Source organism: Diabrotica virgifera, chromosome 3 (assembly GCF_917563875.1).
Source record: "Diabrotica virgifera virgifera chromosome 3, PGI_DIABVI_V3a".
NCBI lineage: Eukaryota > Metazoa > Arthropoda > Insecta > Coleoptera > Chrysomelidae > Diabrotica > Diabrotica virgifera.
The window spans coordinates 224,148,884-224,293,062 of record NC_065445.1 but is presented as its reverse complement, the minus strand read 5'-3'; the positions used below and the strand labels follow the sequence as shown (position 1 = coordinate 224,293,062).

The 144,179-nt window shown below is 32.4% G+C and overlaps 2 protein-coding genes across 2 annotated transcripts; both read left to right on the top strand.

The window, feature by feature from the left end:
* The first annotated feature begins 37,687 nt into the window (after positions 1-37,687).
* LOC126881550 (zinc finger protein 501-like) lies at positions 37,688-52,102 on the top strand. Its single transcript, XM_050645879.1, has 2 exons — positions 37,688-37,889; positions 48,154-52,102. Exons 1-2 carry the CDS (start codon positions 37,772-37,774, stop codon positions 49,335-49,337), a joined length of 1,302 nt encoding a protein of 433 aa, XP_050501836.1. The 5' UTR covers positions 37,688-37,771; the 3' UTR covers positions 49,338-52,102.
* A 30,154-nt stretch (positions 52,103-82,256) lies between these two features.
* On the top strand, positions 82,257-141,291 carry LOC126881549 (DNA repair protein XRCC1). Its single transcript, XM_050645878.1, has 7 exons — positions 82,257-82,416; positions 106,824-107,018; positions 113,197-113,533; positions 119,730-120,471; positions 125,415-125,663; positions 133,683-134,558; positions 141,058-141,291. The coding sequence occupies exons 1-7, from the start codon at positions 82,366-82,368 to the stop codon at positions 141,224-141,226; spliced, it is 2,619 nt and encodes an 872-aa protein (XP_050501835.1). The 5' UTR covers positions 82,257-82,365; the 3' UTR covers positions 141,227-141,291.
* The last annotated feature ends 2,888 nt before the right edge of the window (positions 141,292-144,179 follow it).

Below are 144,179 nucleotides of genomic sequence, written 5' to 3'. Positions count from 1 at the left end.
GAGTTTCTGCCCTCGGTAATAATGTAATCTTTCATTCTGGGTTTAAATTTTTCAAAAATATTTATTAGTTTTCTCAGGATTCGAAAAAAAATAAGAGGATGGGTACACAGTTTCGGCTCCAATGGTATTTACATGGGATTTATTTTTTCGAATCCTGAGAAAACTAATAAGTATTTTCAAAAAATTTAAACGCAGAATGAAAGACTACGTTCTTACCGAGGGCCGAAAGTCCCTGAAAACTTCTATGTTTATTTTAATATGTTACAGGGGTGAAAAACTAAGAGAATTTGTAGTGTGATTTTTAATTTCAAATATCTTATTTAAAAGAAAGGGACTTTCTTCTTTTATTCTAAGGGACTTTCGGCCCTCAATAAAAATTTAGTTTTTCTATCTGCGTTTAAATGTTTTTAAAATATTTATTAGTTTTTTCAGGATTCGAAAAAAATGGACACGATGTCCGTGGTGATATTTTCAAAATCGAACATTCGGTATCTTTGTCATACAACCAGAGACATGTTAACCGTAGACAAGGCATGCTGAGCAAAAAAGCGTAACGCGCGGGCAGTCGATCGGTGGTCTATCTATCTCTTTTTACTAAGCGATACCGCTCATATGACGGAAAAAGATGGCTAGACCACTCAAAATGAATATTGACCAATGGCCTCCTTGATATCGGCGTTACACCTCGATGACAGAGCGGCCCATATGGCAATATGTCCTAATCTACAGGGTATTATATCTATGCATACAACGCACATGTATTGTTAGGTTTAGTTTTAGATAAAATAAATCTCAATGTGTTTGTTGTTTTGAATGTTGTTGAAATGTTGAATTTATTTCCTATTGTTTTTAAGTTTCTTAGATAAATATATGGTATTTGATATTTTCCTCAATGTGTAAGTCGAAACGTTAATAAAATCATTTTTTTAGTGAAATTTTGGCTTATTTTCCATTAAGAATAGTTGATTGTTTTAAATTGTTTGCACAAAATATATGGCATATCTATTAATTAAGTTATTTGTAGGCACAAAGCAGATACACATTAGAAAATCAAAATCTATTAACTAGAATTGGTGATACGAAAACTTACAGTGCAGTGTCTTGAAGTTATTTTTTAACACTCTCAGACAATGCTGTTTGAGTTTTAATTTGTTTTGTTATTATTACCTACTGTCAAGAAATATAAATTTTAATCAATTATGCTTTAGTGCTGGTTAGTTTAAAATTAGTGTAAGTTAATATAAATGTAAAACAAAAACTAAGTTGAATAAGTGTTAAAAGACTGATTAAAGATTAAATCATGGCAATACAATCTAAGAACTGATTTTATAGAAGTTGTGAAGTTTAATTATAGGTAGCTTTGATTATTTTAACTTCTTTTAAATGAATAGACAATGTCGGATCTATATTTTTAGTTTAGTCAACTAGTTATAAAGGCACACCCTTATTAGTCGGTTCTTCGGAGTCAATATTACTAAGTTTCAATAAGAAAAGTGTGAATATGGAAATATGAAAATATGCAAATATTGTAAGGGGATTTAACTCAGTATTCAGAAACTTCTAAAATCCTTTTAATAAAAATAGATTATTTAATACGATATTGTTTGGGTTAAATAATATTAAATACCATCGATGTATTACAACATAAATTATGGAACATACTCATTCAGTGACTGTGACCCAGAGAATGCCACTGATATGCATAAAACTTTTTATGATATTTTATTTACAAACTGAATTTAAAATGAAAATATATAAACAGACACGGATGTATAAATAAGGGATATACGAAATAACACGAGATTATTAATTCTAAGTGAGTCAGTCAGATATCGTCATTAGCTGAATACACTTTATTGTATTTAACAAGCCAATAAAGTAGATATGAGTAATTAATGTCTAGTTGCACCAACATATATTAAGCTTAAGACGCACCTTAAGCTTAAATATAAATGTAAATTTTTATTCTGGAGCCACAGTAGGGTCTGCTGCCATTAATTATCGCATTATTTGACATATATCTAAAGCAAATAATGCTATAAGTAACGGCATTAGACGCTAGTGTAGCACCAGCATTAAAGTATAAGCTGAGCTGGGCTAAGCTGCAGTGGCGGCTGGTCAGAGGAGGCAAGAGAGGCTTAGCCTCCCCATATTTTTTTACAGATGCTACACTGTTTTGTTTACTTTGCTATTTTGTTAGAGATATCGGAAAAAGTTATTTGAACAAGTTCTTCCAAATAATGTTCTAACCCCACATACCAAATTTCATCATAAAATTCCCACTTTTAGTTTTTTCATTATTTGTAGTCAGGATCCGAAAACTGGACCGGAGGCTGCTGGCCGGAAAGTCTCACTTGCTAATACTTCGCGCAGCCCAGCAGCGGTTAAGGAGACCCGGTCTCCTTAGCGCTGCATTATCGCTTAACGCACACGCTGCCCGGATATTTAACAAGGGCGGCTAATCGGCCAACAGCATCCGCTCCAATTTTAGAATCCTGACTACAAATAATGAAAAAACTAAAAGTGCGAATTTTGTGATGAAATTTGGTATGTGGAGTTAGAATAATATTTGGAACAACTTGTTCAAATAACTCTTTCCGATATTTGTAATGCAAAGCAAAATATTGGTAAGTTACCGTGTTTTTGGATTCGCAGTAGGCCGCTTTTAGAATTAAAAAACTTCAGTTGAGTATCTTAAAAAATGTGAACCTTCAACCTGTATGGACTGCAAAATTTCAAATCTGTATTTATTTTGATATGCATATCTACTTACAGAGATAGAATTATTAACAAATAAACGACACAAACTTTCGTAATACACTTTTACAATTAGACTAACTATTTTTAAAATGATATGATATTATGAAATTATGAATTATGACGATATTATAAAATATAATTAAATGGTCAAAAAATGTGTCCTTAAATTAGATATTTTTGGCGGATTTTTTTTTAGTGCAAATTTGTCTAGATATTTTACAATTAGGTATAGCCTTCCCTATTGGAAAAATCACGAGCCGCCACTGCTAAGCTGGAGTTTAAGATCTGTTGGTGCAACCAGGCATAAGTGTATCTTTGCTAATACTAAACTAAGAACACCCGAACAACCAACAATATGGAGTAAGAAAGTATATCATTGTTTTATTGTACAATAATTCAAATATTAAGTGTACTAATTCTTGAGCCGCGCGTGCTGAATTAGCTGCCCGTGTATGCTTGAAATAACACTCTTTAATTGTTGAAAACAATGTAATTAAATATCAGAATAAATTTGGTGTCCGTTGAGTAAAGACGTTTTATTCTCCCTTAGCTGCTTAACATTGAAAAGAACCTGAAGTACTACCGCCCTTACCTCCCAGGACTGCAATGTAGACTAGACTGTGAAATACACAAGGGGGGGGTATAGTATTTTTGATTATTTTTTTCGATTTTTTATTGGCTTATTCGATTGTAAATTTTTTCAAGAGTATACCATTAAAATTTCAAGTTAATCTGAGCAAAATTGACGGAGATATGGATATATACAAAAATTTTGTTAGTATTACTGACAAAACTACATTTTTTTTAAAACGCGTTTTCTGAAAAACATGTTTTTTGAGGCGGTGTACATCATAACTCAAAAAGTAATGCACCGATCTTTCTGAAATTGTACACATTTTTTTAGATATTTTACTAGGTAGTGACGTCGAGTTTTTGCTTATTTTAACAATTTTTTTGTTTATATTACCATTTTTCTCTTTACCAAACACACTTTTTTTTTCGATTTTTTCACTTTAAAGTTATACCATGAATTTAAAAATCAATATAATCATAAAAACTCGACGCCACTACCTCAAAAAACTCTTAAACTAAAATAATCTTTTTGGTTTATATGCTTCAAATGATTCTCTCCGAAGATATAGTGTACACCGCAAATCATCTTCTTTTTTGGATCGTCTACTTAAAAATGACACCACTGCTTCATTTTTAATATTTTCAATAAAAATTTAACTTCATCATCTAAAATTTTATCTGAATCATCTTCAAGTGTTGTTCTTTAAGATATCCTTTTACCCATTTAATTTAACCCCACCACTTTCAAGGGAAAACGTTTTAAAATTATGCAAAAAAACGCAGAATTAACTATAACCCCCCCCTTTTTGTTTGAACTTAACATATGTTATGAAACTTGTAAATTAAATATTGTAATTACTTCATAGTACACTAAGCATCAAAAATAACGCACCACCTTAAAATTGGGACATTTTTAATGTCCCGTGTTTCCTAAACCTCTTGTCCGATTTGAGTGATTTTTTTAGTATATTATAGCTTTATTCTTCAGGAATATCGACGTAATAATATTATTGCTAAACAGGTAAGTGTCATTGTATACCGGGTGTAATAATTATAGTCTGTTTTTTCCTCAAAGTTTGGAACACCCTGTGGAATATTTTAGCGTATATAAAATATTGAAATTAAAACTGAACTGTAGCCTTCGGCTTTCTTAACATTTTGCTTTTTGATTCATTCGCTTATCTGAGATATTAAAAAAGTTAGGTACTTTAACAACAAGCCATGTTATTGATCAATACAGGGTGTTTCTAAATAAGTGCGATAAACTTTCAAGGGTAATTCTGCATGAAGAATAATGACCGTTTGCTTTGTAAACATATGTTCACAAATGCTTCGTTTCCGAGATACGGGATGTTGAATTTTTTCTTACAATCTGACGATTTATTTGTTGCTCTAAAACCGGTTGAGATATGCAAATTAAATTTGGTAGATTTTAAGAGGTAGTTATTGCGCATTTTTTGACATACAATTAAAAATTTTATAAAAAAAGACCAAGTTTTCAATCTAACAGCACATAAAACAACATCAAAAAATGTTACTCTACATCCTACCAGATTGAAAACAATGAGAACCCTCATGGTTATTTATTTTTGATAAGAATTTTATATTCACCATTGAAGTGCATACGGGTATAAACATTTTAGGTACATCCCGTATGCACGCCAATGGTGAATATAAAATTCTTAATTCTATGTCAAAAAATGCGCAATAACTACCTCTTAAAATCTACAAAATTTCTTTTGCATATCTCAAACCTCTCATATATAACCTTTCTATTGAGGAAATCGCAATATTTCCAAAGATCATAAAACCTACATATAGAAACTTACCATGCCAAAACAATAAAATTATAAAATTAATCTTATCTGAATTTTCTAATTATAAATACATCTATACAGATGGTTCAAAAACATGTAATAGTGTAGGTAGCGCCTATTATGTTTCTAATATAAAAACTGGTAATTCTTTTAGACTACCTAAATGTACATCTATCTTCACTGCCGAACTTTATGCTATTGAAAGAGCCCTAACTTACGCGATTGAACAGAACTTTGGAGACACGGTTATACTATCAGATTCTTTATCTGCTCTTGAGGCAATATCACAACCAATAACCAAAAAACACAACAATGAGTTGTTATGCCATATTAGAAAGACAATCGCTCGATTTAAAAATAATAGTAGTGACTTGGTCTTTATCTGGGTAAAAGGACATGCTGGAATCAAAGAAAATGAGATAGTGGATGAAATGGCAAAGAATTCGGCAACTTTAAATGAAATAGTAGATTTAACAATCTCCAACGATTACATTCCAGAATTGCATAAAAAATTAAGAAAGAAATGGGAAACTATTTGGCTTAAGTTTGTACAAACTTCGAGGAATCCATACACTTACATATACCCACAACTTCCGCAAAATATCCCACATATATTTGATTATCACGTTACTCGGTTTTATTCCACATCCCTAAGTCGCTTAAGATTAAACCATGGCAATTTTCCTGCACATTTAGCTAAAATAGGAATGCGTATCAACTCTCTCTGTTCATGTGATAACTACTCTACTGCAGATTTAAATCATATAATCTTTAATTTTGAACTTAATAAAAACCATACGAAAGCACTAATTGCTAGACTTCAGGAGCGGAATGTAACTTTACCGCTGAATATTTCACATCTACTAAGCTTCAATACAAAAACTATTAATGATATTATCATACAATTTCTTAAAGATGCTAAAATAAAAATTTAATATGACATCTTCAATCTTCAACTTTCAAATATCTGTGGCAAAAAGTTTATCTAATGCCATCCCCTCTTTGTGAACACACACACACATATCTCAAACGGTTTTAGAGCAATAAATAAATCGTCAGTTTGTAAACAAATTGAACATCCCGTATCTCGGAAACGAAGCGTTTGCGGACATACGATTATAAAGCAAACGTTCATTATTTTTTCATGCAGAATTACCCGTGAAAGTTTGTCGCACTTATTTAGAAACACCCTGTATTGATGAATAACATGGCTAGTTGTTAAAGTTTCTAACTTTTTTATTATCCCACCCACATAAGCGAATGAATCAAAAAGGAAAATGTTAAGAAAGCCTAGGGCTACAGTTGAGTTTTAATTTTAATATTTCATATATGCTAGAATATTCCACAGGGTGTTCCAAACTTTGAGAAAAAAACACACTGTCATTGTTACACCCGGTATACAATGACACTTACCTGTTTAGAAATAGTATTATTACTTCGATATTTTTGAAGAATAAAGCTATAACACACTAAAAAAAAAGTGTGTGTACTTTGTACGCACGTAAGAAGTTATACTTCTATTATTATGATTTCAACGAAATTAATATAGTTAACAGGTTGTTTGTATTTTATTTAAATATTAAACTAACTTTCTTTGCCTACCACTTTTAAAAAAAAATTTATTAAAACGATACCAAAAATATAAAAAAAAAAGAATATGAATCGTCCGGGATTTGAACCCATTGAGCTATATTCCCTTTGCTTTGACAGGTTACAAGATTTCTCATACATACTGACAAATTTAATAGACCAAGTGAAGTATACAAAAATACTTTAAATATACTTACTATTATTATAAAATATCTTATTCCCGAGGAAAGCAAATCCAAAGACACAAAAATTATAATTAATAATACATTTACTAAGAACACTAATATATCCTTTTATATGATATAATATGACTTATTTGCGCTGAGAGCAAAGATTAGCGACATATCTTGAAAGATTAGCAACGAAATACATACTGTCTGTGTGCGCATGCGCCCGGCATTATAAAATTTCACTCTCGATCGTAAAGAAGTATAACTTCAAAAATCACTAATTTAATAATAAGGACAGCAGGTTAAGTAAATACGAGATATCAAAAATGTACCATTTTTAAGGTGGTGCGTTAATTTTGGTGCTTAGTGTATTAATAAACTGGTGATGTTTTATTTTGTCCCGTGGCCATAGTATCAAAATATTACTTGATCTGAAGTTTGTGGCATCCTGTACAATAAATTAAGCAATACATTTTAGTAATTACATTATAATGTATTTTAAATATTTAAACTAATTGAAGTAAAAATTAACACGATTAATAGCGGTTTGGAAGTGTTGTCTAAAAGTTATATAAATCTGCAAACCACCACAGAAATTTCCATAAATCTTTGCAATTTACCGCAAACCCACTCATTTCCTTCTCTATCATAATCAACAACGAGAACATCCATATCGATACGCTTCAACACTTTTCCTAATTGACATATTCCTCATTTAATTCTAATTTATGATCATTAATTATAATTCGTACAGTATCTATCATTGAGCTTTGTCTGAAAATAGAGGCTCTAGGAAAATTTCGTAATTCAGGAAGCGTTCGGTTACCAATAACGTCGTTGGTTGAACGTCAAATGATGCTTTTTATTTTTAATTGATCTCAGTTGAGAGAAATATTGTTTTCGTAATTATAACAGATTATAATTTGAACTTATGAAAGTCACACCAATGAAAACGGTCATTTTTTAAGACGAATCATTTTACTAATCGCAGACAGGGGCAATGGACAAAACTAATTACTTTACACACATCGGAAAAGTCTAAGGAGATTTTTATAACATAATAAAATGAATAAAAATAACTTCATGTGGTCCTCCAATTTCAATTGAATTTGTATATTTGCTCATCCTGTTGATATTTGTTAGTAAAATATAAAATGACAGAAGTGATAACGAATATTTGACAAAGTTTTTAACATGAGAGAAAAAAACTATAGTAAACATACTGCAGTAAATATTGTGGAAGTTTCAAGTTCTTGTCTTCAGTTAGGGCTAGGCATTGAAATATTTTTTTATCATGCAACGACGTCACACAACTTTGGATGAGATGAATAGGGTTGTAGACCTTCTTCAAGGTGGCATTTGCCAAATTAATAGAACTGAAGCTAAGCAAGCATATGGGAGTCTTCCAATTATTATAATGTTATAGATATACATATGTCAGGAGTGGCCAAATTGTGGCTCGCGAGCCACATGTGGCTCTTTCAAGGATTATTTGTGGCTCTCAATAAATGTATCTGGATTACTTTTAATTTTTTTGTTTCAAAATATTTCAATTACTGACCACAAATATAAAAGACTAAGTGTAACATCAGGACTTAGGCTCGATTTCATAATAGTTAAAGTGGACTTTAAATTTAAAGTGGTACCTTTATTAATGGAAATGTAATACACATTAAAGTGAACTTTAGTTAATGTTCACTTTAAGTTGATTTTGAAACCGGGCGTTAGACAAGGAGACCCATTATTTCTGTTGCTGTTCAATTTGGCCTTGGATGTAATAAGTAAAATATCATCTGAACTGACAAGAGGATTTGGGAATCGAGGATCAAATCTATTGTTGGCCTTTGCTCATGACCTAGGTGCTTTGACTCATTCTACAAAATACGTGAGAGAGGTGAAATACATGCTAGTAACCAAAAATCCAAGACCAAGAGTTAGGCAAAACATGCTAGTAACCAAGAAGTAGAACTTCGAAGTAGTAAAGGAGTTTAAATATCTAGGGGCAGTAACCACAGATGACAAACACATGTAAAAAGAGGCATCAGCAAGGATAGCTGCGTGCAATAGCATTATACTCCCTATCATCAATAATCTAGGCTGCTAAAAAGACAATCTAAATTAAGACTGCCATGCGAATTATTCGCCCAATTGTTACATATGGAAGTTAAACATGAAGTGTGCATCACCGGGAAATAAATAAGCTGCTAGTATTTGAAAGCGTAAAATTCTCAGAATGATATTTGTCTGTCAAAAAGTTGAATTGGCAGGAGAGTGAAGAAGGCACGCAAAGCTGAATTGGTGACTGTGTTGTATATGGTACTGAAAACATCGTCAGACATATAAAAACTAAGATAAGATGGGCAGGTCATGTGGTAAGATCAGAGGAAGACAGAGTGTTAAAGGCTTGTTTTTTTAGAGACGGTACCTGATTTTCGATCAGTAGGCCGTCCCGGAAAATGATGGAAGGATGATGAAGAATCGAAGTATCCTGAATTAGTAAAAGCTGCTTGTAGAGTTATTTGCATATTTGAAACAACGATGTGAACCATTTTATTTCAAAATTCGTGAAATCCAAACAGTGAGAGAAAAATGTAATACCTTTTTTGTACTTTTTAAATAATTGTTTAATTATTGCGGCTCGCGAAACATTTCAAATTTTAAAAAATGGCTCCGACTATTAAGGAGCTTTGCCACCCCTGTTACTTATATGTTATAAGTCGATTGTGGCAGCATTTTTGGGACGATGGAAGTACAGCCGATCGTCATCCATGACCTGAGCGCGTTAATCAGGACACTATCAAAATAAAAAATGTAGAGACTCTAACAAATAAAACACAAATAATTTAAAGATGGAGGTCGTTGGGCACCAGAAAGCATATTCTGAACCTAAGATAAATAAATCATCCAAAAATCAAGGGAATTCAATGTAATCACATAATATGTGTGTTTTATTGATTACAGTAAAACATTCGACTGTGTCAGATAGGACAAAATGAAGAAATACCTGGATGAAATGATGCTCCAAAACACCTAGTGGCATTGCTAGTAAAACTCTACTTAGAAACCTCAGCCAAAATGAAGGCACATGGAGAACTGTCGGAAACGTTCAGGGTTGGCAAGGCTGTAAGGAGGGCTACGTGATAAGTCCCATTCAGTTTAACATTATTTGGAGAGGCCATTATGCGTTAAGCAATCTCAGTATGGGGAGAGGGAATTGGGCCACAACATGCAGTGGTGTCAAAAGAAGAAAAGCTTTAAGCAGAATCTTAGGAAGAATTGAGGGAGCTGTTAGAATGAATAGAATTACAGTCGAACCCGCTTCCGCTTATTGTAATAGCCTTGGTGGAAAGCCAAACCATTCCTATAACCGGTATATTCTAAAAACCGATCATTGGTGGCTAGTAGAAACGTTTCGGGTTCTCAAATTTATATTCCTTAAACCGAGATATTTGTATAACCGGTATTCTGGTAAGCGGGTTCGACCGAAGGCATCAGCAAGGATAGCTGCGTGCAATAGCATTATACTCCCTATCATCAATAATCTAGGCTGCTAAAAAGACAATCTAAATTAAGACTGCCATGCGAATTATTCGCCCAATTGTTACATATGGAAGTTAAACATGAAGTGTGCATCACCGGGAAATAAATAAGCTGCTAGTATTTGAAAGCGTAAAATTCTCAGAATGATATTTGTCTGTCAAAAAGTTGAATTGGCAGGAGAGTGAAGAAGGCACGCAAAGCTGAATTGGTGACTGTGTTGTATATGGTACTGAAAACATCGTCAGACATATAAAAACTAAGATAAGATGGGCAGGTCATGTGGTAAGATCAGAGGAAGACAGAGTGTTAAAGGCTTGTTTTTTTAGAGACGGTACCTGATTTTCGATCAGTAGGCCGTCCCGGAAAATGATGGAAGGATGATGAAGAATCGAAGTATCCTGAATTAGTAAAAGCTGCTTGTAGAGTTATTTGCATATTTGAAACAACGATGTGAACCATTTTATTTCAAAATTCGTGAAATCCAAACAGTGAGAGAAAAATGTAATACCTTTTTTGTACTTTTTAAATAATTGTTTAATTATTGCGGCTCGCGAAACATTTCAAATTTTAAAAAATGGCTCCGACTATTAAGGAGCTTTGCCACCCCTGTTACTTATATGTTATAAGTCGATTGTGGCAGCATTTTTGGGACGATGGAAGTACAGCCGATCGTCATCCATGACCTGAGCGCGTTAATCAGGACACTATCAAAATAAAAAATGTAGAGACTCTAACAAATAAAACACAAATAATTTAAAGATGGAGGTCGTTGGGCACCAGAAAGCATATTCTGAACCTAAGATAAATAAATCATCCAAAAATCAAGGGAATTCAATGTAATCACATAATATGTGTGTTTTATTGATTACAGTAAAACATTCGACTGTGTCAGATAGGACAAAATGAAGAAATACCTGGATGAAATGATGCTCCAAAACACCTAGTGGCATTGCTAGTAAAACTCTACTTAGAAACCTCAGCCAAAATGAAGGCACATGGAGAACTGTCGGAAACGTTCAGGGTTGGCAAGGCTGTAAGGAGGGCTACGTGATAAGTCCCATTCAGTTTAACATTATTTGGAGAGGCCATTATGCGTTAAGCAATCTCAGTATGGGGAGAGGGAATTGGGCCACAACATGCAGTGGTGTCAAAAGAAGAAAAGCTTTAAGCAGAAACTTAGGAAGAATTGAGGGAGCTGTTAGAATGAATAGAATTACAGTCGAACCCGCTTATTTTAATAGCCTTGGTGGAAAGCCAAACCATTCCTATAACCGGTATATTCTAAAAACCGATCATTGGTGGCTAGTAGAAACGTTTCGGGTTCTCAAATTTATATTCCTTAAACCGAGATATTTGTATAACCGGTATTCTGGTAAGCGGGTTCGACTATAATGAAATTAGTAGCAGGTGTATCCATAAATAAATCAAGCACAAAGATTATGATTATAGATAGAAGAGATAAAGAACATCGAGACATTATCATAACCGATGACATCGAAGTGGTAAATTAATTTGTGTATCTGGGCACCCTGATAACCATTTGCGAAGAACATAGGCGTCATTTCACAAATTTCATTGGGGTGGCAAAACCTACCGGGGCGTTTGGGGGGTAAATTTTGTAAATTTTGATGCAAAATAGAAGGATTTAACGCAATTTATACACTATTTTTTTATAACTATACACACTGGCTGTACACATCCTGATTTTCGATTTTTTACTATATCTGCTCCAACCTTGTTAGGTCTGGATCCCGCGTATGAAAAAAAATTGATTAATAGCAAGCTGAAAACTTGTTAATAGCTTAAGGGTGTCTAGTCGGATAAACTTTGATATATGGGAACACTGGAACAGGGGCAGTTTTTATTGTGGAACAGGTTAAAAATTTGGAACGGTCATACCACGAAAACGGCACATTTATTTTGTCCAACATAACAGACTTAAACTCTCCTAACAGAGATTAAACTCTCATGCAAAAATCAGACTGCTATATATCACCTGTCATAATTCCTGTCATTTGACATATTCTACATGTTCCACTTATTAAAACACCCATGTGGTGATAAATAGCAGTCTGATTTTTGCATGAGAGTTTAATCTCTGTTCGGAGAGTCCAAGTCTGTTCTGTCGGACAAAATACATGTGCCGTTTTCGTGGTCTGGCCGTTCCAAATTTTTAATCTGTTCCACAATTAAAACTTCCCCTGTTCCAGTGTTACCATATATCAAAGTTTGTCCCACTAGACACCCTTAAGCTATTAACAAATTTTCAGCTTGCTATTAATCAACTTTTTGCACATAGGACCCAGACCTATGTGTATCAACCTAAGATTCTACTGGATTTACGTTTAAATCTTATAAATTCAATACAGTAATTCAAATCTTTAATAGGCTTTTATTTACAATGGTATTTTAGTAAGATAAGAGAAACAATGTGTGTTTTAGAGGTGATGGATTCAAATCTAACTTAAATGAAGTCTCCTTTTCCGTATATTAAATACATAAATGACCCTTTCAATATCGACTGGGATTTTCCTTTCAATGGCTAAAATCCCCAATGCAGACATTCTTTCCTGACCGCTAGCGTTTCTGGTGTAGGTTTTTAATCTTCTCAGGCATGAAAAAGTCCTTTCACACCCAGCTGAATTTAGTGGTATCGTGAAAAATAGTCTGAATATTTCAAATGTCATGGGTAAGACATTTTTTTTAGAGCCTTTTCCACATAAACTGACGATTTTTCTTCAACTGTTTTGTTTCTTATTTCTTTCATGTTATGAAAAATTTTCATTTCGCAGAAAAGTAACTCCTCATCCAAGGAGTAGTATTTTGAAACAAACTTCATGCTTTTCTCCACTACTTCGTGTCTTCCCAACAATTGGCTCAGGCGGTTAAGTACATCCAAATTGTTTTCCTGTAGCCTATTTTCAATTTCCTGTTCCATTAAGTAAATTCCTGTTCCATTTAATCCATTAGTAAATAATATATTGGTTTAATTTTTAAAGTATTAAAGTAAATATTACAATCATTCAACGTTTTGATTATGTAAGTAAGTGGCATTGATTTATGTAAACTAGGCCACGCATAGTAAAAATTGCAAGTGGACAAAAATATTGTTATTATTAATTCACGGTCGCATTGGACAAATATGAAATCATAACAAACAAATACACATTATAGATATGTATACGTAAAAAAAGGTATGAGAGAGATTATCCAGAAACAGACTTTGCTAAAGTTGAGATGACCACCAGTAGCGACCATCCAAAACCAACTAGTTACTGTTATTACGGAGTGAGTTAATAAATATATACAAGTACTTAGTGTGTCAAAGTTAATCAACCCCATCACCGGTAGTTGCAACCCTGCAACCACCATACCCAGGGTGAAATGTTAAAGCTCACCAAAGTATGGAAAAGCTACAACATTACCATGGATACAAAGATAAGGCTTGTAAAAACAATGGTTTTTCCATTTTCCATCTCTACGGATCTGAATGCTCGTCTTTGAAGGAAGTTGATAAATCCACTATAGACACGTTTGAAATTTTTTGCTGGCGAAGAATGTCCTAAATACTTTGGACCGTAAGGCATATTTCATACTTTACGACTTCGGTCGTCACGACAAACGGTCGTAACGACAGTTAGTCGTACATTCCATTAGTAGAATAAAGCAATGTACGGTGCCCTTCACACATGACGACCACGACTAACTGTCGTGCCGTTGCTCCTCGCCTGTCGTCAAATGTCACTGCAATGGACGAGGGTCGTGTCGTGCCGTTCTATCAGTGAACCACGGGCATAAATTAGTGCTTCCATACTTAAGACAGTTAGTCATGTAGTACCAGTGAATCCAGTGACACGTACCGTACATAATGGCAGACAATATAGATGGGAAATTTTTAAATGCACTGGTACAAAGTAGACCAGTGTTGTGGGACAAAACTTTGGATATGTATAAGGACAGAAATTCGACAAGGAATACATGGCGTGAAGTTTTAGTGGAGGTTAACCCTGATTTTGAAAACTTAGACGACCAGGAGAAAACTAAGTTTGGTAAGCTGTACTTACTTTATTTTACATTTTTTTAAGTATACTCGTAGATTACAAACCTGAATTTTTTAGCCCATTAATTTCCAACGTTATGTAAACGCAACATTTTTAATTGGATTATTTTTAATGTACCTATCACTACTTACAAATGTAATACGCATAAAGATAAAGACAAGAAGAAGAAGTATTTTGATAACGATTTCCGAATTGGAAATCGAAACGTCAAATAAACTTAATCATAAAATAAAATTGTGGCTTATTCCCAACTAAAACAGTAAATTGCATAAGAAACCACAAGAAAATAGCTTCAGAGCAATTATTATTTTTTATGTTATTTAATTACAAAAGATTATAATTAGGATTTTTAGTAAAAATGCTTATTTTAAAGATATGTTGCTTATATTTGTTTATTTTACTTCTTATGATAAACTATAGTAAAATTTTATGTTACTTCCTGTCTTAAACAATCTATGAAGTATACAGAGCTATAATACAACTCTATTCAATAAATCATAAGAATTTTAATTCCTTAGGCTTAGGAGATAAGCGGGAAAACCCATCGTGATACCTGCCATGTAATAAACTAATATTTGTCTGCAGAAATCCCAAAATTATTATATTGTTGTAAAATAGTACCGGCACATTTATCTAAATTAAAATACGCACCAATCACATCTGCAGATGTTTAGAGAACTTTTTCTACGTATAAATAATATACAGTGCTAGTCAAAAGTCCGTACCCCCCCCCTCATATCTTTTGAACGATTATACCTATAAAAGTGAAATTTGGAGGTAGGAAATAAACGGACGTAAGCTTCTTAACTAGTCATGACAGGTGACGTAATAGTGACAGATGACGTTACAGAGCCACTGTGACCGATAATTTTAAATGGGACCTTATGGCAAGTGACACCTCCTTTGAATGGTATTCAAAATATGTATTCAGTCATACTAATTTTATTTGAGTTTAAGCTAATTTTGATGAATAAATGAAATAAATATAAAATTGTATTTTCGCATTTAATTAACAAAAATTCAAAATTCCGCATATAATTACTTTTCAAAAAGTTTGACGTTAACGTAAAAACTACTAGAGAATTGAAAAACATCAACCTTTTTGACAAAAAAACCATAGGCAGACATTTGAATTTTTATTAATTAAATGCGAAACTAAAATATTATATTCACTTAATTTATTCACCAAAATCAAAATCAACTAAATCCCAAAAAAATTAGTATGACTGAATAGGTATTTTGAATGCCTTTCAAACGAGGTATCACTTGCCATAAGGTCCCATTTAAAATTATCGGTCACAGTGGCTCTGTAACGTCATCTGTCACTATTACGTCACCTGTCATGACTAGTTAAGAAGCTCACGTCCGTTTATTTCCTCCCTCCAAATTTCCTTGTTATAGGTATAACCGTTCGAAAGATACGAGGGGGTACGGACTTTTGACTAGCACTGTATTATGTATAAATAATAATTTTTTGCCCGATTCATTCTACGCCCTGTGCTCTCTACGACAATAAGACGAATAATGGCGTAAAGTGTAAAAGTCCGATCAGCACGACAAACGGTCGAACGACCGTTTGTCGTGACGACCAAAGTCCTAAAGTATGAAATAGGCCTAAGAAAAACCAACGAGTCTATTGTTAGACAGCTGCACGTTACAAGTAGGCTTCGATACATTTATATTGTTACCGAAAAAATCACCGCTTACTTTGGTCATGTAGTGAGTAGAGATGGTCTGGAGAAGCTGACATTGACAGCTGACAGGGTGTGGTGCAAGGGCGAGGGCCCAATAAGATCACCAAAAAGATATGTGGACCACATTACAAAAGAGATCGGAGGCTTCACTAAACCTTTGCTTTAGAGTTGCAGAGAATGGAGAAAGATGAAGAGAGTTTAAGAGAAATTCATTGAAACTTCAAGGTATCACGATGTCCGAATCGGACGACCGACCAGAAAGAAGAAGAAGAGATAGATAGAAAATGTTAACATGTCATAAATTAGTTTTTTGTTAAAGGAACGATTTCCAAATCAAATTATCAATAGCTCCATTAGCGAGATACAGGGCGATTATTAAAAAAATGTCAAAAACGGAGTTAAAGATCTTCTTTATTAAAAAAAATTTTTATAAACTATATTGTTACGTTTGATAGATATGTTTTCTAACGGTTAAATGGCGTGCAAAAAATTAGTTTAGGGAGTTTCACCAAGGAAATATAGCACCAACTTACATTTTTGTTATATGGGACACCCTATGTAGATATGCACAACCAAACTTATATGGAATCACCATATATTTGAAACCTGCAGCTTTTGGAAGCTGCAGACGTAATAAAGAAAGAACTGTAATAGACGTAATCTACAATCGCGCATCATTTAGGATACTCTCAAATTAACAACGGTCAACGGAGGACATTTTGAATACTTGATTAGGTAGATATATATTTAGCAATGTAGTAAACTTTTAATTATTATTATGTTCAAATTTGGTTGTCAATCAAATAACCAGAATATTTCTTGAGACAGTTAGGCGTTTCTAAGCTTCTGTTGTATCTTTTAATATGTTCCTGACTATAATGAAATCAAAAGTATTGTATGCAGTTAAACTGGTGGAGTTTTCAATAAAGGTACAATATACAGAGTATTGTGTTTAAAAAACCGAATGTTTTGTTGACTTTCTGCCTTTTGAAAATCGCCATATCTACGGTTAGTTGCAGCATATCATTTTTAATATCATATTATGTAGTTCCAAATCAACTTTAAATTGTCGTCTTACGAACATTGATATATTAGACCTGGATCCCGTGTACCAAAAAAAAGTTAACTAATAGCAAGCTAAAAATTTGTTAATAGCTTAACGGTGTCTAGTCGGACAAACTCTGATGTACGGGAACACTGAAACAGGGGAAGTTTTAATTGTGGAACAGGTTAAAAATTTGGAACGTCAGACTACGAAAACGTTCCATGTATTTTGTCGGACGGAACTACCAATTGATGTGTTACCATTTCATTAAACTCTCATGCAAAAATCAGACTGGTTTTTATCACCAACTGGGCATTTTAATGACTGTAACACGAAGAACATGTCAAATGACAGGAATCATGTCGGTTAGTAATAGCAGTCGGATTTTTGCATGAGAGTTTAACGAAAGGGTAGCAAATCAATCGGATGTTCTGTCCGACAAAATACATGGGACTTTTCGTAATATCACGGTCCAAAACTTTAAACTGTTCCACAATTAAAGCTTCCCCTGTTCCAGTGTTCCCGTACATCAAAGTCTGTCCGAATAGATACCGTTAAGCTGTTAAGAAAATTTCAGCTTGCTATTAATCAACTTTTTTTGGCACGCGGGATCCAGGCCTATATACACTACTTTTAGTTTTCAATTAGATTAAAATTGCATCTTAAACAATATTAACACTTAAAATGGCAACACTGCCGGCTTCCCACATATTATATCTAATTCAATTAGTTATGCTTTATTATTATCAGGGCCCAAGCAAGGCTGACTGGCGCCTGGGTGCGGAACATATTTTAGCGCCCTTTAAATCTACTATGTAAAACTAATAAATATTTTTGAAAGATTTAAACGCAGAATGAAAGACTACATTATTACTGAGGCCGAAAGTCCCTGAAAACTTCTATACTGTTTATTTTAATAAGTTACAGTGGTGAAAATTAAAAGAGAAAATTTAGTGTGATTTTTAACTTGGGAACAGTCGCGCCGTTAGAAAAAATCTAACATTTTTTGCTTTTTCGTGATACCTCGATGAAAAATTTTGCAACATAACTTTCCACTCGTAAGTGCTTCGAGGAAGGGTGTAGTAATGCGTGGGTTTTTTTTCATCTTCATCTTCTTTTTTGGAATTTATGGATTTGGTGAGAATTTTTTTTTTTTATTATTATTAATGGCTTTGACATAGCCAATTAGCCAGACTATTTGTTTTTTTTTTTGTATGGTATTACAATAACAATTTTAAGTTAATATCTAAGCCTACTTATTATCTAAATTTACAGGGTGTTATAATATATTAATGAATACATTTTTCAATTTTGTGTGATATTTTTACAATTTTTAATTTTATTATCTAAGCCTATTTAAAATTTAAATTTACAGGACGTTACATATTCGTAAAGACATTTTAACGTCTGCTTATTTTTTGGAAAAAGAATTTCGTTTAAATTGACAGGTAAAGGACAATTTAGATCAATTAACTTTTCATACATCACTTTAATATTTTGTCTGTACTGTCCACACTCCAATATTAGGTGCTGTAGATCTCCCATTCCACCACAGGCGCAATATGGGTTATCACTGATACCTATGCTGTGTTTGTATGCTGGGGTTAGTGCGTGATTTGACCTCATTCTGTTTATTGTTTTTATAAATAGCCTATTTGATTCTTGTTTAAACCATCTCTCATTGGGAATTAGTGGTTGGCAATTTCTAAAATTTATTCCCGTTGTACTTTGGTTATATACACGTTGCCAATTTTGTTTGCAATGGTTTTTACTGATATTATCTATATCGGTTACTGGTAGAAGTATGTTGTTTATGTTTCGTTTGGTTAAAGCTGCAGATTTAGCTAATTTGTCGACTTCTTCATTTCCAAATATTCCAGAATGTCCTCTAACCCAACAAATAATAATTGAACTGCCCGAGGAAGTAATATCATAATATAGACTCTTAATTTCTATCTCAATGTGGTTTAGACTTTTTGTCGAGAATTAATTTTGGTGAGAATTAATTAGCTTTAATAATTGTTCTTCTTCATGTGCCGTGCTCGATTATCGAACGTTGACTATCAAATTGGCTATAGCAATTTTGTTAACGGCAGCTCGGAAAAGGGATGCAGAGGATCTGTTATACCATTCTCTCAGGTTTTTAAGCCATGACGTTCTTCTTCGACCTGGCCCTCTTCTTCCGTCTACCTTGCCTTGTATTATTAAATTGAGCATATTATATCTCTCTGGGTGTCGCATAACATGGCCAAAATATTCAAGTTTTCGATTTTTAACTGTTCTGACGACTTCTGTGACTTTTCCCATCCGGTGCAAAACAACTTCGTTACGAACTCTATCCACCCAACTTATTCGTAGGATTCTTCGGTATACCCAAATTTCAAAGGCTTCCAATTTCTTGAGAAGAGTATCTTGTTGAAGTCCAACCTTCGACACCGTACAAAAGAGTAGAGAACACATAACATCTCACTAATCTAATTTTAAGATTCAAAGTAATGTTGTTTCCACATAAAAGTTTCTTTATCTTAAAGAATGCAGCTCTGGCCTTCTCTATACGTATTCTAATTTCTTTGCTCATGTCCCAGTTCTCATTTAGATTACAACCAAGGTAGGTGATACTGTTAGTTCTCTCTAATTGTTCACCATAAGCTGTTACTACTTCCGGTTTTATTGGCGTCTTACTGACAACCATCACCTTGGTCTTTGCGGTGTTTAGCTTGAGTCCATATTCATCACACGTTGTGGTAATCCTATTAATCAGATGTTGAAGTTCTTCATAATTGCTCGCAATTAACACCGTGTCATCCGCATATCTCAAATTATTAATATTGACGCCATTCATTTTGATACCACATTGAGCATTATCCACTGCTTTATTGAAAACAAACTCAGAATAGATGTTAAATATTAGTGGGGACAAAATGCAGCCCTTCTTTACTCCTCTTCGTATTTGAAGTTCTTCATACGTGTCTCAGCCAATCCTGATGTTTGCACGTTGACGCCAGTAAATATTTTTGATAATGCGTATAGGTCTTTATCATCAATACCCACTTTCTGAAGAATAGCAATCATTTCCGTATGTTTTACCCGATCAAAGGCCTTCTGAAAGTCAATGAAACACATATAAACCGGATGTCCGACATCTCTGCATCTCTGTAACATAACCTGGAAACTAAACAGTGCTTCTCTGGTCCCAAGGTTATTGCGGAATCCAAACTGTGTATCACCAAGCTGTTCTTCTATTTTTTGGTACATCCTAGAGTGCAAAATTCGTAGAAATATCTTTAAAACATGACTCATCAAGCTAATGGTTCGATAGTCACTACATCTTTTCGCGTTTGTTTTTTTAGGTATCGTCACAAAAGTCGACAGCAGCCAATCCGTTGGTATATAGCCAGTTTGATAAACTTTATTAAAAAGGTGAAGGAGAGATCTTTTACCTGAATTTTCGAAGAGCTTTATTATTTCATTCGGTATTTCGTCTGGTCCCGTCGCTTTTTTGGTCTTTGCTAATCTTATTGCTTGTTCAATTTCGTCCATAGTTATGTCAGGTCCTGTAACTACTTCGTTAATTTCAAGCTCGGGCCTTTCATCATTAAACAGTTCCTCAATGTATTCTTTCCATCTGTCTATTTTATCCATATCAGTGATAATCAGTTTTCCGTCTCTATCAACGATGTTATTTGCATGTTTTTTGTTCTGACCGGTGAGTTCTTTTATTTTTTTATACATATTAAATTAATCATGTTTTCTCTGCAACTCTTCAATTTCTAAACATTTTTTTTTTCAAAGTATGTTTCTTTTGCCTCTCGTATTTTAGTCCTTATCTCTTTATTAATGCGTTTATACATTTCGATGTTTTGATTCTTAAATTTGCGTCTTTTTTCCATCAAATTCAAAATCTCATCGTTCATCCACTGTTGCTTCTTTTGATTTTTCTCTTTGAAGTTTGGAGTTGAGTTGCTTATAATCGTTTTGATTTGGTTCCAATGATCCTCGATGGATTCTTGTTGTTCGCTATTCTCAAAATTGCTCTCTAAATTGTTTGAAATCCCCTGACTGTTGTTTCTAATAAAATCGGTATCCAGTTTGTTAGAGGATCGTTGTTGTTTTATCCTCATAATAATTGTTAGAAATAATATTTCTAACATAACAATTAAATAAAAATACTATAAACTAAAAATTTGTTGTAAATTCGTATTTAAATTCGTTTTGTTAGATAAAATCTAACGCGCGACCGATTACCTGACAGAAAAGGGCGCGACTATTCCCGGGTTAATTGCAAATATTTAATTCAAAAGAAACTTTTTATTTATTCTAAGTGACTGTCGGCCCTCGATAATAACGTTATCTTTCATTCTGCATTTAAATTTCTTTAAAATACTTATTAGTTTTCTCAGGATTCGAAAAAATGAATACTTTTAAAACACATTGAAAATTTTGACAGACGACATTTTGCGCCTTTCCCCTTAAATTTTTTTGCTACATTAATGAAGCACCCTGTATATTAAATTTAAAATATACATTTAAGTAAATAAACAATAATATTTTGTCATTTCAAAGTTTTTAAACAAATTTTATATAGGGTGTCTGCATAACTAGAAACCATATGGGAAACTATTTTAATATTAATTTTACGAGAAAAAGTTATTCCTCATAAAAAGATCTGAATTATCTAGAACTCAGAATACAACCATCAAATATCAAATTTTAGGAATCTTATACGAGGTATGTCAAAAAATATGAGTTTCGGTCAAGAGCAAAGTACGTTTAGTTTTCACAATATTGAAAAGTTATTATGAAAAGTTGTTCAGCATTAAAAACTATGTTTCTATAATATGCAATTACATCCTCATAATTAAAATATTGTGATCTAGAAAGGCACTTTACTCTTGATCGAAACTCATATTTTTTTACACATATCTCATATAAAATTTATAAAATTTGCTAGGATTTGATGGTTGCATTTTGGATTTTAGACCATGCAAAGCTTTTTATAAAGAACTTTTATCGTACAATAATTGTACTTTTCAACAACGCCCTTTTTGTTTATTAGAAATAATATGATAAGTCTTTTATTATTAATAATTAGCCCTTCTTATTTATTACAAATAATGTGATAACTCTTTTATTATTATTAATTAATTAATCATTAATAATAAAAGAGTTATGACATTATTCGTAATAAATGAAAAGGGCATTGGGTATCTGTAATTTGAGAAAAAAAAATTTCAATTAAAAGGATGTAATTGCATATTAAAACATAGTTTTTAATTTATTCCAAACAACTTTTCATAATAATAATTTTCGATATTGTGAAATATAAGGTAGTCTTGATCGAAATTCATATTTTTGATACTCATGTAAGACTGATACAATTTTAAATTTTATTTGTATTTTAGTTTTTAGACTATGCAAATAATTTTATGAAGAATACATTTTTTCCACAAAATTAAATAATAAAAAAGTTTCCCATATGGCTCCAAGTTACGCAGGATAATGTCTTAATTTTCTTTTTTTCCAAATAAATTGTAAATTGTGGATTTTATTAGAGGAAACCCGATTATATTTAAAATGAATTATTAATATTCTATGTCATGATTAATTATAATTATAATACTTACCATTTTAACAATTATTAATTTAATTTCCACACCACTTAAAATAACAACAAATAAAAAAGATTGTCCAATATTTTTTACACGAAAACAAAAGTTTAAAATCGGAGCAGAATAAACCCAACGGATACTGCAATAATAGTCGTAATTATTAACTTCAATATAAAATAAAATTTTAAACCTTTCACTGCAGGAAACCACCCGTTCATCAGTAACAGTAAATAATGTTTGTGCCTAATAGACGAGAAGGGAAAAGGTATTATCAAATACATAATCATAATTCATAGAGTATTTTTGTTTACTTAAGGGTAATTATTATAAATTTCAGTAAAAGATTCCCTTTATACGAGTAAAATTGCTTGATCGAGCAAGTTGTGTGTTTGTACGAGTAAACTGTTAAGTTGCGTTTTATGGATGTTAATGATTTATGTTTCTACTTGTCAAGGAGTGTGATGTGATGTTTATTTGACTATTTTGAGTGTCGCTTTAGTTTACAGAAATCGATTGGACGTTATGCCAAGCGTAATTCAATCTAGGTACTTCAAAGAAAAAAATTAGGAAGAAAGAACAAAATATATTTTTGACGGAGAAAGTTTAACATTTCAGGACAGGAATAATTATTTTTTCAGTAATAACACAATATTTGATTTTTGAGGTTTCTCTAGCTGTTCATTAAATAATTAAAATTGGGTATAAAAAATGATTATCTCATTTAAAATAAATATTTCTTATATACCAAACCTTCGGTTTGGCGCCCCTTTGGGGTTACCCCCGCGTGCGCCGCACGCGTTGCATGCCCGGTTACGGGGACCCTGATTATTATTATAATTTACAGATACCTAAACATTAACAGTGTAGGCGACAGCATTAAGTCATAAAGTAGATATTCATTTCATCTGCAAAATAGAAGTGACTTGTAAAATCGTTACTTGAAAATTGCTTAAATTATTCATCAATTAAATTATAAGCATTATTTTTAACTAACGACGTATTCAGTGGATACAGTAATTTATATAAGCATTGCGCAATAAAATTAATAATCGAAGAAAGAGAAAAATTAATAAAGGTATTTTAATGACATACTGTTACTATCGGAACGGTTAGATAAATTTTGAACATATTTAACAGTTAAAACTCAATTTGTAGTACTTATTTGGTACAAATGTTTAAGAAAATTGAGTAGCCGCTTTATAGATAACCACTTCCCGGTATTTTAACAATCGTAGGTATTAGATTACATACCTACTCATTGTAAATTAGTCATTTCAGAACTTAAAGTCTTATTTGTTTGAATCTGTCAAGGGACGATTGCGCAACGACACTATAGTGCAGGGGTCACCAACTAGTTTCCCTGAGGGTCCGTTTCGAAAACCTATGACACTTCCGGGGTCCGGATTTATGCTGCCTGTGTCTGACTGTTCTGATTCGGTTTCTTTGTGGATACTTGTTAAAAAATATCCCCTATAAACAAATCAGAAGTGCGCCGGGCGAAATTTTTTGGCAGAAATTTTTTTATTATTTTTTTTTAACAAATTCAAAACATCACCTTTTTTGGCAGCGAAAATATGTTTTTAGCCTTTTTGGGTCATCTTAAATAAAAAAGATCTGTCATTTTATTAAAACTTAAGAGTTTTCAAGCATCGCAAATGCATATTTTTGCATTTTTCAGATTTTAAAACGCTTATAACTCGAAAACTATCAACTTTTCAGAAATATGACAAGAGACCTTTACTGTTTATAATTACCCAAGAAACCTAAAAATACATTTTTCGATGCAAAAAAGTAATTTTGAATTTGAAAAATTGTTTCACCCGGCACCCTTCTGATATGTTTAAAGGGGACATTTTTGAACATGAATCCGCAAAGAAATTTAGTCAGAAACATTTTTCATACGAAAGTGGCCTCACACATGGACTAATATGGAAAGGAAAACTACTAATATCTGATTGTTTTTTGGTTACTGTATACTTTTCTGTATGTTTTCCTGGTACAATAAATAAAATATAAATTCATTGTGTATTGTTTTGATGTTATTATCAGTATATTTTGAAAACAGCAGTACTGTAAATTGTTACTGAGAATATTTTAAAACTTAGGAATTTACAAAATTTTTAAAACATAGTACAAAATGCTAATTAACAATGTTATCTTTCCTACATTAGTTTCAATGCAAAGTGTTTGTTGCAAACTTATTAAATCTGAAAATTATTTTAATTAAATGCACATCTGAAAAGTACTCCTACTTAACATATAATACAGAGGAAATGAATATAAAAAATGCACATGATTATTTCATTCATAGGAGATTCTGACCAATAGAAAGCTACAGAAATCTAAATTAAATCGATAATTTTTGATAATTTCCCGTCGTCAAGTATATTACGTCAGATGCCCTTCGTTGCTACGAAAAAATACATTCAGTGACATAAATGACAATTAATGTTTTCAAAATTATAAAAGTGATGACTTTCAACCGTCAAATTAATATTTATAACAACTGTTTGTTTAATTGTACTGATTTGTACTTACATAAATAAATTACAATAAAATTTGGTTTTGAACAGTTTTATTCATGAAATAATCGAACAAATTGCACTAGATCTCTAAAATTAATAAAGAATTTTAGAGCTCTTGTGCAATTACTACTGACAATTTTATATTACAGCTTACTTAATTTCAAAATTAATGATTAGTAAGTATAACAATAAGGGGTAAAACTCTTTACAAAATTAAATTATCAGAGAGAAAAATGACATTTTTCTATGGATGCTATACAATGTGCAACTTCTCTAACTACTTACATACATTCAAAACGAACAATTTCTCAGGTAGTGAGAAAAGTCGGCCATTACAGTGAGAAATGTTTTTTCTCACGGGTTCACCGCCGGTTTACATACATATGATCGCCATTTTCATGGTAATATGCACAATACAAACACAATTATTTTTATCAAACAAAATGTGTTGACACTTGTCAAAACTTATCATTACCTTTTATAAGACTGTTCAACTGTGAAGTATATTGTTAAATAAATAAAGTATATAAATATTAAGAATATTAAATACCTACGTGTATATGTGTATTTTATTTCAATTTAGGCATATAATATACCTAAAAGCACCTAAATTATTTAATTTTGAAGTTTTAACTCTTGACAAAAACGCATCCATAGAAAAAGTGCAGTGTACAACACGAGAGAAAATGACATATTTCTCTCTCGCTTGATTTGCGGCACTCGCCTCGTACCTCGGCTCGTACCAACAAACTTCTGCGCTCGTGAGAAATATGTCTTTTTTCTCTCTTGTTGTACAATATACTATTTTTATGTACAACCTGTCTGAAGTTTGCAGTGCGTTTAGTTCAACTAAGTCTCATTAGGGAGTTGAGATATTCATCTGTTAAGTGAAATATCTACCGATTTTTAATAAAGTTCATTCTTGATAAAGCGGCTTCGCACACATAAGTTGAGCCAAACATAGTACACAATTTCATGGCCAAACATTTTCAAAATTGCCAAACACTAGGTATATTCTGAATTTATTGACGGTCCGCACAAAACTAGCTCACGGTCCAGATGCGGACCGCTGTCCGCTAATTGGTGACCCCTGCTATAGTGGAATAAGAAACAATGTTGCCGGTTTTAGTGCTAACTTCACTGTGGTATATCTAATTAAAAAGTAAAGACACTCTGTGTGTATAACAATAGATAGGTACATTTCACCATACGTGAAAATTAAGAGCTATATCATAAAACATGGTTGTATTAATAAGTGGGTTGTACCTAATTTCTCTATCTTACAATTTTTTTATCTTAGTTCCACAAAAGTTAAACGATGTACAATTATTCCCTATCAAAACATCTATAAACAACAATGGATAAACCTTAATTAACTCAAAAACTTTAAACACTTTCTAAACCATTGGGAAATAAGTTTAAAGAACAAACGTCGGAGGTCGCGTATTTAACTTTTACATTTGAACTTTTCTCTGGATTTTTTTTATTAAATTATGACCGCTCTAACAGTTTGAAAAATTTTCCTTTCGCAGTTACCTTTTCCTTGGAAGTTGAAATGGAAGTTCAGAGTGCAATAACTTCTGATTTTCATGAATTTCTCTTATGTTCGAACATTACGTTTTATTATACAACGCAGGGGGTAATAGTCTAATGCTGGTTGAGATCATACAGGTTGTTTTTTATTTACACCTTCGGTGTTTCCTTGATTATTATTTATTGTAGAGAACAAAGTTGTTGCTTAATGGTAGTTACGTTGTTGGTACAATTTTCCCTAAAGTGTCGTTACTATTTTTAAAAGGAAGATTTATGTAAGAAATTAAGAAAATTGCTTTAGTTTGATACCATTTTTATCAATTTAAAATTCTAAACTGTGAAGCTTAAGTTAGGGATGTAGAAAATTATGCTCATTTTCATAGTTGAGTTTTTCGTGAACAGATTAACAGATTATTCTAATTTTTTTTATTAATTTAGATTTTTCTTTGGTATTTACAAAATTGTGCAAAGGTTTACTCAAACTTCTTTTTTATACTTATGCCGAGTGGAAGAAAAGAAATGTTTTTCTTATATTAAGTTTGAGACACCCTGTAGGAAGGGCGAGGTACAAATGTGAGTTTACATCGGAATTGAAGTCTTATGTTTTTTAAACATTTTGTTTTTTGAATGTCCCTGATATCTTTAGAAACAACGAAACTAGGTGGTGATGGAAACATAACTAATTTAACAATAAAAAATAACAGTTAACAAAACTTTAACGTAAACAGTTCTTATCGACAACTATAAGAGTTATTTGTTAGCAACTAAAAGAGCAATTTGTTAGTTTGTTGTCATTGTAAATGACTAATTCTAAGCAACTTTTGTTCTATAAATTTTTTCACTAAGTTAATACTTTTCGAATTATTTGCGAGTGAATACAGAAAAACAAAAAAATACAAAATATTTAAACAAGTAAAGCCGACTTTTTTTATTGTTTAAGATTTTTGGTATCTCTAACAAATTTTAAGTTATTTTGAAAAAAAACATTTTTTCCAAAATAAAGATATTTAAAAATTTTATTTTAAAACCAACTTTTTTCAAAAATAATAACTTTGAATCGATGAAACTTTCAGATCATATAGACACAACATAAGTAAAGTAATTTGTAAAGCGGTAACGATTAATTTCATTTAAGTTACTAATTGGGCGATGATCTTCCTGATTTTTTTTTGCCAAAACAAAAGGGACCAACTTTATTTTGAGCGTAACTTGCTTACATTTGATGCTAGAAATTTTTTTTATAAAAACAGAAATAAAGCTTTTTTACACACTTTAAAATAGTTGTAATGTGTTTTCCCCAAGAATGCTTCATTATTTGGATACTTAACATTGAATTATTCTATTTGGAATTTTTCGAATATGAACCTATGTTTCATTAGCTATAACTCTGCTTTTGCTAGCTGTAGAGACTTAATATATACACCGTTTTTTTCACTTTTTTATAGGCTACAGTTTTGCTAAGAATATTTTTTTCGACAAAATGCTTACGTTTTGAGTTATTTTCGAAAAACCGTCTAAAAACGTGGTTATTTGTTAAAAAATGAACATATTCACTTGCAAATAACTCGAAAAGTATTGATTTGGTGAAAAAACTCTATAGAACAAAAGTTGCTTAAAATTAGTCATTTTATTTATTTCGGGACTTATCTTGGACATATATTTTTTCACCCCCGATATGGGGTGAAACTCACCCCAGGGCAAAAGCACACATCGGCACCATATCACTTTTTTTCCTTGACATGTTAGCTATGCGTATGCCCAATTTCATGTCAATCCAAGCGGTTCTTTAAAATGTACAGCAAAAACCGTGAAAGAATGTATTAAAGTAAAGGCAGAAGAGAACTGAGCGTGGCGCAAGAATTCAAGGCATAAACTAATGAAATTGTAAGTCTTGCAATTGTAAGTAAGCAGGAAAATCGAGTACTGGTATATTTTAATAGTACGTGTTTCATAGCACAATTTAATACTAAATATATGTGCGACCAAGTAATTTATTTACCGTAAAATAGAAAAACAGAGCACGAAATAACGTTGGATACCTACGTTAAAGAAATTAGTTGTTCGCCAATTTTTGCTACCAAAATATTCTAGGGAATACGTTCAAAATATATTGGTATCCAATTTTGTTGCCAATCGTAAGACTTGCAACTACATTAGTTTATCCCAATTAACGTTGCTCCGAGCATTATGTGTCTATGTTCTGCGTTAAATAAATTAGTTGCTCGCACATATTTGGTACTAAAATATTTTAGGGAACACGTACTATCAAAATATGCCAGCAAACCGATTTTGTTGCTAAGCGTCAAACTTAAAAATTTATTACTTCATCCCATCCAACCTTGAGTCCCGCTTTATATTCCTTTGTCTCATGTAAAATAAATTAGTTGCTCGACCATATTGAATATTAAAATATTTTAGGGAACACGTTCTATCGAAATATACTGGTACCCGATTTTGTTGCTAACCGTAAAACTTAAAAATTTATTAGTTCATCCCACCCAACCTTGCGTCCCGCTTTATATTCCTTTGTCTCATGTAAAATAAATTAGTTGCTCGACCATATTTAATATTAAAATATTTTAGGGAACACGTACTATCGAAATATACTGGTACCCTATTTTGTTACTAACTGTAAATCTTAAAAATTTATTAGTTCATCCCCCCAGCCTTGCGTCGCGCTTTATATTCCTTTGCCTCGTGTAAAATAAATTAGTTGCTCTCACATATTTAGTATTAAAATATTCTAGGAAACAAGTTTTATCTAAATGTGCTGGTAGCCGAATTTATTGCTAACCATAGAACTTAAAAATGTATTACTTCAACCCTCCCAACATTACACCGCGCTTTATTTTCCTCTGTATCGTGTAAAATAAATTAGTTGCTCACACATATTTGATACTAAAATATTCTAGGGAATTCTATGTAAAAAATATGAGTTTCGATCAAAAGTAAAGTGCCTTTCTAGATCATTAGAATGATGTTATTGCATATAGAAACATAGTTTTTAATGCTTAACAACTTTTCATAATAATCTAACAATAAAACACTGAAAACGTTTGTTTTCTATACTTCCACAAAATTTATTATATCTAAGTGACTACAGCTGTTTCGGCGGAGTGCCTTTCTCAAGTAATATAGTTTACAATGTGTTTGCCTTTTTAATCTTCAACTGAAGAGGTTGAGGAGTGGGGAGCTGTTTGTCTCGAGTTGGTCATTCAGAATTACATCTGTATTTTTCAGTTTATTAATTTCCATAGATTCTAAAAAAGATAGCTTAAGGCCTTTATTTTGAATATGTAGAATTTGAAACTCTTCATTGAAAGAATGATTATGATCTAGAAGGTGAAGTGCGTATGTAGAAGTGTCTGTTTTTCTATTGTTGAATGCCCTTTTGTGTTCTGCTATCCGTTTGTCAAAAGTTCTGCCAGTTTGACCGATGTACGTTTTCGGACAGTCACCACAAGTTAGTTTGTACACACCACTCTGTAGTTGCTTTCTCTTTCGGCTTTTATTGTTCTTAATATATTTGCTTAAGTTGTTGTTAGTTCTGAAAGCTGGTGTTATTCCTTTCTTTTTTATGTATCTGGCTATTGTTGTTGTTATCTTGCCAGTATATGTGAGAGAGCAGAAGGTACTGGGTTCTTTCTGTGGTGGTGGATACACTAATTTCAGGGCTTTCTTATGGAGTTTTTGGTTTAAAATTTTGTTAACTGTTTGTTCGTTATAGCCGTTGTTTACTGCTATTTGTTTAATGATGTTTAGTTCTATTTCGAAGTTATTTTTTGTCATGGGAATTTCTGTCAGTCTATGTATCATGCTATGGTAGGCTGCTAATTTGTGTTGTGTAGGATGGTATGATGAATTGTGTATAGTTGTGTCAGTATGGGTAGGTTTATGATATACGGAGAACTCATGTTTGTTGTGTAGTCTGGAAATCGTTACATCTAGAAAGTTTATAGAGTTATTCTGTTCTGTTTCTACTGTAAACTCAATATTATTATGAAGTGAATTAATATATGATAGAAATTGGTCAAGTTGTCTGTTAGTTCCTGTAAAGCATACTAGTATATCATCCACGTATCTCCACCAATATAAGAACTGTTTAAATACGGGATGTTTAGAAATTGTTGTTTCAAGTTGGTTCATAAACCTACCCATACTGACACAACTATACACAATTCATCATCCCATCCTACACAACACAAATTAGCAGCCTACCATAGCATGATACATAGACTGACAGAAATTCCCATGACAAAAAATAACTTCGAAATAGAACTAAACATCATTAAACAAATAGCAGTAAACAACGGCTATAACGAACAAACAGTTAACAAAATTTTAAACCAAAAACTCCATAAGAAAGCCCTGAAATTAGTGTATCCACCACCACAGAAAGAACCCAGTACCTTCTGCTCTCTCACATATACTGGCAAGATAACAACAACAATAGCCAGATACATAAAAAAGAAAGGAATAACACCAGCTTTCAGAACTAACAACAACTTAAGCAAATATATTAAGAACAATAAAAGCCGAAAGAGAAAGCAACTACAGAGTGGTGTGTACAAACTAACTTGTGGTGACTGTCCGAAAACGTACATCGGTCAAACTGGCAGAACTTTTGACAAACGGATAGCAGAACACAAAAGGGCATTCAACAATAGAAAAACAGACACTTCTACATACGCACTTCACCTTCTAGATCATAATCATTCTTTCAATGAAGAGTTTCAAATTCTACATATTCAAAATAAAGGCCTTAAGCTATCTTTTTTAGAATCTATGGAAATTAATAAACTGAAAAATACAGATGTAATTCTGAATGACCAACTCGAGACAAACAGCTCCCCACTCCTCAACCTCTTCAGTTGAAGATTAAAAAGGCAAACACATTGTAAACTATATTACTTGAGAAAGGCACTCCGCCGAAACAGCTGTAGTCACTTAGATATAATAAATTTTGTGGAAGTATAGAAAACAAACGTTTTCAGTGTTTTATTGTTAGATAAAATGAACTTCCATCAAGTAACGGTCGAATCCATCAATTATTTTCATAATAACTTTTCAATATTGTGAAAACTAAACGTACTTTGCTCTTTACCGAAATTCATATTTTTTGACATACCTCGTATAAATTTATAAAATTTGATATTTGATGGTTGCATTCTGGACAATGCAGAACGTTTTATGAGGAATAACTTTTTCTCGTAAAATTAATAATAAAACAGTCTCCCATATGGTTCCCAGTTATGTAGACACCCTGTATAAAATTTGTTTGAAAACTTTGAAATGACAAAATATTATCGTTTATTTACTTAAATTTATATTCTTAATTAAATATGCAGGGTGCTTCATTAATGTTGCGAAAGATTTAAGGGGAAAGGCGCAAAATGTCGCCTCTCAAAATTTTCAATGTGTTTTAAATGTATTCACTTTTTTCGAATCCTAAGAAAACTAATAAGTATTTTAAAAAAATTTAAACGCAGAATGAAAGATAACATTATTGCGGAAGGCCGACAGTCCCTTAAAATAAATAAAAAGTTTCTTTTGAATTAAATATTTGCAATTATTAAAAATCACACTAAATTTTCTTTTTTATTTTCACCCCTGTAACTTATTAAAATAAACATTATAGAAGTTTTCAGGGAATTTCGGCCTCAGTAATAATGTAGTCTTTCATTCTGGGTTTAAATTTTTCAAAAATATTTATTAGTTTTATATGTATAGTAGATTTAAAGGGAGCCAAAATATATGTCCCGCACGCGGGCGCCAATCAGCCTTGCGGGGGCCCTGTTCCTATTCATCCTTTTTTTTAGCAAACTGCGTTTTAAAGAAAAAACACTTGTCGCTTGCTTACAAATTTAATAAAAACTAGCATACTGTAAATCATTCACTTTGTCAATATACATGTTGAACGTTTGTTTCATATTCATGGCTCGATAATTATGAATTGTGAACTGCAAATTCGCGATACCAGTTTTCAAAGGAAGAGTGTCCAGATACGTATTCGATACATGGATTTTGTAATACAAATGCAAGGCCAGCAGTACCTGCTGAATGCCGTTAAAGGTTCATCGATTTCAAAATTGGTGTATTCTGCATTATCAACGTTTACTAAAATAAACAATTTTAGGTATATTAATCACGTTATTCTGTTGCGAAATTGGAGCGAACTTTTTTTCACTGTTTAGTTGAAGTAAGAAGTATAGTAGATTAATCAGATTTGTAAGTTGGTTAGTTCTGCATTAACCCTACGTTAGGCGCGCGGTTATTGCTGACGAGCTTAGTCCCGCGGTCTACGATTGTAGACCAATAGTTTTTTGTCGCATAATACCGGATTTTGACAAAATTAACAAATTAATGGTTAATACCATATTTATTTATGTCCGTACTTTGATATTTAGATATGTTTTCTTCCTTGGCTTTTCTCATTTTGACAGTGGTAAAATTAAAAACGAGGTAATGATTTTTTGGGTCTTTATTTGCAAGTAAATGAAAATGGTCACAAAAATAAACTCAATTTAGTAAAAAAACACAAATATTTTTTATCTTTGAACTTATAGAATGACCAATAGGGATGAATAATAAAGAATAGAACTAAAAAGTAAAAAGAGAACAAAACTATTAATTGGTAAAAGTTGCACAATTTTAGTCCGTCAAACATTCAGTGCAAATAACCCTGAGATGATCCTTGCATGCAAATTTGTCACATCTTTATCTTTGGCATGCCCTTCTTGTTGGCATATTGCAAATTCGTGCACAATCACAAATACAACATCGTCCCACGTAGTTTGTTGGAATATTTGGGGGAGGGGGTACGACTTCTTAAACTCCGAGCAGTACGCGAGCTCGTCGTCTAAGTTCTCTTAGCAGGGAAGGTATAGTTGATCCATATTCAATTTGGGGTTGATTAGTTCCCATGCTAAGTTTTCAATGACTTCAAACTTTTTCATTTATGTTATTAGCTTTATATACACAGCAGGCTACATAATATTAGCTTTATATATACAACTAAAAACTGGAACGCGCTTAGTCGCGCGGCCTACCATTGTAGACCAGTGCTCTTTGAATAATGATAAATAAATAATGCAAACAGATCGGCGGCATTTAGCAAACTGAAGAGTAAGTTGTAAGTATTTATTAGTGACAGCTACAAACACAAAATAATAACCGACCATAATATAATAACTGAACACAGACAGCGCAGGATCTCTGGCGGCACGCGTCCTCTCGAAAATCCCGTACAAAATCTAGTCAGTGCAAAATTTGTCAAAAGTCATGTTCCATCAATCACGATGCCGACATTACGGCCTCTGTAAAATTGGAAGGAAACTAAATACGATTACATTTTTTTTACTAGAGTGCGCGGGGCATGGTACGCTAACTATCCCTGCAGTTCTACTAATGAAAACGTAATTTGTCAAGTAGAGTTGGTACTAGAATATAGTATCTACAGTGCAGTATGTACAAAAAAACCCCTACTCTAGCAAGTAGACTAGTTCGGCTAAAAAGCACGCTAATATACTCGACTGCTAACTCTACTAATGAAAACAAGGCTTTCAGCCTTTTTAATACTTGCTGATTTCTCATAAATATGCTTTTTAAATAGACAGAACACTTGATAATATGGGTATTGTTGCACGACCAGGATTTTGAAAACACTAACTAACATGCTCTACTTCTTTGTTGGAATATAATTGCTGGAACCCGACAACAATTAGTTTTCTTTAATTTACATGTAGTGTCGAGTCAATGAACGGACCATAATGTGTATAATGTATGGTCCATAATGGACCATAAAATTACTTAAGGTTTCATAATTAAGCATGACGTATATGTTTCGTTTCTCTGGGTATACGTCTAGGGTAGCAGTGGCGTACTGAGCATGGTTCCGCGGAAACAGGACACGGGCCCCGCAGGGGCCCCCTCTAACGCGCTCTTTGCTTTTTTTTCTAATTTGATTGGGACATTTTGCACTACACAAGTACACAATAGAAAATGTAACTTCTTAATAAATTTTTATTTTTGTGTAGGTACTTAATTACGACAAATAAACAAAAAGAATACCTATTTATCAAAAAATTTGAAAACAAAACAGGGAAAACTTTTTTAAGGTTCTGTACTTGTACCTGCAAAAACCGAAGCCCTGGTTTTAACACATGTAAAGAATTACCGCCTGTACCATCTAACTCAAAAACTTATATTTATATCGGCACGTTTCATGGATTATAGTAAACTAGAAAGATGTAAAAATTTGACACAGCCATTACAAGTTTTATAATACGGAGTGTTATAAAAATAAATAATCCCAAGACAATAAACTCACGACCGACGCGACGGTATACGGTAACCACTTTGGATTTGAATACCTTGATAGTAAAATTATAATACCAATATTTATTTAAAGTTTACTCTGATCGTTGATAATATAATGTTCAATGTTTTAGACGTTTGCTTCCGACCAGAGATATTATTTATAGCATTCCAAATTTTTTTGTGTTTGCACCAGCTTCATGGATTTTATTTTGATATAAGTCGTTTTTGTTTTTTTTTTTTTTTGAACAAACTATTAAGCTTATTTCTATAGTTTTTGTAATCAGCATTAAGAGCGTAGGCGCAAGAAGGCGCAAATATTTTACGAATATCCCTACATTTTCTTTCTTTACACAGCAAATTACGTGTAGTAAAATTCTCGCTGGTATGGAGACGTAAACATTGGTTGACAATGGCATTGTCATGATTAACAATGTTTGGCTTTGTCATGATGGCTTTTGAATGTTTTTGGAGAACTGTTATAATACTTGTATTACCGCTTAAATTATTAATTCAGTTAATTAATCTGATAATTTTTTCACTAACCATGCATTCAGTGATTACAATAATTTATGTACTATACAATAAAAACTAATAAACGAAAAAAGAGTAAAAGCGATTTTTTTTAATAATATATATATTCTTACTATGGAACGCCTAGATAAATTTTGAACATCTTTGACAACAAAATACTTGGATCACAGAATATATCCTGGTGTATTCTCTGATTAGATCTTCCATAAATAATAAACAATAAATACCGTTTTATTAATTTCACGTCTTAAATCAATTATGTATCAATACACTATCAATATTATTTAATAAACAACCCAAAATATTCCTAAAGCCGTATCAGTGTCAAATATACCTTGTTTGTCACTATCTTGTCACCATATTCTGTTTAACTGAGTGCGTTGTATGACAAAGATAGCGAATGTTCGATTTGGAAAATATCACCATTTCATTTTTTTCAATCCTGAAAAACCTAATAAATAATTTCGAAAAATTTGCACGTAGAATTAAATATTATATTATTACCGAGGACCGAAAGTCCCTTATGATAAATAGAAATTTTCTTTTGAATGAGATATTTAAAATTTAAAATCACACTAAATTTTCTCTATTTTCACCACTGTAACTTATTAAAATACGCATTATAGAAATTTTCAGGGCTTTCGGCCCTCGATAATAACGTAATCTTTCATTCTTCGTTTAAATTTTTTAAAAATACTTATTAGTTTTCTCAGGATTGGAAAAAAAATGAATGCCTTTAAAATGCATTGGAGCCCAAATTTGCCTATCCATTTAAGTGTTGGCGAAAGTTGCTTTATTAATTTTTTTAAAGAATATCTAGTCGTTTGATATAAACCCCACAGTTATCCAAGATTTTATTTTTGCTATTTTTTTATTTAAGCGTTTTATCTCCCTAGAGGTTTGTAGGTATGTAATTATTGAACTTATTTATTCATTTTTTAAAAGCTGTTTTCGGATTTCTGATTTTGATTGTAAAATCAAAAACGATAGGATTAATATTAATTTAGGCCCGGTCTTTTCACCTCCGAATAACTAGTTATCCGGGGGCTTATTTGACAGATTTACATGTAATTTGCCGAATAAACTTCCTGATAAATATTTATTCGGAGGTGAAAAGACCGGGCCTCACTGTTTTAAATTAGCTTGAGTTTTTATAAACATATGATGATTTATATTTAATGTTCATTAAAAACTTTTAACATATAATGTGTGTTTTTATTGGGCGGGGGCCCGCATCCCAACTGGAACCAGGGCCCGCGGATCTATCAGTACGCTACTGTAGGCCAGTCTAGGGCTGGTATGAACTAATTAAATTTTATGACTTGGCTTGTCTGGCCCTCGTCCCTTGCTTATTATTATGACTTTTTGTGCAAGGGAAAATTATAATTCTTAAGGATTTGTGTACTTATATTCTATTTTAGAATAAGTAGTAGATTTTTAACGTTCACCCTAAAAAAGAATAAAAAATTTGTTTTAAACAACTCATGTATTTTAATAGGGGTAATTTTCTGGCAGTTGTAAAGTATTTTCAAATACTATGGACTGTATTTGTTATTTTCTATTATTTATTTGCGAAACTAGGAATATTTGCTTAAGTAAACTATAATATTTATGCTATATATTTACTTAGTAAACAAACCAAGGAATGTAGATCGTTATTTTACACTATAATCATGTAAAAATAGTAAAATGAAGCTATAAAAGCAAATGTTTTGGTCAGCAGAATGCATACATAAACACAACAAATTTTTTATCGGCCTTCTTGGCGGCGTTGCCAAAATTAATGTTCTGGGCTTCCATTACGGGATCTAATACCCTTGCCGGATAGCCTGCTGGTAGCTTAAGGCGTAGGCCAAACAAACTTACGGCATGTCAATGTCAAATTTATGACTGGACTGATTGATTTGTTTTTTTTTTGTTTATTGAATTTTTGCATTAGAAATTAAAAGGTTTATGTTTGTTACATCAGTTTAACATTATAAACTTAATCAGAGTTTATTAGCTATGGCAGCTAAAATTGAAATTAAAAAAGAATCTGAAGAGTATGACCAAAATGATACAGAGCTATCCACATCAGCAGATCTGGAAGATGTGAAAAATGAACCAGGGGATGATTACCCAGGTAATAAAGATTTATTTTTATCTGCTATTTATAGTATGTAATGTATCAAACGGGGCTCTGTCTACCATGTTTACTATTAAATAATTTAAAAAAAGTTGAACCTAATATTATCTTAAAATATTTCATACAACTATATCCTTGCAATAACCCCAATATGTTGTAACCCACCAACACTTAATTTTACAGGAGAAGTATTTTACAGGTTTACTTTAAATGTATTGTGGCTTTCGATGTATTACTAAAATATTAATAGAAAAACAAGGAACATTCTAGGGCTTACGATATTTTGCACAAACATAATGTGTCTATAACAATAACAACAGAATAAGAATCTTCAATAACAAAAATAAATTAAAATTTTGGGTTACGACATATTGCAGTTATTGCGATGAATATGATTCATATTTCATTTAACTTCTTGTTTCTTTTCATCTCCTAAAGTACTTTTTCTGTCAAGGATCATGGGATTAAATGTAATTAGGTACCATATTTATAAAATTAGACAGTAATGTTCAAATTAGTATGTAAGTAGGTACCTACTTCTAAGGTGCAGTCTCTCTTATGCTTATGTGATTGTCGCATGCATTCCATGCAAGTAATGTGCTGTGCACTTGTTAAATAGTAACTTTCTACAAGCTGTCTGCTGTGTGCACCTGATGCAAGGAATCACATGTGTGCAACTCACAAATCATTTAAAAATCGAGAATTTGTACAATTGTAGGATGTAGCACCGAACAGCTGTTTAGTGGTTGTAGGTTATTTACACAGATTCTATGAAAAGGTGGTGTTTCTGTTTGTAGTAAAAGTTTTTAATTTATATGTTTGTTTTTATTTAAAATAAACAAGTTAACAACGATGCTAGACTCATAGAGCTAATTTCTGAGAGACAGAGTTCTATATTCTGCTCTTTAACTTGTTCATTAACCATATTGGTAAGGCTATCAAAAACTCACACTTTCTACTATTTGCTAATGATCTTAAGTTATTCCATTACATACATGATATATCAGATAGAGATCTCTTGTTAGAGGATGTTAATAATATATGTTTATGGTCGAATCAAAATGGTTTAAGCCTAAATCCGACTAAATGTTCTTGTATTTCATTTGATCGTATAAATAAAATCTAACAGCTAATAGATATGTTCTTATGCCCGGTTGCACCAACAGATCTTAAGCTTAAGACGAGAATAACACAAGATTTAATACAATATAATTAAAATATATTATAATAAAAATATCATATTTAAGCTGGAGCTTAAATAGCTAAGCTGGAGCTTAAGATCTGTTGGTGCAACCAGGCATTAATGATGTACTTTTGGATTCAGTTACTGAGATTAAAGATTTGGATGTACAGTAGAACCCTGATGATCCGGGTGCGGATTATCTGTGCTGCGGATTATCCGTGCTATGATTTTCTGTTACTCAAGTTGCGTTTTTAAGGTTTTATCAAAATAGCGTCATCGTAAATCACTTGACGGAAGCTCTATATGACGAAAAAGAGACTCGTAATGAAAGATTTATTTTTTTCTGTTATTTTTTATGGTAGGTACATATGTATGTGTATACATACATATGTATCATACATAAGAAATACATGTTCAGATTATCCGTGCCACCCTTCGGTCCTGAGGAGCACGGATAATCGAGGTTCTACTGTATTATTGGATTGTGCATTGACATAGAAGCCCTTATTTTAAAATTAATGAATCAGGATTTCGCAATCTTGGTTTTATTTATCGTAACAGTCATAATCTCTCACCTACTGTATTCAAATTACTGTACTGCTCTCTAGTGCACTCAAATACTGCTCTGTTGTTTGGTCTCCATTTCATCAAGTCTACATTGATGGATTGGAGAGCGTTCAATGGAATTTTCTAAGATCGTTAGCTATTAAAGCATATACTAATAAGTGTTTAGTTTTTAAATTTTAGTAATAGGTTTTTTTTTTACTGAAGTACTGTCAACTTTTAATGTAATTTTAGACAATTTTAATTATTGCTGACCTGTAAAAGTACATTTGTACATTATTACCAATAAATACTCTACTCTACTCTAATATAAGAAATACTGAAAATTTCTTCATATATTATTCTGGAATAATGTCTCAATTTAACATTGCTACAAGAACTTGCTTGATTGATTGAAAGAATGCTTGAAGAACCGCAGGTTGAGAGCTGATATGTTATTTTTATTTAGAATTCTAAACAATGCTATTAATTGTCCCTCGTTATTGGATAATGTGTACTTAAACACAATACATAGGACTCGGCACACTGCACTCTTTTATATTCCTTTTCTTAGGACTGAGTATGCTCGTCATTTTCCCTTGTCGAGAATGCTCAGCTTTTGCAATGACATGCTACTGGATCCATTCTGTCCAAACATTAATATCTTCAAAATGCAACTTGGGAGTTTAATGATTTAAATATGTGATATTTTTATCTTGTGTGATTTGATATACTGTATTATTTTACAAATTTTATTGTTTAATTGTCTGTTATTCTTTGAATTTTTGATGTTTTTTGTACATGATCTTTACTTTTACTATTTTTTTTTGTATTCTTTTGTAAATAGTTCTGTTGAAATAAATAAATAAATAACTATTCCAGCAAGTAATGTTTATAGAGATATAAATAAGAGAGATACCGTGTGGGAAATAATAACAGCCACATTTGAAGACAATAAAACAGCTGTTTACATACATTATAAAAATATATTTTATTTGTATAGAATAGAAAAGAATAAAAATATGCTTTATTGTCTTAAAAAATTGTACAATTTTATCGACAAAGCTTATAAAAAGTCAAGAAAACAAAACAATAACAATCCAATTTACTAAAATTACATAAATCGTCAATATATTTAAAATAATATAATAATGAAGTTAAACAGAAATAATCAATTGCAAAATTTAAAATAAATTGCAAATGCATAGTTTACCTAGTAATTAATAAAAAAGGTTTAAAAGTTAAGCTGCTGCATATGACACCCAAATATAGATAAAAAAAATACTACTTACTTGTGCAAAGGGTACTGTAATTTCTTAGTTAAGAAAATCTTCTACTGAATAATAGGGTCTTTCAGATAGGTAGGCTTTTGTCAGTTTACGGAATTTGGGTAAAGATGCTGCAGATTTAAGTTGTAGAGGGAGATGTTTGTAAAGTTTTTTTTTGGAATATAATATAGATTTCTTTACTAACTCCGAGGACGCGGTCGGCAAATAGACGCCAAACATAGAATTTCTCGTGAAGTAGTCATGATTAGGTCTTGGTGGAAAGACATGTAGATGTTTACGAAATAAGCAAACAGTTTCTAAAATATACAAAGATGGAAGGGTTAAAATTCAGTGATCTTTGAAGTAACTTCTGCAACGTGCTGTTCTTCTGAGGCCAAACAGATATCTTATTGCTCTTTTTTGTAATTTTAAAATAACATCGAATTGGGCAGCTGTACCAGAACCCCAAAAAGGAAGACCATAACGAAGATGTGACTCGAACAAAGAAGAATATGTTATTTTGGAAAGGTTACCATTTAAGGTTGCTATCTAAAAAAATACCAAGAAATTTTACAGAAACGGTACTGATCTGGCTGTTATTAAGAGGCAGGGGTTGAAGATCTCCTTTATAAGACAATGCTACTCTTTTGTCTACGTTAAACGAGAGTAAATTAGAGTCAGACCAGGTTTTTATTGTAAGTAGATCAGAAGTTATAGTAGCATGAAGAGTTGCACTATTTGAGTTGCTCCAAGTGATACTGGTATCATCAGTAAAAAGAAAGATTTTTCCATCGATTTTTAAACTAGTGATGTCATTAATAAAGATAAGGAAAAGTAGAGGACACAATACTGAACCTTGAGGTACCCCACATACAAAGTTTTTGAGACTAGAGTCTGTATCATTTGCTCTAACCAGTTGTTTCCTATCACCCAAGTAAGATTGGAACCAATCTAAAGTCTAAAGAAATACCTCGATGTAAACAACTAATACAATGGGTTTTTATTTATATTTGTATTACATATTTGGTCCACACCAAAATAAAAATACCGAGTATAAAATGTAGATCATAAATTTAGAGCTCAGAGGTAAACTACACTATCTCGACGTGGTGTTGTTTTGAATAAGTTCCTTTAATCCACTTATTTTATTAGTTGGATTATAGAAATTGGTTCTATATTATCATTAAAATATATATTGTCTTTCAACCAAATATTTAATATATCAAATTTTTATTAACATCCTAAGTGCTCTAAACTTTGTTGTAAACACACACTAAACACAGTTGCTCGAAATTACGTACTGTAGTTTACCTCCGAGGTCCAGAAATTATCTATAGTAGATCTACAACTCTACTCACATAAAGATCATGAGTTTTATTATTTTTGAAGTTGTCTACCATAATTTTTAAAATAATCTCTTGCCCTTTCACCGACTTTATCAAGATAAAGTAAACATATCTCTATATATGCTCCATCATTTTAAAATTTTCGCTGTTCGTGTCAATATCAGCTGTTCTATCGCATATGTCTTAAACGCCCAAGAGAGACCACCCCAACCACTGCGTTAATCACATGCAACTGCTGTTTGTGTCAAATGCATGCGACAATCGCGTAAGAGAGACTGCACCTTTAAGATTAAGTACCTACTTGTCTAGATCAATATTTGTACAATAAGTCAATTAGCTGCAGTATGACCAGTTTGTGAGAGACATCTTCGGAGAAAAAAATGTATCAAAAATAAAAAAAACCTCTTTTATACTATGGATTTTCCGCTACTCCACTTTTTTTCAAATGTGACACTACCTATATAGTCCAGAAAGCCACTGCGCATCCGCTAGGAAAAATATTCTAATTCGGATTTTTTGCACAATCTTACTCAAAAAGGACTCCTTTTAATAAATTTGCATGTTGCCAGGACCAAAAGGTAGTCAAAAATTTTTTAAACGTTTTTTTTTTTGTTTTTTTCCTAAAATTATTTTTTTTGCATGGAAAAAAGTTTTTTTAGGTTTTGTGGATCATTCCAAACAGAAAAGGTCTTTAGTGACTTTTCTCTAAAAACGATAGTTTTTGACATATAAGCGATTAAAAATTGAAAAATTGCGAAATCGGCCATTTTTAACCCTTAAAAACTATGTGAAAAACTGAAAATTTTAATGTTGCCAAGGTAGGTAGATATTCTTTAAACATCGATTGATGAAATCCCGAAGAGTTTTTTGCAATAGAATATTCAAAACTCCTTTGTTTTTTAATTGATAATCAAGAGTGCGCGACACTATTTTCCACCGACAGTATGGTGCAAATGAAAGGAATAAATTCGTTATTTCGTAAACCGGTGACTTTAAGGAAAAATCCCGAAACAGGTCGATTTTTATTTTTAAGTTATGATATTGTAGTATATATGGTATACTAGTGACGTCATCCGCCTGGGCGTGATGACGTAATCGATGATTTTTTTAAATGAGAATAGGGGTCGTGTGGTAGCTCATTTGAAAGGTTCTTCAATTCTCTATTCATTAATGTAAACATTTACATACTTATTTATACAGGGTGTCCTTCTACTTCTTTTTTTGTCAAATAATTTAATTTAATAAAAATTTTTTGGACACCCTGTATAAATAATTATGTAAATGTTTATATTACTGAATAGAGAATTGAAGAACCTTTCAAATGAGCACACGACCCCTATTCTCGTTTAAAAAAATCATCGATTACGTTATCACGTCCAGATGGATGACGTCACTAGTATACCATATATGCCACAATATCATAACTTAAAAATAAAAATCGACCTGTTTCGGGATTTTTCCTTTAACTGTTTCGCCGGTTTACGAAATAACGAATTTATTCCTTTCATTTGCACCATACTGTCGGTGGAAAATAGTGTCGCGCACGCTTGATTAGCAATTAAAAAACAAAGGAGTTTTGAATATTGTATTGCAAAAAACTCTTCGGGATTTCATTAATCGATGTTTAAATAATATCTACCTACCTTGGCAACATTAAAATTTTCAGTTTTTCATATAGTTTTTGAGGGTTAAAAATGGCCGATTTCGCAATTATTAAATTTTTAATCGCTTATATGTCAAAAACTAGCATTTTTAGAGAAAAGTCACTAAAGACCTTTTCTGTTTGGAATGATCCAGAAAACCTAAAAAAAGCTTTTTTCCATGCAAAAAAAATAATTTTAGGAAAAAAAAACAAAAAAAAAACGTTTAAAAAATGTTTGACCGCCTTTTGGTCCTGGCAACATGCACATTTGTAAAAAGGAGTCCTTTTTGAGTAAGATTGTGCAAAGAATCCGAATTAGAATATTTTTCCTAGCGGATGCGCAGTGGCTTTCTGGACTAATATTATATACACACCCAAACTTATATGGAATCACCATGTATTTCAAAGTAATATTTATTTCTTTTGAAAAAACTTGTTATTGTTGCGAAGAATAAAGGTTTTTATTAAAAATAAACAAATATATAAGACAATCGGATAGTACAGCTCGGTACTGTATAGGTTATTAATTTGCTTGAGTTTCAAATTGAACGAAAATAAATAAACTAACTTTTGGGCTCAATAACGAAAATATGTCTCATGTGGGGTTATAGAGCTTAAAACGAGGAAAGATTATTGATCTTGTGGAGAAAGTAATGTTCTCAGAGGGACATAGTTGTAGAGCTAGGCGTAATACAGGGCGTTCTGTCCAAAACCTATGCTTGGTAACAGGAACTAGGAAAGCGCAAAAATAAAGCAAGGGAAAGTCGCCAAAAGTAATAAACGCTCTCCACAATCGTTTAATTGTCCAATCAGCTGGAAGACACCCAACCATTTCTTACCTGCAGCTCCAAAGGCAGTTTTGGAAGCTACAGGTGTAACTGTTTCAGTTGAAACGATAAGAAGAAGAGTTTGTACCAAGAAGTATACAGCAGGAGACAGTTATGGGTTCCCGAGTTATCCAGGCAGCACAAGATTGATTGTCTAAATTGGTGTCTTCACCACCAAAACTGGAACATTGGGAGTTGACAAAATGTGCTATTTTAAAAAAAAGTCAGGATTTGTGTAAAATCGGATGACCCACGAAACCGTGTACTTAGAGTTCGAGGAAGATAAGCAAGAACGAAAACTGTCCGATCTGTTCACAAATATACAAGGGGAAGTCTAATGTTCTGGAGAGGAATTGTGATCCATAAAAAAACTCCTTTAATTTTCATCCAATCAACTTTAACTGCTCACAGTTATGTTGATAACCTGTAGTCAGGCTCTGAAGAGGTGCAACAGGAGAAAATTTAATTTTATTGCATGATAATGGACCTCTACATACCATTAGAGTGACTACAGACATTATTGACGCAGAAGGTATCCCTTGTTTGGAGTGGCCTGCTTGCTCACCCGAGCTTAATCCTTTATAGTATTTGTGGGATATGCTTAAAAGAAAAATTAGAGCTCGCCGGGATAATCCACAAAACACCGCACGGCTAGTATATAACGGGATTTATCTCATTATTAAGATCTTCTAGGAATCCTCAAATTAACTAAAGTATTCGTTAGGGTTAGATATTTATTTATAAAACAATAAACATCACGCATATTTGTTATCATTGCATAAGTGGAACACGTTAGCTAAAGTCCACGTTTTGCTTAGATCAACAAGGTTGATTAGTCATTTGACACAGTAACGAGAATATATACAAACATATTTACAATACGAAGTATTTGATAAATATGGGAACACGATCAGATTTGATTCATTAGTGGGTCAGTAGAGTTAGTTAGTTAGGTTCGGGAGTTTGCTGCCGTTAGAGCAGAATTTTGTAATCACCTATCAACTTAATACATTTATATGGTATTAATTCAACAAAATAAAGGAGTTATGAGAATATAGTGTATTCCTGATATCAATCCCATCACCAGGGAAGTTAAATATCCACGTACCACCATATGACGACCCTGCCAAGCATGCATAGATGCAATCGAAATAAACTATGAAAATTTGAACAAAACGAAAATTTAAAACAAGTTATTAAGGATATAAGATAAGTTATAAAAAAATGGAATATTTAATGACAAAAAAAAGTTATTGATAAAATAATGGAGTATCTAATGAGACATTATTTTAAGACATGTGCATATTATATAAATATACTTTAAGGTCTTATATTATAAATATATTTAAATATTTGAATGACTAACATAATATGTCAGGCTTTATAGCAAATATAACCAGAGAAATAGAGATAAGACTATTTTGTTGTGATGTTATAAAAGTGACTTCTGAGCGAAAAAAGTGAACTATTAGTAGTTAATTGGAACCAAAAGTTAAATTTTAATTATTTTATCGATTATAAGTTTTTCTCATTCGTAGTTTTATGTAAAATTAGGTAAATATGTTAATGGGTACCCAGAAACAGCATCAGACGTAGTATTAATTATTCAGCGATGGTAGTTGAGCCTTTTTGGTGATTTTTGTTAACAGAATATAGTCTATTTTTATCAACACTTTCTTTCGATTTTTTATTGAATTTTGAAGTTTTTTAGATGCCGATAACAAGTTTTTATTTAAATTTTTTAATATCGGTCGAATTTTAATATAAATATTTTATAATAAAGTACAATTTAGACAATAAAAACCAACTCTTGTCAAGGAAAAGGTACAAAATGAAAATTAGAAGATATTAGCATACCCATTTCGTGTTTTGAAACTAACTGGATCTCACCTAGACTGAGTATATCAGATCAGACAGGAATTTAGGAATGCAAGATGTAGAAGATTTTTTAAGCGCACAACTATGCATTTTGTCTTTTTGGAACAAACCTTCTCACGACTAGGGGCGTGCAAAAGGACCAGAAGCAAATTCAAGGGTATAAAATTGCGAAAAACTACCCATCGAGTAGGTAAGGGTTAGAAAATGAAGAATTTATGAAGTAAATGATTATACTCGTATATCATCACCAGGGAAGTTAAATATCCACGTACCACCATACTAGTACAAGCTGCTCTTAAAGGATGGAGCAACCTACCACAACAAAATGTTGATAATTTGATTAGGAGCGTGCCCACTCAAACTGAAGCTTGCATAAGGACTAGAGGTGATAACACTGACTACCACAAAATACAAAAAAAATAAATAAAAACAATTTAAACATTATTCGTTTTACATTGAAATTTTGTATGCTACTGACTTTAAAACAACTCCTTTGTTTTTGTTTGATTGTTATTAAATTGCTTTAAAATAAATATTGTTTGACTTCGTGTATTCGTTTTTTTAAATTCGCACGAAATAGTAAGAAATATCAGATGATTCCATATAAGTTTGGGTGTGTGTATTATTATTAAATTTTCTATCATTAACCCTTAACTACAGACATCCCAATATTATCACGTAACTACAGACTCCCGGTATTTTTTACCGGTCATTATAAAGTAGAGTCAAAATATAAAATTAATAATAAAAAACAAAAACGTTTTGCATTATATGTTTTTATGGAGTCTCTAGATATGGGAAAAATGGTAAAATGAGTGATTTTAATAAGATAATACAAGATTTTTGAAGAATAATCTATTAAACCAGAATTTTGGTAACATTTTTGGTCTATTGAAACAAACGGCCATAAATGCTATGGACAAAAATTTTAACTTTTTTTTAACAAATAAACGTAACATAGAATCACAAAGGAAATATAAAATAGCATCCACGAAAATTTTTACATCCATGAAAAAAAATCTGCAAGGGGTAAAATTGTAATAAAATTAAATGGCAATTCCATTTTTGCAAAGTCGCCTCAAAATTTTTATCTTCAAATTTAACCTTCATTGAAGGTCCAGGATGTCTTCCACATTCCATTTCTTTACTTTTTCCCCAAAAACACAAAAAAATAATGTAAACATTTCAGATTTACAAATATAGTACTCATATAAAAATACTCCCTAAACACAGACATCCGGTAATTTTTACCGGTTAAGATTTTTGATGTGTACCAGAAAAGAAAATATTGACAATACACAATACACGCTTTGACTAGCATTGTTATACAAACTGCCCGAGAGGTACAGAGACACATGAACTTGTAAGTTGTAAGGTTACCACGAAATCCACATTTTGGGAATGCCCGCCGGTAAAAAATACCGGATGTCTGTAGTTAAGGGTTAAGTTCGCTTAGACTGAATATTTTATTGTGCTTCATAGTTTTTACAGTAATTGTATTTATTTTGGTTACTGTTTTCTATTTTTGTTGATATTTTATCCTTGTAAAAACATTTTTATGATTTGTATTTTAGATTATCTTCAGGAGGAGGACATAATGGAAATTATGAAAACAACAACAGATGAAGTTTTATCTCCTGAAGATGAGTATAGCAGTAGAGACACTGATGAAACAGCATTAAATATAAGTATGAAACCGAAGACTGCTCAAGAATCCTACATATGTCAAATTTGTTTCAAGCAATATACCCGATCAACTAATTTAAAACGACATTTGAAATCACATGGAAAAAACCCGTTAAAGTGTGAACTTTGCTTTAAAAGGTTTTCTCGACTAGAAGATGTGAAACAACATATGAGTTTGCACACAGGAGAAAAACCTCACAAGTGTGAAATTTGCTTTAGACATTTTTCCCGATTAGACTATCTGAAACTACATATGAAAGTGCACAGTGGAGAAAAACCTTATGAGTGCCAAATATGTTTTAAACGGTTTTTACGAGAAGAATATATGAAACAACATATAAGATCGCACACTGGTGAAAAACCTTATAAGTGCGAAATTTGTTTAAAAGGGTTTTCTCAACAAGGGCACATGAAACAACATATGAAATCGCATACTGGAGAAAAACCTCACAAGTGTGAAATTTGTTTGAAACAGTTTGCTGAGGCACGTAATTTGAGAACACACTTGAGATTACACACTGGGGAAAAACCATATAAGTGCGAAATTTGTTTTCAGCAGTTTACTCAACTCGCAAATCTTAATCAACATATGATATCATCACATACTGGAGAGAAACTTCGCAAATGTGAAATTTGTTCGAAACGGTTTAGACAAGCAGCTGATTTGGAAACACATTTCAGAGTTCATACTGAAGAAAAACCTCACAAGTGTGAAATTTGTTTTAAGCAATTTAGCCTAGCCAGTAATTTGAAAACACATTTGAAAGTTCACACTGGAGAAAAACCTTATCAGTGTGAAATTTGTTTTAAGCAGTTTCCTCACAGATGGTATCTAAAAACACATTTGAGAGTGCACACTGGAGAAAAACCTCACAAGTGTGAGATTTGTTTGAAACAATTTAGTGAATTAGGTACTTTAAAAAAACATTTGAGATTACACACTGGCGAAAAACCTCACACTGGCGAAAAACCTCACAAGTGTAAAATTTGTTTTAAACAGTTTGCTCATGCACGTAGTTTAAGAAGACACTTGACAATACACACTGTGACTAATGATACAGAAACAATTTAATTTTTTTTAAGTTCCACTTCACCCTGTATTACTTTACGTTCTACGCTTTAGCGATTGGAAATATTCTGGTGTTTCTTCTTTTCTCTTTGATATCGGCAGTACTGCCTGTTTTCTTCATTCTGTCCCTAAATTGTCATTCCATCTTTTCCTTGGGCATCCTGTACTTCTTCTGCCTAACGGTGACTCTTCTTTTCTGTTCTTTTCTCAGGTATTTACATTGTCTACCCCACATATGCGTCTGATTTCCTCACTTCTTACCCTGTCTTGTAGTCATTTTCCAGCAATCCTTCTTAAGATCTTCATTTCGTAGGTCTCCAGATATCTTTGTGTTTTGCTTGTATCTGTAAAGGAATTACAACGTTAACGGGGTTTTATTGTTTTATATTGTCAATGGACCTCTAAGTATGAAAAACCCGCGGAGTGATACCATTTAAATGGGTGCGTTTTTGAGAAAGGGGTGAATTAGTCCCTAGGCACAGGGCGAATTAGGGTGAGTTATATGCACTTTTGGTACAAACACGTCTACAGGAAAATTGTTCCAGGTTAAATTTACTATCGAAACGTTACATTTTAAAGTCAAATTTTTTTTTTTTTTTTACAAAAATATATTCAAAATAAAAACAAGAAAAAAACACGACTGGTAGCAATTTTGTTTTTTTGCCCCATAACTTTTTTCCACGGGGATATGGGTATAGACATTACTTCACAGAAAATAAACGTCAATCCTTTCTCTTTAAAGTGGTGTTGCGTAGAAGTCTCTATGATTTACAGTTTCCAAAATATGGTTTTTCAAAGTTCGTCACTCCCAACGATTTTGGCCCATTTTCCTCGTTACTTCTCAAACATTGTTCTGTAACTTTTTTCTACGTAGCTTTAGGTATATGCAATGTTTTATTTAATAGGAAGAAAAGTAAATTATCTTTAAAATGGTCTATTGTATGAGACTGTACGACTATTTTTAAGCAAGGTATGGTTTTTCAATGTTTTATACTTTTGATGATTTTTAATATATTTTACGATTATTTCTAAATTTCTCGTTATAACTTTTTTATTATATATTTAGGTATATACTGCCGTGCTAAGCCCAAAGGCGGTAACTGATTTTTTATCGAAAATGAGATTTTTGTATTTATAGGTAGGTTTCATTATATTATAATGCTTCTACAAATCCAAAGACTTTGTAAATAAATTCTAGATACCCATTATAATACTTCTGCAACTCCAAGAACTTTGTAAATATATTCTAAATACCCTGTTCTTCTACCCTAGAAATACAACAATCTCATTTTCGATAAAAAATCAGTTACCGCCTTTGGACTTAGCACGGCAGTATACATGGCGCAATAAAGAAAAAGCTAATTTTCTTTACTTTAAAATAATGTATTGCAAAAAATTCTAGGACTATCTTTTTCAAACAAGACATGCTTTTTTAAAGTGTGACATATACACATGCATTAGGTCCCACTTTGCAATTAAAAACTATGTTATAGTATGCAATTATATTCTTCTCATTGAAAGAAATTAAAAATTTTAAAATTTTTCTCAAATTACGGATACCCTTGGCTATCCTACTGATATCTTGCTAAAAAATAGTCCTAGAACTTTTTGCTATACACCATTTTAAAGTAGAAAAAAAATAAGTTTTTTTATTGTACAAGAAAAAAAGTCATATTGAGGAATTTTTAAAATAATCCTAAAAAATATCAAAAATCATTAAAAGTATAAAACTTTGAAAAAGCATAACTTGTTTAAAAATAGTCGTATAAATAACCCCATACAATAGACCATCTTAGAGGTAATTGACTTCTCTTTCTAATAAATATAACTAGAGATGCGTAGAAAAAAGTTACAGAACAATGTTTGCGAAATAATGGGAAAAATGGCCCAAAAATACTGTGAGTGGAGAACTTTGAAAAATTCTATTTCAGAAACCGTAAATCCTAGAGCCTTCTACCAAACGACATTTTAAAGACGAAGTATGGAAATTATTTTTCACTGAAGCAATGCCTACACCTAGATATATCCCCGTGATAAAAAGTTATGGGGTAAAAAACAAAACTGCTTTCTTTCCTGTTTTTTCTTGCTTTTCATTTGAATATATTTTTGTAAAAAAAAATTTCTGTAGACGTATTTGTACCAAAAGTGCATAGAGCTCACCCTAATTCACCCTGTGCCTAAGCACTAATTCACCCTCTTCTCAAAAACGCACCCATTTAAATGCACTCCACGGTTTTTTTAAATATAGAGGTCTATTGACCATATAAGGCAGGGTTTCCCTACCTTTTATGTCTGGCGACCCACCTTCTGGTGTTTTTTCATATTCGCGACCCATACCTCACCTATGATGATATAAATGTACGTTATTCAGCTACTGTAAGAGCCCCGCCGCGACCCACTAGTGGGTCGCGACCCACCGGTTGGGAAACGCTTATATAAGGCAATAAAATCCCGTTAACGTTGTAGTTCCTGTTAACTCTCTTATTTTGAACATAATCAATAGTCTAATAACTTAGTGCTCTTAATAGCATTTAATGTGTCTTGGTTTGTTTATTTCTACTGCATCTGGATTGTAAATTTAGTATTGGCTGTGAGTTTCGACGGTAGCACTATCTCGCGGTTTGAAACTTATACTTTTCTGATAAAATTTATGTATGTGAAATATGCAAAACGAGAAAAATAGATACTTATCTAGAAAGACACAAATTATGAACTGAAATATTATTGTAACCTGATTACTAAACGAATACACAGAATTAATAGTAAAATTAATTATGTTTTTTTATTTTATTCATTATAATTTTAATATTTAATATATAAGTTTGTGCGACTGGATGACTACGCAAGAGACCATTGAGAAAAAGAATAAGTTTATATGAATTATTTAACATTTTAAAGGTTACCTCTGTTTATTTTTGTGTGCTTACTGCTTTGCTTATTAAAATTTGTAATTTGTATGAATTGTAATTTGTTTGAATTCTATCAAATAGATATTAAACATTATACTGGATCCAAGTCTTATTTCCCATGATCCATGATATCCAATTTCAATCAGCAACACCAAAAAAGGAAAGGATTTAGTTGATACAGGACATGTACGCAATGTTTCCGAATATAATAACTGCATCCAGTACTGTTATATTCAATATTTTTACATGAATCAATACAACAGCTGCAATATATTGTTTTCTTTTTTGAAAAATCCATATTATCCGCCATTTCAGTTTGTGAAGTTTATCAAATGCACAAAACAAAAATGCCAAGGCCAACTGCCACTAACACAGCGTTGCCACATTTTATTTAGAAAATCTACTGTAAGTTTAGCTTACTAAAATTTACTTATCAAAAACTAAAATACACTATAAAACTTTATTAATATATTTGTATATAATTTAGGACTTTTTATAATAAAAATAACAACTGACTAACGAGAAATTTTTTTTATTTAGCTAATGCCTCGACAACTAATGGGCATTGGCATGGTGATGGTACAGTGGATTTTACCAATTAGGTAGCTAGTGTTATGTGTAGTGTGTGTGTTGAGTAAGTGTCTTGTTACTTTGCAAAGTCGATGTCATTGTCTCTGCAGATACGCTAATTGTATCCGAACGTCTGCGGTCCCTCCGCGGTGGGTACCGATCCCACAAGGATAGAAACTATTTTCATTTATTAATTTATAATAAACGAAAAATTCTCTACCCTGGTGAGATTCGAACTCACGACCATTCGGACCTTTCGATCCAAAGGTAGGCGCTCTTACCACTGAGCCACAGAGGGAGTTTAACTAGAAATTAATATGACTGTTTGTAAACAAAAACCAAACTTTTTTATATTTTAACTGGGGAACAAAATGACCAACTATAATTAATTTTTATCAGTTTCATATTTAATATTTGTATATAATATTTTGTCATCCACTGATTTTAACATCTGCATGTCTGGATCACATTCTTCTAACAATTATTTCGCATTTTACATTAGAAACACGCAAACACAACATTTGTTGTTTTGCAAAGTTACATATATTATAATTATAATATAATATATTATAATGGGGAATATTTCAAATCACTCAATTTTGGAGCAAAAAAAATTTTGGACCTCCGATTTGTCTGAAAATTGGTATATAGCTTCTGCGGGACGTAAAAATAAGATATTTAAGGTCAAAAAATCTTCTTCGTTTTTTTCTCAAAATGTTATTTTATGCGATTTTACAGTGATTTGGTGTTTATTTATACAAATTTGCATTTTCTATTGTAAAGTATCAATGGAAAAAATAATATTTTAATAGAAGGGACTCAAAAATGTCATTATAACAAGTTACTTTGATTCAAAACAAGCTTTGGATCAAATTTTATAGTGTAGAAAACGTTAAAATACCGTTTTTACATTTTTCTCGATTCCCAAAATACATCAAAATCGATTTGGCTGAAAATTTGCCCACAGATAGACAAAACATAGGACTTTAAGTGGTGAAAAGGATTTGAATTATATATTACAATACCAAAAAAGTTACATGCAATATTATAGTCAAAAATATAGGCATCTACTGTAAGTACAATTAACTCAAAAATATCGACTTTACGACAAAAATTGTTAGAAAGAAATTGTAATAATTGTAAATACGATTTATTTGGAACAATTTCAGTTCCTACCATTTTTGTCGAAAAGTTAAAAATGGCGGAGATATTGAGCAAAACAGGTTCTCCTTTAAAATCAAGATGGCGGCAAACGTAACGGAGGAATTAATTCGTGATTTTAAATTTAGGCTACTATTGACTCCCCTAAAGATCAGAAAAATAAAATTTTGGGCAGCTCGGCATTCAAGGTCAAATGCCATCCCGACTGGACTAATATATACTTTTGAGTCTGATATTACTGCATGTAACTTTTTTGGTATTGTAATATAATTCAAATCCTTCTAACCACTTAAAGTCCTATCTTTTGGCTATCTGTGGGCAAATTTTCAGCCAAATCGATGATGATGTATTTTGGGAATGGAGGAAAATGTAAAAAACGGTATTTTAACGTTTTTTACACTATAAAATTTGATCAAAAACTTGTTTTGATTCAAAATAACTTGTTATAATGCCATATGTTGACATTTTTGAGTCCTTTCTATTAAAATATTATTTTTCCATTGATACTTTACGACAGAAAATGCAAATTTGTTTAAATAAACACCAAATCACTGTAAAATCGCATAAAATAACATTTTGAGAAAAAAAGAAGATTGTTTGACCTTAAATATCTTATTTTTACGTCCCGCAGAAGCTATATACCAATTTTCAGACAAATCGGAGATCCAAAATTTTTTGCCTGAGTGATTTGACATGGAATGTACCATACTTTATGCTGTATGTCCCTTTGCTGTATGCCCCTTCTGTATGCCCTCGCGGGCATACAGAAATTATTGCAATAGGAAACAACAAAAATCAAACATTTACATATTCAGTATTATTTTCTGCCATCCATTGTTGAAATTTAGCGTATTCCTTGTCGTACGTTTCTTTGGATTTTTTTGGTAACATATTTTCAGTCGCTTTTTTCCTTTTTTAACTATTTCTTCAGAAATATCGAATTTCTCTTGCATTCTGACTTTTTTTGAGAATGAAATGACATAGAAAAACTTTGTTTACGTTAATAACAAATTGCTAACTAACATCACTTTCGTAGCAACGGTAATAAATACCTGTTGCGATACAATATTACTTCGAATTTATAAAATAAAATTAAATTTATATTTGATATTACTGCATGTAACTTTTTTGGTATTGGAACATAATTCAAATCCTTCTAACCACTTAGAGTCCTATCTTTTGGCTATCTGTGGGCAAATTTTCAGACAAATCAATGATGACGTATTTTGGGAATGGATGAAAATGTAAAAAACGGTATTTTAACATTTTTTGCACTATAAAATTTGATCAAAAACTTGTTTTAATTCAAAATAACTTGTTATAATACCATATGATGACATTTTTGAGTCCTTTCTATTAAAATATTATGTTTTTCATTGATACTTTACGACAGAAAATGCAAATTTGTTTAAATAAACACCAAATCACTGTGAAATCGCATAAAATACCATTTTGAGAAAAAAGAAGAAGAAGATTTTTTGACCTTAATTATCTTATTTTTACGTCCCGCAGAAGCTATATACCAATTTTCAGACAAATCGGAGATCCAAAATTTTTTGCCAGAGTGATTTGACATGGAATGTACCTAATATATATTATATTTTAGTTTTCCATCGTTAGCTTCTAACAGGCTCACCGAATACCAGAACTCTTCAATAACACCTGAAATAGGTATACTGATTGCACTGCTACTTGAAATCTGCAAGTTTGTTACACCAGAATCCAGTTTCTTTTCTGTTTAATATTCATCTTCTACGTCCTGGGGCTAGATTCCGTGCACTGTAGATATCTGCACTTCGCTTTCTATCGATGTCAATTGTCGTGAAAATATTTGAATTTTTAGCTTTAATTGAATTATTTTCTAGTTTTGCTAGTTGATGCTGAAGTGACACTTAGTAAAACAAGAAAATATTTGAATTAAAACTAAAAATTCAAATATATTGACATTGATAGAAAGCGGTCGGCGGTGTTAGCAATTGTACACAGAATCCCACCACTGAATCTTATTTTCGGTAATGACATTGGTAAATTGTAACAAAATGTCTAAAAATTAATTTAGAAATGGGGTAAATACTATTAAAAAGCAAATTTTATTTTAATCATAAGAAAATGTTGAAATATACCAAAAATCTACTAATAAATATTGCCTACTAGAATTTTTTAAAATATATCAAAAATCTACCAAAAAAGTAGAAATCTACTAAATGTGGCAACGCTGCACTAACAGCGCTGGTGAAAACCGTCAAATCCCCTCTCCTCTACATATCTACATAATCCTACATCATATAAAATTAAGATAGACAATTTTGTCCAAAAAAATAAAAAAATGTCAGGGGGGCAACCCCCCTATCTGGGCAACTTATGGGTATGAAAAATAGATTAAAACCTTTTCTCAGTCCCATAGAATATACTTTTAAAATTTCATAAAAATCGGCCAAGCCGTTTCGGACTCGTATGGTAACAGTGTTAAGGCCCCGTCTCACCATCAAATAATTGACAGTTATTTGATCAAACTTGACAGTTAGTGACATAAAGTGACAGTTAGTATGTATAGTTTGTGTCACTAGTCAAGTTTGACTGTCAAGTTTGATCAAATAACTGTCAATTATTTGATGGTGAGACGGGGCCTTTAGTTACCATACGAGTCCGAAACGGCTTGGCCGATTTTTATGAAATTTTAAAAGTATATTCTATGGGACTGAGAAAAGGTTTTAATCTATTTTTCATACCCATAAGTTGCCCAGATAGGGGGCCCAAGTAGCAATTTTTCGACACATTGGTTGTCAGTACAAACAAATGCACTGTATACAACGTTGTCCGAGAGCATTTTCAGTTGTTTCGGCCAACGTCCCCTACCCCGACTGACATTACGATGTTACAACCTTTAGTTATACGGGCAACTAATTTATTACCATTGTGACAACTACATATCACAGTTCAGTTTTTTCAACAATCGCAACGACTTAAAAACGTTATAATGCTAAACTAATTTACGCCCTGGCCGATTTGGGTTTTCTGGCCGACTCTGAAGTTGTCTGTCACGACCCTAGGTGTTGTTCTAGGTGTGTGACACCTTTGCGGCAACTTCAGAAGGAGAAAAAGAATTTACTTTATAACCTTATTTTTTTCTTATTATTATATGTTTTATTTTGCTGGAAATTTTCGATTTATTTAACAACCTGTTTGTTTGTTTTTTTAATAGCTAGTTTCCATTCCATTGTCCACTGTTTTATCAGTAGATTTGATAACCTTAATCTTTCAATCTTTGTATCAGCTTTGCTAGACGGGGTTGCCAGGTCAGTTTTTACTCTTTCAGTAGTTTTGCTTTCACAAAATCAGTAGATTCTTTTTAGGCCATGTAAATACAGTATACTTATACAGTAAACTGCATATCCGTCTTAACTGTCCCAAGAGGAATTCCAAAAAATTGGAAACCTAATTATTCCAAAACAACAACTGGTAATTACCATTTTTTAGCTAAAATCTACTAAATCAAAAACTAAAATATACTTAAGGATTTTTGGGATATATTTGGGATTTTTGATAATAAAAACAACAGCTAACTTAAGGGGATAGGCGCAAAATGTCGCCCGTTAAAATGTTCAATGTATTTTAAATGTTTTCATTTTTTGCGAATCCTGAGAAAACTAATAAGTATTTTGAAAAATTTAAACGCAGAAAGAAAGATTAAGTTATTCCGAGGACTGAAAGTCCCTGAAAACTTCTATAATGTTTATTTTAATAAGTTACAGGGGTGAAAAAAAGACAAAATGTAAAAAAAGACAAAATGTAGTGTCATTTTAATTCCAAATATCTCATTCAAAAGAAACGTTTTGGTTTTTCTAAATAATGCAGTCTTTCATTCTGCGTTTAAAGTTTTCAAAAATACTTATTATAGTTTCCTCATGATTCGAAAAAAATGAATAGGTACATTTAACAACTAGAATATTTTCTCATCCACTAATTTTAACAGCTGCATGTCTGGATCAAATTCTTCAAACAATTGTTTCACATTTAACATTAGAAACACGTGAACACAATATTCTGTGTTCTAAGTTACATATGTTTAGATATTTTAGTTTTCCATCGTTAGCTTCTAATAGGCTCACCGAATGCCAGAACTCTTCAATAACACCTGAAATACTGCTTGCACTGTTACTTGAAATCTGCAAGTTTGTTACACAAGAATCCAGTTTCATTTCTCTGTAATATTCATCATCTACGTCCTGAATCTTATTTTCGGATTGGGAAATTGTAACCAAATGTGTGAAAATTAATTTAGAAATGGGGTAAATACTATTAAAAAGCAAATTTTATTTTAGTCATAACAAAATGTTGAAATATACCAAAAATCTACTAAAAAATATTACCTACTAGAATATTTTAAAAAATATCAAAAATCTACCAAAAAAGTAGAAATCTCCTAAATGTGGCAACGCTGTTAAGGAGAATGCTACACTTTTGACACTGGTCACATGACCTCTCTGTCACCCAATAAGAGGGTGCGTTCTAAAATGGTTGGGATAGTCAGCGCGGCCGGGTTTGGTTGGCCATTGGACTTCTAAGTTGTCTTATCGGTCTAGGGTTGGTAATAAGGTATTTTTTTAGTAATATTGGTAATATTGTTTAATGCACCATTTTGGTTTTACTTGAGATTTTTGGGATGTAAAGAAAATGAAAACACAGAATATAAAAAATGCAGGCATTTTCTGATACCTTTAAAAGCACCATCAATACATTAAATTTATACAGAACATCTTTAACATAAATTTTGACTTTTATATTAAAATTTGATTTTTTTAAATTTGCATATTTTTTGTCAAAAATGTCGTAAAAAAGTAGCGCGTGTGTTTTTTAAAGGTGAAATATCCATATTTGACGGTAATCTGAGATGCGTTTATAAATTTCAGATCAGGTAATTTTGTTATGTCCTTTATGTATTTATATAAATTTAAATACCTAATACGATGTCAAAATAGTTACCTTTTTGGTTTTCGCATTCACCATACAGGTGTTAAAAATATAGGTAAAAAAACATAACTAGTCTGACTCCTTGAGCAACCATTGCACGCGCAGGTTCTTTTTATAGTCGCTTCAGTTGTCTTATGCAACGCTTACGAAACGATGTTGCTTCATAGGAGGTTGCCTAGGCAACGTCAAGACAACTCAAAAATCGTCCACCAAATTAGTGCAGAATAGGGTCGTCTTCTAGGCAATAACAACGTTGTAACAAAACGTTGCCACGCGGTAGACAACGTTGTCGCGTCGACAAATTGCTACTTGGGGGGTTGCTCCCCTGACATTTTTTTATTTTTTTGGACAAAATTGTCTATCTTAATTTTATATGATGTAGGATTAAAAAATACATACAACCCTTAATTTACACTTTTCCATCACCAACCCCTATTTGTTAATACCCATCTATATATTGTTGTAGAATTGTTTTTTTTGTAAAGAAATTCAGAAAAAATTAAATTTATATCAACGACCATCAAATCATAGTTTTTCATCACCCTGTATATCACCAAAATTGTTTAGAATTTAATTTTGCTATTAAGCAAGTGTTTCGGGAAAAAGTGAAACGACTAATAAGTGATTCGACGAAATGCACGGGACATGAACAAACATTGCGGTGATTAGAAAGTGGACATCGTGGTCGAAAACAAAGACGGTTTTAAGATCCTTTCCGGGAAGGTTTTTAATGTGGTATACACATTGTATGAGTTTTAGATGTTAAAGTAGAAAGTAGGAAAGAACTAATTATGATATCTTTTGAAATATGACAAATTGGTAAAGTTCTGTGAAAAAATATTTGGTTTCAAAAGAAATGGATATGAAAGGTTTGGAGAGAGGCGTGTTTTGGATTGAGTGGGAAAGCTGAGGTAGAAGGGAGTCAGAATTTGGCGAGAGACGAGAGGGGCCTGTGTAATTAACATCGGTGGAAGGCAGTCCAGTTTTTTGTTTTAAAAGTTTAGTAATCAGTGTAGAGTGTGTGTGATCAGCCTTTGCGAGCCAAGTTGAAACCAAATTGTCGACCGGTTGAAGAGTCAATTTTTCTGGTCCGAGGGAGCTTCCTTTGTTTTGTTTAGAACGAATAGCTGATTAATATCTTTTTACACAAGATATCGAACAAGGAAAACTGAGTAACAGAATTCGAGCAAATCCTGTATGATTTTTGGAAGCAGTCTTGACGAGAGGGACTTTTTCGCAACATCCAGAGAGTACGTGTTGGGAGAATCAAGGACACGGCAATCCAGAGAACGAGGGAATGAAGAAACAAAAAGGTTAGTCAAATCATTTGTCGGAATGGAGAAAATTTGTTTATATCAAACCCATATTTGTTTATTGAACTTTTTGTTTACGCAGTTAGTCATTTAAGATTTGAGAAATCAAGTCAAATGAAGAAAAGTAAATTTTGTATGAGTAAATGATAAATTAATTAAATAATTTTTTTTTGTCAAGACAAGGAGATATCAGAGTTAGAATTTAATTTATTAAGTAAGAGATTGTTGCAACAAAGTTTAAATTTAATTTTTTTTGAATCACATGTACACAGCTTATTTGATAAAAACAATAGATTACATTTATATGATATTGAGTGTTTTCAATTTCTCTGTTTCCACCCTGGAAGAAGTAAGCAATCAGAAATATTAGAAGCCACAGATCACAGGTATTGTATATAATACAAAATTAGCCCTGAGAATAAAATTGATTGGAAAATTTATTTTGAATTTAGTTTTGTTTTTACATAGGCAATAAATAAAATAATTGAATAATTAATTAAAGTAAGAATTTGCTAATCAATCTAATTAAATAGATATAATAGGGAGCGTTCAAGTATTACGTAACGCAGTTTGGGGGGTCTTGTAAAACGTTACGGTGCGTTATATGAGGGGAGGGGGTTCGAACAGCGCGTTACGTAACATTGTTTTTTAACTTATGTAAATAAAAAAGACTACGGAATCAAAATCTCCCAACTTTGCAACTTTCGTTTATATTTTACAGAGAACCCCTAGATTGTATTATATTGCCCCTTATGATCCGCTCATGTTCCGGCCCTTCTACAACTACAATAGGACAATCTTTATCTATTCAAGTGAAAAATCTTCAAATTTGTCACCAGATCAAGAACAGTGACATATGTTTGCAATAATTGACATTTTTGGAGAACAAAAGCTGAAAAGATACAGTTACAGATGGGTTCAGACCAAAGAAATTTAAAGAGAAAGTCATAAATCGTTTGTCTATTCTTTTTATGAAGTCCATATTTATTATGCAGTCTAGTTTTCTTTCTGTAAATACGTAATACAGAGAATAATATGTATTGCTCTTGTCAGTGTTGTTAAAGTGAATTAATTAATACTTTAATTAATTAAATGTCGTTTTTATCATTACCTCAAAAAGTCTAAAAAGTTTTTATTATTGCCGCAAATGCGGTTAAATGATTTAAAAATGTCTTTAAATAAAAAGCATTAAATACAAAACCCACTATATTGATAGGTACTTAGTTTAGAAAATTGATAGATATTTAAAAAATAATACCCTTATTTTAAGGTGTGATTCCTGAATTATTAATTTCAAAGTTTTATGTGTTGTTATATAGTCAAGTTGTGAATGGCTGATTGACATAAAGTCCATGCCAATAAAAAAAAGTTTTATGTGAAATATCTTGACGAAAATTATACCTACATAATTACAAAATTTCACTTGCATTATTCATAATAGACCCTACATAATACACATTTTTGAGATGAGGTTGTTAAGCAGCTTCTAAAAACAAAAATATACAGGGTGTTTAATTAAAATTAAATATAATGGACTATGCTAGACTTGAGTAAATCACCCTGTATATTCAAATTTATGTTTAAATAGTCCATAGTTGAATTTAAAAGTTGACGTATTCTAGCGTTTTTATAAGTTTCTAAAATAATGACACATACCACGTCATTGCATGCCACAAGCAATTTTATTCCATAAGTGGTTTCAATACGTTATAATTTTAAATGATCACCCTGTATTATTCATAAAGACCATGAAATCAGATTGTTAAGCAGCTTTTAAAAATATAAAACTATACAGGGTGTTCCATTAAAAATAAAGCTTATGGACTACGGTAGGCTTGCGTGAATCACCCTGTACATTTAAATTTATGTTTAAAAAGCACACATTTTGATATACCTATGAAAATCTACGGGTCTCAGCGTTTTTTAAAATTGTTTCAAACAAGGACAGAAATAATTTTATTCCATAATTGCCTTCTTATAAATATATACAGGGTGTTTCAGAAAAAGGTAACGCGATCTCTAGGATAGGTGAAAAATTGAAAAATAATTTATTGGGGTTTGCTTACTATAGTGTAGGAAACAGAGGTTGAACCTTGCAAAATGGACACAAGTCCGGTTTTATTTTTTTTCTGGCATATCAAGGGGTGCTTATTATAAGACTAACTTTTTCTGAAAAAATTTCGCCCCGGAACCCCCCTTTTCACCCCTTGAAAGGGGGTAATTTATGGTTTTTGCAGAACGTAGCCCTTCCTGTACCTTTTACAAAAAATTTATTTTATAGAAATATGAAGAGGACTATATTTTCTACGATTTATTTCCGACAGCATCTCTCTATCATCCACCGTTTAGCAAGGGTGGCGCCCCAAATTTGACAAGTTTTTAAAAAAGATGTTTTTAAAAAAAATATATTTTTCCCTAACTGTAACGGAAATTAAAAACAAATGCTGCGGAAATTATTCACAAATAGATGATTGATTTTTTGGTATAGGTTTCACTTAAGGGTAATTGCCCTTTTTTTAATTACAGGGTGTTACATTTTAAAAAACCCCTTTTTATACCATCTGAACCGTTTATGCTAGAGTAAAAAGACTTTCAGCGATTACCCATGTACTGGTGTTATTTACAAATTTGTATAATGCACCCCCATTTTTTCCCCGGAACCACCCAAAAAAAAAGAAGAATTAATAAATAAAGTGATTTTCTTGGAATCCTTCACACACAATGCCCTTCATTAATATGCTTCATATATCATTTTGTGCAAGTTATTATTACCCATGCATGGACACTAAAAGCGATTTCCTAGTGCAACCCTTCTAGCCAAAAACAATAAATAAAATGGGGGGTTAAAATTTTTTTTTTGTTTTTTGCTTTTTGATCCATATGGGCATATGCTTCATCAATAGTGCTTTTCAAAAATATATATGGTTATTGCAACATTCCTGCGCAAACCACCCCTATCCTTGAAAATATACTGCAGAAACTACCCCTATACCTTATCCAGCATGTTTTTACGATTTTCTCATTACCTATTCATTTGTTTTAAACAAAACTTATACAAGGTTAAATATCACTATTTACTTTAAAAATTAGGTCCTATTCATTTTTTTCGTTTAAGCAACCGTTACGGCACAGTGGCGCCGTAAACCTCATATATGCTTTGACGGGCTCCAGTTTTTGTTTATTTTTTCGTCATCTGTTTGTTTTATTGATAAAGTACTTATGTAAAATAAAACAACACAGTGTAACCTACAAATCATGACCTATGCACATTTTACATTCTTTGCTCCCCAAAGCTACAGTGGTGGCCCAAAATAAATTTTTTCATATTTTCGCCACCTACACGCATTTTATTGCGTTAATGCTACCTTAATAGCACAATATTCACCCCTAAGTGGTCGCTAAGCAGTGGCGGATCTAGGGAGGGGTGATGGGGACGATCACCCCCACCCCTCTCAAACCAAGTGATATTATATTTGAAGATTATAAAAATATTCATCTATTTTTATAGAAATACTTATATTAATATTATTTTTATAAGAATGACTTTTTATGCTTTAGCGACAGTGGCGGATCCAGCATCGTTAAGACGGGGGTGCCAATTGGTTAAATTTCTATAAAAATAAATGAATATTTTTATAATCTTTGAATATAATATCACTTGGTTTGAGAGGGGGGGGGGAGGTGATCACCCCCATCACCCCTTCCTGGATCCACCACTACGTAGCGACCACCTAAGGGTAAATATTGTGCTGTTAAGGTAGCATTAATGCAATAAAATGCATGTAGGTGGCGAAAATATGCAAAAATTTATTTTGGGCCACCACTGTGGCTTTGGGGAGCAAAGAATGTAAAATGTGCATAAGTCATAATTTGTAGGTTACACTGTGTTGTTTTATTTTGCATAAGTACTTTATCAATAAAACGAACAGATGCCGAAAAAAAAACAAAAACTGGAGCCCGCCAAAGCATATATAAGGTTTACGGCGCCACTGTGCCGTAACGGTTGCTTATACGAAAAAATGAATAGGACATAATTTTTAGAGTAAATAGTGGTCTTTAACCTTGTATAAGTTTTGTTTAAAAAGAATACATAGGTAATGAGAAAATCGTAAAAACATGCTCGCCAAGGGATAGGTGTAGTTTCTGCAGTATATTTTCAAGGATAGGGGTGGTTTTCGCAGAGATGTTGCAATAACCATATATATTTTTGAAAAGCACTATTGATGAAGCATATGCCCACATGGATCAAAAAGCAAAAAACAAAAAAAAAATTTCAACCCCCCATTTTATTTATTTTTTTTGCTTCAGGGGTTGCACTAGGAAATTGCTTTTGATGTCCATGCATGGGTAATAATAACGTCCACAAAATGATGTATGAAGCATATTAATAAAGGGCATTGTGTGTGAAGGATTCCAAGAAAATCGATTTATTTATTAATTCTTCTTTTTTTTGGGGAGGTTTCGGGGAAAAAATGGGGGTGCATTATACAAATTTGTAAATAGCACCAGTACGTGGGTAATCGCTGAAAGTCTTTTTACTCTAGCATAAACGGTTCAGATGGTATAAAAAGAGGTTTTTTAAAATGTAACACCCTGTAATTAAAAAAAGGGCAATTACTGTTAAGTAAAACCTATACCAAAAAATCAGTCAATTATTTGTGAATAATTGCCGCAGGATTTCTTCTTAATTTCCGTTACAGTTAAGGAAAAATATATATTTTTAAAAACATCTTTTTTAAAAACTTGTCAAATTTAGGGCACCACCCCCGCTAAACGGTGGATGATAGAGAGATGGTGTTGGAAATAAATCATAGAAAATATAGTCCTCTTCATATTTCTATAAAAGAAATTTTTTGTAAAAGTTACAGGAAGGACTACGTTCCGCAAAAACCACAAATTACGCCCTTTAAAGGGGTGAAAAGGGAGGTTCCGGGGCGAAATTTTTTCAGAAAAAGTTAGTCTTATAATAAGCACCCCTTGATATACCAGAAAAAAAATAAAACCGGACTTGTGTCCATTTTGCAAGGTTCAACCTTTGTTTCCTACACTACTAATTCATTTTTGTAACGGCATGCTTTTTCACGATACAGGGCGTTGAAGAACAAAAAGTTTTACACATTTTTTTCACTATTTTTCCGAAACTACTGGCAACATCGTATATTATTCGTTATACAAAAATTTTTACTAAGCAAAATAAAATGTTGAAATAATAAATACCTATGTTATTTTATTTTAAGCTTTTATTAAAAAAGATAAAATAGAAAAATACATGAGAAGAACAATAAAGGATGAAGCCAAAAATGTATGTCAGGATGGGGCCAAGTAGGGAAAATATAAATGTAAAATTAGTAATAAAAGATTATTATTATAAGTTTTGGACATATTTCATGTCATGTAACATGAAATTACGATTAGCAGTGATAACCAGACACATGAACTGAATAGAAGAATCGTTCTTGGGTGGCAGTATTTGGAAAACTGAGAGAAACTTTCAAAAGTGAGTTGTCCACATGCCTAAAGAGAAAGGTATTTGATTTGTGCGTCCTCCCAGGGATCAGAAACACTTACCTTAACTAAAGTCTCGGCTACCAAACTAAGAGTAACGCAGAGAAGAATGGAGCGGTCAATGTTAGGAATAACTCTGCAAGACAAAATCAAAAACGGAGAAATCAGGCAGGAGAAGAACAAAGGTGACTGACGTCATCGAAAGGATAGCCAGGTTGAAGTGGAGATGGGCAGGACACATAGCCAGAATGACAGATGGGCGATGGACAAAAAGGTTATTGGAATGGAGGTTAAGAGAAGACAAGCGAAGCGTTGGTCGACCGCCTACAAGATGGATTGACGACGTAAGAAAGCTAAATAAAAACTGGATGAGAGCCGCGCAGGATAGACGTGGTTGGAAACGAGGGGAGGAGGCCTATGTTCAGCAGTGGACATGTGAGGCTGGATGATGATTGTAAGTTTTTATTATTACCTCAAATGAGATTAAAATAATAACAAAGTTCTTTTACTGAGTTTCCGGTACTTTTCGCAACCTAGTTTTCCATTTAGGTTCAAATGGTTACTTGGGTGTTACGTAACGTTTAGGTAGGGGGAGGAGGGTACATAAAAACGTTACGGTGCGTTACATGGGGGGAGGGGGGTCAAAAATCTTCAAAAATTGCGGTACGTAATACTTGAACGCTCCCATATAGCATAACAATATTTACATCTATAAAATTCTCCTGTCACAGTGTTAGTTGTCATACTCCTCCGAGACCGCTTGACCGATTTTTATGAAATTATATATGTATATTCGGTAGGTCTTAGAATCGGTCGTAATTTATTTTTCATATCCCTGAGTGATAAGGGGAACTCCCCCTAACATAATGAAATGTTAGGTGGGGATTTATGTACATAACGTACTCTACAAGACTACGAGTACATACAATTTAAAAAAATTATGATCAAAATCCATCAACAAGCTTTGTAGATATTAATCGCAGCATATGTTTGAAGAATCAGTTTAATTTTTTGAGTGCACGGATTTTAATAATTCATTTCCACCGACCACAAATCGATTTCGTTAGAACGTTATTTATAAGCTTTATTAACAACTCTGTTGAAGTTTAAAGTTTACTCAAACTTTTACACTTAAACTATAGTCCGTCCGCTATAACTTTTCCCATGCGGTACGATTCATTTCAATCAAATTAAGTCAAAACAAAAAGTGAAACGTACGCCTATGTGTGTAGTATCACATCGACGTTCGCTTCAATTTATGTTTTGACTTAATTTTATTGAAAATGAATCGTACCGCATAGGAAAAGTTATAGCGGACGGACTATAATATAGTATATATTATATACCTTCAACTTCAAAATGGGGCTAGTTGGGTTGCCATTTATATAATATATTTAATTACCCTATTTTTATCCGTAGCGATTTAAACGAAAAAACTGACATATTTGACACTTATTTGTTAATAACTAAATTTCTCGTACGAACTGTGACGGGCATTTTTGTATATATAATGTATTAGATAATAGTACCCAAAAATCCCATTTGCAACCTGGCTGCTCAAGTGTCCCGAACATGGTATATTTTTGCCTTATTTCCCTGGATTATGACTAAAATCTCAAAACATATAGCGTTGTCTTCAAAAAAGTGAGCAACATATTTATATAGTGTACAAACCTTAAACAAAAATATTAAAATCGACCAGAGTTGTAGCGAGTTAAACGCAAAAAAACGTGATTTCACTTTATTTTATTTTTATGGTAAAATTGCGATTTTGACAATATTCCCCCACCTAAAATTTAAAATAAATTTATTGGGGATTTCTAATGTCGACAATAAAACTTGCACTATTTTTTTTCTATAAAACATTTTGATCTAAAATCTTCTAGAAAACTTCCTTGTACTCTCTATTTTAACATAAACGTGATTAAAAAAATAAATTTTAAATTTCGTCACTCAAATTTTGCGATTAAACTTTGCAATGCACAAATCCGCACCTTTTCCTTTGAAAAATTCATAACCCTTATCAGAATAAGAATTAAAGCTTAAAGCAGGTACCATTGTCTGCAGAAATGTTAGAGCTATACAGGGTGAGGCAGATAAAGGGCCTATTAGAAATATCTCGAGAACTAAAGGTAAGAGAATCAAGAAAATTGGAATACAGGGGTTTTGAAGTATGAACTATTTAATGAAAATATTTTGGTCGCTTTACTACTTCCGGTTATACCGGAAGTTGATTGTAACTTCGTTTTTTCAAATAGGACACCCTATATATATTTTTACATTTCCTGTCTTATTTCTTAAAATATAGGTTTTGTAATATTATACAGGGTAGTTTAAAAGATAATTACGGTTTTTTATAAATTTTGTAGCAAACTTTACACCCTGTAGAATTGTACTGATTTGATATCAAAAACTCCATTTATGTTAAAGTGATTTTTAGTATAGTTTACTATTATTAAAAATTATTAATATGGCGAAATCTTTAATTTTAGTGTACAGGGTTGATCGAAACTCGGAATGAGTATTATCTGAGTTTTCTTAAATGGAACACCCTGTATTTTAGTATTGTAATGAAATTAAATTTTATAGTACTTTTTTATTTCTTAAGCATTCCCTATACCTAACTGCTTTAATTTGTAAGTTAATCGTAGTTTTTTAAGCCTAACAATAATTGCAACAAATATTACGTGAAATTTTATTAGGTTTGCCGTGAAAATATTCAATCACAAATAATTTTTCGAAAATAAACACATATTAATCTCGACTGACCCTTAATTTATTAATACTGGTTGATATATCAAAATACCTACGTAGTTAAGGCTATGGGTACATAATTCGCAAATATTTTACGTGTATCCCTACTTTTTCTGTCTTTACACGGCAAATTACGCGTAGTAAAATTCACACTGGTATGGATATGTAAACATTACTAGAATGTCATTTTACTTGAAAATGTCATCATTAATTTAAAGAGATGGGTTTTGAATGTTCTTGGATAACTGTTATTTTTATAATTGGAAATTATTAATTCAGTTAATAAATGTGATAATTTTTCACTAACTATGTATTCAGTGATTGTAATAATTTATTTGTACATCAAAGACTAATACTCAATCGAGAAAAGAGGAAAAGTGTTAAAGTGATTTTTTTAATAATATATTGTTATGGAACGCTTCCAATTTTGAACATCTTTAACAACAAAATACTTGGATCACAGAATATATTATCCTGATGTATTCTCTGCTTGGATCTTCCACAAATAATACACAATAAATAACTTTTTATTAAGTTCACGTCTTAAATCAATTATTTATCAAATACACTATATTTCAATAATATTTAATCAATAACTCAACATATTCCCGATGCAATGTCAAATATTTAAAATTGTCACTGATTGTCAGTGTCTGACTGACAATATATGCTGACAATATTATATTCGGCTGAGTGCGTTGTAAGACAAAGATATATTTGGAAAATATTACCACGGCATTGTGTTTATTTTTTTCAAATCCTGAAAAAACTAATAAATATTTTTGAAAAATTTAAACGCAGAATGAAAGACTAAATTATTACCGAGGGCCGAAAGTACCTTAGAATAAATAAAAAGTTTATTTTGAATGATATATTTGAAATTAAAAATCACACTAAATTTTCTCTTAGTTTTTCACCCCTGTAACTTATTAAAATAAACATTATAGAAGTTCTCAGGGACTTTCGGCCCTCGCTAATAACGTGATCTTTCATTCTGCGTTTAAATTTTTCAAAAATACTTATTAGTTTTCTCAGGATTCGAAAAAAATGAATCCCCATTTGAATAGCATTGCAGCCGAAAATACGTACCGATCCTCTTAAGATTGTTGGTGTGTTTAATAAAAACATACAATATTCTATCTAGTTGGCTATGACTGACACTAAATATGCTTAAACATTTGCTTTGCTTAAGCTTAAACATTCTACCATTTTTGAAGTTCCAGTTGCTTTGCTACCATTGCTAATATGAATTTTTCTAATGAGGAACTGATTCAGATGTTTTTTTTTCTAGGAGAGTATAACAAATAAAAATGTGCTACTAGCAATAAGAGTTTATCATCAGCAATTCCATGATAGATGATCACCAAAAAGAGAAACTTTTCAAAATTTACTAGAGCGGTTTCAGCGAACTGGAAATTTAGATTACGAGAAATCTGATCGAAGAAAAATTATTTTAAATGATTAAAATGAATTAAATGTTAGTGTCACTGAGAATCTGCATATTAGTATGAACGTTCTCGTAAAGTGTCTAGTACGCCGAAACTACTCTAGTAAACTTTGAAAAGTTTCTCTTCTAAACTTTGAAAAGTATTCTTCTTGGCTGTCGTGTATCAGGGAGTTGCATGATAAATTCTTATTGCTAGTAATACATTTTTGTTATACTTACTCCCTAGAACAAAAACTTTACTAATCAATTCCCATTACAAAAATTTATATTAGTAATGGTAACAAAGGAACTGGAACTATAAAAATAATATAATGTCTAATATTTAATCAACTTTAGTGTCCAAGCCATAGCCAACCGGGTAGAATATGGTTTGTTTTTATTAATATTTTATGCACCAACAATCTTAACAACGTAGGCGTTTTGGTATCTCATCCAATATTAATAAATTAAGGATCATTCTAGATTAACATGTACTTTTTTTTTGAAAAAAATATTTATGATTGAATATTTTCACGGCAAACCTAATAAAATTTCACGTACTTTTTGTTGAAATTAATGTTTGGCTTAAAGAACTACGAATACCTTACAAATTAAAGCAGTTAGGTATAAGGAATGCTTAAGAAATAAAAAAGTACTATACAATATCATTTCATTACAATACTAAAATACAGGGTGTTCCATTTAAGAAAACTCAGATAATACTCATTCCGAGTTTCGACCAACCCTGTATACTAAAATTAAACATTTAGCTATATTAATAATAGACTATATTAACACTCACTTTAACGTAAATGGAGTTTTTGATATCAAATCAGTACAATTCTACAGGGTGTGAAGTTTGCTACAAAATTTATAAAGAACCGTCATTATCTTTTAAACTACCCTGTATAATATTACAAAACCTATATTTTAAGAAAGAAGACATCGAGCAGAATCCAAAAATGTAAAAATATATAGGGTGTCCTATTTGAAAAAACGAAGTTACAATCAACTTCTGGTATAGGGTTTTTCATTCACAGTCATTTGTTTCGAGCTTCTGTCAAATGTCGTGTAATCCGTGTATATTAATATTATACACAGATTATGCAAAATATGACAGAAGCTCGAAACAAATGACAATCGATGAAAAGCCCTATAACCGGAAGTAGTAAAGAGCCCAATATATTTTCATTAAATAGTTCATACCTCAAAACCCCTGTATTCCAATTTTCATGATTCTCTTACCTTTAGTTCTCGAGATATTTCTAATAGGCCCTTTATCTGCCTCACCCTATATACTGTAAAAATTTCAGAAAAAAATATTAAAATTGAACAGAGTTGTAGCGAGGTAAACACAAAAAATGTGATTTCTTTTTTTTTATTTTTAGATTAAAATTGCGATTTTGACAATGTCCCCCCACATAAAATTCAAATTTTCTCACATTTTCGTTTTCAGCACCTTCAAAAATATAAAGTATGAATAAAATTAGCCATTCACCTCTCCGTGGTCAGTACCTGGTCATTTTAGGGGTATCTCCCGCTCGCCTAAAAAGTTAAAGCGGATTTTTCAATAAAAATAGTGGTTCCCAAAACTTGTTTTTTTGAAGATATTCTTCTTCAGCGGCGATTCGATTGAGGGTAAAATTGTACATAAATCTGCGCACACAGACAGTATCTAGTTCCTTGCTAATCTTTCAAGATAGGTATGTATGTATCTGTATCCGTGCAGATAAGTCATTAAAAGAATATATTAGTGTTTTTAGTAAATGTATTATTTATTATAATTCTTGTGTTTTTGGATTTGTGTTTCTCTGTAGTAAAATAATAAAATATTATGTAGGCATAACATTTTTACACGCCGTGTTGTGTAATTATATCCGAAAACTTACATGTCAATTGCAATGACCTCGCTAGAGTAGTTGGTAGCATGGTACTATAAATAAAGAGATAGTATTTTCCCGTAGCGCAAATACGTCCGAGCTCGCGCATTGATGATGTAACTGGAGACCGGAAGTTGAATTTGAATTCTTGTTAAAGTTAAATGGGATTTGTATGAATTATGTGATGAAATTATTCAATTAGCAAAACAAAATTAAACTTCAATGTATTCGAAAAAAATTAGTGTCGAGATTCCAGTCAAAATAACTGTCAAAGATAAAATATAAAATACAACCGCGAACAATTCAAATTAATCGGAGATTACGAATGATTACGAACTTGCCGGTCTCCAGTTACGTCACGACTTCCGGATGTGCAATATATTATCTTGTTATTTATAGTATCATGGTTGGTAGCAAATACTATGGACTATATATAGTCCATAGTATTTGTTGGTAGGGCGTTAGGTCCGAGATTGGAACGACGCGAGTTCGAATCCTGGGCGATTCGTATTCTCTTTTTATTTTTGGTTATTTTAATGTTTTAATAAAAAATTTCTGAAAGTGGTAGATAAGAAAGTTTGTCTAATTTTTAAATAAAATAAAAATAACCTGTTAAGTATATTTACTTCGTTGAAATTACCTATATAATAGAAGAATATCTTCTTACGTGCGTACAAAGTACCGCTGTGTATAGGTACACGCTAACGTGTACGCAAATAAAAAAGTTGGGTACACGCGAATTATACTTCATCAAGCCAGTGACGTCATTATTTAGCGTGCGCAGTGACTGTATATTTTGGTACACGCTATTTTGATGTTTAGTATTTGTTTGATAGAAAAATATTTGTTATTATGGGAAGGGGAAGGGAAGCAGAACTATTCGGATGTTTCAAGTTTCAAATTTAATTGTAGTAAAGCAAATGTTTAGTTGACATGACATGTACAAAATACTGTTAAAATATTTTTATAAGTAAGTTAATTATATAGTCGGTTCGCTAAACTCAGACACAACTGGCTAGTGATTTTAGTCTGTAATTTTTTTGTTTTTTGCCAAAATTAGCAAAATTATGAACTATTTAGTAATTTTTTTTTTGCCAATTTTAACAAATTGGCAAAAAAATAATTACTAAATAGTTAATAATTACTAAATATTTTGTAATTTTGCCAATTTTGGCAAAATTGGCAAAAAACAAAAAAATTACAGACTAAAATCACTAGCCAGTTGTGTCTGAGTTTAGCGAACCGACTACACCAGTTTATAAACCACTGCTGTTGTGTTTATTTCTATTTATACAGGGAGTTGAACTTGTTACGATTTTCATAGAAAATTGGTTATAACTTTTTAAATACCCTCTATAACATAATAAACCTTTATATTTTTGTGATGGGGACGTTAAGAAGATTTCGAACATAAAATAAAATATAGGGTGTTCGATTTAAAAAAACGTAAGTTTGGTCTGCCACTATGTTATCGAACGCCCTGTAATATTCTGACTAATTTTGTAATATAAAGCTCAAAGTTTGCTACAATTTTTGTTACTAACTTTGTATCGCTTTGTAATCGCCCTGTATATTTTATCTTAACACTTCTGCTACCCACGAATTTTTGTCTCTTATCTTTTCATACTGTTTTAAAATGTTGTTAAATTAATTAAAAGAACTAAATAATTGTCCACATTCCATAATTAATTTAAAAACAAACACTAAACAGATAAAAAATAAGAAATATCTTTACTAATCAACACTAATTTACTAATCTCTTTACCACTCTGACACTCGCGATATTCTCAAGTTAGCATGTATGCAAAAAAAAAACAGTAACAGTGCACGTTAAATAGTAACGTCACTGACTTGATGACGTTTCGCGTGTACCTAACTTTTTTATTTGCGTACACGTTAGCGCAGTGATACTCAACCTGCGGCCCTCGGGCCGCAAGCGGCTCTCTAGCGTTTTTTATGCGGCCCGAAGGCTAACTAAAGGGCCCTGTGATCAAATTATTTGTCAAATTTCACGTGTTCTCTAATTATTTGATAGTGCGTCGATGTGTTTGAGGCGTGTTTGGGAGTGAGGCAGACAATTTAATGACTTTAATTTTAAATTATATTGAAATTTTTAAGAACTCTGATTAAAAAGAAAGGTATTAATTAATGAACAAATACTCATTTTAAAAATAATCAATACTTATTTACTACATTGCAACGGTCCATTTAGTAATCACAAGAAATATTCAGGTCCGGATTAACAAAAAAAAAAATTAAAATAATTGTGATCTTGAAACAACACACTGTATATTAAAATTTTCAAAATTCGTCTGCACATTTAAAAAGAGCATAAAAACTAAATTTAATTGCTCGCTTCAATTTTTTGCGCAGACAATTTATTAACATTCATTTTGAAGTAATTATATCGAAATTTTTGTTTTGAAAGTAAGGCCGTCCGCACATGAGTCGATCGAAGACACGTCTCTAAGTTCGCGCGTCTTGCTCGTCTTGTACGAACCCTGCGGCACAAGCGATTGCTCTCCGCACACTAGTCGATTCAGTTTGCACAACCAGGAAGAACGCATTTTTTATATATTAACCAAAACGACTATTTCGATCTGTAAAAAGTACGGTATTGTTACATGTTTAGTATAATTTGTATACAATAAGCATTATACAATTGAGGGTATTTTTCTACTTCCCCAACGAATTTTATATTAAACACCTAGAAACAGAAGTTCAATGTTTTCAGAATTTTACATTACAAATATTATATATATTTCCACAAAGCTAATAATAGTATTACAATCAACGAACATAACATGCCCCGATCTTTAAATAAAACTAAAATTTAATTAAGCGCAAAAAACAACAAAAAACGAAGGAAACAAATAAAATAAACTACCTATTATGACTAAAAACGTGCATCTCACTCGAACTTTCTCGTGCACTACGGATCGCAAGAGACGAGAGCCGTACAATACGCCCGTCCGCACATGGAGCGACGCTCGAAGCACTCGGCTCGATTCAAATCGCGTAGATTTCTCCCTGCCACTCAAGTTCCTTTGTTGTGGCATTGGGCTCCGTACACGAGGCGTTTACGATTGCAAAATCTCCTCGTCTTGTACGACTCTCGTCTCTTGCGATCCGTAGTGCACGAGAAAGTTCGAGTGAAACGCACGTTTTTAGTCATAATAGATAGTTTATTTTATTTGTTTCCTTCGTTTTTTGTTGTTTGTTTTGAGCTGAATAAAATTTTACTTTTATTTAAAGATCGGTGCATGTTATGTTCATTGATTGTAGTACTACCTACTAACTTTGTGGAAATATATTGTTTGTAATATAAAATTCTGAAAACATGAAACTTTTGTTTCTAGGTGTTTATTATAAAATTCGTTGGGAAAATAGAACCCTCAATTGTATAATGCTCATTGTATACAAATGATACTAAAAATGTAACAATACCGTACTTTTTACAGATCTAAATAGTCGTTTGGGTTGATAAATAAAAAAAATGTGAGCAAACTAAATCGACTAATGTGCGGAGAGCAATCGCTTGTGCCGCAGGGTTCGTACAAGACGAGCAAGACGCGCGAACCTCGAGACCTGTTTTCGATCGACTCATGTGCGGACGGCCTACGAGGAGATTTGCAATTCTAAACGCTCCGTGTACGGAGCTCAATGCCACAACGAAGGAACTTTACTGGCGGGGAGAAATCTACGTGACTGGAATCGAGTCGAGTAGTTCGAGCGTCGCCCCATGTGCGGACGGTCTTAGGCCGTCCGCACATGGGTCGATCGAACACACGTCTCTAAGTTCGCGCGTCTTGCTCTCCGCACACTTGTCGATTCAGTTTGTTCACATCTTCCAACCAGAAAAAACGCATTTTTATATATTAACCAAAACGATTATTTCGATCTGTAAAAAGTACGGTATTGTTACATTTTTAGTACAATTTGTATACAATAAGCATTATACAATTGAGGGTATTTTTCTACTTCCCCAACGAATTTTATATTAAACACCTAGAAACAGAAGTTCAATGTATTCAGAATTTTACATTACAAACAATATATTTATATACTTCCACAAAGCTAATAATAGTATTACAATCAACGAACATAACATGCACCGATCTTTAAATAAAAGTAAAATTTCATTCAGCGCAAAAAACAACAAAAAACGAAGGAAACAAATAAAATAAACTACCTATTATGACTAAAAACGTGCGTCTCACTCGAACTTTCTCGTGCACTACGGATCGTATGCGACGAGAGCCGTACAAGACGAGGAGATTTGCAATCCTAAACGCTCCGTGTACGGAGCTCAATGCCACAACGAAGGAACTTTACTGGCGGGGAGAGACCTACGTGACTGGAATCGAGTCGAGTAGTTCGAGCGTCGCCCCATGTGCGGACGGTTTAGAGTTCTTAACCCTTTCTTTACCGGTCGTCAATACCTATGTAGTACTGCCAGAACCAGAGTTTTTAAAATGTCATGAGCCCCAGTGCCATATATATACGGCATTATAGAAAATAGATCAAGAGTTGTTTTATGAGGAGATAATAAATACTATTGATATGAAATAATTGATTCAGCTTGTATATTTTATTATAAGAATATACATTTTAATACATTTCTTTTGTGTGATATTCTTCGAAGCAAGGAAAAACACATAGACCCACGTCGCATTCATTGCACATATATCTTGAATCTCGCCTCTTTTTTTGGTCACGAATTTTAGACTGTGAACAAACAATACATCTTCGAACTTTTTTATTTGGTACCATAGCCGAAAAATGTCGCCCTGTCAGACGCTGATGTTTTGATGTATTCAAAGTCCTGGGTATGGTTTTTGGTACATTATAACTGTAACAAAAGATTTCCGTAAATAAAATAAATTTATAGTCTCTCACAAAATTACCTTTCAAGCAGCTGTCGAGTTAGCCTCAATTGGAAATCTGCCAAGGGCAACTGTCCTGGATTTTGCATAAGGAATAATGCATGACTGTTCAGGACACATAGATCAAGAATGTGAAAGAATAGTTTCTTGTACCACTTTAATGTTTTTCTAACGCATTCTGTGGAACTTAGCATCATATCCGTTCTGTCTACTGCTCCCATATTTTGGTTGTAGTGGACGACACATTCCGGTTTCTTCACAGATTCCCCTGTCTTCATGTTTGTTTTATTTACATTTATCATTTGATCTTTATGAAAAGTTGTCAACATATTAACGTCTCTACGATCTTTCTATCTAACGGCTAACATATTATCGCTAACCATCGATTTTGTTTCGCCTTTTTCTAATTTACCCGATAAATCAGGCATTTGTTTTCTGTTAGTTCTAACGGTACCACATGTATTTGTTTTGTGTTCAAATAAATAGGTAGAAAGCGTTGGAGAGGTATACCAGTTATCCGTGAATAGAGAGTGGCCTTTATCTAAATAAGACTTCATAAGTGTTGTTACAACTGACCCTGATATCCCCAGATCCTTGTAGCTCTATTTCGGTTTTGGAGCGTGTATATACGATAAAATTTAAAACGTATCCTGTCTCACAGTCGCACAAAAGAAATAGTTTAATGCTAAAACGATGACGTTTTGTCCTTATAAACTGCTTGAAAAGCAGGCGTCCTTTAAAAAGCATTAAACTCTCATCAATTACTAAGTTCTGGAATGGAGAAAATCTCTGAGCAAATGTATTTTTGATCTTTTCGAAAATTCCTCGTAACTTATGGAAAGAGTCGCCTTTAATTTGTTGGGCATTATCTGCAAAATGTAACATGCGTAATATAATTTGAAAGCGGTTTCTGGACATAACTTTTCCAAATATTGGAGTGTACAACAATTCATCTGTCGACCAATTTTCGACAAGTTTGTTTTTTCGATGACGAGCAGCAAGGAAAAGAACAGCAATAAAAGTAAAGAAATCTTCTTTAGTCATTGCGGTCCAAGTTATTTTTGTATTCAAATGTTCTGTTCTAAAGCATATTTATTAGTCTGCGTTATAATCATGTTCACTACCTCATCATTCATAAATAATAGAAAATAATCCAATTCACTGAATGGAACTTCCGTGTTTTCTAAACAAGCACCAGCAGTTTTATCGTCAAAATTATGTATTTGAGAAATAAACTTGCCTTTTGTCCAGTTCACGCTAAAGTTTTCAGGTAAAGCATTCCCCAGGCAACCAACTGACGTCATATAACGTCGAGGAAACGTCAGTCTTGGTTGAATATATACACGTGTTTGAAAATTACGTCATATAGATGTCTTTTGTAGGTGATTTTAAATACGTAAGATTAATGACGTTAAAATAACGTTTAAAAAACCTTTTCATTTCAGACAGTTTAAGTCTGACGTCACAAAATTGGGAGGAGCTTGTTTGTATTACTCCAAACAATTTAGTTAAATAATTTTCATAAGAAATTTCTCATTTATTGTTTACGTGGTTTGTGTCTTGTGTGATAAAATAAGACTTTTCATTTAGATATTTAGTTGAAGAAACGTGTTAATTAAGAGATTTGTATTCGTTTTTGCTCAGTGACTTAATTTAATGCAGTATTCTTCTTGACAACTGTTTGAGGTTATGTTTATTTTCTGTTAATGGACTAATTATGTGTTATCGAGTAATTTGTTAATAAATTATTTATTAGTTTTTATGTTTTTTCAGTTTTGATACAGTAAGTAGGTATACTTATATAAATAGTGAAAATTCTATAATGCGAGGCTGGTACAATCATGCAGAACCAATGTTAGACTGTTTCTAATGCACAAGCGATCTTAAACTAATAGTAGTATATCTTCATCGACACATGGGACGTAGACCTATAGGTTTCATGTTACCTATTTTTTATGCTACTTATTTTAAAACATCTGAAAGAGGTCACTTTTTGAAAGTATTAAAGACGTGATTTTACCGACGTATAAAAGTCGTTACCTTTTAGACGTTTTAAAATCGTCACAATTATGACGTCAAATCGATGAGACAAATACACGTGATTTTAAACGTCGGTACTACGTCATATAAACACGTCAATTGGTCATTTTTATGACGTGTTATCTACGTTATAAAAACGTCGTTTGGTTGCCTGGGGCCTTACCGCTTGTGCTTCTTTCTGTTCATCATTGGCCGCCATTTCATTTATCTCATCCTCACTGTCGCTGTGGTTTTCGGTGCACAACATGTGATCAATCTCTTCTTCGCTACTAGCTTCACTGTCAGTAGGTTGAAATTCACTTCCACTGTCAATGTAGGGATCTTCATCTGAATCTAGACAATCTAGTATTCTATCGATGTCGGCCTCCGCAAGGCCACACATACTAACTTTAGTTTTCTCACGTTTTCTCTTCCGCGACGTATTCGAACTACACGCCATTTTATTTACTTTCCTTACCGCTTGGCTTGGCACGTTGCACTGTTCAATATAACCGACCGGCGGTGCCGGTATCCAATAACTCGTGTTGAATCGGGCTCCATCGATATTCTTTGCTGATGCCATATATTTGCGGCGGTGGTTCTGATAGCACGTTTATATGAACGAATTATTACGGCACTGAGCGTACAGACTTGTTTAGACTGTCGTATAAATGTGACGGTGGGTTTAAAATGTGACCAAAAAATAAAAAGTGTCGCCTGTATATTGTCCTAGAATTTAAAACAATTTCACCGGCGAACGTATAAATACGGCGGTGGGACTGAGAGCCCATCTAGTTGTTGCCGTATATATCCCAGGCAACCAAGTGACGTCATATAACGTTGAGGAAACGTCAGCTTTGGTTGAATATATACACGTGTTTGGAAATTACGTCATATAGACGTCTTTTGTAGGTGATTTTAAATACGTAAGATTAATGACGTTAAAATACGTTTAATAAACGTTTTAATTTCATACTGTTAAGTCTGACGTCACAAAATTGGGAGGAGCTTGTTTGTATTACTCCAAATAATTTCGTTAAATAATGTTCATAAGAAATTTCTCATTTATTGTTTACGTGGTTTGTGTCTTGTGTGATAAAATAAGACTTTTCATTTAGATATTTAAGTTGAAGAAACGTGTTAATTAAGATATTTGTATTCGTTTTTGCTCAGTGAGTTAGTTTAATGCAGTATTCTTCTTGACAATTGTTTGAGGTTATGTTTATTTTCTGTTAATGAACTAATTATGTGTTATCGAGTTTAATTAAATCAATGTTTAGTCTTCTAAGATTGCTTCAGCAGTCTACAAGATTTAGCTATGAGATGGCAAAGAAAAATTGACGCCCATACTACTGTATACAGGTATTCCAAAATGAGTTGTTCATGATTCTTTTTGATTTAATGGACAGCGTTAAATTAAGACATTAAGTATGCTGGATAATTTGTTAATAAATTATTTATTAGTTTATATGTTGTTTCAGTTTTGACACAGTAAGTAGGCATACTTATATAAATAGTGAAAATTCTATAATGCGAGGGCTGGTACAATCATGGAGAATCAATGTTAGATTGCTTCTAATGCACAAGCGATCTTAACCAAATGGTAGTATATCTTCGACACATGGGACGTAGAACTATAGGTTTCATGTTACCTATTTTTTATACTACCTATTTTGAAACATCTGAAAGAGGTCACTTTTTGAAAGTATTAAAGACGTGATTTTACCGACGTATAAAAGTCGTCACGTTTTTGACGTTTTAAAATCGTCACAATTATGACGTCAAATCGATGAGACAAATACACGTGATTTTCAACGTTGATACTACGTGATAGATACACGTCAATTGGTCATTTTTATAACGTGTTATCCACGTTATAAAAACGTCGTTTGGTTGCCTGGGATACGGCGCTGGTAAAGAAAGGGTTAATAATTTCGACATAATTTCAAAATTAAAGTTATTGAATTGTCTGTGCAAAAAATGGAAGCTCCATTAAAGCTCTTTTCAAATGTGCAAACGGGTTTTGAAAATTTCAATATACAGGATGTTGTTTCAAGGTCACAATGGATTTATAATTTTGTTTAATCCGGACCTAGATTTTTCTTGTGATTAGTAGTTGGGTGGTTTGGATTCTAGATGTGGCATATGTGTACCAAATATCAAAAAAATTTACAAGGTGGTTCTTAATTTATGGGTCCATAAAGAAATGGGCAAAATCGATAAAACAGCCTGTAACTCGGTTAAAAAGTCGGTGGAGCAATAAATTTAGTAATTCGAGAACCGCCTCATTTATCTCTATTCACCATTCAAGTATATCGGTTTCCCAATGAAACACCCTGTATACTAATTCATCTTGATTGCGGCCCGCAAGCTGTGGCAATAGCTATTATGTGGCAATGTGGCCCAGGAAAGAAAAAGCAGGGTTGCCAGATGAAATTTCAGAATATCCCTAGACGGGAGCTTCAATTTCCCCTAGAAATCCCTAAATCGTATTAATTTGACCTAAAAAAGAAGAAATTGACAGATGACAGCTGTCAATTTAATTTATAACCTATTAAACACTATGTTGAATCCACTTTAATCATTGATTAGGTAATGTTTTAATGTTTACTTAGGAATATTTATGTCAGGGAACAATAAATAATGACAATAATAATAATATTTGAAGAAAAAGATATTTAATAACAACAAAAAATGGCGCCAGCACAGTTTAATAAATCCCTAGATTTCAAAAAAAATCCCTCCAGAGCTCCAAAAGCTTCAAAAAATCCCTAGATTCGGGGAAAATCCCTAGACATGGTATCCCTGAGAAAAAGGTTGAGTATCGCTGCGTTAGCCGCGTTAGCGTGTACCTAGACACAGCGACAAAGTACACACACATTCTTTTTTTTTTTGTCGTGACTGTTTATCCTAAAGCGTACAAGTTGCTACCACAGAATAACTATGAGAATAACTAACCATAACCATAGAGGTATATATTAACATAGAGGGAGCCTACCTTCCGCGCTTCCTGACGACAAGATCTCAGGGACTGGTTTGCTGCATCTCCTTCTAACACATTGTATCGAGAATCTATAATGACATTCAGTGTGAATATAGGCACGGAAGAGCAGGACAACTGTAGCAGCTTTACTAAGGCGTAAGAGTGAAACAGCACTAATCCAAATAAAAAAGATGGTGTCGTCACTTCGCTCTGAATGACACTCTCTCTATGCTAATATTTAACTCTATGACCATAACATTGCCGAATTTAACCTTTAACCCATAGAGGTATATATTAACATAGAGGGAGCCTACCTTCCGCGCTTCCTGACGACAAGATCTCATGGACTGGTTTGCTGCATCTCTTTCTAACACATTGTATCGAAAATCTATGATGACATTCACTGTGAATATAGGCACGGAAGAGGAGGACAACTGTAGCAGCTTTACTATGCGTAAGAGTGAAACAGCACTAATCCAAATAAAAAAGATGGTGTCGTCACTTCGCTCTGAATGACACTCTCTCTATGCTAATATATAACTCTATGCTTTAACCTATAAATATGTTTTGACACTTTTGACAGAGTGGCGGTAATGAAAATAAAAATACAAACATATTTTAAAATAAATTTTTACAGTATTCTGATTCTGGCAAATGCCTTCTATTAAAATTGACCACGTTGTTAGTTTTAGCAGCGAAGATCCTGTAAGTACTTATTCTTTAACTTTTGTATTCGAAATCCTTGTATCCATTTGTTGTTATTACATAAAATATGGTTTTGCATATTATCGCCTCTTATAAATATACTGTTCTCTTTTATACTAGTCATTTTGTTGTAATATGATGTACTTTTACTAGACATACAGTAAAAGTTAAACATTGTGTCTTGGTTTGAATTTTGTGACTGATTTTTTATTATTGTGTACAAATCCATTTAACTAATACCCAGTGGCTTAGATATCCTCACAGGAGCCCCGTCTCAAAGTTTGTCACGGGGCACTTTTCCACGGCTGATATGGGATAGTGCTAAAATAATATTAACCTTCCACCGGTAACGTGAATTCTTGTAACATAGTTGGTAACGTCTGTCTATGACACTGACTTTTTTAATAATGAATATCTTAGGTTGTGATTTTCTGGTAATATTTTGATGTGACTAAATGTTTAATATAACTATATTTAAATAACAGCATAGTAAAAAATGATCAATATTTATTTTTATTCGGGAAAAAAATGCACATTAAAAAAATGGGCTTCTTTTAGATACTAACATAATTGACAAACAATTTATAAAAACATGTCAAGTTTTTGAATACAAAATATCAACAAACATATCGACAAGGGGTGAAATGTCAAAAAAAAAATAAAATATTCAACAAATGTCCAACACAAACTGAAATTATTGTCCGTTTGTTTCCTCATTTTTTTATACACTCCACTGCACCGCACTGTACAGTTCTGGTTCGGAATTAGCAACAATTTCGTCAAAAAGTTGTTGCAACCTGATTTGTTCTCTTTCATAATTAATATTCACATACAACTCCTAAAATTAATATCTATTACCTATTTAAACTGACTATGGACCAAAAACGACAAAAAATTACCATTAAGTATAACATAAATGGTATCCTTGGTCTCTCACACCGTCAGGTCAAACCACATATGAACTATCCACACTTGACCACAGATTTTTCAAGACTAAATAGTGTGACGAGAATTTGAAAGCTACCTGACCGCGTGGACAAAAAATATTCGCATTTCAGTTTTACCGCGAAAAATCCATTACGTCGGTGTCAAGGACCGTACGTTACCACTTGAAGGTTAAGTAAAGAAGCAAAAAATTCTTGTTTTGAATTAAATATTATATTGTTATAAAGTATCTAATCTTCTAAAATCCTATTATGGGCCAACAAAGTGCGACAGAAAAAAGTGTGTAAGTTAAGGTAGGCATCTCTTTCTACAGTGTTATTAAGGCATGATGCCTTAGTAACATTACTTATATGTTGTTCTGAAACTATTCCCTTGTAGCATTTTTATAATTAACTATTTAAACGGGAAATAAGCGACAATTAAATTGAAAAAATAATTTTATTAACGTTTCGATGCCCAAATCGGGTGTTGTCAAAAAACAAAATACTACTAAATTCAACACCATTTTTGTTTAATTTAGTAGTACATATATTGTATATTGACAACGACACCCGATTTGGGCGTCAAAACGTTAATAAAATTATTTTTTTTCAATTTAATTGTGGCTTATTTCCCATTTAAATAGTTAATTACTTATATGCTGAAACCGACATATTAACACTGACATGAAGTCAAGAATTTATAAAGCCAGTATAAGACCAATGCATCAGAAACAAGGCTTGACACAGCCATAACACAAAGACTACTGGAAACGGTAGAAAGCAGAGTACTGAGAAGAATTGTAGGAAATATTGAGAGATCAAAAGTAATAAAATGTAACATACAGTGTATAAACAAATGCACACTAAATAAAAAAAATAGTGGAATAACCACATAAGCAGAGTGGAAGAGACATGTGTGGGCAAAATCAGTGGCGTAGCTGACAAGCCCGCAAGGCGGGGGGCCCCGACGTTAGGAGGGGCCCCTTAAAGCCTAACACATTAACCGCCACATTAAAATTTTTTAGTAATATTTTAATATTTTAAATATTATTATTAATATTGCTATTAGGATTGAAAACTACTTCATCCTCCATCTTAAAATTTTTTGTTTGTGCCTTCTGGCTCCACGTTGAGAATCTCAATGTTAATGTTAATAATATTTAACTCACTGACCGCCTAGGCCAAACAAGGCATGAGTTAAATACAACTCACGTGGCGTTCAATGTGTTAATACTTCTACTTTCTTTAAATTGGGGACCAAAACATATTTTCATAATAAGCATCAAAATATTTAATTTGGAAAGAAATAATAAAGCAGCTAATTGACGTAACTCTTTTTGTGTGCAATTTAGCGTTTCGTACTTTCATGGACATGTTGGTAGTTTAGATGAAAGTTAATCCCAAAAAGGTAATTTGTTGTTGGTGGTTCCTTTACTAGCTAAATATGATCCTGTTTTAGCTAAATTAATCGATAAAAACAATAACTTAAAAAAAAAACAAATTACTTGAGCCCCCAAATACAAAACGAAGTTATAAATTTGCTGGCTCAAGAAACTGAAAACAAATTGAATAATTTAATTTAAAAAAAATTGTTTTTATTCAATAATTCTTGATACCACTCAAGATATTTCGAAACACGATCAGCTTAATTTTATTTTCCGGTATGTAACTTGTGACGAAAATAATTTATCTTCTAAAGCAGAAGTTGTTGAAAGTTTTTTGGGATTTATTCGCATGTTAGACCAAAGTGCAGAAGGTCTTGTAAATTAAATTTTAAAATTTATACAATCAAAGCACCTTTCCGTACACAACTGCAGAGGAAAGGGGTATGATGGGGCAAGGGTTATGAGTGGTGTATATTCAGGCGTACAAAGGCGAATAACTGAAATTGAAAAAACAGCATCCTGTGTTCATTGTGCATCCCATAAGCTGAACCTAGTGTTGAATGATGCCGTTGTTGGTGTACAGGAGTTGGTTTTTTTAGGATATAATTAAACAGATTATGTTTTTTTAGTGCAAGTATTAAAAGATGGGATGTACTATGTACTATTAGCCCGGCCGCACATAAAAGAAACATGAAACGTAAATTACGTTTCATGGAAATAAACCACTGCTAAACAAATATATATCCGGCCATTTATGAGACTCTCCGAAAATAAAAATGTGTCATGAGCATGAATCACACTCGTTTCATTAGTAGGCGGACTTTGAGATGTTTTTAGCAGTGTTTTCTTTTCATGAAACATGTTTTTCGTTTCATGTTTCATGTTTTTCGTTTCATGTTTCTTTGGTGTGCGGCTTGGCTTATAACTTTGGATCCATCGCGCTTACCAACACAAGGTTATATGAAACCCGGTGGTCATCCAGACATGATGCTGTTATGGCTTTGCGTCGAGCTTTCCGACAAGTAACGAAATCTTTAAGGAAAATTTCACTGCTCTTTAAAAAACGATGAAAAATTACAAGCGAATGCATTATTAGAGCATATGAATAATTTTGAATTTGTCGTTAACATTACTATTCAGTCTAAAATACTTAATTAATCTAACATCAACACTTTTGCAATCCGAAACGGCAGAGGTAACGGTCGCCCTACAATTTTTTGAAAAAACTCGTGATAATCTTCTAGAAATGAGAAATTCGATTTCCGAAACTTTAGCAAAAGCAGCAGGAATAGCAGAATAGTGGCGTATTAAACCAGAATTATACTGTTATTAGTTGTCGTTATGTTTGTAATACGAAGGACCACAAAAACTGTCGCGTGGGGCCCCGCAATCTTCTGCTACGCCACTGGACAAAATAGCAAGAGATAAATCACCAATCGGTAGAAGAAGTACTGGACAATCCTGCAAAAGAGGGAGTGACAATCTTCCATATCAATGTTGTTTTGAAGCTATTTCCTTGTGGCATTTTTATGATTAACTATTTAGATGGGAAGTAATTAAATAAACAACATTTTTGGTTATTTTAGTAGTATTTTGTATTTTGACAACGATACCCGATTTGGGCATCAAAACGTTAATAAAATAATTTTTTTCAATTGAATTGTGGCTTATTTCCCATCTAAATAGTTAATCTTCCATATCAATCTCCAATGACCAAGCAGAATTGCTTATAAAGAGGAAGAATAAGAAGATTTCTTATCGATGAGGTTTATCCAATGACGTTGGGTTTATCAACCACAACACAAGAAGGTGAACTTCAAAATCAATGGGAAAGTCCCAGTAGTGAACTTCCTTTGTTACTGAGTTGAACTAAGTTTGCAATGCGTTAATTCACTCCCTGGAGTAATGATTAGACATCCTACCAACGAGGGCTTGATAAAAAGGCTGTCTAAATGCTTGGATGTTTAAGGACAAGGAGAAGAGCAAGCAGCGTTTAGACCAGAAAAATAGACAAACAATAATATTTACATCATTAGAAATATAATTTATTTAGTTTTTATTTATTTATTAATCATACAGGAAAACACCATTAATAATAATAGAAAGAAATATTAACTCAGGAGGAAGCCCTGGCATTCATAGATCTAAGAGCAGCTTTTGACTCTATAGAAAGAAAAGTTATATGGCAATGCTTGTAGAAAATGAATGTACCAATTACACTCATAAAAATAATTAAAAGTATTTACAGAGTAGCAAAAGAATGGTTACAGATAGCAGGAGAAAGATCTGAAAAATTCAATTGGTAAAGATGTATCAAACAAGGAGACAGTCTTAGCCCTCTACTATTCATAATAGTTGTGAACGAATTGATTAGAAATACTGGAGAAAGAACCAACTAAATACTGATAATAATAGGATACCATAGTTTACAACCAGTAAAAATAGATGCCTTATTGCATGCGGATGACGTTCTTATAGCAGATTCTGTGACCAAAATGCAAAAACTTTAAACATATGGACAGAGGAAATAGAGAATATACAAACGGAAATTAGCAGAACCAAAAAAGCGGACTAACTTCACTATGCACTCACTCCAGTTCGAAAAAAAAAAAAGAATTGTCCTAAGTAACAAAAATGAAAATATATAATACGATTGTGATACCGACGATACTAGATACGAGCGAAAATTGGACTTTGCAGAAAAAGCATAATAATATGTACATAGTATAAACGCAATGGAAATCAGACATCTACGAGCTAAAGTTGGACTATCTATGGGATAGAATAAAAAATGAGATAATAAGAGGGAAAACCAAACAGGAACCAATAATGAACAAAATAAAGAGACTATTAAACTGGTATGGACATCTGATGAGAATGAAACCCAGTAGACTAACAAGAAAAATTCACAAAAAAGAAAAACGGCAGATTGATGAAGAAATGGGATATATCAAAGAGCAATAGAAAATAATAGCACAAGACAGAAAAGAATGGAATAGACGGGTGAATTTGTAGCTAAAATAAATTCAAATCCGACACCTGAAAGGGTATAAGGAATTGGAGAAAGAAAGATAAATACGTAGTTTGTTACAAACGCTGAAAGATATTAAAAATATATTTAATTACATCAAAATAAAGTGAAGTGGTTTATGGTTAACTACAGTGGAAAATATGGAAGGAAGTATAGTATTACAAAACATGACGTTGCAAGTGCAGAAATGTAACAAAAGAAGATCAAATTTATTTAGGAAAGACAACATTCAAAGATGCAGATACAATAATAGCCAAAAGAAATATAGACCAGGATTAATCTGTAAAAAAAAACATGTATTTTTGGATGTGAGAGGTGGCATTTTAATTTTTGCAGATAAAGTTAGGTGACACCTTCAGTAATAATAATTGACTTATGCTTCTTCTCAAACATGCCTGGAACATTAATTAAAATATTTAAAAATTTCGAAAAACATCGATTTTTTTCTGCTTTCTTTGCTTATAACTTTAAAACGGTTTGTTTTGGAACAAAGTCGTACAGTAATTGAATTTTGTATGATATACGGCTGGTCAAAAATGTCTTAAGGTATTATCTTTTCTGCAATATAGCAATAAATACAAAATAAGGGGGCAAAATACGCCTGTTGTTCTTCAATGTTTCTTAACCACTTTGGTGGCACATAGAACCTTAGTAATTCGCTTAGAAAATTTTTATAACTTTCTTAAATGATCTACCAAATTTCATTAAAATCTGCAATGCATCTGCAAAATTTGCAGTGTAAATGTTTTTAAAAAAGTTCAAATTTTTTAAAATCTTTCTGAACAAAAAATTAGCCAACTTCTAAATGGCCTATTAGTGGCCTATAAAGAGGTGCTCTACCTATCTAATACACTTTACAGAATTAAAATCGGATTATTTAAGGGGCCTCAGCAATGTTTTAAAATTACAGACAATTTTTTGGCTTATAAACAAATACTTAGCTTTGTTTAATAATAAAAAAATTAATTTTTAGCAATGCAAATAATTAAAACCGTTATACTTAATATGACTTAAACTTTCAAATGCTGTCAGCAGAATTGCTATTTTATTTTTTAATCAAAAGTTATTCTCGTTCAAAAATTGCAATTTTTCGATTTTTTGAATGTTTCACCGCGTTTATCTCGAAAACTATGCATCCTACGAAAAAACTTTTTTGCTTAGAATTACCCAAGAAATACAAAAAAATGTTTTATTTTGCGAAAAATCGATTGTTTGTAATTCCTCAAGTTCTTTATTTATAACAATCTTATTGACATCCGGATCAACTGTTACCCAAAAAATTCGTGTTCTACGGGTCAAAATACATAAAAAAACTTGGGTAAGTCCATCTAAATAAAGGAGCCCGTAGCACCCCCTCCTGGACACAGCACTAATTTGTTTATAAGCCAAAAAATTGTTTATAACTTTAAAACATTTCTGAGGCTGCTTAAATAATCCGATTTCAATTCTGTAAAGTGCATTAGATAAGTGGAGTGCTTCTTTATATGTAAAAAAATTGACAAATCTTTGTATGTTCTATTTTTTGTTGTGAAAGATTTAAAAAAATAATAATTTTTTAAAAAAAGTTTAGATTGCAAAATTATTATGCAAAATCTAGTAAGTCAATTTTAATGAAATTTGGTGGATGGTTTTAGCACATACAAAAATTTTCTAAGCGAATTAGGAAGGTTCCAAGTGTAACCTAAGTGATGGAAAAACATTGAATAAGGACAGACTTGTTTTGCCCCCTTATTTTATATTTGTTGCTATTTTGCAGCAAGGGTGTTAGATTAAGAAATTTTTAACCAATCGTATCTGATATAAAATTTAATTATCTTTGTTTTATTCCTATACGACTTTGTTCCAAAATGAATCGTTTTAAAGTTATAAACAAAGAAAGTGGAAACAAAACGAAATTTTTAAATATTTTATTTTTTTTTATTAATGTTCCGGGCATATTTGGGAAGGAGCATAAGTCGATTATTATTAACGAAGTTATCACCTAACTTTATCCGCAAAAATCCGAATGCCACCTCTCACATCCACCTAAAAACAGAACCTTCTGGTCTAATACTCACACAAGTGCAATGTTCAACTCGATCTAACCTTGAAACTGATTGAGTTTAATATTAATTCTTTTAATCATATTTAATTTAGGTATCTTAGTTTAAAGTAAAGAAGTCATAAAGTCCAATATGCTTAACATAAAATAAATTGTACACCTTAAACATGTTTAATTTGTTCATATACGCGTATTCTTTGTGTTGGTAACAGCCTAAATACTTTCAGAACTCTTAATCAAGTTGCCGAAAGGGCTGTTACCAAGAGAAAGAATAAATATATCGCTGGTACCTACCTATGATTAATGTGATTCCTAATATATTTCCAGTGAAAATAATAACTCTTTGATAAGTGTTAGCGATACAATTCTTTTTTATATGCGTGTCCGCGAAGATTATAACTCCCAAAATATTTTTTATAACGAAAAGATTTAGTTCATAATAGATGCCGACAAAAACAATTATTTCTGAGAACTTTTTAGTAATTATAATTTTCGTGGACCTACAAACAGAAATTATGTTTTTTGCTGATACTCCTTAAAAAATAATTTTTTTCGCTAACACTTTATTAGGGATTACAATTTTCACAATCATATAATCGAAAATAATATTTTTCGCGGCATTCATTGAAAGTTCTACTCTTAACGGCATTTTTCGGAGTTATACTTTTCGTAGGCGGCGGCGATATACATACAGGGTGATCAACTTCTGTGACAAAGTCCAATATATCTGTTATTATAAAATATATGAAAAAAAGTTTTTAATAAAAGTTATAGACACCTTTAATGTACACATTTTAATATTAGTAAGAAATATACAGGGTCCTCCATAACACGGTGCCAAACAAAGTTATGTTTTTTTAAATGGAACACCCTGTATTTTATTCAAAATCTGGTTTCTCTACATTTTTCTGATTAAAAAGATATAACACCTGTCTAGGGTTATACTGAGTGTTTCAAAGTTATGAGCACTTTTATCAAAAAATCATACTGATTTGATCGCCCTGTATGATTCTAACAGTATAATATAAACTTATTTTTTTACTGTTGTTGACTGTCAATATTAAAGTAGTTTTGCAACAACGTACAATTTTTTTATCCCTACACAAATTTTATACAGGGTAAGTCAAAATGCAAATAAAAGATTTTCTTCATATTTTTAAATGGAACACCCTATATTTTATATTACCATCGAAAAGTTCTTTCATTATACTTGCATATCTTTTAAATATTCCCTATACCTAAAGTTATTAGTTTTCGAGATATTTTAGTTTTATTGTTGATAACTCATAGATACGTTTATAGTAAATTAATTACCCTTAATATTAGAAACCTCCAGTGAGTTTGTTAATGATAATTAAAATTAGACTGCATTTCATTTTTTTCTCCAATTTTATGGTAAATTCTATATAATAACGTCAATTTTATATTTACTAACAAAATGATATTAATTTTCCGCGAAGAAATGGGAACTATAAATTGCTGCAAGTTCTTGTTTAAGGTGGCTTTGAAGTAATTGACACAAGAACTGTCAGATGTAAGATTTTAATTATCTGTACGTTTTTACTTTTGTTATTGATTATAATTGTTTGCCATATTGTTATAATTGTTACCTAACAATGAATTTTAGTCGTAAAGAAATGACAGACATGATACGGATTTTAGGAGAGTGTTTCAAAAACTCATTAGTTGCCACAAGAATTTATAAGGAACGGTGTCCATAGCGTCAACAACCAAATAAGAGAGCATTTGACAACTTATTAGACAGGTTAGGGCCGGTTGTTCGAACGCTAATCAACAATTATCATTATCAAATATTTAATTACTGTCACCAAACTGTCAATGTCAACTTTGTTTGGGTTGCTGAAAACATAATTAATTAAAATTATGAGATTTATTATCAATTATGTTAATAATTATTGTTATATTAATTGATTATAGTCTCAGAATTGTAGTCAATTATGTTTTTAACAACCCAACCAAAGTTGACATTTACAGTTTTGACAGTAATTAAATATTTGATAGTGATCATTGTTGATTAGCGTTCGAACAACCGGCCCTTAACCGTACTGGTTCTGATTATGAAGCAAAGGAAAAAACAAAAATCATTATTACGGATGAAAATGAATTAAATGTTTTACTGCCTGTTACAGAAAATCCTCATACAAGTATTCAAAATATTACAAGAGAGCAAGATATAAGTTATGGATATATCCAAAACATACTCAAGAAAAACAACATGCACCCATATCATATACAATTACATCAGGAACTTGTTGGGGATGATTTCGAAGAGTATAATTTTGTCAATGGTCACAAAAACAAATATTTATACTGAGAGATTTTTTTGAGTTTGTCCTTTTTTTTTGGAGACGAGGCAACATTCCACAAAAATGGTAGTGTAAACAGACACAATTTTCATTATTATTCCACAACCAATCCGTACTGTGCTCAGAGACATAGTCAAACGAGATGGTCCTTAAATATTTGGGGTGGAATCATTGGCAATTACGTTAGAATTCCCTTTTTTCTTTGAGGAATCGGTAAATGGTGAGGTTTATTTAAATTTTCTAGTGAATCATTTACCTATTCTACTTGAAAATGTACCATTAAACATCCGCCAACATATGTGGTACCTTCACGACGGGGCCCCTGCTCACCAAAACGCACTTGTCAACGGTGAACTCGATGAACTATTTCCTGAAAGATGGATAGGAAGAGATGGGCCAGTTCACTGGCCACCCAGATCACCAGAATTAAACGAAGGTGACTTCTTTTTTTGGGGTTATATTAAAGACGTAGTGTATAGGGCACCTCCAACAATAGTTGACGATATGAAAATAAGGATTCAAAACGCCTTTCAAAGTGTCACACAACAAATGCTTACAAACATCAGTAGGTCTTTCGAAACTCGTCTCCAGGCTTGTGTAGACGTTATGGGAGGTCATTTTGAACACCTTTTATAACATAAGAAGTACGTTGAATATTTTTTTTTATTTAATTTAGTTTTTTTAATAAATTATAATAAATTAAAGTATTGTTATTAATAACTAAGTGATACATGCTGTTATCAACAATAGAACTAAAATATCTCGAAAACTAATAACTTTAGGTATAGGGAATATTTAAAAGATATGTAAGTATAGTGATAGAACTTTTCGATAATAATATAAAATACAGGGTGTTCCATTTAATATTATGAAGAAAATCTTGTATTTACATTTTGACTTACCCTGTATACAATTTGTGTAGTTATAAAAATATTGTACATTGTTGCAAAACTACTTTAATATTGACAGTCAAAAGCATTAAAAAAATAAGTTTATATTACACCGTTAGAAACATACAGGGCGGTCAAATCAGTATGATTTTTTAATAAAAGTTCTCGTAATATTTCTAGAATCAGAAAAATGTAGAGAAACCAGATTTTGAATAAAATACATAGGTAAATAAAGACAATAAAAATAAAAGGGTGTTCCATTTAAAAAAACATAACTTTGGTTTGGCACCGTGTTATGGAGGACCCTGTATATTTCTCACTAATTTTAAAATGTGTACATTAAAGGTGTCTATAACTTTTATTAACAACTTTTTTTCATAATTGGATAATAACAGATATTATATTGGACTTTGTCACAGAAGTTGATCACCCTGTATATACATAATATATCATCTCAAGTTAAAACATGTTAATGTACAATTTATTATACGTTAGCCACATCTGTGTTTTTCCGAACATCAATGTAGAGCGCTCGGTTGAAACAGGGTGCCAGTCATGAACTGAGCTCTACATATTCAAGCACCCCGTTCGATTTTTATCGGTAAAAACGAAATTTCAAAGCAAAAAACCAAAAAATAAACCGCGAAGGCTACAGCAACTGAATCTTTTGGGAGTAAGCATCAAATGATGCATACTGTAATTAGACAGTTGATAGACCTTTTTGTCGGCTACTATTGGGTGTACCAGTAAGTACCAGTTGGTGCATACCTTAATGTAATATAGTGTTTAAATGGAATATTTTTCAAGTAAACGGTACATAAAAAATATGTTAGTAATATAAAACCCCTGACTCATTCCCTTACTCACCGGCCACATTGTACCATTTGTACTGCAAAAAAAAAACAAAATAACATTAATTTTATTCTATGGGCATTTAATATACGTTTTAATACAAAAAATTAAAGTGAAGAAATGCAAACAAAACACAAGCAAATTAAATGCAAAAAAGCAACTATGCCTTTAGTTAAATGTATTATTAGAAATCCGCAAAGAAAATAGCTAAAAACATATTAACTAATTAACTTTTGCCTACATTTTTTCGTGTAAAGTTACTTAAATGCTGATAATATACGACTTTAAATGAGAACAAAAACAGAATTTTACTTCCGAATTCTACTTACTTATCTCGTAATTCAAAGTCTACCCTATAATAATAATAATAGCGTTTATTGCCTAACAGTCACCCATTTACAGAGCAATTTTACAAATAAATAATAAACAATTCTGATGCAATCAAATAAATAAAAAAGAAAACAAATAGGTATACGTTATAAAGACAAAAAAACCAAAATAAAATACCTTAGGTAAGAGCTCGACACTTGTTTTTTAATTCATAAGCACTACAACAGAATAGGTCTGGATCCCGCGTATGAAAAAAAAGTTGATTAATAGCAAGCTGAAAATTTGTTAATAGCTTAAGGGTGTCTGGTCGAATAAACTTTGATATATGGGAACACTGAAACAGGGGCAGTTTTAATTGTGGAACAGGTTAAAAATTTGGAACGGTCACAGCACGAAAACGGCACATTTATTTTGTCCGACAGAACAGACTGAAATTCTCCTAACAGAGATTAAACTCTCATGAAAAAATCAGACTGCTATTTATTACCTGTCATAATTCCTGTCATTTGACATATTCTACATGTTCCACTCATTAAAACGCCCATTTGGTGATAAATAGCAGTCTGATTTTTGCATGAGAATTTAATCTCTGTTCGAAGAGTTTAAGTCTGTTCTGTCGGACAAAATAAATGTGCCGTTTTCGTGCTGTGACCGTTCCAAATTTTTAACCTGTTCCACAATTAAAACTGCCCCTGTTCCAGTGTTCACACATATCAAAGTTTATTCGACTAGACACCCTTAAGCTATTAACAAATTTTCAGCTTGCTATTAATCAACTTTTTTTTCATACGCGGGATCCAGACCTAGAAGATATCACAATTATTAGATAGTTTGTTTGTGTTTCTGCACATTAAGTTGATTGGTGCTTTCAACATTATATTCGTGTAGGATCTTTCACACACAAATGTATTATTAGATCGAGCTGATACCCGAGGAACAAAGATATCGATTTGTGCTAGTAAATTAGGACAGTCAACTCCACCATTTAATAGTTTATGCAAAAATAATATCGCTGATTGATTCCTACGCATTTCTAATGAAATAAAATTAAAACTATCTAACAAAGCGACATAATTACAACCCCTTTGGGGATATGTTCCTGTAACTTTCAAGGTTAAAAATTTTAGATATTTTTTTGACCCCTTTCGATAACGTTTGAATATTTAAAATAAATAGGATTCCATATTAAAGCACCGTATTCCAATTTGGATCTAACTAAGCTCATGTACATAGCATTTAGTGCTGATAGATTATAAAAACTTTTGCAGTTGCGAATAATGAAACCATATGAGCGATATGCCGAGGAAACAATAGAATTAATGTGATAGTTAAATGTTAGTTGACAGTCCATGTAAATACCTAGATCTTTGATACAATTAGCAGGGCCGTCCTAAGCACACACGGCGCCGGGGTGCGAGACTCATCTTTGCGCCCCCTTTTGTCAGAAGATTATAATATAGGTTATAGGTACACAAAAATTAAAAATAATTATGTTTGCTTTCTTTATTTATGTTTAAAAAAACATGGTTTTGAGTATTCAAAAAAGATCAATCTTATAACACTATTATATTAAAGTCAACTTTTCTAGCTTTTAAGTCGGCAAAAGTTTTTATTACTTCGGTGATACTTTTTACTTGCTTTTCGGTGATACTTTTTACTTGCTTATTAAAGCAAAGGTTTGTTCATATATCTGTTTGTCTTGTTGAGCGCAGATAATTTTTGATTAATTTAAGTTTAGAAAAAGACCTTTCTCCTTCAGCTAATGTCACTGGAAGTGTTAAATATATCATTCGAAAAAATATCGAGTTTAGTTGTGTCTTTATTTATAAAAAATATTGGTAATAATTCTAACTCATGGAATAGATCTTCATCATCTACCTATGTCAGATCTATTTCCATGCGCTAGTTTTTTTTTTGTAAATTAAACATTGTGTCTTTTAAGTTTTTTTCGGAGTTTCTCCAACTCAATATATTTTCCAAGAACGATAATAATTATGATTCTGTTCGTGCAACATTTCAAATCTTTCACTTAATTTTGCAATGGCAATATCCAACAAATAATAATAGAAGTTAACTTTAAAATTTTGTTTCGGATCTAACAGAGGCTTGTCTGCAGCCTCGTAATTGAAATGTCTTTTTCGGGGACGTGGACGAACAGTTTCAGAAAATTTAGTTTCGCAATCGAGTTCTTTAGCAATTGGTACTGAGTCAATTCATATGTGCTCAAACGAAGTGTCGGTGCGGTTGTTGGCTAAATCTTTACTAACTTGATCAAGCATCTTAACAGCTGCCAAAATAATAATATCCCGCGTTTGCAAAGTTTTACTGACAATATTGACCTTTGCTAAAATATTTTACCAGTCACGATAGAGCAGATAATCTTAGTTCTTTAATTTTGCCATCAATGTGCTTGCCATGTTTCTTATTAGTCTGGGCTGATTATCGGAAAATAGGCCATTTTTGGGAAAAGTTATTTACCAGCAATTTTATTGCTGAAATCGAAGCTTATGATAATATATATTAATAATATAGGTACGCAAAGTCCGTAGATAGTGTGCTACTTTTTTTATAAACAAAATGGCGCCCGAAAATTGTGTTTTTTTCAATTATTGCTCTATAACTCCAAAGATTTTAAGTTTACAAAAAAAACGCTCAAATAATAATTTACCGCAATTAAATTCTGCATAGAGATATGTTTTTCCCGATCTGCTCCGAGGAAAATTTTCCTCGGAAAATGCGGGTTTTCCCAACAAAATCTTTAATTTTCAAATAAAGTTTTAGATAAGTAATGATCTACCAATAAATAAATAATTTGGTGACTTAAAAGCCTTCATGGTTTAGATTATAGTTCCAAAAGCTGGTAAAAATTGAATGAATATCTTAGCAACAATTCAATTGTTAATTAATAATTTACGGTCGCAATAATAACCGAAATAATTATGATACACTGATGAAACTTTGAAATATTATAAATATGAGATGCCTATTAACTTTTTGTCGACAAAATATTATTTTTTTATTTTTTTTTCATAATCTTTAAATGTTTAAAATAATAGTTATAAACAAATTGACGTTTCTCAGAAAGTTTTTATTATATCCTAATTTTAAAAAATATTTAAAATGCGTATTTCAAATATCTTGAAAATGAATAGTTTAAAACTTTTTTGCAGCCATTTGCAAAAAAGTTATGAAACAGCAAAATAAACATACGATTACAACGTTGTTTATAATTTTTTTTAATTCTTTTAAAGCGTAAAAGTGAGTTTAAAGTACAAGATAATTATTTACAAAAATTATCGATTATTAGTTTAATGGTTATATTTTAATTAAAGATTATATATATATATATATATATATATATTTTTCTCTGGCTCCGGTTCTGTATCAAGCCTACTTTCGCGCTAAAAATTACAAAAAAAAGTATTTATAATCTTTGATTAAAATATAACCATTAAACTAATATTTGATATACTTTGTGAGTAATTAGATTGTACCACAAACTCACTTTTAAGCTTTGCAACAATTAAAACAAATTATAAACAACGGATCAATCGTATATTTATTTTGCTGTTTCATAACTTTTTTGCAAATGGTTGGAAAAAATTTCTAAAGCATTCATTTTCAAGACCTTTGAAATACGCATTTTAAGTATTTTTTAAAATTAAAACATAATAAACAATTTCTGAGAAATGGTAATTTGTTTATAATTATTTTTTTTTAACATTTAAAGATTATGCAAAAAAATGAAAAATTTATATTTTGTCGACAAAATATTAAACAGGCATCACATTTTATAATCTCTCTAAGTTTGATAAATGTCTCATAATTATTTTGGTTGTTATTGCGACTGTAAATTGTTAATTAACAATTGAATTGTTGCTAAAATATTCATTTAATTTTCACCGGCTTCCGCAGTTATAATCTATACCAAGAAAGCTTTTATTTCACCAAGTTATTTAATTATTGATAAATAATTACTTGCCCAAAAAATTTATTTGAAAGTTCGAGATTTTGTTGGGAAAACCCACATTTTCCGAGAAAAATTTTCGTCAGAGCAAATCGGAAGAAATATGTCTCTATGTAGAATTAAATTGGGGTGAATTTTTATTTGAGTGTTTTTGGTGTAAAGTTAAAATCTTCGGAGTTATAGACCAATAATTGAAAAAAAACACGATTTGGGGGCGCCATTTTGTTAATAAAAAAAAGTAGCACACTATCTGCGGACTTTGCATACCTATATTATTAATATATAGGATCATAATTTTCGATTCCAGCAATAAAATTGCTGGTAAATAACCTTTATTTGTACTTTACTAATTAGACCATCGTATTATAACTATTTTATGCAAAAAACCAAAGATTAGGCAAAAAACCAAAAATTTATATTTGGTCCATAAAATATTAAATAAGCATCTCACCTTTATAATCTTTATAAGTTTGATCAATGTATCATGATTATTTTGGTTATTATGGCGATCGTAAATTGTTAATTAACAATTGAATTGTTGCTAAAATATTAGTTTAATTTTCACCGGCTTCTGGAATTACAGTCTACACCAAGAAAGCTTTGATGTCACTAAGTTATTTAATTATTGATTAATAATTACTTACCTAAAACTTTATTTGAAAATTAGAGCTTTTGTTGGGAAAACCCGGATTTTCCGAGGAAAATTTTCGTCGGACCAAATCGGGAAAAACATATCTCTATGCAGAATTTAATTGCGGTGAATTATTATTTGGGTGTTTTTGTTGTAAAGTTAAAATCTTCGGAGTTATAGAGCAATAATTGAAAAAAATACGATTTGTCGGCGCCATTTTGTTTATAAAAAAAGTAGCACACTATCTGCGGATTTTGCATACCTATATTATTAATATATAGGATCTTATAATTTGATTTCAGCAATAAAATTGCTGGTAAATAACTTTTCCATGAATTTTGCTAATTAGCCCCGAGTATATGTCATTGTCGTACTTGTCAAAAATTCAGTATAATGCATCGTAAATTTTCTCCATATTAAAACGAAGTATATTTTTAATGTGTCAATTTTACTCCCCCATCGCGTATTTGAAAGCGGTTTTAATGTAAAGGTGGGTATCTCATTCATTATGACATTCCACCGTGATGTGGATGCGAAAAAAAAACATAAATTTCTTGAACAATTGAAAAAAATTGGTTATTTTCAATGAGCATTTAGCAGCATCATTTAGCACTAAATTAAGGGTGTGAGCCGCACAAGGAACATAAAACGCACGAGGATTCACGTCTAAAATTTTTTTTGAAGGCCAATATTTTTGCCTCTCATACTTGCCCCATTATCATACCCTTGGCCTCGTAAATCATCAAAATCAATATTCATTAATTTCAAAAATTCTAATAAATAATTAGATAATCCTTGTCCGGTAGTATCAGCGGTAAAAAACCTAGAAAATTCTCTCTAATTTTGGCAAGCTTTGTTGACGAATTGAGATAAACGAACCTTAATAGTAAGTTCTTCCTTGTGTGAAATTCGACATTCAATATTGGTCAAAATTACGAGTCACCTTTTTGAAATTATTTTTGGAATAATCTATTTGGGTTTGGGTTTCATATTTCATTTGCATATCTTAGGCGTGGTAAGCATTAATAGCCTTTGTAAAAAATACCGAAAGCGCACTTGTATATTTTTGTTATTTGTAGTTTTTTTTAAAGAATTTTGAAAATTTTTAAATGACAAAAAGCGTAAGTTTGAGCCTAGCAAATGTTCGGCTTGCGCCTCTTGGACTTGGCGCCCGGGTGCCTCGCACCCCTTGCACCCCCGGGTTGAGACGGCCCTGACAATTAGTTCTTTCTAGTACAACATTCTAGCACCGTATGCCGATGTGCGCTTTTATTTGGGGGGTGGTGCCCACCCCTTCTCGGGTGTGGAAAATTTTTTGGTCAAAATAACCACGGAAGTGGCTAGAGAACCTAATTCTAAGCAAAAACTGTTGTATATAGTTTTTTGAAATCTCAATACTTTTTGAGTTATTCGTGGTTAAGCCATTTTCATTGAAAAATGTCACCTTTTCGGACGGTTTTTTGCGAATACCTTGAAAATTATGCATTTAACGAAAAAAACTATAGAAAACATTTTTGTAGCTTATGAAAAATAAAAAAAAATCGTTTCTTCATAAATCTTCTAATTATAATACAAAAAGGGATATGGTAGTTGAAAAGAGAATTTTTTTGTGCGTGCTCAAATCAATGTGTTCAACTTAAAATAACAGAGAAATGGTCGAGTTTAAGGGTATAATGCTATAAATATCTTTTGTAGTGCTTGAAAAGACCTTTAAAACGAGCACTGTTAAATGTCGATTGCATTTAAACTAAGCGAGATATGGTGCAAAAAAAAATTATGACTAATTTATTTTAAGATAAAATGCGAAGTATATTTAACCCCTCATCCACCAGATTTAAATGTATCGTTTTACTTCTACAATACCTTTTATTATAGTGTTATTTATACGGTCAAAAAGTTGGACGAGCTTAAAATGGATGGTTTTTGAAAAAAAAAAATAAGATCAAATTATAGAGCGCATTTTTAAATTTTCTTAAAAATCTTCCTTTTTCTTCATGTAACTCGAAAATGATAAAGACTTACAGTAATGAAAGAAAAAACAAAATTGTTATCTGAAAAACTATCTCTTATGATTTTAGATCTACATGGAGAAAAAGGAAGATTTTTAAGAAAATTTAAAAATGCGCATTATAATTTGAGCTTATTTTTTTCAAAAACCATTCATTTTAAACCCGTCCAATTTTTTGAACACAGAAATAACACTGTAGTAAAAGGTATTGTAGGTGGAAAATTATGCATTTAAATTCTGGTGAATGAGAGGTTAAAAAATATACTTCTCAATTTTCCTTAAAGTACATTAGTCACCATTTTTTTTGCACCATATTCCGCTTAGTTTAAATGTAATCGACATTTAACAATTCTCGTTTTAAAAGTCTTTTCAAGCACTACAAAAGGTATTGGTAGCATTATACCCCTAAAATAGACCATTTTTCTGTTATTTTCAGTAGAATACGCCGATTTGAGCATGCACAAAGAAAAATATTTTTTAACCAACATAATATATCTCTTTTTGTATTATAACTAAAAGATTTATGAAGAAATGAATCACTTTGATTTTTTATAAGATACAAAAATATTTTATAAGGTTTTTTTCGTTAGATGCATAATGTTTAAGGTATTCACAAAAAACCGTCCGAAAAGGTGTCATTTTTCAATGAAAATAGCAAATTTTCAATATACGAATAACTCAAAAAGTATTGAGTTTTCAAAAAAATATATAGAACAGTTTTTGCTTAGAATTACGGCTCTCTAGCCACTCCCGTGGTTATTTTAACCAAAAAATTTTCCACTCCCGAGAAGGGGTGGGAATCACCCCAGAGATAAACATGCCATAGGATATAGGGTAGACTTTGTTTCTTGAGCTGTTCCCTACTTACAGTGAAAATATCAAGTAAATTGATGCAGTAGGATGGAATTCGGAGCCAAATACCTTACTTACTGCACTATTAAGGGGGTAGTACATTTTTTCGAATCCTGAGAAAACTAATAAATATTTTTGAAAAATTTAAATGCAGAATACATTATTACCGAGGGCAGAAAGTCCCTTAGAATAAACAAAAAGTTTCTTTTGATCAAATATTTGAAATTAAAAATTACACTAAATTTTCTCTTGCTTTCACCACTTTAACTTCTTAAAATAATCATTATAGAAGTTTTCAGAGACTTTCGGCCCTCGGTAATGTAATCTTTCATTCTGCGGTTAAATTTTTCAAAAATACTTATTAGTTTTCTCAGGATTCGAACAAAATGACTGCATTTAAATAGCATTGGAGCAAAATTTTGCGCCTACCCCCTTAATATAAAACTAGGTAATATAAAAAATAAATGTATAAAAATGTAGATATAAATGAAGGTAACAAAAATCGCTAAATATTTACCAATGCGCCTGCAGAACTATTAATTGTCGAAACCAGAACACAGTAACTGTCCATGGAACTTCATAAAAAGGGGTGGCACATGTTGAGCTTTACGATAATTCATTATCTTCGTTTCCGACAAATACCACATAATATACGCAACATGTAATATTATTACATGTTTAATCAAATAAATAATTAATATTATTTTACAATTAAACAATTTACTAAATGACTACAAAACACGTTACATTATTGTTAGATATTTTCTATACTAAATTTACAATCAAAATGCAGTAGAAATAAACAAACCAAGACACGTTAAATGCTACTATGTGCAATCCTGAATCATAATTTACAATGTATATACATTGTAAATTCCAAATCATGATTTAAAAAAGTTTATACATTGTAAATTATGATTCGGGAGTACTCCTAGTAGCATTTACCGTGCCTTGGTTTGTTTATTTCTACTACATCTTGATTGTAAATTCAGTATAGTTTAGGGAATTTCTTTAACTTGATTAAACCGTTAATATTAGAGAACTGTTCCTAAATTATATAATTCATAATGTAAAAATAAAGACTACAAAAAATTGCCGACACAAAACACAAACTGTTGTTAATACCTAAATAATACCGAAACGACCCATTACCGACAATGGTTAGAAATGTACTGAAAAATTAACATCAGGTGATAAAAACTGGTGACAAATATTTTACTCATGGCGTACAAAAAAGTAATGAATCACTTATTTTGATGTTAGGCCTGTCGTGAATATTTTAATATATTGATGGTCAGTTTTCTTAGGTGATTAATTTTATCCCCTTTCACATGCATTTACATACAGATAATAATATCAACTGTTTATTTTTGAGAGGATGGGTACGTATTTTCGGCTGCAATGCTATTCAGATGGAATTCAATTTTTTTTTTTCGAATCCTGAGAAAACTAGTAAGTATTTTTGAAAAATTTAAACGCAGAATGAAAGATTACGTTATTGGCTAGGGCTGAAAGTCCCTGAGAACTTCTATAATGTTTATTTTAATAAGTTACAGGGGTGAAAAACTAAGAGAAAATTTAGTGTGATGTTTAATTTAAAATATCTCATTCAAAATAAACTTTTTATTTATTCTAAGGGACTTTCGGCCCTCGGTAATAATATACTCTTTCATTCTGCGTTTAAATTTTTCAAAAATATTTATTGGTTTTTTCAGGATTCGAAAAAAATGAACACAATGTCCGTAGTAATATTTTCCAAATCTATCTTTGTCATATAACGCACTCAGTCGAATATAATATTGTCAGCATACTGTCAGTCAGGCAGTGACAATCAGTGATAATTTTAAATATTTGACATGGCATCGGGAATATTTTGAGTTGTTGATTAAATAATTTGATATATAGTGTATTTGATAAATAATTGATTTAAGACGGGAACTTAATAAAAAGTTATTTATTGTGTATTATTGTGGAAGATCCAAGCAGAGAATATATCAGGATAATATATTCTGTAATCCAAGTATTTTGTTGTTAAAATGTTCAAAATTGTAAGCGTTCCATAGTAACAATATATTATTAAAAAATCACTTAAACACTTTTCCTCTTTTCTCGATTGAGTATTAGTTTTTGTTGTACATATAAATTATCACAATCACTGAATACATATTTAGTGAAAAAATTATCACATTTATTAACTGAATTAATAATTTGCAATTATAAAAATAACAGTTATCCAAGAACATTCAAAAGCCATCTCTTTAAATTAATGATGACATTTTCAAGTAGAATGACATTCTAGTAATGTTTACATATCCATACCAGTGTGAATTTTACTACACGTAAATTGCCGTGTAAAGACAGAAAAAGTAGGGATACCCGTAAAATATTTGCGAATTATGTACCGATGGCCTTAACTGTTCTTTTCTTTGTTTTTATTCATTATGTGCTTTTTGTTTTCGTCATCTAGTTTTTTTTATTTATCATAATTTTGTAGGTAAATTCTAACGTATTATTGTTGATGATTTCTACTTTTACTATTTTATTATTTTGGCCGGTGGTAAATTGATTAATCACTGTGTTTTATGAAAAAACTTTTTTTTGGACAAGATTTTTTTTGGTCAAGATAAATACAGCACCTGTCGACTTTTTGCATTGTGTTCGGGATGACGTCAGGAAAAAAGTCTAAATTAGAAAAAAGGTGGAAATGCATAATTGCATAAAATGCATCTAAAAAGTGCATAAACATATCAAAATCATTATATTAAAGGCCAGATTTTGTCACTCGGGGGTTTTTGGGGTCGCTGAACATGAATACGCCATCCGAACCGACCCCCGGAAGCACCTGGTGATCAGGGTTACTTCTAAGGCAGTATTTTATCGAGACTTGTTATTGGTTTTCGGCCTTAATTGATGCAAACAGATTACTCGGAGGTTTTTAGAGTTGCTGAACACGAATATGACATCAGAATCGATCCTCGGGGCACCTAGTGCCCAGTGTGACAGATATGCACGTAATGTGTAATGTAATCAAACAAAATTTAAAGTTCAGTTTACTACAGCCTAAAATATAAACTACATTCCACCGCACCATGTCAAATCACTCAGGCAAAACATTTTGGATCTCCGATTTGTCTGAAAATTGGTATATAGCTTCTGCGGGACGTAAAAATAAGATATTTAAGTTCAAAAAATCTTCTTCTTCTTTTTTTCTCAAAATGTTATTTTATGCGATTTTACAGTGATTTGGTGTTTATTTAAACAAATTTGTATTTTCTATCGTAAAGTATCAATGAAAAACAGAATATTTTAATAGAAGGGTCTTAAAAATGTCATTATATGGCATAATAACAAGTTATTTTGATTCAAAACAAGTTTTTGATCAAATTTTATAGTGTAGAAAACGTTAAAATACCGTTTTTACATTTTCCTCCATTCCCAAAATACATCATCATCGATTTGGCTGAAAATTTGCCCACAGATAGCCAAAACATAGGACTTTAAGTGGTTAGAAGGATTTGAATTATATTACAATACCAAAAAAGTTACATGCAGTAATATCAGACTCAAAAGTATATTAGTCCAGTCGGGATAGCATTTGACCTTGCATGCCAAGCTGCCCAAAATTTTATTTTTCTAATATTTAGGGGAGTAAATAGTAGCCTAAATTTAAAATCACGAATGAATTCCTCCGTTCAAAATTATCTTTATTTTAAAGGAGAACCTGTTTTGCTCAATATCTCCGCCATTTTTAACTTTTCGACAAAAATGGTAGGAACTGAAATTGTTCCAAATAAATCGTATTTACAATTATTACAATTTCTTTTTAACAATTTTTGTCGTGAGGTCGATATTTTCGAGTTAATTGTACTTATAGTAGACGCCTATATTTTTGACTATGATGTTGCATGTAACTTTTTTGGTATTGTAATATAATTTAAATCCCTCTCACCACTTAAAGTCCTATGTTTTGACTATCTGTGGGCAAATTTCGCCAAATCGATTATGATGTATTTTGGGAATGGAGAAAAAGTAAAAATCGGTATTTTAACGATTTCTACACTATAAAATTTGATCAAGAACTTGTTTTGAATCAAAGTAACTTGTTATAATGACATATAATGACATTTTTGAGTCCCTTCTATTAAAATATTATGTTTTCCATTGATACTTCACAATAGAAAATGCAAATTTGTTTAAATACACACCAAATCACTGTAAAATCGCATAAAATAACATTTTGAGAAAAAAAGAAGAAGAAGATTTTTTGACCTTAAATATCTTATTTTTACGTCCCGCAGAAGCTATACAGGGTGTTTCATTAATAATTGTGCATATAGTAACTGGAGAAACCTTAGCCCAAAATACGAAGATTTAACCTAAAACACTTAAATAAAATGTGGTTCCTTACTGAGTTACAGGATATTTTATCTAAAAATTTCAAAATTATTTTTGCTCAGCATTTTAATACTATTTGACGTATCCTTTTCATACTTGGTAGACAGTGCGACTACTATACACCCTACTAAATTATGGTACACAAACGTTTCTAACTACTACCAGAGACGTACGACAGGGGATAGTGAATGGTTGACCTTTCTCAAATTCTACGCCACTGGAGGAATTACTATTTTAGTGCCATTTTTAGATTCTCCAATACTTTCTACGTAAATAATATACTCTTCAATGGAAACGATAACGTCATTCGTTTTCGAGATATTTAAAGTTAAATATAAAACGGCACAGTTACTTTGATTAATTTTATGATACGATTCATATGATTAAAATTTAAATATAATTTGTACCCAGTACTTTAAAACTATTTGACTTATCCTTATCATACTTGGCAGAAAGTGTAGGTACCCTACTAAAGGAAAGTGTACCCTACTAAATTAAGATAAATAAATAATTTTTAGATAAAACACCATGGAACTCAGTAAGGATCCACATTTTATTTAAGTGTTTTAGATTAAATGGAGACAGACAAATGGAGATCCAAAATTTTTTTTCTCCAAAATTGAGTGATTTGAAATGGAATCACCCAAACAGTAAATTTTTCTTTAAATTTAAACAAATTTTAATGGTTAAAAAAATTTAATTATTTATAAATACTACGATGGCCTATAATGGGTTAAGTAAGATTAAATTAACTTCTATTAATAATTTGCAGGTTCATAATGCAAGCAATATTTTGTCAACAGACACATCTAAGAAGTGGAAATGCCAAACATCTGGAGAGAAACAAGCAATTGTTGTTTTACAACTTGAAAAAGCTAGTCAAATAACAGCTATAGATATAGGAAATGAACACTCCGCTTATGTTGAGGTTCTTGTTTCTCGCTCTGGAAACAATGATGATTTCAAGGTATGCACTTTTATAGAAATACACTCCTGGCCAAAAAAATCGTGACAGCTTAAAAATGGGTCATTTTTGAGGACTCAAATCTCCTAAACCTGTTGTCCGATTTTGGTGATTTTTTTAATATGTTATAGCCTTATTCTTTAAGAATATGGATGTGGTAACAGAATTGCTGAACAGGTAAATGTCATTGTATGGGCCTTTCCACGAACATACGCCTGTTTTGGATTACTTCGACAACGAATATTTTACTGTGCAACATAAGAAGTACGAAAGTAAATGGCGCTAATAATTATTCCAATAAACAACAATGTAATTTGCAATTTACTTTCGTTCTTCTTATTTTGCACAATAAAATATTCGTTGTCGAAGTAATCCAAAACAGGCGTATGTTCGTGGAATAGGGTATATACCGGGTGTAACAATAATACTGTGTTTTTTCCTGAAAGTTCGTAACACCCTATAGAATATTCTAGCATTTAAAAAATATTGAAATTAAAACTAAATTGTAGCCTTAGCCTTTTTTCTTACACACTGATGATTTAGTTATTGCTCTAAAACCGGTTGAGATATGCATATGAAATTTGGTGGGTTTTAGGAGGCAGTTATTGAGCATTTTTTGACATACAATCATGTATTTTATATTCACCATTGGCGTGCTTACGGGTCATATTACCTGTATGCACGCCAATGGTGAATATAAAATTTTTGTTAGTCTGTCAAAAAATGTGAAATAACTACCTCTTAAAACCTTCCAAATTTCATTTGCATATCTCAACCGGTTTTAGAGCAATAAATAAATCGTCAGTTTGTAAGAAAAAATTCAACATCCCGTATCTCGAAAACGAAGCATTTGCGGACATATGTTTATAAAGCAAACTGTCATTATTTTTTCATGCAGAATTAACCCTTAAAGTTTGTTGCACTTATTTAGAAACACCCTGTATTGATGAAGAACATGGCTAGTTGTCAAAGTACCTAACTTTTTCATTATCCAACATAAGTGAACGAGTCAAAAAGCAGAATGTTAAGAAAGGCTAAGGCTATAGTTTAGCTTTAATTTCAATATTTTTTAAATGCTAAAATATTCCACAGGGTGTTACGAACTTTCAGGAAAAAACAAAGTATTATTGTTACACCCGGTATACAATGACATTTACCTGTTCAGCAGCACTATTAGTACATCGATATTCTCAGACAATAAGGCTATAACATATTAAAAAAAAGAATGTGTGTGTACTTTGTACGCACGTAAGAAGTTATTCTTCTATTATATAATTTCAACGAAGTAAATATACTTAACAGGTTATTTGTATTTCATTTAAATATTAAACTAACTTTCTTATCTACCACTTTCAAAAAATTTTTATTAAAACAACCAAAAATTAAAAAAATATATGAATCGTCCAGGATTAGAACCCGCGACCTTCCGTGTGCTTCCGTTCTCTGACCCACCGCTCTACCAACCACGCCACGGAGCTTCTTTTAAGTGACAAGTAAGTTTCGGATATAATTAACAACACGGTGACAAATAGACATATAAAAATGTTACACCTACATAATATTTTATTATCTTACTACAGAGAAAGACAAATCCAAAAATTATAATAAATAATACATTTACTAAAAACACTAATGTATTCTTTTAATAACTTATTTGCGCTGATACATAATATACATACATACCTATCTTGAAAGATTAGCAACTAAACGCCATACTGTCTGTGTGCGCATGCGCGCAGATTTATGAAATTTTACTCTCAATCGCGCCAAAAGAAGAATAACTTCAAAAATCACTAAAATCGGACAACAGCTTTAGGAGATTCGAGAAATCAAAAACTCAGATAGCGCAGTTAATGACAACTTGGCTTCGAACGGACCAATCACAGAAAAGCATCCTTGTAGGCCGCGCAGTAGACATCCATGTAAAACAAACTCATTTTATTTTCAAAAGCATCGATGTAAACCTCCTAGATGGCATCGCGCTAAACCTCCACCGCGACTTACCTGCTCTGTTCTCTTTCATTCACTATAGTGTGCTTGTTTTACATGGATATCGACCGCGACCTCCACATCCACCTCCACCTCGACTTACTTGTTATGTTCTTACTGACAATAGTACGGAAAATCGAACACGTCATTATTCTAATTAGTACGTTCTTTAAAGGTGAAATATTGCAAAACCTCTAAATTGTAAAGAACCGCTTGGCTTGACATGAAATTTGGCATACACATAGCGAACAAGTCAAAGAAAAAAAGTGATATTGTGCCGATGTGTGCTTTTACCCTAGGGATTACTTTCACCCCGCTTTTGGGGGTGAAAAATATATGTTCGAAATAAGTCCGGAAATGGATAAAATGACTAGTTCTAAGCAACTTTTGTTGTATAAAGTTTTTTCACTAAGTTAATACTTTTTAAGTTATTTGCGAGTGAATATGTTAATTTTTCTACAAAATAACAGACGATTTTTCTCAAATAACTCAGAAAGTATTTGGTCGAAAAAAAATTCTTATCAAAAATATAGCACGTAAAAATGTGAAAAACATGGTGTATATGTATATTAGGTCACTACACCTAGTAGAAGCAGAGTTATAGCTATTGAAAAATAGGTTCATATTCGTCAAATTTCAAATCGAATATTTTAACGTGCCATAACCAAAAAACGAAGCACTTTTTTGGGGAAAACTCATTTTAACTTTTTTAAAGTGTTTAAAAAATGCTTATTTTTGTTCTTTAAAAAAAATTCAGCATCAAGAGTAAACAAGTTAAGCTCAAAATAAAGTTGGTCCCTTTTTTTTGGTAAGAAATCGGGAAATTCATCCCCTAATTAGCATTTCAAATGAAGTTAATTGTTACCATTTCACAAGTTTTTTACTCGCGTATGTATTGATTATATGATCTGTAAGTTTCATCGGTCCAAAGTCCTTATTTTTGAAAGAGCTGTAGTTAAAAGGGCTTGAACGAGTTACTTATCACGAGTGTATGCAAATTTAGAAACACCGAATTCAAATTTAGAAATACCAATTTTTGTCTTACAGAAAAACAAACAAGTACAAAATATTCAGAAAAGTAAAACCGACTTTTTTTATTGAAGATTTTTGGTATCTTTTTTTAAGTTTTTTTAAGATATTTTGAAAAAAAAACATTTTTTTCAAAATAAAATTTTTTAAAAATTTTACTTTAAAAACAAATTTTTTCAAAAATAAGCACTTTGAATCGATGAAACTTACAGATCATACAAACACAACATAAGTAAAGTAACTTGTGAAGCGGTAACGATTAATTTCATTTAAGTTGCTAATTGGGGGGTGATCTTCCTGATTTTTCTTTTGCCAAAACAAAAGGGACAAACTTTATTTTTTAGCGTAACTTGCTTACATTTGATGCTAGAAATTTTTTTTATAAAAACAGAAATAAAGCTTTTTTTAAATACTTTAAAAAAGTGGTAATGTGTTTTTCCCAAGAATGCTTCATTATTTGAATATTTCACATTGAATTATTCTATTTGGAATTTTTCGAATTTGAACCTATTTTTCATTAGCTATAACTCTGCTTTTGCTAGGTATAGAGACCTAATATATACATCGTTTTTTTTTTCACTTTTTTATAGGCTATAGTTTGGCTAAGAATATTTTTTTCGAGAAAATGCTTAGGTTTTGAGTTATTTGCGAAAATCCGTCTAAAAACGTGGATATTTTGTTGAAAAATGAACATATTCGCTTTCAAATAACTTGAAAAGTATTGATTTGGTGAAAAAACTCTATAGAGCAAAAGTTGCTTAAAATTAGTCAGTTTATCCATTTCGGGACTTATCTTGGACATATATTTTTTCTCCCCCGAGATGGGGTAAAACTCACCCCCAGGGCAAAAGCACACATCGGCACCGTATCACTTTTTTTCTTTGACATGTTAGCTATTTGTATAAAGAATGTACTAAATTTGCTATCAATAAAGTCACAATAGCAAATATAGTAGAGTAAAGATTTTTAGTAAAATCTTGCTTATTTTCATTACAAAATATATGTTTTACTTATTTTTATTATTTATTTTTTTTTGCATATATTAGAAACCATGAACCTGATTTAAGTGAAAGTCTGTATCAAAATATTTTGTCAAATCCACCCTGCATGCTTGTACTCAAATCACGAAAAACGTTCATTTTTTCCAAATTCTTGTTTTAAATAAAAAAGTACCCTGTTTTAGAGATAGACATATTTTTGAATCTGAAGTCTTTATTTAATTTTTCACAAAATATACTTTGTAATTTTATGTGAACATCATAGCATTACTACGAATTTGTTTACTGTAGCTTTTCAAAATACAATTCTATTTGATTCCATGCTATTCTTCAGAAACAACTCTATATTAGTACCAAGTATTGGAATTTTATTTTCTATCCAGATCTCAATAAGAAACTCAATAATTGCCAGTAAAACAGATTTTATTTCCTGACTCGGTACAAATGAATATTATATTTACAAATTTATACAAACTGGAAATAGAAAACAAAATTTAACAAATATAGAGCTTTACTACTATCAGAGTAACACAAGGAATTGGGCTATACTCTGTGAACATACTGGAGAGGAACAGAAGAAAACTCAGCTCAGTATGCTGTAAATATTCTGGACAAGAACTGGATAGCACTCAGCTCAATATTCTGTAACTGTTATAGACGAGAAATCAGAACGTTTCTTGCCGAATGACTCCATACATAGATCACCATACTGAAGACTAGTCATACATAAGTAAGGCACGAATCACCTCACCCAGAACAGGATTTGGTACAAAGGTCTTATGATCAAGTTCCAGAGACTAACGAGTCTTGCCTGAGTTAAGACGAAGAAAAAAAAAACCTCACCCAACATGATAAAGACTGTGGGATCCAATTATGCTTCTAAAGATCGTGATCCCAGATCAACTCCATCTCAACACGTTTTTGAAGTAATACTTCTTTAGGCACGAGGGTGAATTTTTACATTCCCTGGCGCATGCGCACACCGACAGTATATTAGTCGCTACATCTTTATGTAGCGCAAATAAGGTGTGCGTGAAAAGAATATATTATTAGTGTTTTTAGTAAATATATTTATTATAATTTTTGTTTCTTTGGATTTTTCTTCCTCGAGAATAAGATATTTTATAATAATAGTAAGTATATTTAAAGTATTTTTGTATACTTCACTTGGTCTATTAAATTTGTCAGTATGTATGAGAAATCTTGTAACCTGTCAAAGCAAAGGGAGTATAGCGCAGTGGTAGAGCGCGTGACCGGAGATCGAGAGGTCCCCGGTTCGAATCCCCTTGTGTTTTCTAATTTTTTTTATTTTTCTTATTGTTTTAATAAAAATTTTTGGAAAGTAGTAAGTAAAAATTAGTTTAATCTTTAAATAAAATACAAATAACCTGTTGAAAGTATATTTATTTCGTTGAAATCATATAATAGAAGTATAACTTCTTACGTGCGTACAAAGTACACACACATTCTTTTTTATCAGTCAGTAGTACCGTATTTAGTCAGTTCAGTACCCTATAAATATGTCTTCCAATACAAGAGACACTTCTATTAATTTTTGTAAAGAATTAATACTCTACCACTATGATAGTTGAGGTGACTTGTTTGTTATCTATTGGCTGCTACTTCTCTATCATCTGTCTAGGGGTGGTTTCTTTCTCTATTGTCTGTTTGATGCAGTATTATTTGATCCTCGTTTGACTTATCTACTTCCTGTTGAATTGAGATAGCTCATACATTTTTAAAAAAGAGGTCACTTTTTTGTAAAGATAACTTAAAAACTTAAAACTTCAACTTTGGAAGCGCATGATGAAATGTTAGGATATGTGTAAAAATATCACTATTAATCACTTTTGAGATGTGATTATATAAACACTCAGAATACTCAAGGCAATTCTTAATAGAGTAGAGGCAGCTAGTGAATTGGTTGATAGCCTCAAAGCACCCAAACAGTAACCAAAACAATACCAAAAATTACAAAATTAATTATTTTAATTAAACTCTTATTCATCTTAAACTAAACAGTTTAGCAACTAACTTCATGCTGTAGATGTGCGCGTGCTTCATACTGTCATTTTTTACTTTGGTATACTCGATTTATCTTAATAAATTTAATTTTTTTTTAATATTGGATATTTAATAATGTCTAACTAAAAATAAATCTTTAGGTCCTTCTGGTCACTTCAGCCTTCATGACTCCTTTGGAGTCCAGACAAAGTCAGAATATCAATAAAGTGAGGATGTTCACCAAAGACCAATTATCCAAACCTGAATGTGATGAAAAATGGGATCGAGTGAAAATTGTATGTACTCAACCTTTTAACAGACATGTTCAATTTGGACTTTCTTTTGTATCATTGCATTCAAACGTAAGTAAGGAGAGTGAATCAAACAGTCAGTTATCTATAGGAAAATTTACCATCAGACCTGAATCACCAGACAACCTATCCATTGGTGCATTGTTTGCCAAAAGAAAAGAACTGAAACAGGATGAAAAACCAACAGGTTGGTGTCTATATATTATAATATTGTGAACATATGTGTTTTAGGATTATGCGGTTACAAAGCTATGTAACTATGAAATTTCTTTTAAACCTAGATTTTACCCACTGTTTCACATCTGGAATTAGTGTCTTTGCCCATTAGTTTTCATGTCCCGGTTTTCACATGTGTTAGGTGGCCGTTATTATGGTGTAAGATATCTTACATTCTTGAGCTAGGAGATGAATGGGGAGCGTACCCGCAATTACCCGTAGGGTTATCTTTTTTGCAGTACCTGTAGGGCAGGGTGCTTTCGATTAAATGGACAAACTCCTAAAATCAATAGCAATAAAGATAATATTTAGCCCCCAACAAAACTTTCATCTCTTGTCCGATCAATCAAAGACAACATTCCAAAGGAACAATGCGGAGTTTACGAAATTCCTCATGCAGACTATCCCCAATTTTACATAGGCCAAACCAATCGTAGAATCCAAAATGGGATGCAATAACATTCCAGCCTGTCCAGCCTGTTGGCAATTCCGAATCAATTTCAGCTCTATATCAACACGATCTTATACAGGTCACAACAATTTCGAAAACCCCAGAACCATAACCCCCATCGGCTTCTATAAACCAAGAATTATCTGAGAAGCCATTCTTCTTCATGTGCCATCTCCTCTAAGAAGGTGGGCAACAATCATGGCAATTCGCACTTTCGATACCGCTGCTCTAAAGAGATCAGCAGAAGTGCAGTTAAACCAAGCTCTCAAATTGTTTAACCAGGAGATGTGTCTTCTTCTACGACTCCTTCTACTCTGTATTCTTTCTTTTATTATTAACTGCAACAAGTTATAACGCTTGCTCCTCATGACATATCTCAGATATTGCAGTTTTCTAACTTTAATTGTATTTAAAACCTCTCTTTCTTTTCCCATTCTTCTCAACTCCTCGACATTCGTAACTCTATCCACCCAACTTATTCTTAATATCCTTCTGTAGGCCCATAACTCGAAGGCTTCTAATCTGTCCGAAACATCTTTATTTAATGTCCAATCTTCCAAATCATAGAATAATACGGAGAACACATAGCATCTCAGAAGGCTTATCTTTAAAGAAATTGTAATATCCTTGCTACAGAATACTTTTTTCAGTTTGTTGAAAGCATTTCTTGCCTGTCCTATTGTACCCAGATATTTGTACCCAGTATATATACAGGTCACAACAATTTCGAAAACGTCAGAACCATAACCCCCATCGGCTTCTATAAACCAAGAATTATCTGAGAAGCCATTCTTCTTCATGTGCCATCTCCTCTAAGAAGGTGGGCAACCATAATGGCAATTCGCACTTTCGATACCGCTGCTCTAAAGAGATCAGCAGAAGTGCAGTTAAACCAAGCTCTCAAATTGTTTAACCAGGAGATGTGTCTTCTTCTACGACTCCTTCTACTCTGTATTATTTCTTTTATTATTAACTGCAACAAGTTATAACGCTCGCTCCTCATGACATATCTCAGATATTACAGTTTTCTAACTTTAATTGTATTTAAAACCTATCTTTCTTTTCCCATTCTTCTCAACTCCTCGACATTCGTAACTCTATCCACCCAACTTATTCTTAATATCCTTCTGTAGGCCCATAACTCGAAGGCTTCTAATCTGTCCGAAACATCTTTGTTTAATGTCCAATCTTCCAAATCATAAAATAATACGGAGAACACGTAGCATCTCAGAAGTCTTATCTTTAAAGAAATTGTAATATCCATGCTACAGAGTCCTTTTTTGAGTTTGTTGAAAGCATTTCTTGCCTGTCCTATTGTTGCTTTAATCTCTTCTGTGTATGCATTTTTTTCATTAATTATTATTGTACCCAGATATTTATATTTTTTGACTTTTTTAATTTGTTCTTCATCTATGGTTATGCTTTCTTGGCGCTGTTGAGCTTTTGTTATTACCATAAATTGTGTCTTTTTTGTGTTAGGGACATGTTTTCTTCGCTGATTTCTACCACTTTGTCAACCATTTGTGGTAAATCTTCCGCTAATACAGACATTCCGCTAATAAAATAGTGTCGTCAGCAAACCGTATATTAATGATTGGTCGACCATTTACTTTTTACTTTTATTCCCATAGTTAGTTCCTCTAGTGCTTCCTGGATTATTTCCTCTGAATACAAATTGAACAGGGTAGGAGACAGGACGCAGCCCTGCCTGACGCTCCTCTCAATCTGTATTTCATTTGAAAAGACGTTGTTCTCTTTACCACAGCAATCTGATTATAATAGATAGTGCTAATGAGCTTGATGTCTCTCATGTCTTTTTCTTTTCAAGTAATTCGATGAGTCGGTTATGTCTGACCTTATTGAAGGCTGTTGTAATCCAAGAAACACATATATAGTGGCTGATTAACATCCATGCACCTTTGGGATGTATGGGATGTATTATAGGGGTAGTACCTTTCTATCGGAACGGCCACATCGAGCGTCATGGACGGGAGATGGTTCTTGATAACTGGTCCCCATAAGACATCCAACTCTCATTTATGGCTCCTCGTGCCACATTCCGGGCAACTGCATTGGCCTGCAGGCTAAACTAAGTGAGGGTAACCAGATATGGTGAAATCTACCGAATGATTGCCGGTATATGCAATCCCACCACTTACTGGCCAACGGCTTCGGGCGGATGAGCTAGTATGTGGAAGGGCACTCTTTTGTCCTGAGATCGAGAAATCGGTCTCGAAGGCGGATGAACCAAGGATGGTCAACGGTGGAAGGATGCAGAAGGCAACGGGGAACCACTGCATTAAAGACTCATAGAGTACCCCTAGTTAAGTCATTACGGTGTACACCAAAAATAGTGGAAACTCTACTGATCATGGGAATCGGATACCAAGATCCGGCAGAGAGAGAAAAGCACAAGACTACAAGGCTCACTCGGTCGTAAACCTGCAAAATCCTTGTACAAAAATGCAGAAACCAACAACTTTAAGAGTTGCAACGTGGAATGTGAGAAGTTTGTTCTCTGCAGGAAAACTGGATAATGTTGAACAAGAAATGAATAGACTAAACATCGATGTTTTAGGAATCAGCGATACACAATGGCCAGGATCCGGGAAATGTTCAACACGAAATGATGGCGTATTTTATTACTCCGGAATCGACAACAACACCCATCGGTACGGAGTTGGAATCATCATTTCAAAGAAATGGAAAAATTCTCTGATTACCTGTACTCCTTACTCAGAACGCTTAATATTAATACAAATTAAAGAAAGACATAACTTAATAAATCTTATTCAAGCCTATGCACCAACAGCAGATAAAGATGACGATGAAATAGAACAATTCTACAACGACTTAGAAGAAATGCTGAAAGCAATAAAAAAGCAACACATTAACATAATAATGGGCGATCTTAATGCCAAGGTCGGTCAAGGTAAGGTAGGAGAACATGTAGGAAACTATGGACTTGGAAACAGAAACGACAGAGGAGATCGATTGATTCAATTTTGCCAGAGCGAAGACTTCGTAATAACAAACACCCTTTTTAAATTACCTCCTCGGCGATTATATACATGGACATCTCCACAACATACCAAAGAAAAAATAGTGAGAAATCAAATAGACTACATTCTGATAGCAAGGAGGTATCGTAATGCTGTTAAATGTACTAAGACGTACCCAGGAGCTGATATAGGCTCAGATCATAATCCGGTAGTTACTGTGATAGAGGCGAGACCAAAAAAGATAAGGAGACCACAAAGAAAGACACTAGATTTAGTTAAACTTAGAAACAAAAATATACAACAAGAAACAGGAGAAGAAATAAATGAAAACCTCAGTTCAGTGCAACAACAAATTAACGATACAGATAACGTTAACCAAAAATTAAAGTACATAAATACAGCTATACAAACAGCAGGAAAGAAACATCTGACAAAAACGACAACAAACAACAAGGGGTGGATGACACAGGACATACTAGACTTGATGGAACAAAGAAGAAATATGAAGAATTACCTAGACAAATACAAAGAAATAAACAAACACATAAAAAAGAGAATAAAAGAAGCCAAAGAGGCGTGGATTAAAGAACAGTGTGAAGAAATGGAAACCTATGAGAAAAAGTACGATGCGTTCAATATGCACAAAAAAGTAAAAGAGATAACAGGAAGCTTAAAGAAATGCCAAATAGGTAAACTTAAAGACAAAGATGGAAACCTTATTGTAGATCTAGAGAATAAAATAAAAAGATGGACAGAATACCTGAATGAATTATTTGAAGACGATAGAAACAACTTAACTCAGATAATCAATGCAACTGGGCCAGACATATTGAAAGAAGAAGTAGAATACGCAATAAGAAACGCTAAAAATGGAAAAGCAAACGGACCTGATGAAATCCCTACAGAACTGCTGAAGCTTTTGAATGTTCAATCCGTAACCATAATATTGCATATATTCAATACAATATACAGTACTGGTATAATACCACAAGAATGGTTGCTGTCTACGTTTGTCACCATACCGAAGAAAACTAAGGCAGTGCAATGTTCAGATCATCGAACAATCTCCTTGATGAGTCACCTGCTTAAAATATTTCTTAGAGTCATCCACAACCGAATCTATCAAAAACTAGACATCGATATTAACGATACACAGATGGGATTCATAAAAGGATTAGGTGCAAGGGATGCTCTCTTTGCCCTGAACGTTCTAACACAGAGATGCCTAGATGTTAACCAAGAGGCACACGCCTGCTTTATAGACTTTGAAAAGGCCTTTGACAAAGTACGCCACAGTAAACTCAAAGAAATCCTGGAGAGTAAGAACATTGACACCAGAGACATACAAATAATATTAAATCTGTACTGGAATCAGCGAGCTAATATAAAAATAGAAGACCAAACATCGGACGAAATAGAAATACGTAGAGGGGTACGACAGGGTTGTATATTGTCACCGCTCTTGTTTAATATCTACAGCGAACAAATATGCCAAGAAGCTCTCTCATATGCAAACGAAGGGATAATAGTCAATGGAGAAGTTATCAATAACATTCGATAGGCTGACGATACTGTGATAATGGCAAGAACAGCGGAAGATCTACAACATCTAGTTGAAAGTATGAATGAGATATGTAATAACTACGGCATAAGGATGAACGTCAAAAAAACCGAATATATGACCTTCAGTAAGAATCCAATAAATGACACTAGTATCACAATAAACGGTACCCAACTTGAAAAAGTAAACGAATACAAATACTTGGGAACCCTTATCAATGAAACAGGTGACCAAAATCACGAGATAAAAAGACGTATTGAAATTGCCAGGTCTACTTTTATAAAAATGAAAAAATTATTTTGTAATCGTGATATTAGTATTCATCTACGAACTAGAATGTTAAAATGCTATGTATTCAGTACTTTGCTCTACGGTGTTGAGTCATGGACTCTTAAACAGAGGAATATTAAAAATCTTGAAAGCTTTGAGATGTGGTGCTACCGCCGTATACTAAGAATAAGTTGGGTGGATAAAATTACAAATGAAGAAGTAATACGCAGAATAAATAACAAGCCAGAAATTCTACTGAATATAAAAAAGAGAAAACTTGAATACTTAGGCCACCTGATGAGGGGACAAAAGTACACATTCTTACAAAACATAATGCAAGGAAAAATCCAAGGACGAAGAAATCCAGGCCGTAGAAGAATGTCCTGGATGAGAAATTTGAGAGAGTGGTTTGGCTGTACCACTAACGAATTGTTCAAAACAGCAGTAAATAAAATTAGAATCGCCCTAATGATATCCAATCTCCGATAGGAGAGGCACTCAAAGAAGAAGACCGTTGCATAAGTACATTTATAGCGAACAGGGCTCCCTCGTTCTCATTGCATTTCTAAGAAGAAGAGAGAAGCCACAGGATCGAAAAACGGCCACATTGTCTAAACAAAAGAAATGACGACATCTGGTTACCTCAGACAAGGAGACCTGTCTAAAGAAAACATCGCCAGCTTCAACTACCGATCAAACTCCTGCTGTCAGGGATTTTCGCGCCAGCCCCCACCCAAAAGCCACGTCAATGAACCTCGCCATCAATAGTAGATAAGAAGTAAAAACCAAGAGTAAATATTCCTTTTGTTGACGCCTTATTTTAAAATCTCTTGCAAATTACACTTAATGATAGACAAATAATTAAAGATTTATTATTTTCTAGCGGCAGCTGCTATACGGGATGCTGCATCATCTTCGTCTTTAGCTATGTATGGTTCTCCAACATGTAAACCGAAATTAAAAAATAAAGATCCAGACTGTACAGCAAAGAAAAAAGCCCCTCAGCAAGACGCAGACTTGTCGAAACCGACAAACAGAAACAGAGACGCACTTTTTTATACAAGTGACGATGAAGAAAATAATGATAAAATAGATAAGATTATGAAGAAAAAGGAGGAAGAGGATTTGAAACGTAAAGAAAAAGAGGAGAATGAAAAAAACGATAAGAAACGTAAAAACTTTTGGGGTGCATCAGATGATGATGATAAAAAGAAAAAGAAGGATTCATCAAATGATGATAATAAAAAGAAAAAGAATGATGCATCAAATGATGATAAAAAGAAGAATGATTTGCCTGATGAAAGTAAGATGAAGAAGAGAGATAAATCGCCAAGTGGTACTCCAAAAAGAAATGACAAAAAAGATAAAACTACAGTAGACACTCTAAAACTTACAAAACCCAAAGATGAGAAAAGAGAAACTAAAAGAAAAACTAATGATAACTTAGGGGAATCTTCCAAACCGAAAAAAGCTAAATTCACTAAACCCTTTCATGAATTATTATCAGGAGTCACATTGGTTATTAGTGGAATTCAGAATCCAGATCGTGGTGTTCTTAGAACTATGGCACTTTCTATGGGGGCTAAGTACAAGCCTGATTGGGATTCAACTTGTACACACTTGATGTAAGTAGTATTTCTTTAAAACGAATGTGTATATTCATGTTATGTTAGACTAATATTTCTAGTGTATGGTTACAATTTTGTTAACAAATAAATTCAATTTACATTGTGTGTCTAAGGTTCCCCTCCCCATATACACTGCACCGCAAACGCGTAAATTTTGACTTTCAAAAACTTAGTTGATTAATATTATTGCCAGCGGTACCTCTGGATCAAGGTCTGCTTTCTCTTAATTGACAGGAGATACAGTCGGAAAAATGAAAGAATACCCATGCGTCATCGATGATATGCATACGAATCAAATAAAAAATTTCTATAGTTGATTTTTTAACCAAGAGGAGTAAACTAGAAAGACATATTCACACCCAAGAAAGTTACTAGAAAAGTCACCAAATTCATCTTCTTTTTTCGTTGATCATATCAGCTTTCGATGATAATCCATACATATTATATTATACTAAAGAGCTCTAAAACGCTAAACATCGCTAAAGAGCTCTAAAAACAACTGTTTTTATATAAAAGTAGACTAAAAATCTAAAAATTAAAGGAATAATGCAGAAAACACAAAAAATCGCCGATATACTTAATTAACCTATGTCAGAAGTGCCAAAATTTCATAAATGTCATTAGTGTCAAAATTTAATAACAGTGGAGTAAACTTGCCTGCGGTTGGACCAATTAGAAACAAGCATTACGGCGCGGTAAATTTGGATCACTCCTTTTGGTTAAAAAACAAACAATATTCAAAACAAAGTCTAAACTAAGTTAATACTGAAAATAAACGGATGTGACTACTACCCCACCGTACGATTTTTCGCTACGTAAGAATGTGTCAAAAAATGTTTGATGTTATTCTTTTTCTGATAATATATATTTATTGGTGATAACTGTTATTACTACTACCGTAATTAATTATTTTATATAGATTAATAATACAAAAATAATGAGTAAGAAATATAGTATTATGAATTTCTCCATGTTAAAGTTGCCAGTGGACGTAAACAGTAACACGAATTTAAAAAATGTCATTTATGTCAGCTGCATTAAGTGACTAAAATGAAAGTAAACTTAATGAATTCAGATCATTAGGTATTCAGATCATTTTCCAGACATTATCTGCAAATAAATGTACATTCGTAAAAATATACTAATCTGTAATTTCATACACTATGATTGAAAAGTCAGAGTAATATGTACACGTTTGGCGAACTCGTAGACAGAAGTTAACCATATTGACAGATGCTTACTTACAAATTTTATTGACGTTTTAAGAGTGACATTAGAAGTACAGAAATAGTCAAGTGTGAGTTTAAATTTTCTACTAAATTAATATAACTACGTTGAACAATTGTATCGCCGTCTCACTCTGTCAATTATAAATATTTAACTGCGTATGTCTTGGATAACGTTTTTGCTTTGTAGACAACACTTAATAATCTATCTCCCTCGTTTGTTATTTATAAAAAAAGGCAGCAAATCCAAAATATGTGCTTGATATGATCGTTCATGGGTATTCTTTCATTTTTCTGACTGTAGAACTTATAAACCATTTTTTCTATTCTCATACTATATCAATTATGATGTCACTACCTGCATCATAATGAACTTCATTATGATACAGATTTTCATTAAGATACAGATTTTTAACCAATAGAATCGAGATATGGCATTCGCGATAAAGGTGGTACACGCGCAGTGACCAATGGCAAATCAAATACATACGCTTTGACAGTTCTCAATATGTAAACAAACCGGCAAACTGACAAACTACTGAATTTATTTGTGTTACAAAATTAATAAATTTGAATATATTTTTTGTTGTGAATGATCATAGAAAAAAATAGTGTATACAACTTGCATTTAATTATCATTATGAAGCTCGTACTTTATACGAAACCATCATTAAATGCTAATTACAAATGCTCAGACCATCATTAAATGCTCGTTGCATAATATATTATTGAATACCTTGGCAGCTGGTTGAATTAAATGGTGACTCTGATGAAGAGATAATAGCGAGGATCGAAATATTACGTAAGGCGTTTTATGATCTGGAAACCAGTTTTGTGTAACACAAAACCTGTCGAAATGTTATGTGGGGTCTATCCTATTATATGTTTGTAAGACATGGACATTAAAAATCACAATGGTTAACAAATTAGAAGGACTTGAATTGTGGTGTTATCGACAGATCCTAAAAATATCATAGTTTTCGCACACGAAAGAACACTTTTTGTAAACATGATGATGGGAAACGTCTGAATACGGACACGGCACCTAAAGAAGAAGTAGTACCTCTGGAGTAAAAAGCAGACTTCCCCTTTTTAGACGAAATTGTGCAATAACCATGTATTATACTATACACTATGGTGCAAATGTTTGGAATAAATTCATTATTTCGTAAACCGGCGACTTTAAGGAAAAATCCCAAAACAGGTCGATTTTTATTTTTAAATTACGATATTTTGGCAAATGTATCATACGAGTGACGTCATCCATATGGTCATATAGACGTAATCGATGATTTTTAAATGAAAGTAGGGGTCATGTGATAGCTCATGTGAAAGGTTATTCAATTCTGTATTCAGTAATATAATTATTAACATAATTGTTTATACAGGGTGTCCAAAAATTGTTTTTTTAATAGATTAATTGACAAATTAAGAAGAAGGTATGGAATTTATTTAATTCTGAATACATTTTACTGTTGTCAGAAAACAGAAAAAAATGTTTATTTAATAAATAAACATTTTTTTCTCGCTTAAATTCAATGTTTAAACCAGCTCCCGCCAAGCACCTGCTTCTTGGAAGTTTTGGAACATTTAATTTAAGCGAGAAGAAACGCTTATTTGTCAAATAAACATTTTTTTCTGTTTTGTGACAGCAGTAAAATGTATTTTGAATTAAATAAATTACATACATTCTCCTTTTTTTTTTGTGAATTAATTTAATTTAAAAAAAATTTTTTTGAATACCCTGTACAAATAATTATGTTAATATTTATATTACTGAAAACAGAATTAAATAACCTTTCAAATTAGACATCGCGCGACCCATAGTATCATTTAAAAAAATTCTCAATTACGTCATCACGCTCATATGGATGACGTCACTCGTATGGTATATACCTATGCCAAAATATTATAATCTAAAAATAAAAATCGACCTGTTTCGGGATTTTTCCTTAAAGTCGTCGGTTTACGAAATAATAAATTTATTCCAAACATTTGAACCATACTGTATTATTATAACAATTCGACAGCATTGAAATTTTATTACTCATTAAAGTATTAAAGTAAGCAAATAATAACATAATGAAATTATTATTTATTATGAAAATCGTAGAAACATGTTTTTATAGTTGAATTACATAAAAAAAATGCATTTCATACAATACGCTTGGCTTTCTGATATGCATTTCGGAAATTTGTATTGTTTTTTACCAATACAATCCCGAAATACACACAAGTGGTCATTTCATCGTAACGGGTATCCTCCATAGGAAGGTTATTATGCTCTCTTTGGTGCTCTTGTAGTATTGTTAGGTGAACAACTGCAAGAATCTAGGCCAGTAGGTCGTTTGGTTGGAATCTTACCACACAAGCAGATTGATTCTGCTTCGTGTGATCTGAGCATTGGCAACTCAATGGAATATAGTCGTTGATGACCTGCTTCATGGGCTTAGATGCCAAGAAATAGTCTAAACATTATTGATTATTTTCTTAGTCTGGATTTGCTATTGAGTGGCTCTCCATTTTGTTTCATGATTCCTTATCAGTTACTCGTGAACCTTGTTTTTTGAAGCCTCTTTGGTGATGTCACAATATGGTTCTGGGTTTACAAAGGGTTCTCTCTAGCCTTGTTTTGCCAATAAACATGCTCGTTCATTCCCATGCATCCATTTATGACCTGGCACCCATATGAAAGACTTTATTGTCTTTATTGTCTTTTGCCAGGTTGTTGAGGAGATATTTGCAGTTTCTCACCAATTTTAATTTGGTAAGTGTACCATGGGCAGTTTTAGATATATCAGGGAATCATATTAAGTCACCATTAATGTTTGGGACCTTTTGTTCTCTAGGTGGTATATTGTCTTATCTTCTCAGTAAATTTTAGTTCTGGTATCATCTTATTTGCGTTTATCTGAAGGATGAATTCCTCAAGTAAAGTCTCAGTAGTATTTGTGTGACCATTCAATACATAATTCGGTCTCTAAGTATTGTTTGCTTTAAGTCTCAAGATGGTCATAAAGGCTATCGCTAAAATATATAATTTCAGCAGAGGAAGAACTGTGTTCTTCTAAAGGTGTCGTTCCTGTACTATTCAAGGCCCCTGTTATTATTTAGAAGCACTTGTCCTTGTAGGATCGCGAGAGAGATCGCACAAGATTGCAAAGCGTCTTTTTCCACCATAGTACTGAAACATAACCAACAGATTACCTTTGATTTCAGCCCCAGGTTTAATCTAGAACTCGTCTGCAGTTCCGGAAGAGTCGCGTAATCCTATTGATTTTGTTGTTAATGTGAGAGCTCCAATTGAGTTTGGAATCCAGGGTTATCCGTAGATACTTAACCTCATTGGTTCTTTCTAATTACTTCCCAAATAATTCCAGTCCAACCACTCAGTCCAGTAAGCTACCTCTTTATTAGTTAAGGCTAGTAGTTTAGTTTTAGAACTTTCCGATTTGAAAACAGAATTCTTATTTTAAATTGTTAACTCATGATGTAGTACTGCCATCAAATATATAGAACATATTTTATCATTAATAAAGCGCCTAGTAAAATTTAGCACATAAAACTAATGATTTAGCAAAAGTGTCTCGAGCTTCATTTGTAGTATATGTCACGTCAGACGTCACATGAATATAGTTTCAGTTTCTGCATATTTCACCTTCAAATACATAGATGGTCTTTATTTGCATAATTAAGTACTTTTTTCTTATATAGATGTGCCTTTTCTAACACTCCAAAGTTTAACCAAGTTAAAGGTAAAGGAAAAATTGTCAAAAGATCATGGTTGGAAACATGTCATTCGCAAAGAAAAAGATTACCTTGGAGGCGGTTCGCTTTGGATAAAGCTGATCTCAATAAGGACGAAAGTGAAGATGAAATTTGTGAATTGATAGATCTTCCATCAACCTCAACTACCAAAACTGCCGTACAGAAAAATTCTAGGATATCAGATGATGATGATTGGTAAGTTGGTGATGTTAAAATGAGTAAAACATAATTTTAGGAAATAATAAAAAGTTGAAAAAACTTAAGTATTTGCTTAAAATTATTACATTGAATTCTCTGTATCATATAAGAATTCCTATCCTCTTGTATAAACTGTGACTGTGAAGGCCTAGAGGCCTAGAGTTGATGATGGACTATAGTTACATATATATTCAATGAGAGGGCTTTTAACCTGTTCCACTGCATCGTTTTCAGATCTATGTGGTCCTCTAGCCCTAGATTACATACTCTAGCCTGATCCTTTTTAAAAGGTGTAATAATTGCGAGACTAAATCCACGTAGCTCTTTGCGGGTGGCTTTTATTTGCCTAATGTAGAGAACCGCACATTTGCCAGGCTGTCACAGCGACATACAGTGCTCTGCCGTTTCTTCTTCTAGGTGGCAGAATCTGGATAGGTATAGCTTCAACTTCTTATTCAGCGTACAGTGTTCTATTGGCAGATCTACTATAGCTTTGACTGTTTTCCTGTCTTTACTTATTAGATCTACCGAACATTTTGGCGAATATTCTGTAATGAACTGGTTCGCCTGTTCTTCCTGGTGAATTCCTCCGGCATTCCAGATATTTGTGTGCTAGCGACTTTCTTGCAGCCGCTCTTGTTACTGCTTTGCAATGCCGCAGAAGAGTTCCGGTCCAACGACTAACAATGATAAGCCGTGTTTGGCCATTTGATCTGCTTTTTCATTGCCCTTATGACCCTCGTGCCCCGGTACCCAAACTACTGTAACTTTGCTAAGACCTCATAGTTTATTTAGGCCATCCACATAATCCAATACTAGCTTAAAATTGACCTATATAGAATTGAGTGACAAAAAAGTAGCATTTTGATATAATGGCGCAAAGCATTTTGACACAAATAGCCCAATAAATGACCGTTTTGGAGTGTAATTTCCAGGGGCAACTCCGAATTGTATGAAAATTTGGATTTAGGTTCTACTTACCCTCCACTTCAAAGTTGAATTTGTGCCATTGGTTGCTTTTACTTGGAGGGTGACATTTACCCCTTCTCGGGGGGTGAACAACGCGTGTTTAAAATAAGGCCGGAAATGGATCAATTGACTTATTTTAAGCACCTTTTGTTCTATAAAGTTTTTTACGTAAGTCAATACTTTTCGAGTTATTCGCGATTTAAAATGTTGATTATTCGACAAAAAAAACTACGATTTTAGACCGTTTTTCCCAAATAACTCAAAAAGTAAATATTTTATCGAAAAAAATATTTTTAGCAAAAGTGTAGCCTATAAGAAAACGAAAAAAATGGTGTACCAGTAAAGTCTACAAATTGAGTAGAAGCGAAGTTGTAGCTCATGAAAAATACGTTCTTATTCGTCTAATTCCAAATCGAATTATTCAACGCGAAATCACCGAAGAAAGAAGCGTTTTTCGGGAAAACCTTATCAACATTTTGAAAGTATCGAAAAAAAGCTTAATATTTGTTTTTTACAAAAGTTTACAGCATCAAAAATTAACGAGTTACACTGAAAAAAAAAGTTGGCCCCTTATTTTGGTAAAAAGAATCGTGAGAACCTCCCTCTATTTAGCACCCTAAATGAAATTAATCGTTTGGCTTTACCATTTATATTAACTGTATGTGTATTGTTTATATGATCTGTAAGTTTGATTGGTTTGAAGTGCTTATTTTTGAAAACATTTGGTTTTATAGTAAAAAAAATTTCTAAAAACTTTTGAAAAATTTCATTTTTTCAAAATAACTTAAAAAAATTGTTAGAGATACCAAAAAGTGATAAAAAAAATCTTAAAGAGCAAAAAAATGTAGGTTTTGCTATTATAAATATACTAGTTTCATTTTGTTTCTCCGTAAGATAAAAATTGGTTAAAATATGGCTGTTCAAAATTTGCATACACTCGTGATTAGTGACCCATTCAAGCTTTCTCAATTATAACCCTATCAAAAATAAACACTTTAAACCTGTGAGACTAACAGATCATATAAAAAATAGATTCTTCTTCTTCATGTGCCGTGCTCGATTATCGAACGTTGGCTATCAAATTGGCTATAGCAATTTTGTTAACGGCAGCTCGGAAAAGGGATGCAGAGGATCTGTTATACCGTTCTCTCAGGTTTTTAAGCCATGACGTTCTTCTTCGACCTGGCCCTCTTCGTCCGTCTACCTTGCCTTGTATTATTAAATGGAGTATATTATATCTCTCTGGGTGTCGCATAACATGGCCAAAATATTCAAGTTTTCGATTTTTAACTGTTCTGACGACTTCTGTGACTTTTCCCATCCGGTGCAAAACAACTTCGTTACGAACTCTATCCACCCAACTTATTCGTAGGATTCTTCGGTATACCCATATTTCAAAGGCTTCCAATTTCTTGAGAAGAGTATCTGTTAAAGTCCAACCTTCGACACCGTACAAAAGAGTAGAGAACACATAACATCTCACTAATATAATTTTAAGATTCAAAGTAATGTTGTTTCCACATAAAAGTTTCTTTATCTTAAAGAATGCAGCTCTGGCCTTCTCTATACGTATTCTAATTTCTTTGCTTATGTCCCAGTTCTCATTTAGATTACAACCAAGGTAGGTGATACTGTTAGTTCTCTCTAATTGTTCACCATAAGCTGTTACTACTTCCGGTTGTATTGGCGTCTTACTGACAACCATCACCTTGGTATTTGCGGTGTTTAGCTTGAGTCCATATTCATCACACGTTGTGGTAATCCTATTAATCAGATGTTGAAGTTCTTCATAATTGCTCGCAATTAACACCGTGTCATCCGCATATCTCAAATTATTAATATTGACGCCATTCATTTTGATACCACATTGAGCATTATCCACTGCTTTATTGAAAACAAACTCAGAATAGATGTTAAATATTAGTGGGGACAAAATGCAGCCCTGCCTTACTCCTCTTCGTATTTGAAGTTCTTCAGACGTGTCCCAGCCAATCCTGATGTTTGCACGTTGATGCCAGTAAAGATTTTTGATAATGCGTATCATCAATACCCACTTTCTGAAGAATAGCAATCATTTCCGTATGTTTTACCCGATCAAAGGCCTTCTCAAAGTCAATGAAACACATATAAACCGGATGTCCGACATCTCTGCATCTCTGTACCATAACCTGAATACTAAACAGTGCTTCTCTGGTCCCAAGGTTATTGCGGAATCCAAACTGTGTATCACCAAGCTGTTCTTCTATTTTTTGGTACATCCTAGAGTGCAAAATTCGTAGAAATATCTTTAAAACATGACTCATCAAGCTAATGGTTCGGTAGTCACTACATCTTTTCGCGTTTGCTTTTTTAGATATCGTCACAAAAGTCGACAGCAGCCAATCCGTTGGTATATAGCCAGTTTGATACACTTTATTAAAAAGATGAAGGAGAGATCTTTTACCTGAATTTTCGAAGAGCTTTATTATTTCATTCGGTATTTCGTCTGGTCCCGTCGCTTTTCTGGTCTTTGCTAATCTTATTGCTTGTTCAATTTCGTCCATAGTTATGTCAGGTCCTGTAACTACTTCGTTAATTTCAAGCTCGGGCCTTTCATCATTAAACAGTTCCTCAATGTATTCTTTCCATCTGTCTATTTTATCCAAATCAGTGATAATCAGTTTTCCGTCTCTATCAACGATGTTATTTGCATGTTTTTTGTTCTGACCAGTGAGTTCTTTTATTTTTTTACACATATTAAATGAATCATGTTTTCTCTGCAACTCTTCAATTTCTAAACATTTTTTTTTCAAAGTATGTTTCTTTTGCCGCTCGTATTTTAGTCCTTATCTCTTTATTAATGCGTTTATACATTTCGATGTTTTGATTCTTAAATTTGCGTCTTTTTTCCATCAAATTCAAAATCTCATCGTTCATCCACTGTTGCTTCTTTTGATAGATAGGTAAGTAAATAGATAGGTTTGAAAAAATAGATAGGTAAGTAAATTGTTTGTAAAGCGGTAGCGATTAATTTCATTTGGGGAGCTAAACACGGCGAGATTTTCCGGATTTTTTACAAAAAAAAAAGAGGCCCAACTTTATTTTGAGCGTAACTCGCTTATTTTTAATGCTAATACTTTTGTTAACAATTAAATCAAAGCTTTTTATAAACACTTTAATAAAGTTTAAATGGGTTTTTCTCGAAAAGTGCTTAATTTTCGGTTGCTTCGATTTGGAATTAGACGAATAAGAACGTATTTTTCATGAGCTACAACTTTGTTTTTATTTAATTGATAGACTTTACTGATACACCATTTTTTTGGGTTTTTTATAAGCTACACTTCTGATAAGAATATTTTTTCGATAAAATATTTACTTTTTGAGTTATTTGCGAAAAACCGTCTGAAAACGTAGTTTTTTGTCGAGAAATCAACATTTTCAGTCAGCAAATAACTCGAAAAGTATTGACTTACGTAAAAAACTCTATAGAACAAAAGTTGCTTAAAATCAGTCAATTTATCCATTTCCGGTCTTATCTTGAACGTATGTTTTTTCACCCCGAGAAGGGGTGACTGTCACCCCCCAAGTAAAAGCAACCAACGGCACAATTTCAACTTTGAAGTGGAGGGTAAGTAGAACCTAAATCCAAATTTTCATGCAATTCGGAGTTGCCCCTGAAAATTACACGGTATCGCCGAATTTCCCGTTCATTTACTGGGCTAAAATCGAAAGAGCATTGGACGACCTAAGAAGCAGTGCTAAGACTGTCTAGGAGGTACCGAAGAATAAACAGCCTGTTTAGAAGAATACATTAGAGAGATATCGCAAATGCATTTTTATCGCACGCTGATAGCGCAGTACGCTATTTTGACATGTACGCAAGCGCAGAGTGAATGCTACGCTAATACGGGATAACATGTCCCGTAATAGAGAGATTTTAGACCCTCTACTTTTTGACGTACGTTAAACGTAAAACGTTATACTTGTGATGCGCACTGAGTGATAAATAAGGGATAACGTGTTTGCTTAAAATAGTTTTTGAAACCCTTCCGAAAATAGGCACACAGATTAACGGTAATTGACATTTGGCAAACGTAACCTATAAAACGGCAGATGTGTGCTATAACTTATTTTATTGAATTATTTGCCATACTGGAAGAAAATGTATTAAGACGTTCACCAAAGACAATTTACTACTTAGGAACACAAAACATCCATTCTAAGTTTAACAAGACAATTCAATCAAGTGTCAGATTTCTCAAGAAATGGTGTAATTTAGAATTATTCTACCAGGCTTGCCAAGCAGATTTTATTCAATTATATAATATGTTTATTACCTGATAGTTTTTAAGAAAAACAAATTTTGATTACAATTTTATAAATCGTTACTATATATTTTTATTCTAGTTGTCTTTGGTTCAGCTCATATGACTTTTTTTCGTTTTTTTTTTTTTTTTTAATTTAAATATATGACATTTGGCAATCTTACAAATACGTAATCCCTTAATAACGTGAACCTTATTTCTACCTAAATAACGGGATACCTTATCCGCTAATAAAGTAATACGTTATTTTTCAGTTAATGCGCATGAGCAGAATAGCATATAACGTTTAACGTTGCCGAAATAAGGGGCTTAAAAACTCTCTTATTAGGTTGAAATAAGGGACGGTAATAACGTCAACGCTAATTTGACATTTGGGATGAAACATAAAAATAATTTATAGTATACAAATTTTATAAACTAAAAACTGTCAATCATCTTGTTTCTTGCATTGAGAAACACGTTGCGTTCTTATTTTGTCTACAATAGACTACTTTTTGTGGTTAGAATATTAGTTATTCAGATCTTTTATATTATTTTGATACTGATTATTTATATTTATTGTTGGTTAAATCATTAAAATTATAATGCATGTCAACCTGCTCAATATCCAAATTCATTTTCAATAAAAAACAATTACAGTATTTCTCAACATTAATATCTGGTTACATTTTAATCCCAAAAGTCGGTTGTCATAATAACGTAAAGCCCCGCCCCCAGAACATTTGCGATAACTCTCTTGATACCTGTGTTGGAATAGACCGTTATCCCTGATTTACGTCTTTACACGCTAATAACGTTTGCCTTTGCGATATCTCTCTATTGTCATGTATTTTGCATAGATGTAAATATAAATAGACTGTGCATACCGACCGCGCTTAGTGACAAGATCTCTTGGATTGATTGGTACTACCTCTTTCTAGCACATTGTATCGAGAAACTAAGTGGAGGTACAGGCACGGTAGAGGAGGATGATTTAAATGATACTCGCAGCTTTACTATGTGTAAGAGTGAAGCAGGGCCCATTGAAAAACAAAGATGTCACTTAAAATCACTTAACCCGAATCTCAGTCTATTCATATTTACGTCTATGGTATTTCAATGTCAACTTAAGGAGATGGGTACGTATTTTCGGCTGCCATGCTATTCAAATGGGGATTCATTTTTTTCGCATCCTGAGAAAACTAATAAGTATTTTTGAAAAATTTAAACGCAGAATGAAAGAATACGTTATTAGCGAGGGCTGAAAGTCCCTGAGAACTTCTATCATGTTTATTTTAATAAGTTACAGGGGTGAAAAACTAAGAGAAAATTTAGTGTGATTTTTAATTTCAAATATCTCATTCAAAATAAACTTTTTATTTATTCTAAGGGACTTTCGGCCCTCGGTAATAATTTAGTCTTTGTCTTACAACGCACTCAGTCGAATAGAATATTGTCAGCATATTGTCAGTCAGACAGTGACAATTTTAAATATTTGACATGACATCGGGAATATTTTGAGTTGTTGATTAAATAATATTGATATATAGTGTATTTGATAAATAATTGATTTAAGACGTGAACTTAATAAAAAGTTATTTATTGTGTATTATTTGTGGAAGATCCAAGCAGAGAATACATCAGGATAATATATTCTGTGATCCAAGTTAAAGATGTTCAAAATTGTAAGCGTTCCATAGTAACAATATATTATTAAAAAATCACTTTAACACTTTTCCTCTTTTCTCGATTGAGTATTAATTTTTGTTGTACATATAAATTATGACAATCACTGAATACATAGTTAGTGAAAAAATTATCAGTAGTAATTGCACAAGAGCTCTGAAATTATTGAATTTTTCCCGAGTGACACTTTGACAGTTTTAATTTCACGAGCCGAAGGCGAGTGAAATTATGTCAAAGTGTCACGAGAGCAAAAATTCTATATTAATTTCAGAGGTCGAGTGCAATTTGTTGCGATTATTTCATGAATAAAACTGTTCAAAACCAAAATTTTATTGTAATTTATTTATGTAAGTACCATTAAACACACAGTTTTTATAAATATTTGACGATTGAAAGTCATCACTTTTATAATTTTTAAAACATTAATTGTCATTAATGTCACTGAATGTATTTTTTCGTAGCAACGAAGGACATCTGACGTAATATACTTAACGACGGGAGATTATCAAAATTATCGATTTAATTCAGATTTCTGTAGCTTTCTATTGGTCAGAATCTCCTATGAATGAAATAATCACATTTATTAACTGAATTAATAATTTGCAATTATACAAATAATAGTTATCCAAGAACATTCAAAAGCCATCTCTTTAAGTTAATGATGACATTTTCAAGTAGAATGACATTCAAGTAATGTTTACATATCCATACCAGTGTGAATTTTACTACACGTAATTTGCCGTGTAAAGTCAGAAAAAGTAGGAATAGCCGTAAAATATTTGCGAATTATGTACCGATAGCCTTAACATTTACAAGTAAAGTGATGGGTGTTGGTTAACAGATATATTACGAGAGTGCATTATTGGGTTCAGGTTGGTCAAGAATTATGATCGTTTTTCAATACATGTTATTTTTAACAATTTACGTCGATGACATACTATTTATGGTTCCTTGCATTACCTTTTGAAATGATCTACTAATATGGTTTGTGTTAATACTTTTGCCGCTATTATTCGTCTTATATCTGTTCTACAGTGTTTATTGAGTATTACAGTAAATAATACTCATTTATTTTTAGCAAAGCCGAAGGATCAGATACTGAAGAGAGAATAGCGAAAATTCTAGCAAAGAAAAAGCAAGAAGATAAACAAAAGAAAGAAGTTAAAACTCCAACCAAGAAGAGAGATGAAAGTCCGTTTAAAAAGAAAGCAGAAACTTCGCCGAAAAATAGGGCAGACACTCCTCCCAAACCTAAAAAGAAGGACGAACCTGCACCATTACAAATTTCTACAGACGGTGACTCAACAGATGAAGAATCTTTAAATGGTCCAATAAATTCCAAAAACGGAAAAACTAACACAGGAAGCCCAAAAAGAAGACAACCAAGCAACGATCAGATAGAAACACCATCAAAAAGAGAAATGAAGAAAACTGTTGAGGATGATGATGACGACGAAACGGATGAAGAATTACTAAACGTTCCAAAATATAACAAAGAAAAAACTTCAAACGAGAATACGAGAGTACAAACACCGCTTGCAAAAAAAACTTCACCTATACTAAAAAGAGAAGTACTTATGGACGTTTCTGATGACGATAAGATTGACGAAGATTCAGTAAACGTTCCAAACAAATATAACAAGGAAAAAACTTCACCTAAACTAAAAAAAGAAGCAGTTATGAACATTTCAGACGACGATAAAACTGACGAAGAAGCATTAAACATTCCTACTAACTCTAAAAATAGTTTGGATCGTATAGAAAGCTCAAAACGATTAAATAGTTCTCAGACAAATGCATATACGGTAGATACAGACGAGGAGGTCGGATTAGTGAGTAATTTTCAAAATGAAAGAACGATGGACATTTTCCATGATGAAAACTTTTATGTGGATGAAAGTTTTGACCCAAATACGTACAAAAAATTGACTAAATATATTATAGCCTACCATGGGTAAGTAGTATGATTATGTAAAAACTTTTTGTATATATTCATTATACATGTGTGTTTTATAACACCTAGAGTATTTTCTTGTGACATTTAATGGTGTTAGGTGTGCGCTGTCAACGGTAGGAACTGAGAGAAACAATTTAAAACGATATAGCTATATTAGTAGGTCGGGCCACCAAACCATTGCGTTTCGTAGGTGTGGGTATGTTTCGATGAGGATATCATTGTCGGGTAATCGAAGTCAGAAAACCGTATGCTGTTATTCAAATTGTTGTATTTTATAATACGGATTATCGAACTTACCTATAGTCAGTCCAAAACATAAATTGAAACGAACGTCGATGTGTATATACATTTTGTATACTGTATACTATAAACTACACACATCGGCGTACGTTTCACTTTCTGTTTTGACTTAATTTGATTGAAAATGAATCGTACCGCATGGGAGAAGTTATAGCGGACGGACTATATAGTCCACGGTACATCGTCCATTTTTACAGTCTTAAAAATTGTTTTAACTGCTTCGTTTGAACGAGTCTATCACTTTCTGAAAAAATTCAACGTGCAGGTTGGACGCGTTTCCGCACGCCTAAACCTGTAGATCTAGCGCGGTTAGGTTTTGTTATTGCAAAACTATAATTTTTAATTTTAATCAAAAGATTATACGTTCAAATAAAATAAATTATTTTTGTCGGACAAAAAAGAGGACGCGATGGTCGAGTCCGACACCCGCAAGTTGTCACTCTAGCGCGGTACAGTTTTGTTATTACAAAACTCTTAATTTTCAATCGAAAGTACTTATAATTAATTACTAAAGATTGTCGATCTCTGGTCCGACAAATTTACAGCCTCGTTTCGTTAGTCCGACGACGTAATTGTGCTAATTATGGCAGGATATGTTTTGCGATTACGAAAGTCATAATTTTACTTTTTTTAACGTTCAAATAATACATGTTTATTAAAAAAGTAATTTTCGGACAAAAAACTGACAAACTTATAAGAAACGAAATTATTTTTAACAGTGCAGTAGTAGTCTAATTGTACTTAGTCGGTATCGTCACAAATCACCTACCACTAGTCTAGATGCTTCATGACACCTCTGTGTTTGGATATGAAACGTCTAGTAATTAGTCTATGTGTACATCTATGTTTACTCCCAACTGAACGATCATCAAACAACTATTGAGTCGACTGTATGCGCGAGGCCGTCTAATGCCATGGAAATTGAGTTGCTTATCGATAGTTGTTCGACTTTTCAGTCAAAAGGCGATCGAGGAGGTCTTTTGATTTTTTTGTCGAGCAACTTTCGAGTTCACAGTATGCGCCCTTCAATATATTCCTATAGACTTATGATACACAACTACACAGTTGTTCAGCTAAACGTTGTATGTATGCGGTAGGCCTAAAGGTACGATTTCGTCAACGACTGCAGACGGCAACTGCAGGCGGCAGTTAAAATTGTCGCCATGACGACGTCATTACTTTGCACTATTAATTTGTATATTTATTAGCCACTGACGTTCTGCCGGACAGCAGTTGCTAATAAATATACAAATCAATAGTGCAAAGTAATAACGTCATTATGGTAACAACTCTAACTGCAGGCGGCAGTTAGAGTTGTCCCGACGACGTCATTACTTTGCACTATTAATTTGTATATTTATGAGCCACTGACGTTCTGCCGGACAGCAGTTGCTAATAAATATACAAATCAATAGTGCAAAGTAATAACGTCATTATGGTAACAACTCTAACTGCAGGAGGCAGTTAGAGTTGTCACGACGACCTCATTACTTTGCACTATTAATTTGTATATTTGTTAGCAACTGACGTTCTGCCGGACAGCAGTTGCTAATAAATATACAAATTAATAGTGCAAAGTAAATATGTATGTCATGGTAACAACTGTAACTGCCGTCTGCCGCCTTCCGTCGATGTCGGAATCGTACCTTTAAACGATAATTATACACCTGGCAACGCAGGATGCTATTTTAAACAGTGATAAATTCGGTCGGAACCATTCGGTTTTCAATAGGTTAGGAGCATATCGTCGGCCTAATCTGTAAACTGCGTTACTCCATGTATACAAATTTTACAGGAGGCACAAAAAACTATTTTTCCACCTACCTCTACCGAAAGTATACTTTTCCGGACCTGATTGTAGGGAGCAAAGTTGTACTTTTCCCCCCTAGGGAGGAAAAGTAAAAGTGACGTCATGGTATTTCATTCATGAAATATATCTTATTGACGCCCTGTACAATATCTATTTTCTATTACGTAAATATCTATACATTTTAACGTTTATTTATAGAACGCCCTGTATTTTGCAGAATGGTGAAAAACAGTAAATTGTTATTTTGATTTAACAATGTTTACATTAATAAGTTGACTTATATTTGACAGTTGACAATTACATTGTACCTACTTGTTACTTTTAGTTCTAATAAATTTTGTTGGTTAGTTACATAAATAAAGTAAAAATGAAAAAATGACTTGTTATGTGAGGAAGGTGGAAAAACCATATGTATAAAATGGGAGTAAAGTGCCTTTTCCTCCCTTGAATGATTACTACCCTCCGCTACGCGTCGGCCAGTAAACTTCATTCGCGGGAGGAAAAGTAGCACTTTCCTCCCTTGTTATACAAATAGCTATTTCTAAATATGACTAATGCGAATACTACGTATCCATTTTAAAAGATAGGATGGTAAACATGTGTATATTGTTTAATAAGTATTTAATATTACTTACCACCAACTTTTTCTTGAAAATATCACTTTCTAAACAGTGATAGGTCAGTCGTGTGGTATGACTATGACAAATTAGAGAGTTACGTATTTTTCGTACTAAATTTGGCGGCATGGGAGATACGGTGTATACGAAGAGGTCGCTATTTACTCATCTGGTAAAAATGTGCACGTGCGTCCTTTTTTAAACGATAAGTAGGGACTTTTTCAAACAGATAGCAGTAATAACTCATTTTCAGAGAATTACGGAGTTACGCAGTTTACAGATTAGGACGACGATATATGATTTTGATCTCTGTTTAGCAAGTTAAAAAAATAATGCTAGTATCTCTCGCCTCGTTTTGTAATACCTACCATAAAATTTTTCCGTATCTGTATACAGGGTGTCCAGAAACTCTACCGACAAACGAAGACAGGAGATTCCTCAGATAATTTTAAGACAATTTAACCCAATTCACCTAGTCCGAAAATGCTTCTTAAGCGAGCTAGAGCTCTTTGAAGATGACTCCATGACATTAGTTTTTCTTAAATATCTCCAGAACGCTTCTATTTAGAAAAACGAAAATTGGTATGCATATTTACTTTTCAGAGATGAATCGATTCCATCCATTGCAAAGGACCAGGCAACACTCCTTATGGAAAAGTGGTCCCGGTCAAATTTGATGAAAGTTTGGTGAATGATACTTCTTGATGTGTAGATTAAAAAAGTCCATGGCACCTGGGTCTGAATAACTACTATTCTCGAGTTACAGCCTTCTGAAGTTATTGGATTCGGGTGCTCGGTTTACGTTAAGTGCACTAAATATTTATTATTAGAAGAAGAGAAACTCATGTTCTTCATACATACTTGCGTGTTGTATATGAATTTGTGGTCAAAAATAGATGGATCGTATTTTAGTCTTCAGAAAACCTCCGAAAAGTCTTCAGAAAACTAAAGAAGTGCGGTATAAAATGTGCTGCTAGATCGATATAAGCATTATCCTGTTTTCATGAATGCTTCTCAGTTACGCAATACCAGCAAAACTGCAGTTCGGCTTTATCTTTAGAAAACTACTGAACAGTGGCGGATCTAGGGGGGATAGGGGTAATTCCACCGGTAACATGTTCCAGAATTAATGAAATAACTTTATTTAACGAAAATGAACGAGATGGAGCCATCAAAACACATTTATAACCAAAGAGCGGATAGTGTGACGAAAAGACGTAAGCCCAGAGCACGGGCGCCCATATAAAAATTTTTGGGGGGTGGCAAACGTGAAGACATATATATGACATATATAATTGAAAGCACCCGAAAAGCCAGGGGGTCACGGCCCCCCTGCCCATGGGTATGGGCGCCCATGGCCCAGAATACGATTTAAGGACCACAGAAGATGAGTTACGGGTGTTAAGAGTACGAAATTGGAAAACCAAGGCGGAGGATAGAATGGAATGGAAGCTGATTCTCGAACAGACCGAGGTCCACCAGGGGTTCTACAGCCAATGATGATGAGCTTTTTAATACAAAATATTATGGAGAATAATTTTGTAGGGTTATTTTTATAACAACTATAATATTCATACTTAGGTATAATCATATAGAAGAAATGGTCAATAGAGAAGGCTTCATAATCATGATTTTGCTAACTTTCCTGTTTTCGACTTAGACTACCTAAAAGACCTTACGATTGGGATATATCAAATTAAACTGGCACCATCTTACATACAAAATAAAATAGTAAGAAAAAATGACGAAGAGTTTCAAATTGATGAGAATATGGATGAACCGGGATTCATAAGAGTTCGAGTATTTTCTAGGTTTCGGCAAGCTACAAAACACCAAGTATTCATTTCCTATACGGTTGATGAAGATAATTATGAAGATGAGCCTGTAGAAGAACCGATTAACGGGTACTACTGTACCTGTCAATCTGGTGCGAGAACTGTAGGTACTTGTGCTCATATCACCAGTGTGTTATGGTTTTTAGGCTTTGCAAAACATCAACCCAATGTTAAGTATCCTGATAGGTCGTTAGTTAACACGACGTATGATGCATCTAACCGAAATCAGCAAAATGTTAACATACGAATAGTCGAAGATGATTTAAACCCGATTTTTCCATAGACAATTGTAATTAATATTTAGCATTTACAAACTACCATTTACTTTGTTTTTTTTTTGTATTGAAATCAAGTCCATGTTCTCTACCTGTCTTATATCTGATATGCGGCACAAGTTTCATGTCAACTAATGTATTTTTTATGTTTCAACAATTTTTTCTTTAATTATTCTGGAACATGTTACGAGTGGAATTACCCCCATAGATCCGCCACTGTTCAGTAGTTTTCTAAAGACAAGGCGGAACTGTAGTTTTGCTGGTATTCCATAACTGAGAAGCATTCATGAAAACATGATAATGCTTATATCGATCCAGCAGCACCTTTTATACCGCACTTCTTTAGTTTTCTGAAGACTTTTCGGAGGTTTTCTGAAGACTAAAATACGATCCAACTATTTTTGACCACGAATTCATATACAACACGCAAGTATGTATGAAGAATATGAGTTTCTCTTCTTCTAATAATAAATATTTTCGTTCACTTGACCGTAAATTAGTGCACTTAACGTAAACCGAGCACTCGAATCCAATAACTTCAGAAGGCTGTAACTCGAGAATAGTAGTTATTCAGACCCAGGTGCCATGGACTTTTTTAATCTACACATCAAGGAGTATCATTGACCAAACTTTCATCAAATTTGACCGGGACCACTTTTCCATAAGGAGTGTTGCCTGGTCCTTTCTAGTACCCGTCATAGGCGTCCGTTTTGGGTAGAGCAACGGCTATTTTATCGCATAACTTTTTTGTCCTTAACTTTTATGCATTTTTGACACCGGATTATTAAATTGTGAGGTATTCTAGTACTAAAAGGTACTCTTGCTTTAAGTCGGTAGGACACACCGTTTTCTAGAAAAATCGATTTGAAAGTTTTTCGTTTTTGGAATTTGAAAAAAAAAATTGAAAGAACTTTTCAACAAAAAACGAAGTATTTTACCAACATAAAGTAAGAGTAACTTTTAGTACTCGAATACCTCATAATTTAATAATCTAGTGTCAAAAATGCTCAAAAATTCAAGACAAAAAAGTTAGGCTATAAAATAACTGTTGACCTACCCAAAACGAACGCCTATGACTAGTACTAGAAATTCGCAATTAATGAAATCGATTTATCTCTGGAATATAAATAAATGTACCAGTTTCGTCTTTCTAAACAGTTTTTTTTTAATTTTTTTTTAATTTAAAAAGCGAAAAATTTTCAAATCGATTTTTCTAGAAAACGGTGTGTCCTACCGATTTAAAACAAGAGCACCTTTTAGTAATAGAATACTTCACAATTTCATAATCCAGTGTCAGAAATGCATAGAAGTTAAAGATAAAAAAGTTATGCGATAAAATAACCGTTGCCCTACCCAAAACGGACGCCTATGATCGGTACTAGAAATTTGCAATGGATGGATTAGATTTATATCTTGTAGATAAATACGCGTACCAATTTTTGTTTTTCTAAATAGAAGCGTTCTGGAGGTATTTAAGAAAAACTAATTACAAGACGCCATCTTCAAAGAGCTCTAGCTCCCTTAGGAAGCATTTTCGGACTAAGTGAATTGGGTTAAATGATCTTAAAATTATCTGAAGAATCTCCTGTCTTCGTTTGTCGGTAGAGTTTCTGGACACCCTGTATATTATAAATAATATCGAGTTATTCCCTGTTTTAGGAAATGTACCGATGATGTAACAGGTAACGTTGACATAATAATAACAACTAAAGAAAATAGTAAGATGTTAAAAAAAGTCAACAAAAACGCCAAATGTTTAGATCAGGAATGGATTTTACAAACACACAATAAACATAAATGGATACCACTAAATAATTATTTATTTTAATTCGAGTATAGTAAGAAAGCCAGTAATTTTTGTAATTGTTTAATAAAAAAGGTCTCTACTCTTTGTTTTGTATGTATCATTTAGTAACCTTCTGTAGTCAACCAAGTATGTTGTGCTTACATAGTCCATTTACTTCTATTTTTGTTTCTAATTATAGAGAACCGCCTGGATTGACATGAAATTTGGCATACACCTAGCTAAATGTCAAAGAAAAAAGTGATATTGTGCCGATGTTTGCTTTTGTCCCGGGGGTGAAAAAGAATACGCTCAAAATAAATCCGGAAGTGGATAAACTGACTAATTCCAAGCAACTTTTCTTGTATAGAGTTTTTTCACTAAGTCAGTGCTTTGCGAGTGAATACGTTTATTTTTCAACAAAAACTACGTTTTTAGACGGTTTTTCGCAAGTAACTCAAAACGGAAGTATTTTATCGCAAAAAATGTTAGAAAAATATATGAAGTCTATAGATTCAGTAGAAGCAGAGTTTAAATTTTTTAAAACAAGCTTTGTTTTTGTTACTAAAAAAAGTGTCTAGCATCACAACTAAGCAAGTTAAGCTCAAATAAATTTAATCCCCTATTTTTTTTTACAAAAAAATCGTGAAAATCGTTAGTGCTTTACTATTTGGTTGACTTTTGTATGGTCTATAGTCTATACGATCTGTAAGTCTCATCGGTTCAAAGTGCTTGATTTTTAAAAAATTTGCTTTTAAAGTAATTTTTTATTTAAAAAAACTGTTTTTTTTTTCAAAATAACTTAAAAATTATTAGTGATACCAAAATTCTCAAACAGTAAAAAATGTAGGTTTTGCGTTTCTGAATAATTTGGATTTTTTGTTTTTCTGTATGACAAAAAGTATTTAAGATATATCTGTTCAAAACGTACATACACTTGTTATTAGTGACTAGTTCAATCGATTCCAACTACAGCCCTTTCAAAAATAAGCACATTGAACTGATGAAGCTTACAGGTTCTATAAACAATACATACAGTCGAAAAAATGAAAGAATACCCATGAACGATCACATCAATCACTTATTTTGTATTTGCTGTCTTTTTCTATAAATAACAAACGTTTGTTATAAAAAAAGATAGCAAATATAAAATAAGTGATCGATGTGATCATTCATGGGTATTCTTTCATTTTTCCGACTGTAAGTAAAGTAAACTGTAAAGCTGTAACAATTAATTTTATTTGGAAGATTAATTATTAGGGGGTGACTTTCACGATTTTTTTGACAAAAAAACAACCAGCTTTATCTTGAGCGTAACTTACTTAGTTTTGATGCTAGAATCTTTTTTAAAATCAAAAATAAAGCTTGTTTTAAACACTTTAAATCACTGTGATGAGTTTTCCATGAAAATTGCATTATTTTCTGGTAATTTCATGAATGTCATGAAATTTAATGGCATGCAACATTCGATTTGGAATTTGATGAATAAGAACTCAGTTTTCATTAGCTACATAGCTCTGCTTCTACTGAGTAAATAGACTTTATGTATACACCTTTTTTTTCATTTTTGTTGAGAACATTTTTTTAGATAGAACACTTACTTTTTGAGTTATTTTGCAAAGCCCGTATAAAAACTTGTTTTTTTCTTGTAGAAAATTTAACATATATTCACTCGCAACTAACTCGAAAAGTACTGACATAGTGAAAAGACTCTATAGAATAAAAGTTGCTTAGAATTACTCAGTTTATCCATTTCCGGACTTATTTTGAACGTAAACCTTTTCACCCCCGAGATGGGGTGAAACTTACCGCTGCCTGGGACAAAAGTACTCATCGGCACACTATCACTTTTTTCTTTGACATATTAGCTATGTGTATGACGAATTTCATGTCAATCCAAGCTGTCTGTTCTTTAAAATTTAGAGGTTTTGCAATATTTTACACTGAGTGAATGCACTCATTATTTTTGACGTAACCCAAGTTGGCAGTATAAGCATTGCACGATGGTAACGTTAGGACGCGAGAATTGGGAGGACATTTATCTAGGAATTGAGTACTTGAGGTACTGAGAAACGATGATGATAAACCTTTAGCACGGTTAGCGCTATTAACTTTCAACTTCATATAAATTTCATTTAATTTGTGACATTCGTGTCATGAATGTTGTGGAGACTATATTTTTTCTATTCCGTACATCGGTCTGTCGATGTGCAGTTGTTTGAATTGTTTATGTTCTTCGAGTGTTACTACTTTCTTAGCGCTGGCTCTCCATCCATTTTCATTCTGATTTGCTCGTACGAACTAGCAAAAATTTGTATCTGGTAGATTCTCCAATTTGTTCATCTGGGTGGTGATCACCCTCTACCTCTCTTTTTCTTCTATACTCAGATTCTCGAGTAAAGTACCCCGCACAAACCATATGGAAATTAGGTTCCAGTGAATTTTGTTCATACTTTGGGAAAATACTCTTTGCAGCATCCTGATAAAACGTTCTCATGGGCACAACTCAATCGTATGAAGGATTTTCAAGATATAGAGGCACAAACTCGGAAAATTATAAGATTTACTGGGTATTCCAATTCCCTGAGTTCCTGGTTATCTGGCAACATGTAGAAGTTTGGATCAAGGAAAAGTACTAGTAGTCTAGGATTTTTCCTGGCTATCCAATTGACCTTGACCTTCAACGGACGTCATCTTCTGGAGTTTCGGGGGTTTTCGGCATTAAATGGCAGGTTATCTTCTGGAGTTAAAAACCTCGGAAAATTATAAGATTTACTGGGTATTCCAATTCCCTGAGTTACTGGTTATCTGGCAACATGTAGAAGTTTGGATCAAGTAAAAGTACTAGTAGTCTAGGATTTTTTCCTGACTATCCAATGGTGACCTTTACTTTGACCTTGAGCTTCAACGGACGTCATCTTCTGGAGTTTCGGGGGTTTTCGGCATAAAGACAGGTTATCTTCTGGAGTGAAAAACCTAAGAGTAATCCATTTGATTT

Coding starts and splice junctions, on each gene's coding strand:
- LOC126881550 (XM_050645879.1), top strand. CDS start 37,772: ATGGCAGCTAAAATTGAAATTAAAAAAGAATCTGAAGAGTATGACCAA. Junction 37,890..48,153: donor ACCAGGGGATGATTACCCAG/GTAATAAAGATT, acceptor TTTGTATTTTAG/ATTATCTTCAGGAGGAGGAC.
- LOC126881549 (XM_050645878.1), top strand. CDS start 82,366: ATGCCTTCTATTAAAATTGACCACGTTGTTAGTTTTAGCAGCGAAGAT. Junction 82,417..106,823: donor GTTTTAGCAGCGAAGATCCT/GTAAGTACTTAT, acceptor AATAATTTGCAG/GTTCATAATGCAAGCAATAT. Junction 125,664..133,682: donor ATATCAGATGATGATGATTG/GTAAGTTGGTGA, acceptor ATTTATTTTTAG/CAAAGCCGAAGGATCAGATA.